The sequence below is a fragment of the Motacilla alba genome, chromosome 19 (genome assembly GCF_015832195.1).
Source record: "Motacilla alba alba isolate MOTALB_02 chromosome 19, Motacilla_alba_V1.0_pri, whole genome shotgun sequence".
Classification (NCBI taxonomy): domain Eukaryota; kingdom Metazoa; phylum Chordata; class Aves; order Passeriformes; family Motacillidae; genus Motacilla; species Motacilla alba.
The window spans coordinates 700,135-813,540 of NC_052034.1; the positions used below are offsets into that span (position 1 = coordinate 700,135).

Sequence of the window (113,406 nt, forward strand, 5' to 3'; positions counted from 1 at the left end):
TTGTAGGCCAAATTCGTGCCATAAGGGAGGTTTGTGTCGTGATTTGTAGCCCTTGAGAGTTGCAAATTTTTGTTGCCTTGACTGTGGTGGCGTGAAGAGATGCCAGCAAGGCTCTGTTCATATTCACAGAATGATGCTCCCATCCCATTAGGGTGTGGACAGTCACTAGACATTTGTACAGGAGTCTTCACTTGATGGTGTGTTTATAAATAGTAAACAATTTTAGTCCAGCTGGAGTCTGTCAGGTGAGAGAGACATAAAAAAAGATGTCCTTAAAATACCTTTAGGCTCTTTCTGTACACCTTGGTTCTCAGCAAAGAAATATTTCTGACTTATTTTTTCTCTTGAAAGTCACCTCACCTTTAAGGGCATGTACTGTCCTAATCCCTGCTTGAACTCTGCGTACAGTTCAGGCTGTGGATTATGGCACTCATACCATACATAAGCTGTTTAGGGCACCCATTAATTAACAGCTATAGCATGCACAGCATGAGTGTGAGGAGTATGGTAGCCCAAACCTTCTGTGCAGGACTGTGCAAATCTTCCTTTAAATGGGGGCTCAGAGCTACGTGCATATGCTTAACTTCTCACAGAGGAGATAGATGCTCCCCAAACTCCCCACCAAGAACAAACACACAGGCAGATAAACCTTTTTCTGGTGATGCCAGAGAAAATAGTGAGCCACAAACTTGCAGTCTACTCAAACACAGTAAAAGTCTTTATAAAATCAAATGGGTGTAAGTTTTTTGTTAACTGTTGACTTGAGTTTCTCATTTTGAAAGGAGAAACTGTCAGTAACTGCCAGCGTGCTGAGGCTCAGCTGCCCCAGTTCTGCACGAGTGCACACTCTGATCTTGCTGGGAGTGTCTGAGGAGAGAATGGTCTTGGCCAGTTCTTGACAGCGTTTGAATTCAGTCTCCTGATTTTCTGCTCGCTCTTCTTCCTCAGTTTCCTCACAGCCATTGACTTTCTCAGTAGCACCATCTCTGGAAATAGTTTGCACCGAAAGCAAGATAAGAGAACTTGAATGCTGGCAGGAGCTGAGCCAAAGTTTTGGACATTCTGGCTCTCTTACCCCACAGCACCAAATAGGAAACCTTCTGCATTCATGGCAGACAAATGGACAGGAAAGGACAAAGTAAACCCTTACCACTTTCCCTCATACTTGAGCTTAGTTTTCTCTGATCCAGCAGCTTGGGTGTTTTACCCTGCTCTGAGTGCAACATGGGAGAATTCAGCAGCTAAGGAATAGGCAGCTGGCCCTGGCTGCTGCTTCTGCCATGCAAAGGGGGCAGGTCCCACTGGTTCTGAGGGGGAATATGGCCTGACAAGGCCAGAGTGCTTGATCATAATAAGGACAGAGGGCTCGGTGCAGGAAAGTGGTTGTATTCAGAGTGTTGCATAAGCACAGAGTTAGTTTGAAGTCCATATCCATACTTCAGTGCATGATTTCAGAAACCATTTCAAGGCAGGGAATGATGACCCTGTGGTTGAGACATTGAGACTGGACCAGTCTGGTTCAGTTCCTGGCTCTTTTAGAAAGTATAGCCATGGGCAAATCATCTCGTCTGTCTGCCTCCCCCATGAACCAGAGATGAGAATGTTTCCTCTGTCTGACATGTCTATTTAAACCATGGAGAGCACTGAGGAATTAAACTTAGAAGATGAAAGGGGTCGATGTGATCCACATCTGCGCTTCCCAGAAGCCTTTTCAAAAGGTCAGATTTTGCCCATTACAATGGGCATAATAAAACATGAATCCGTGGGCTTAGTGGAGTTACTCCACATATTCACTGAGCTTAGTGAAGTCAGAACTTAGCAGAACTTAGAATACTGGACTTTAATGCTTCACTGTGGTGCCCCTTTGATGAGACTGTGGTCAGAGCTATTAGGTAGAATGCTTCCAGCTCCCATCCATCCATGAACCTCCTTTGCAAACTCCTCCAAATTCAAGAGCCTTGTTCAATTGTATTACCTGTCTTTTACCAAAACAGGAAACAAAACATCTCTCCTCAAACCATAAACACTGTAATTTACCCCAAACAATTCACATTTAAAATGGGAAATCAGAAATATCAAACCCACAAGCATCCAAGTATTTTCATGAAGGATAATCAGGATGTTAAGAGTTGATAATAATTTTATGTAGATGTTAAAGCTATGAGACATCTGTAGAATTTTAGCGGTTGTTGGTTGTCCTAGATGTCTTCAAAATAAGGTGCTGTTCACCTGTGCTGTGAGGCTGGGAATTTTAGCTCAGCCAATGCTCCCTGTAGTCCCTGCACATCCTGACCCCTCTGGTATCCTTCAAACCGGGAAAGTTCCCCCATCACCAGTTGTTCAGGGAATTTGCCCAGCTCGCTCATGAGCCTTGGCCCATGTGGCACACAGCAGCTCCGGGCTGCGGCTGCCTTTGTGCTCACATCTCCCCTCTGCCATAGGGCAGAGCTGTTGGGAGTCCCCGGTGGAGTTTGCCTCTGCCCTCTGCCGAGCAGACACAGCCATCTGCAAAGAATTCCCAGCCCAAAGGTGGGGTGCCAGGACCCCAGCCTCCCAGCTCAGCAGTGCTAACGCTCAGGTGTGCTCCCGGGCCTGCATCCTTCAGTGCTGCCAGCTCCCTCGCCTCAGACAATGCCATTCAGATATTGGCTGCACAGAAGGTCAGCTTGTGCTAGGAGAACAAACCGGCTGCTTCGCTCCGTGCAGCAGTGAGGGAGGGCTGGGAATAGCCTCTGACAGGAGACATTTTCCCTTGTTAAGTGTTGTTACTGTGATGTGGTCAGAGCATTTTGACCCAGCTTTTAGCGGGCCAGGCTTAATGCACTTCTTTTCCCACACAGTGATGTGTAGAGGGACTAATCCAGATTGGCTTCTGATTGCATTAGTCATTCCACAGACAGCTCCCAGTCCAAACCACTGACTGTCTTGGGGCGTGAGGCGTGCAGGTAAGGGGTGGGCTGTGCTCTCAGCATGGAGCTGGGGCACACAGAGTTCTGCTCCACATGCTGTGCTGTCTGCCTGTAGGAAAGCATTGGGTACAGCAAGGCAGCTTGTGTGATTCCCTAACAAAGTATTAATTTATTTCAAACAAATATCATAGAAGGGTAAAGGTATTAGTGATAATTAAGTCCCTGCTTGATTGGGGAAAATAATCTTACAATGGAAGGGCCAAGCTGTAGCATGGACTCATTGCTGATTAGACACCAAAGCAAGGTTCTCGGCAACGTCTTTCCCGTTAGAAATGCTTTGTTTGGAGCTTGTTACCTCAGTCAGGTTATCCAGGCTCTTGCAGTCAGCACAATCTGACATTCCCAAACACAGTAGCTTTGCTCCCAGAGAATCAATTGGGAATTACAGAGGGGAAGGAAAAGTAAAGTTATGCATTAGCAGCTGAGCTGAGAAAAGAACACAGAGGGTTGCATTTGGGCGAGTGAAAAATCCCCACATGGACTGCAGTGTGCTGGGTGTGCCAGGAGCTTTCGTGCCTTCCAGAATATTCCCAAGGGTCCCAAGAGTACATGGGGTTTTTTCCTAAATGGATGGAGTTAGAATGACACAGCCTTGCCTCCCTGGGGACACTAGAAAAGCAACCAAGAAGTGCCTAATTAAGGCATAATTTATTTTTCTCTTCTGCAGCAGCTATTGCTATTCTGTTAGACAGATAAAGCAGCACATTAGGAAGGCACATAAACTGTGCTGCCAGGGAAACCTGACTTTGGTCCTTGTTTCCTTTCTTCCTTTAATCCCACATACGGTATCCCTGCTGAGAGCAGACTGGTAGGAGCTTGTGAATAATGGAGAGGGGTAATACTGAGCAAGGTCATCCCAATGCACACCTGCAGCACACACCGTTTGTATTTAACCCTTTCGTTTTAACAGGTGCTTCTGAGGTACATGGATTGAGGTAGTTGAATGCATAGAAATTGAAAATATACCATAAGAATAAATAGTGAGAGTACCAGGAGATGCAGAAATAGTAAACACCTGCTAGGTTTGGATTTTGTTCCCCCAGGGTATCTATTTTCTAGAGTGAAGTGGTCATCCTAGACAGCCCCACCGAGATGCAAGGTGGGGTTAGTAAGTGGTGCAGTGGCCTGGAACAAGGGTGGGCCCCTCAGCTCAGGTGCCTCTTCCTGCATGTTAAAGAAGCAAAATCTGCCATGTAGAAAGATGAAGAAAAGAAGGCTCAGAGGAGAGGCTGTGCTGCCAAAGGCTGGGTTTGGAGGCAGCATACTCTGGAGAGGACAGCAGAGGAGAGGAAAGCAGAACTGGCTGCCTCCTCCTTGAGTGCCACATGTAGCTCTGGGTACATCTCACAGGTGATCTTCTGATCTCCTTGTAAACTGGGGCTGATAGATCTTACCTAACTGTCTCTTTCACAAGGTTTTGGAGGAGGTTGGTTGTTTTATTAGGAGTAATTTATCATGATGACTCCTATGTAGAGTACTTTTTGGAGGCAAGCCCTAGTAGGCAAGCTCTAAACTTGCCTTTTGACATGAGTGCTGTTCAAAGTCCTGCAGGACCTGGGAAAGGCAGGCAGGAAAGTGTCTGCCTGAAGCTGTGGGCTACTGGCAGAGCTGAAAACTGGACTGCAGCTGTTCCATCTGGGAAATGCTCTCTAAGTGTGGAATGATATAAGAAACTGTTCACCCTGAAAATCAGGAAACAGGCTGGACTGGCTCATCCCTCACGTGACTGGGCACTCCCTTCTGATTATTACCTGGGGCTGTGATAGCAAAGAACAGGAATGCACTCGGGGTGTCACAGAAGACTCTGACCTGGGCTCTCCAGATGGGTGCTGGATGGTCACAGCACCTCCCTGCTGCTCTTGAGAGCTGCAAAAACTGAGAAGAAAGGCAGAGTATCATGCTGCAGCTCCAGCAGAAGCTTATCTGCACACAGAAACAATGCTTGTAGGTCAGCTCTTCATACCAGTTTTGTGATTGACATTATTTGGCAAAGAGGAAGAAAACAAGTGATTATACACATTAAATCCTCCTGACCTGGGCTGTGGAAGATGTGCTTCAGTTGGTGAGTTGTAATGGCCTTTGGCACTCATGAGTGCAATGGCTGCTACAAGGCTGAATCCTGGAATCAGAACCTGCTGGATCAGTCCTGGCCGGCTAAAACTTTCTCTCCAGCTTGCAGTACTATTTCACTCTTATAACTGAAATGGAATCCCTTTTATCTTTGCCAGATCCCAGCCTCCATACCCATTTACTTCAGCACACAGAGGGCGAAGGGCTCTCTTCCCATGGATCTTGCTGTAAGCTCATAGAATTGGCGTTTTCCAGGGCTCTTGGAGCTGGACCCATTTTCCTCATGGAGGGATCCTGGTTCCCAGACATCTGTAGCAGAGAAGCTTTCACCAGTAAAGAACCTGCCCAGCCTTCAGCCCTCTCTGCAGGAGTTCTGGGAAAGGCTGAGGTACTGCCCTGGGAAGGTTGTGCCAGCTCACCGTGGAAGTGAGACTTGCAAATTGAGGCTGGGAGTCCAAGGGCGGTACAGATTCCCCAACCTCTCGTGGAGGCAGCTGTGATCGCTGTACTTTCCCTCACACACAGAACAGCCTCAGAGAGCTTATACATAAAGATAGGAGAAACAAAGAGCTGCTGGCTAAAAGAGACAACAAAAGCCTTCAGGAGACACTCTCTTATCTGCAGTTTGCACTCAAATAACCCCAAATGGCTGCTTATCTGTAGCGACAATGGAGTTCTTACCGATTTAAAAGTGGGAAAAATAAACCCCAACAACCCAGCCCTGGAGGGCTTCTCGAGTTACTCAGATAACTGTTCTGCAGTGATGTCAGGAAGAGAGCAATGATGAGGTCATAGGGAAAATGCAGCTTTTCTGTCACTGGGAATGAAGGATCCTGTCTGCTAAACTCAGGTGAAAATTTGAAATATTGACCTGTTTGGGTGGTGCCGGGCTGAGGTCTCAGCACTTGGAAATCACAGTAAAATGGTCACCGATGTTCGCACAGAATGGGGCTGTTTGAAGCTGCTGGGACGAAGCAGTGTGAACACTTCTGAGCTGTAACTGGAGTTTCAGAGCACATGCCAGCTCACAGTGAAGGCTGCAAACAAGGAGCACTGATGTTAGAGTAGTGCTTATTTCCTGTTCCCTGGGGACTTCATCCGGTGCCTCGAAGTCTTGCAAAAGCTCCCAGCTGACTTGTGTCTAAACCAATGCTGTTTCTGCCCAAACCAAGGCGTGGTTTTTATGCCACTCTCCCCCAATTACACGCAGAGCATGCTCCCGTGAGCCAGAGAGGGACACACACTCACTGAATTTATCAGAAGCCAAAGGATACGGTCACACCTGAAACTCAGCATTTGATGCCACTTTTAGTGACATCCCCTGTGCCTTGAAGTGACACAAGAGGGAGAAAACAGCTGCCCAGGAACATTGTGCAATTCTACATTTTCTCCCAGTCCGGGAAATTACTTAAGTAAGAAACTGAGCCGGTTGGGCCAATGTGTTTGTTGCTACTTGTTTTGGCGTGCAGCCAGTGCCCAGATGAAGCCGGTCCCCCGGGGCTGTAAATCCCTGCTCTCCTCCTGGCACGGCGGCACCGGCTCTGGTTCCGCGGCAGCAGCGATGCCAGATGGTCCCGAGGCTGGAGCGGCGTTTCGTAACGGGGCAGGCTCGGGGTACCCGGTCACGGGCTGGGGGGCTCCCCGGAGGCTGCCCGGCCTCTCTGGACGCGCTGGGTGTCCCTCGTCCCCTCGCAGCCCGGGCTGCAGCGGCACCTGCCCGGCGCTCTGGTGCCCTCTGCAGCCGCCGCGCCGGCCCGGGCAGCGGGGCCGGGGCTCCCGCGGGAGCTGCGGAGCATGGCAGGCAACGAAAATCGGTAATCCTGCCGGAGACAGCTGTTTTCGTTAGATTAACTTTCGTTAGATTAACTTCACACGCTGGTGCTCCCCGGGCCGAGCCGCCGCCTGCGGGAGAGGGAGTCGTGCGGCCAGGGATGTGATTTCTGTGGAGCAGCCTGGGGACAGATCCTTCTGCTCTACGGCTGAGCCGCGGGCAGCACAGATAAGGGACCTGCATGCTTTTGGTGCGCAGAGATCAAGAGCAGTCCTGCAGAATGATAGCAGCATAACCACGCTGAGCCAGCCCCCTGTGCCCCCTGTGCTCCCTGTCCTCTCGCCCCTGGTGTCCGGGGGCTGTTTCATGCTCAGGAACACTTACAGTGGGGGCAAATGCAAGCTGCTCCCCTCACATCGAGGCCTGCTTACACAAGCCTCTTGCATCTCCTGTGGGCCTGTCATTTATGGACCTAAATATTCTGCCCTTCATTGTGCTGTGCATTTATTCATGGCTTTGCCCTAGGAGCCTCAGTTGTGGTCTGCCTCCCCACTGTTTGAATCACTAAGGAATATAGTTAGGGACAGATCCAGAACAAGATGATTATTCTTGCCCCAAAACATTTAAAACCTGTCCTTGTGTGTGTTACAAAATAGCAGAGGTGTGTATGATTTCTTAAAAGACTTACTGCATAAATCTTTGTCAAATCTGCTTTCTCTCACAGCTGGTGAGAGTGTTTGGTTTCTGGTTGTGGGGATGAAACTAAATTCATTCCTAGTGATTGAGAGCAACCTGAAGGGAATGGTAGCGATCCTTCCACCTACCCATCCACCCCTGCGGAGAGCTGAAATGGGGAGGTACATGTGGGGAGTGACCTCAGACCATCTCAACTACACAGTAGCAATCCCAATGAGATACTGGGATTGGGTGTTATCACTGGAGTCCTGTGCAGTAACATAGTCTCTGTTTGAGAACTTTGGTTTCAGGTCTTTCCCTTCCTTGTTTTCCTGCTGTTGAAGTTGTTATTTTTATTTTAAACACAGCTATTCTGAAATCATTGCTGATGTCCTGCATTGCAGTATCCTACTTTCCTCAAAGGTTCAGTTGCCAGTAGAAATTGACTTTGATGTTCGTGGTGCAGCTTTGTCTGGAGCCCCTGTTGTGTAGGTCAGAGCATCTCTGTTCTGGAAAAGGAGCCCGTGGGGGTGGCTGCTGCTTAAGCCCAGGTGTTGTGCGAGCTCAGAGGAAGAGGATGTTGGGTCTCTTGGGCCCAGCTCAGCTCTTTGAAGTCACTTCAGGCTGGTGGCCAGCTGTCAGCGCTTGCAGGGCTCTGCAGGAGTCTGACTGTAGCAGGCAGATGTGTCATTCAGCAGCCACAATGCACACTTGTCCTGTGCCCCCAGGCACTCTTGGCATCCCCTCTTTCCTGTGGAGCCAGGGTTTTGTGGCACCCTGGGGGACCCTGCAGTTAAAGCCCCTCTGTGTCAGTGCTGGGGAGCCCTGATGGGAAGATTCTTCCTGAAGTGTGTTCTGAACATCACTTGAGCAGTGCCTCTGCTGAGCCTCAGTCTGAGCAAAAAGCTCCTGCTTCTGCCAGACCATTAAAACAGCTCCTCTCAGTGCCTGCTGGATCCTGGGGGATCCTGGGGGATGTGGAGCACACCCCCTTGGCAGGACCGTGGTCTGTGCTGAGCTCACCCCCACACAGTGCTGGGGACAGCTCAGCAGCCAGCAAGGAGCCAGGTGTTTCATTGCAAACTGCAACTTCAGGGCAGTTTTGCCATGCAAGAACACTGACCCTGCTTAGCCATGAGGAGATTTCGTGCCCTGTAATCCCACATGGATCTGGATTACTTTTTTATTTAAAGAAACTGACCTCCAGTAGACACGGCAGCTCTCTGGCCCAGCAAGCAAGTCCTGAGCACAAGAACAGAAACAAAAGTTCTAAGTAATTAAAAAAAGGTGGAGACCACTATTGTGCCTCAATAAAAAACGCCAAGGAGTACAGGAGAGCAGTGTCTTCCATAGGTCTTGACATTTTATTAGTAGATGAAGTAGTTTAGCTAGTCTTGTTAATTCTTTTTCTGAATTAATAAGTTAAGGGTTACCAAATACTCAGCACATTTGCTTAGAAAGAGGGCATCATTAAAATGCTGCCTTCTCTTCGCAGCAGGCAGCCTCATTTCTTTGGGTTTAAAGAAAATGCACACCTCCATGCTGCAGTTTTAACCAAGCAAAGCTGTGCTTACATCTCTGGTGTGACGCTCCCTGTGTGACTCTGGGTCAGGCACCCAGCTCCTCTGTGTTTCAAACGTATTCCAGAACTTCTCTGGCTCCCAGAGGTGTCCTGGTATCAAAGCAGGTGGTGCTCGGATGTGTTATGAACGAGGCCGTGAGGGTCATGGCATGCAGGAGTAAATGGAAGGTGAGAATGTCCAAGGCACGGGTGCTCAGCGTTTGCCATGACTCACAGTGCACGCCGTGCAGGTCACCCAAGGTCCCTTCCCTTCTCGTGCCTTTGCCTGTCCTGCACCAAAAAAGCCTCTTTGGCACCCTCAGGTGTTTCAGGTGCACTGTAAACTCAGGCACCGCTCTCTTAACTGTCCTCATCTCTGTGACAGAAGTCTGAAAACACTTCCTGGTAAAGTTCTGCTTTAGCTTCCTCCCAAGAACAGCCCTTGTGTTGTGTGTGGGCTCACGACAGCATTTCCTACCTGCTGTTCCTGGAGCTGCCTTCCTGGCCATCAGCACTGCCCCGGGCAGCCCCTCCCAGTGCACTCCCTTCAGGAGCTTGCAGAGAGACCAGTGCTGGGTGTGATGAGAGCCTGCCTGAGGTCACTCGGTCAACAAGGAAGAGGCCCCTTGTCCCGGGTGTGGGTGTGATACCCACGGGGTCAAACATTTTCACTGCAGCCTTCCAAGAGACCCTGCGCTCCCACCTGCCAGCTCTGCCGCTGCCTCCTCACACTGCAGCATTTCCTACTCCTTCCTTGCCACAGCTGTAACTTTCCATCCCCGGGAAGTGTTTGATTCCAGAGCCTAAGTGATGGTATCCCTTGAAAAGCAGCAAAGCCATTGTTCCTGCAGCAGCCACTGGGCAGTTTCCTCAGTGGTCCAGGTGGTGTCAGAAGGGAGATGCAGCTCTGAGCTCCACATCTGCAGTCAGTGCTGCAGTGTTTGCAATTAAAAGCCCCAGTGCCAGGAGTTACATGGGTTCATGGAATCCTCAGATTTCACTTTGATATCAAAAAACAAGGAAGTTCTTCAGGACTCCAGAAAGAAAAAATGCAGGTATTTAACAGCTCATCCATAAGATAGTGGGAATTGAGGCACCCCGAAGTTAAGGCTATTTGAAACAGGAATCTCACTCCAGAGATGGAACTGCAATCAAGTTACCTGTGTCTGAAATCCAGCTTTCCCACATCTGCTGTGCTGGAAAAGGAGCTGTTAGCTTTGGAGCAGCGAGAGATGGTGTTTGCAAGGCTCGGGTTGGGGAGATGTTGAAATTGCAACAAAGCCTCAATTCTTTAGCAAAATGTCATCTATGTGTGACAAAGTTGTTCTGAAGCTGGAAGCCTGTGAAGTGGTGACTGGCAGCTTTATTGTGTTTGGGACAATTTCAGAAAGCAATTCATCTTTACTTGCTAGAAGAGCAGTTTTCCCACTCTTCCTTAAGCCAGGAATCAGTCCGGTCTTCCCAGAAGTGATGAAAATAACCAGGTTTAGCTGGAACTCTGGTGACACTTCCCAGTAAAAGGACTGCAGTGCCCCACCAGCGAGCTGCAGGATTGTTCAGGGGCCCAGGGAAACACGGCCGCAGATGTCACATGAGCAGCCTCAGAAAAGGAAAGCGAGTGTTGATAGACGCCAGCGTGCAGCCACTGCTGTCACGCTCTGGTGACTCACACAAGTGGATCAAGACAGGCCTGGAAAGCCGAGCTAATTTGTCATTTCCTTCCTCTTCCTCTCCCAGGGCAGCAGTTCACAGGGGGCCCCTCTGACCTTTAGCCTCTGAAGGGATGAGAGACTAAGGAGCTGACAGAGGTGTGTGTTCAGGGAAGGAAAGCATCAAAGGCTTACATTTATTTGCTTTTCTGGCACTCCTTGTGTTTCATGCACTGGCTCTTCCTAATTACAGCAGGAGAAACAAAAGAAGTCGGAGGTTTGTCTCCCAGCCTTGGCAGAACTCTTTCATGCTCGGTGCTGCCGCTTGCAGCGCACACAGGCAGCTCCCGCTGACGAGCACAGCACCCTGATGAGACAGAAACTCCCACCCAGCTCATTTTCTTTCTCCAACGCTGACAAGTTCGACCCGCAGCAGGAAGCAAGGCTCTGGTATGATGCAGAGTGGAGGTGCTGCAGGAATGTCCCCTCCGAGCCCGGGCCAAACTGCGGATGCCCCTGCAGAGGCTCCCGCGGGGTTATTGCAGGCTGGAGGAGCCGCTTCGCTCCGCCCTGCCCTCCGAGCCTGCCTTCGCGCCGTGCCCAGGTGTGCAGAGCCGCGCGTGCCCAGGTGTGCAGAGCCGCGCGTGCTCAGGTGTGCAGAGCTGTGCGTGCCCAGGTGTGCAGAGCCGCGCGTGCTCAGGTGTGCAGAGCCGCGCGTGCTCAGGTGTGCAGAGCCGCGCGTGCTCAGGTGTGCAGAGCTGTGCATGCCCAGGTGTGCAGAGCCGCGCGTGCCCAGGTGTGCAGAGCCGCGCGTGCCCAGGTGTGCAGAGCCGCGCGTGCACAGGTGTGCAGAGCCGCGCGTGCCCAGGTGTGCAGAGCCGCGCGTGCCCAGGTGTGCAGAACTGCGCGTGCCCAGGTGTGCAGAGCCGCGCGTGCCCAGGTGTGCAGAACAGCGCGTGCCCAGGTGTGCAGAGCTGTGCGTGCCCAGGTGTGCAGAGCTGTACGTGCCCAGGTGTGCAGAGCCGCGCGTTCTCAGGTGTGCAGAGCCGCGCGTGCTCAGGTGTGCAGAGCCGCGCGTGCCCAGGTGTGCAGAGCCGCGCGTGCTCAGGTGTGCAGAACAGCACGTGCCCAGGTGTGCAGAGCCGCGCGTGCCCAGGTGTGCAGAGCCGCGCGTGCCCAGGTGTGCAGAGCTGTGCGTGCCCAGGTGTGCAGAGCTGTACGTGCCCAGGTGTGCAGAGCCGCGCGTTCTCAGGTGTGCAGAGCCGCGCGTGCTCAGGTGTGCAGAGCCGCGCGTGCCCAGGTGTGCAGAGCCGCGCGTGCTCAGGTGTGCAGAGCCGCGCGTGCCCAGGTGTGCAGAGCTGTGCGTGCCCAGGTGTGCAGAGCCGCGCGTGCTCAGGTGTGCAGAGCCGCGCGTGCCCAGGTGTGCAGAACAGCACGTGCCCAGGTGTGCAGAGCCGCGCGTGCCCAGGTGTGCAGAGCCGCGCGTGCCCAGGTGTGCAGAGCTGTGCGTGCCCAGGTGTGCAGAGCCGCGCGTGGCCGGCAGAGGGCGCCGCACTGCCGGGCCCCCGCCGGGATGCGGGGTCTGGGGATGGGTTTGGGTTCCCTCCCCTTGCCGCCCTCCCAGGCCTTTCTCTTCAGGCACAGGGTACAGCAGCAAGCCAAACCAAGTCCAGCTTTCCAGGAGGAGCTGCCCATCGCTCAGCCGAGGCCATTTGGCACAGTGGAAGCTCTCAGGATGCCCGCGGGATCGCGGCTGGGGCGGGACTGCCACCTCGCTCCCCGGGCAGCAGGGGATGCTGAGCCCTCAAAATAATGTGGTGCCTTGGTACCTCTGGATTGTGGTACAGAACTGATTACAGTTCTCGTTCTCAAACATTTCTCTGGAAATACAACAGAATTTTGGTCCTCTTGCTTTGAGAAGGGATTCAGCTCAGATCACTTTGCTCTGGAAACTGAACATTTAAGAGCATTGGTACTCGGTGTGAAACCACAGACCGGAGTTTGAGAGCAGAAAGAATCAAGGCAGCAGCAGAAGTGCATCTGCCTGAATGAAGGCAAGCCTCTGGAGCAGGCCCTGCAGACTGACCATAAGGAACTACATTTACATTTGACATTTGTTTGGAAAGCATGATAGGCCTGTGCCAAAGGGACTTTCTGACCACATCGGGAGGAAAAACAGATTCTGACCTTGGCCACAGTTTTCTTTAGAATCCCTTTCTGTGCCTCCTTTATTTACCTCTAAGTGAGGGATTATGTTTTCTGCTCACATCTTTGCCTCTTGTCTGTTTAACTTAGGAGTTGTTTGGATTAGAGAGACTTCTTTATTGAAGGTTTGGATGCTACTGTAGTGCACAAATTAAGATGATTCAAACATTTCCACGTTCCCATAAATACTCCAAAAGTTATTATCCTTATTTTTCTCCATAAGTGCTACTGAGTTATGTTTTGTTTAAAGTGTGATTTAAGATAATTGGTTAGTCAGAATACTGGTTTGTTTCTGAATAATCAGTAGTTAATAATATCTGCTGTTGAAGCCAAGAACTATTATACATTCAAGAAAAAAACAGGCTGGAAAAAAACCCCTCAACATCATATTTCTTATGAATTACTAGACAGAAGTGATACTAAAAAGAGGAAACCCTTCTCACCACACCACAGTGCACAGAATGTCCTCCCAGACAATGTATGAGGAGCCCTGCTCAGGGGAGTTTCCTTGGGCAAAGAGCTCCACAGGAAAAGACAAACACCCAACACAAACCTGTGAGCAGGTGGGTCCACTTCCAGCTTCTCTAATGTCTCATGATCCAGTGGACACAGTCAATAAACCTGGGGATGCCAAGGGGTCTTTGCACCTTCCCCCAGGAGGTGAATGCCCTCCCAGTTGCTGCCTTGTTGTCACTGCGCAAGCACTGAGCTTTTCCCAGGCTCCAGAATAACCCCTGGCAGGGAGGTACACACAGACACGCATGGATGGAGGCACTCACCCCCACATCAAGCCACAGAGACACACATGTGCACCCCAAACTTCCCTTGCTTTATTGCAAGCCTTTGCTGTGAATGAGCTTTATTAGAGCCTGGTCAGTTACTGCTCAGATTATTGTCGTGGTGGACTCTTTTTATTTGGAATGTTGTGCTGGAGTAGAGTCAGGAGAGGATTCTCTAGGCAGCAGATCAAATTCATCTATGAGACACTGAGGTCAGAGAAATGGCAAGGTGCAGGCAGATTTAGTGCTGCTTTATACAATCACAGAAGCATGCCACCCCTAATTCCTGTTTGCTCTCAGAGCGTGCCAGCTGCAGGTGCTTCACTGGAGTACCAGCACTATCTGAACTTCTGGGCTCAGCGTGAAGGAAACCACGTGGCAAGTTCAAACCTCCCTTAGAGGCCAGGCGGCCTTGGGGCTGTGTCACAGACCTGTTGGAAGGTAGGGAGGGGACTTTCTCAGCTGCTCCTTTTCCTTCCGTGCCAGTGACCTCACAAAACCAGCACAGCTCTCTGGACTGGGGCAGCAGCAAACACGTACCTCAGTCTTGTGACATGCCACATCAGGACCAAAGTTCTGCCCAAACTCTTCTCACTGCTCTTATCTGCAGTGGACCTTGGAATTTTTTTTTGGTTTTTTTCCTTTCCTCTGATGCAATTAAGATGAAGCAATATTTTAAGTCTTTCTTCTGGACTTGTTCCTTCTGCAGTGACCACAAGGAGCTGGTCATAATTAATAAATACCAAAACACCCTAATGGCTCCTGGGCACTTGCCCCAGGTTTGAATCATGCTGTTAATAATGTACACTGATAGATTTTTCCCCACCTAATTTCAGTTTAAATTTTCCATCCTGGCCTTTATTCTGGCCCAAGAGTTTTACTACAATTGCTGTTATATCAGGAAGCAGATTGAGAAGTGTCAGGCACCTGAAGAAGTGCGCAGAACTCTCCAATTAAATGGGAGAAGTTCCTCCCGTTAGTGTGCAGGGGGCAGCAGGAGTTTGTACAGGCTGAGAAGTGAACCCAGAGAGGGAGAGGGGTTATGATTTCTGTCAGGGAACCCCAGTGGAGCAACTCTTATTAGAGCCTGTAAATAAATATTTTTCTCCTTGATGCAACAAAGCACTCAGCTAGCTGTAATCAAAGTGAGCATTCAGGAGCTCCTAATCTCATGTTAGAAATAAATGATATCTGCCCCAGAACTCCTGTCTGGAATCAGCTGGTTACACAAGGCATAACCTTGCTGATAACTAACAGTGTTATCATGACTTATCTGAAGTTTACTCTGGCTTTCTTTTGGTTCTAGTACATCAATAATTAGGGCTGTTCTGATCCAGCTCATTGCAGTGTGATTTGGGTGTGGAGCAGTGTTTATAAAACAAACTTGTCCTTGTGCAGAAGCCAGCATCCCACAGAAACCCTGCCTGCCTTACTCAGGTGGTTCTAATCTGAAATAATTACTGGAATGAACAGCTTCTGCCTGACACCTCTACCAGATTTCCCATGGGATCCGACACAACCCCTGCCCTTTATGAGACCATTGTAACATATAAGGAAAAGGTCACGGGATTCATCCACCCTAGCTCTAAAGAGCTCCAGTGGAAGCCCTCATCTGGCACTGAAACAACAAACCCCACACAATACTTAGCAGTGTTATTCAGTCATGATTCAACTGAAATGCCACCTATGAACGTGGAAAATGAAGAGTTGTCAGAGCATTCCAGAGAAACTTCCTTGTGGCCGAAGCTCCAGTTTTCTCTTGGACTTGCTTCTCTCCATCACCATTTCAGACAGCCACTGCAGGCAGTGCCTCAGGCACAGGCCCCTCTGTCCCCTGTCCCTGCATCCCGAGCCCTCCTGCCCCCACCTGAGGGCCAGCCTGGATGGGTTGTGGGGACAGAGCTCTTTTGTAGCCCCATGGTGTTGTCCTCTGCTTGTTCCCTTTCCCCCTGACAGGGTTACTGAACCGGGAGGAGCGTGTGCTCGCCCTGCTGAAGGGCCCAGCTCTGTGCTGTGGTCACAGCTGGGAGCTGCTGGGGATGCTGGGGATCAGGCCTCACCTTGTGGTGTCCCACCATGGCAGGAAGAGGCTCGTAAACGTGGTACATTATTATAAATAGCCTCACTAATGAGGAAAGCTTGTGTACTTGGTCTAACACTATCATCTGTGTCCTGGGAGAAAGGTTAGAGCAAACAGAGCTGGGAGAGGCAGCTTTCAGAGGCGGTGAAAGGGGGAGCTGGGGTGTTGTTTTCTTCCTCCACTTCCATAAATCAGAGCTTTTGGTGAACACAACCTGAGGGGCCCTTCAGTAAGCCTCTCCTGCAAAACCCCACGCTGAAGTCCTACTTGCTGATCCGAGGCTGGAACTGTGATCTTGCAGAAACTGGCTCGTGGCAAGCCCAGCTTTTTAGCTCAGCTCATGAAGGTGCTTAAATGAGCAGATTTGCAGCTCACACATGCTTATAACACTGTCCTGGCTTTGGAGAGCTCTGTAAGCATCTGTCTGGGAGCACAAGCCAGGCCTCACCAGCTCAGCCTGGAATGCTGCAGCCAGACAGTGCTGATAAATCAGTCACCAGATGAGATACCAGAAAACTTTTATACAAGTTTTTAATACAAAATTCAACAAAAATATATATAATCAGGCATTTTATGCAATGCATACATTCTTTGTATCTGCAGGTACAGATAAATAACAGAAGGCAAAACCAAGTATTTTGCTTATCTTTGGCCATTAACCAATAATCACCCCCAAAAAGATATTATAGGGTTAAAGGATAATAAACTGAGTCTGCAAATGTCTCTCATTACAGACACAGTATCAGGCAAAAATACAGTAGTCAGATTTTCAGAAATGTAAGGAAATAGTTCTCTAACACTGCCCAATACTGAAATTTCACCTGGTTTGCTGCTATGGAGCATAAGGCCTTCAGCTGACCCAGGCAGGGTCCTGGTCACATCAGATACGCTGCACCCCTTTTAACCTCCTGCCCTTCCCCACACGCTGCTCTCTACCTGCCACGCTGTACCTCCTCACAAATAAACTAGCACAAAGTCTGGCCTGGGGAGCTCTTTCTGCACCCCAACCACTGTACAGAAGGAAGATTAACTGCTCTGTAAGTCAATAGTTTTCCTACCTCAGTGTGCCAGAACAGCTGTCCTTCCACTTACAGCTCAGATGCATCATGGCTCTACCGAAGCAATATATACATGAGACACATGAAAAATCATACAAGCAATTTTTAAAGGTACACTGATAACATGTAGCAGCTTATGTCTATATATGTACATGTTTTCACAGTTACATTTTAGAAAATTGAGAACACCAGGAATACTTCTACTGTGTTTTCTATAAATAGTAAAAAAAAAAAATTACCTGTCAGGCATTTTGATAAAATAGTATTTAGGTTATCACTTTAAATAGCTCTTGAAAACCTGTAGAGTTTTAAGCTTAAAGGCTGTACAGTTTGAGGATTCTGTAAAGTGTTTGTAGCCAGTTTCAGCAGCTGGGCCACCTCCCAGTTGTTGGTTTTGTTTTTCTGTTTTCTTCTCAAAGAACTCAAATCTGGTAACAAAGGAACTCCACCACTTTGCCCGGGATGGGCAAGTTCTTGACCTGGCTGGTGGGCATCACCCTGCGGATGGCCATGCGACACAGGTGCTGCAGGCTGGACACCTGGCTCGGGGTTGCCCAGAAGAACACGCTGCCATCCTGGGTCCTGCACAAAACCACAAAACCCTCCAGGTTATTCCACGTGATGCAGCTCAGCCTGATACCAGCTCACACACACATGACTAGCTAGGGGACTTGCTGGTGCTCAGTTCCAGCTGCTCCGGATCCTGATTTACTCCGGTTCCTATTTCAAGCTACAGCAGCACAATAAGCAACTTGTCCGTGCACTGGGAGATCTCCCAGCAGCTACTGCTGTGCCACCTAGCACACAACAACTGCCCTCGGCTATCTGATGGGCTTCTTCCAATCCTCGTGTTTTGGGTCTCTCACATATTTATTTTTAAAGATAAGAAATCACTTTATCAGCTGATTGATTTTACTGCTATTCCAGGCATGTTTAAACAAACAGTACCAGTCAGAAGCACCAGGCTGCAAGTCACAACTGAAGATTTTCAGAACACTGAGCCACTGTTTTCAATCTCTTCTGTTACCTTCATATTTTAGAAAGCAAAAGAAGTCTGTACTTGCCCCGCAGCCAGAACACTGCCATCGGTAGAAAAAGTACAGCAGAGTCCATTGTTCAGAGGTGCAACCTGTACGGGGTATTCCTCATCAATCCTCCAGAACCTCACCATCCTGAGGGAGAAGGACAACACAGGAAGTTATCAGAGTGGGTTTTGAACTGTGCTCGGTGTTCGCCGTATGCTGCACAAGAAGCTAGTCTGGAGCGCCGCTCAGGGCCAGGAGCCCGAGCCGACGGTGCCGAGAGGTGCTGTGCTAGGGCAGGGAGGCAGGAGGGCCAGCAGCCCCGTGCCCACACTCACTTGTCGTCGGCCAGGCTGGCCACGTGCAGCCCGTCGTGGCTGAAGCACACGGAGCGCACCCAGCGGTCGTTGGCGCCGCCCGCGAAGATCGGCGTGGGCGGGGGGAACAGGTGCCTGTGGGCAGAGACACGCTCAGGGACACGGCCTCAGCAGGACAGCAGAGCTCAGGCACGCACAAACACACGGCGTTTCACCAGCTCGCCGTGGATGTGGCAGCGGGGACTGAGCTGCCGTGGGCTCTTCAGCCCTGTTGAACAACTCAGCACGCGCTGAAACACCAGCGCTGTGAACTCGCCCTCAGCTGGAAGAACAACCCAACGACCTCCAGCCTCTGCCACCTTAGGACTTCCATCAGCCCCTGCTCATTTCCGAGTCCACTCTGGGAGACAGTTTCCCGATCTGACTGCTTCACTTACCCAAATTCCCTAAGGATCACTCCAGTATGCGGGTCCCAGACATAGACTCGAGTATCGTAAGATGCAGTAGCCAGTAACGCTCCATCAGGAGAGAACTCACAAGCTACAACATCATTGTGATGGCCTTCGAGTTTCCGTAACATGGAGTATTTATCCATATCCCAGAGGAAAACCTGCAATTAAACGAGCTGATGTTATAGCTCTGCTCAGAGAGGCGAGGGAGCATTTAATTTGTTTTTTAAGTATAGCTAGTCTTATTTAGGATTACACTAAAATCAGGTATTATGAATTACTACAATTAAGAAATATGCTCAGTGTCATATTCAGATTAAAATCAAGGTTTTTTAAAAATAATTAAAGCAGACATGCAAGTTCTAACTCAAATTTGTTAAATGTTATTAACAAAATAAGCCAAAATATAAGATAAAGGCAACACAATTTAACCATGTAGCTTACTGAAATTCATGTATTACAAAACTATTTTATTAAAATATTCAGAAATAAATAGGGTTAAACTCTACAGTCCCCTCCTTTCAGTAACTACCAAAATTTTAAGAAATATACAGACAGAAAATGTAAGGTTAACATATTGTTACTCCAGTGGCATCCCTTTGAGTTTAAGATCACTTGTTTACAATTGCTTGGATCACCAACGTCAGCCTAGGAAGAGAAACAGATACTGCAAGCAAAAAGAATTTTCACAGCCAAAAGTTATGTCTTTGGCAAAACAACAGGGAAGTCTAACCACATTATTAGAAAGAATTTAGTCATTTAAAATCAAGTCAACAGTAACAAACAACATTAATATTACAATTTACCCGACTAATTGCACAGTGTATTGTAAGAATTCATGGAATATTACAGTATTTTACATGCAGTTGTACATTATATATTATCAAAACAAGGACTGTGCAGAATTACTTAATAGGAACTATCCATGTACTGCAGCATTCCTGTTTTGCAGGAATATAAGTCTTTAGCAGAAGCTGTTATGTCCCTCAAAGAGCTCACTAGCGGCCTTGATCTTTCCCTTGACAGTTTTACTGCACAGGTTAAATTCTGACATCTTGGATAAATTTACGTTTGACCAAAACAAACTCAGCCTTAGTGCCTCCCATACCGCCTAACTCTGAACCATTTTACAATCAGTTATAAACACGTTCACTGATTTTTCCAAGGAGACCCCAACATTCTATAAAACTGGAAGCTAAGTTTGAGGAGTCAGTGTGTTTCACTGCTGTGAAAATTATTAAAAAAAAAAAAAACAACAAAAAAAAAAGCAAGCAAGCAAGCAGACAGTGGACATGGAGCAGCACCTGCGTACGTACAGGACCCCTTGCAGCCGAGGGCAAGGTTACTTCGTCCTACGGTACAGACGGTACAGCTCGCCGGGCTGGCGGCCAGAGCTGCCACTCTGTGCCCGCCAACACCACTGTGCTCCTCAGAGTGGTGCCAGCTTAACTCAATCACACCAATATTGCTGCCACCACCTGTGACAGGGAAAGCAAGAAGCTTATGGAAAACACACAGCCTCCAGACAGCAATGTACACATCCCCCTCCGCTCCGCTACAGAGCCAAACCCCAGAGCTCGGCCGCGCTCACCGCAGCGGCGGACAGTGCCTCCGAGCACTCCCACAGGAGTGATGGCCTCAGCTGGGCTCCTGAGGCTCCACTACACTGCCTACAGAGCCCCTGCAACCAGGCTGAGCTCCCTTTCTGGTTTGCCCTAACTCTTCAGTGCCAGGAGTAGCTTATGGCATACATGCATTACCTGCACTACTTTCAGTTCTCTAGCAGGGCATTAGGATGGAAGCAAAACCAGTGTGCTCCTCTTCCCTCTAACTCTGGGGTACTACTGCCATTGGTAGGGGAAAACAGGGAGAAATGTTTTTGTTCAGCAGGAGATGCCCTGACTGACTCCGACTTTGGGAAGTCTTTCTCATTGAGCACGAAATAGGAAAGACAAAATCAAAACCAAACTAGTTTATGCATTAATCTAAGTATCTTTTAACACTGGCAGCTTTAGCGGTCTCTGCTTTATGCTGTGACCCTGTGCAGACCTATTGCTCCACACTGACAGCCTCTTCAACTAAAAGCAGTGCAAGTTCCATTCACGGTCTCAATGCACCATTTGCCAGTTTAATTTCATGCACTTTCACATCATCATCAAACATTAGAAGTTCATGACACCGAGCACAAGCTTAATGTTACTCAGATTTAAAATGATTATGCACACAATTCAGGAGAATTAAGGAACAAGAAACTCTGACACATACTGCTTTACTAGCTCCAACAGAACAGAGGATGGAGGAGTCTGGAGAGAATGCACAGCCATACACCCAGTTCGGATGGCCTCTCAGCACCTTCATCATGTTTCCTAAACAGAAAGGCATTGCTGTAAGAATTGGTTAAATATTACAAGGTTCAGATGGGAAAGCTTTTCCAAGTTAGTTATTCCTTTGCGAAATTTTGTATTATTTTCCCAAACTTCTTGCAGTCATTCTGCACAGAAATAAAACCCCCGGGATGCAGCTTCTACTTCCATGTCCCTATTCAGAAAGGTCACTTCGTGCACTCTTAGCCCAAAACCTGCTTCTGCCTCCAGGGTTCAGACAAATAAGGAATTCCAAGGAGCTGCAGAGTGAGTGACTAAAGAATTCCAAGCGCACAGTGAGTGACTAACCGAACACGCAGTTTTGAAGCAATCCCGACCAAACTGAGTCTAGAGCAATAACAGAGGTGAGTACATGGGTGCTTCTCCCAGGTATTAGAGCAGGTAAAGGCCAGACATTACCATCGTCTTTCAGGTCCCACACTCGCAGGGTTTTGTCTCTGGACACAGACACAAGAATCAGGCTGCCATCAGGGGCAAAGGTTAAATCTCTGACAACTTCTGTGTGGTCCATCAGGTTAAGGAGGAGTTTTCCTGTTACATGAGAACACCACAGTTTAACATGAAGGACTCCTGTACTTAGATAAAATTTTATGGACACAAATATTGAATATAAAATTACTGCATGTAAAGACAATTTTCTGCGTAGAAATGCTCCCTACAATGAGCAGCACATGGATCCTTTCACTCTCCTGTATCAAGAGGTAACTCCCGGAAAAGCTACAAAATCTATATACTAGAACCTCAGAAATGAGGCAAGACTTGTCTTTTGATGGACATACCTGTTCCAAGCTTCAATTTACAAGGACAGATTACTCAACAGTCATTATTTTTCTTAACTGAGTTCTCTCCAACTGTGCAGCTGTGCTACCAGCAAAACTGAAAGTCCCTAAGTTCAGATTCAGTCTTTTTGAGTCATTCATTTTCTTTTAAAAAAATTAAAGGTCCTCATCAACATAAACCAGCAATTTCATGCTTTTAAAGCATGGTAAACCTAGGAAGACTACTGAGTAAACAACCAATGTATGTACGCACACATTTAATTATTTTGCATTTTCCATCTTTCACATCTCAAAGCACGACGTGCCTCTCTTGTTCCTTTGGCAGTTTTTCGTTACTTCTAGTTGCAGGAGCTCATGCTTTTTTAGTATTTTAAAATTTATACTGAAGGTTCAATTCCTAGTTACAATTCTATAACCCATTCCCGGTGTGTACCACCAATGTTATCACTGCATGAAGCGTGAGCTGGCACCTGAGCGTGACAAGGAACACCCGCACAACGCTCCCAGGGACACGGCGGCAGCGCTGGGGCGTCCTGGGGCAGAGCAGGAGCCGGGCTGGGCGCACCCCACGATCCTGGAGCTCAGGAGCCCCCGCCGTGCCCTTGGCTGCCCTCCACTCACCCGTGTACACATCCCAGATCTTGATGCGGCCGTTGTTGAGGCCGGTGGCGAGGAGCAGCTGGTCCTGCCCGAACTTGAAGCGGTGCCACTCGATGTTGACGCAGCGGCTCTGCTTCTCGGGCACCGAGGAGCCGAAGGCCAGGCTCCACACGATGTCCCCGCAGTCGATGACGTGCTCGCAGGGCTTGTTCTTCTGGCTGCCCTCGCCGCTGTGCCGCGGCGGCCGCGTGCCGGCGGCGTTCGCGCCATTCTTTGTGCCGTGCAGCAGGCTGAAAGACAGCACAAAGCACGCTGCAGCGCAAGGCACGGCCGAAAACAAACGCTTCTTCGAGGCCTGGCCACACCTGGGAGTGCTCGTGATGTACATCTCTGAGGCGCAAAGTGGTGCATCTTCACTTTAAAATTATAAAAGCGGCTTTTTCTGATAACTGAGAAAAATTGCCAGCACCTGGGAACCTTCCAACACAAAGTAAGACTAATACTCTGTATACAGTTTTACCTCTGTAGAGAGCAAGATACTAACTTAACCTACTGCAAAATCCAACAGTTTCAAAGCATTTACCGAAAAATGAGCACAAAAATTGCTAGGATTTTCTGCTAAAGAGTTACTGAGTGTCCAGCATATGGAAAACAATTAACCATCCCCCAAAAAGGGGGAAAAAATGGGTCAGAGAAGTGTAACCAGCTACAAAACTGCAGTGGCCAGCTACCAACTTCGCTAGCACGCAACCCGCAAGTGCCAATAAAATGTGTGTTTTGGAAGTCCACTTGCATTGGAACAAGGATGATAAGGAAAGAGGTCTGCCTTTAAGTAAATTCCTAAAAGGTAAAGCCAAACAGCATTGTGATAGGAAGTGTAAAGGGCCAGATCTGCCCACGTCTCTAAATTCCCTTTTCATTCTAACTTCCTCTTATTTTAGAGTGTCTGAATTGATTAACAAGTCACTCCTCCACAGGCTTTGCGAGGTTGCAATAGTTGTTCTTGCTGGCCACACAGGAAGAGACAGAACAGCTGTTATTTTAAGGAATTCATTTCTCCCCAAGGTGTCAAAGCCTAGAAGACCAATACATGCGTTTTAATCGATCTGAAGCTAGCTCCTGTTTTTCAGGTGCACCGAAAGCCGTAGCGGTTTGTCTTACAAGTTGTTGAGGCACTGTGCCCAGGGGACCAGCTTCACTATGCGATGTCCCTGTGACCACGCCAGGTACGAGCCATCGGGAGCGAACGCGACCGTCCAGTTCTCCCTGCCGCACTTCTTGTCGAAGGGAGACGTCGGGGCCAGGAGCTCTCCTACCGTGCGCGACCGAGCTGGGGGGACAGAGGAGAGCCGTGAGAGGGAGAGCCGAGAGAGGGAGAGCCGGGAGAGGGAGAGCCGGGAGAGGGAGAGCCGGGAGAGGGAGATCCGGGAGAGGGAGAGCCGTGAGAGGGAGAGCCGGGAGACGGAGACCCGGGAGAGGGAGAGCCGGGAGAGGGAGAGCCGTGAGAGGGAGACCCGGGAGAGGGAGAGCCGGGAGAGGGAGACCCGGGAGAGGGAGATCCGTGAGAGGGAGATCCGTGAGAGGGAGAGCCGGGAGAGGGAGAGCCGTGCAGCGCCTTACACCGGCTGCACGGGCACCCGCGCGTCACGCCGCTTTGTTCCACGGCGATCAACGCCATCGGGAGGGGGCCCGGTGTCACCGTGTAACCCAGCAGGGCTGAGCCCCGCAGGGGAACACGCGGTGCTGCCGGCGATGCCGCAGCCGGTGCGGAACGGGCGATGCCGCCAGGCCCGCGCCTGCCCGCGGCCGGGACAACGGGCCGGCGGCCGGGAGAGGCTCCGTGTGCCGGCAAGGGCTCCGTGTGCCGGCAATAGCTCCGTGTGCCGGCAATAGCAATAGCTCCGTGTGCCGGGACGGGCTCCGTGTGCCGGGGTCCCGCCCGTTACCCGCGGGCAGCCCCGAGCGCGCTGCGCTGCGGGATGGGCTGAGCGCCCGCCCGCCCCCGCCCGAGCCCGGGCCCGGCCGCGCTGCCCCCGCCCGCGCCCCCGCTCACCGATGAGCTTCTCGTTGACACTCGGGGGAAAGCTGGCCATGGACGGGCGGCCTGAGAGCGGCGGGGCTGCCACGGAGCGGGACGGGCGGGCGCGGGCTGGGCAAGATGGCGGCGGCGGGCGGCGGGGCGGGGCGGGGGAGCGCGGCGCGGGGGCCGGGCCGGGCTGAGGGGGAGCGGCTCTGCCCGGCTCTGCCTGCCCTGCCCGCCCTGCCCGGCTCTGCCTACCCGCCCTGCCCGGCCTTCCCTGCCCTTCCCTGCCCGGCTCTGCCCGCCCTGCCCTGCCCGCCCTGCCCGGCCCGGCCTTCCCGGCCCTGCCCGGCTCTGCCCGCCCTGCCCGGCCTTCCCTGCCCTTCCCTGCCCGGCTCTTCCCGGCCCTGCCCGGTCCTGCTCGGCCTCCCGGGGCCCTGCCGTGCCCTGCCCTCCGCAGCCGTTCGCGCTCCTGCCCCGGCCCGCTGCCCGGCCCGGTTCGCAGCCCGACCCCGTCCTCCCGCCGTGCGCCCCCCCGGCTCAGGGCTGGAGGAGTCTCCTGCTTGTAGTGTTACTTTCTATACGAGTGTAGTTCAGCGTTTAAATGCAGCAGCATCTGGTTTATGATAAAATTTTGCTGTTAATGAAGTTGTTCACAAGGAGCTTACCCTGAGAGCCCCTCATTCTCTGTGATTTTGTATTAACATCTCTGTACATCCCTCTCTCCATCCTTTACCTCTTTTCTCCTTTTGCTTATCTAAATTCTGCCCCTCTTCTCGACGAAGTGACTCTTCCTTGCTCTGTCTATGGACTTCAGAGAAGCACGCAGCAGGATAATTAACTGCAGATAATAATGTGATTTCATTCCAAAGCAGTGGCCTCCCTGGCAGGCACATTGCAATAACCATGGGATCAGCTATTCAGCTGTAGCAAGAGACAGGAATTACCCCAGAGTGAGCAAGGCCAGCAAAGCATTTTCTAAATTATGCAGTGATACAATGTCCAAGAAAGGAGCAGGGAGAAGTTCTGCGTGTTCTTGGTGATGTGAACACTAGCGTGGATTAGTGCTGGTTTGTATAAATTCTGCTAGCACATTGTAGCACTTATTTGAAACAGCACAATCCTGTTCCTGCTCTGTCCGTCCCCCACTGCCTGCTGAGGGAAGAGCCCTGGGCAGCTCTCTGCAGCTAATCCCTGGAGCAAGGCAGACTTGTAGCCAGTGAATATTGTGAAATGCTGCTTGGAGTTGCTCATGGGTCGTGGATGTTTGAGCCAGGCCAGCCCAGAGCTGAGCTGACTCATGTAAGGATTCTCTGGAGGCTCTGAGTGAAGCACACACTGCTGGCCCTGGGGGCTCTGACAGCCAGCAAACTGCAGCTTTGGCTTACTCAGCTTTGCTGGGGTGTTACCACGCTGCTGCTTTTCTCACTTCTTCTCCAGTTCACATTTTGAGCGTTGTGGACACAAAGGCAGAAAGGGATGTGTAAAACCCCAGGGGTTTGCAGGCTTGTTAGAAATAGTTTGGTGTCACAGGCTGTCCTGGGGACGTTGGTAGCACCTTCTCTGTTCAGGCAGCACTGGAAGGGCTTGTCCTTGTGTCTGAAGCCAGAGAGGCAGGGGTGAAAAGCTGTATTCTGTCTGCAAGCTGCCCACTCATCCCCCCTGCTCAGTAAAATGTATCTGTCTGAAATTCAGTCTAAACTTGAGGAGATAAAGAAACCACACTTTCCTTCCTGGGGACTCTCGCTGTGTTTATTTTCCTGGCCAGTGGCGTACGCAGGGTGGCTTTTCAGATGATTTTTCAGCTCTTCCTGGTGAGGTGTGGCTGTGGGGTCCAGGCTGTCACCCCCCAGGCTGTCACACTCTGCCAGGGCCTGCAGCGGGTGGCTCAGGCTGATTTATGGGTTTTCCATCATCTTCCTTTAGGGATGCAGCTGCCGAGCCCGCACAGGGCTGCTCAGCTGGGAAGCTCACAAACTTGGTGCCATCTTTCTCCATCAAGTCTTTGCTCACTGCAGTAAGCTTTCACAAGTGAAAGGGCTTTTGTCCTTTCTGCCTGTCCTGGAAATACCTTCAGGGTTCCAGGCTACGGAGCTTTTCCCCAGGCTGCTGGAGCACCAGGATCTGCTGGTTTCACATTCCTGTATTCTGACACGGGGAATTCAGTTCTACCCATTTTCTTTGCTTTGTCTTCTCTTTTTCAGACCCACAAGTGATGTTCCTCCTCCTCCTCACAGCTGTCATTCTATAAAGCACTCCTGGCAAATTAGTAACAGGTCCAGTCACACTTAAATCCAAGGTAGCTCATCTGTGCAATAGTGCTTGCCATTAAAAATTATGCTATTTTTAGTCTACACTGTTAATTATTCACAAGCTTCTGCTTGAGAACCTATTGGGGATGGAGAAAGTTCAGCCTCAGGCCGTGGAGGCAGAAGAGAAGGTGAAAGGAAAACACAGAATGGAAGAAAGAAGGAGATGGCAAAGGAGATTGAGGGGGAAAAGGGCTCGCAATGAAGTGAAGGGTGAGCAGCAGAGGATTGAGACAACAAAGCTCTGCCAGGAGTTGGACTTCAATGATCCTTGTGGGTTCCTTCCAATTCAGGACATTCTGGACTCTGTGATCCTAGGGAGGTCCAGCTGCCCTCACGCTGAAGGGTTAAAAACTCAACATGCAAGTAAAGCAACAGCCCAGCCCTGCAAGGAGCTGTTAGGGTGCGTGGGGCCTTGCACACGAGGCTTTGCCAGCTCTTGGTCTGTCAGTACATTTTCAAAACTCAGCAGTTCCAGCCCTGAGTGTCTCCTGCCCCCTCGCTCCGTTGTGCCAGGAGGTGCTGCTGGGCCTGGCACCAAGCTGTTGCTTCATTTCCCGTCCGTGCTGTTGTGTGCCTGGTGGCTGCGAGCAGGATTGGCACCACCGTGGCCCCGGAGAGTTTGCAGTCTAAACAGACAAGGCAAACAGCAGCTGGGAGGAGGAACAGGGGGATGAGGCCACTTTCTCAGGGTCATCACGGAGCAGTCAGGAGCATAACTGTGTGATTTTCCCACAGGCACCAGATAAGGCTGCCTCCCTTCCTGGAATTCGGGGCTGTCATTTCTCTCTCCCCTTTTGTCCGTTGCTCTGTGACCTATTCACCAGTGCTTCTTGTGAAGAATTTGAGGTGATTCGAAGTTGATGTACAGCTGGTACTTAGGGGGTTAATTTCAAAGGTCTGCTAAAAGAGTGTGCAGTGGAAAAGTTGCACAGATGGAATATCAGACCATGGGAATTTTTCCTCTGTTTTTTTTGGTCTCGTTGGGATTTTACAATTTTTGGAGCACGTCTTTGGATATAATAAATAGAGCAGATGGCTCGGTGTATGTGGGGAATTCAGTGCTTCCACGACGAGTAGCTGCACTGAAATAACAGAGACAGAAGTTCAGGGTTATTCCTTTTAGATTCAAACCATCTCTTCTCTGTAAGCCAGCCACGGGTGCCTTGTAAGGGAGCTGCTTGCAGAAATATCTGTGCTAAATTTACCCTCTGAGGGTACAAGAGGTCTTATCCCAGATGGCTGAAGTGACACTGAGAGTTTTGGGCTGTCCTAAACAAGGGCAGGGGCAAGGGAAGCTCTGCAAGTGCTGAAAAGAGGGGTGCTCAGTTCTGCTGCTCCCATCAGGCGTTGGCCAGAGCAGGCTGGGACTGGGAAACGGGTGTAAGACCAGAGGAATTCAAAGCAGTCACACAACAAGTCAGAAAAAAGGGCTGTGACCTGGCCAGCTCTGAGTGAGCAGATCACAAGACAGCAGAGAATGTTCTGAATTGTTCCAAACCCAAATGCTTTTGTGTTAATATGAAATATTTACCTTTTTAAAAAATATCTGACCCAAGGCAGAATTCTACAGTGGTTGCTGCTAACCTGGGGTGCAAGCAGTAATAAACTGCTGAACATGTTCACAATGGAATGGAAAGAATATTTTTGTCTGTTGCTTTTTTGGTTTTTTTTTAATGTTTTGGCATTGGACTATCAGGATTGCGCAAACAGGGAAAATCAATGGCATGGAGGGTGTAAATGTCAATAAATCATCTATAAATTCAATTTATAGAAAAACAGGTTGTGTTTGATAGGAAGAACAAATGGGATAGACTCCCTACATTCTGTCGAGCAGGTCAATAAAATAATCAGGACAGAAGAAGTCAGCTTGTGGGGAATTGCAGGGCTGTGTGTGACAGCTTCTGCCTGGAAACAGCCAAGGCTGCATTCCTGCTGCAGGGAGTTGGGAAAGAGCAGGTTGCTTGTAGATAAAGAGTGTTTGCTCACACATCAAGCAGCTCGAGGTGGGCCTGAGCTGGTGTTGAACTGAGCTTGAAAATATTTGGGTGGCTTGTGTCCAGCCCTGTTGCTATAAGAGAGCACATGCAGAGGGCTACAGAGGAGGCGCAGAATCTGAGAGAAAAGGACATTCTTTGGAAGTGGAGGTCAGACAAGCAAATTTCTCCTCGTCCCCATTTGTGGGTTGTAAAAATGCTGAAAATAGGTGTAAGAGGAGAGAACACAGAGGAGAGAACACAGACCCTTCCCTTCTGTGGTACCCTGAGGAGGTGGGGCTGTGCTTGCCCCATGCCTGCAGGGGAAGGCTGCTGTCACCCTTGGTGGTGACACCCCGTGCACACACACACACAGGGAGGGAGCTTCCAGCAGAGCTGGCCGTGCTGTGCCTTTCAGTGCTGGCCTCTCCAGGGCTGACCCCAGCTCTCTGCTCCTCACACGCCTGTGCAGGTGTGAGTGCTGGTGTGCTCACAGCTTTCTGGGGCTGGCAGAACACTCTGGGAAGAGACACAGTTAAACTTATACTGCAAATGGAGCTGTGACACAGTTAAACCCATACTGCAAATGGAGCTGTGACACAGTTGAACTCATACTGCAAATGGAGCTGTGACACAGTTAAACCCATACTGCAAATGGAGCTGTGATCATGTGCATGGGCCTTACGAGAGCACAGCCCATTCCACAGGGTAAAGGAATGAGCCACAGCACCTCAGACCCCACTGTGTGGCTGCCCCACAGCACAGGCTTTGTTTCTTTGTGTCTGTTCCTAAACAGCCCTGGGTGCAGAGGCACCAGGGCTGTGCCTGTGTAAGTCACCTCCTGCATCCCCTTTCTCTGCACTGCTCATCTGGCTCTGATCAGCCAGCCAGGGTCACTCCAGTGAGTCTGAGAGCTCTTAAGGGAAGGCCCTGCCCTCTGCATTAACGTAATTGCAGGTTATTTGTGAGATTCCTTCCATGGCTTACTTCCTGAAGGTCTGGTGCAGAAATCCGGTTTTGTAATTTGAGCTCTAACGAGTGGCTGGATGTAATTATGGGCTCCATTATCCCAGCAGCCTCTGTAGCACGGAAAGTAAAAGCTCGGTGTTGCCACTAGCACTGAAAACACAGCAGCTGGCAGGTAATAATTCCCTTGTGCAAGCAGTCTGGGGGCAGAGTGTGCACAAGTAGGACCCAGCTTCACTGGGGCCTGCTCTGCTCTGTTTGGAAACGTTCCCCAAAAGAGGCTGACGAGATTTCTGGTTATACTCTCATTATAGCTCTGCAATCTGTCAGATTGCACACAAAATGCGTAACAAGTAACATTAAAAGGTTCCCCACTAAAGCAAAGCAGGATTTGGGGGAGCATAATTTACCTCTCTGCCAGGTGTCATAAATGGGGGATGAGCTGGACCTACGGACACAGGGATCAGCTGCAGAGCAAAGGGACTCATGGCTGGCTGAACGCTGGGAATGCTCTGGGTATGCTCTGGGAATGCTCTGGTCACTGGGAAAGGGCTGCTGGCAGCTAAAGACATGGACAGGGAGCACCTTCCTGCCAGGCCTGCCGTGTCAGGCAGTCTGCAGCCATCTCCAAGGCTGCGTCCTGCTGCAGAGGGGTCAGCTGCTGCCAGGCTCTGGGGAGAGGGCAGCCCAGGAGGGCCCTGCCCAGGGCAGGCTGCTGCTCCCCTCCACAACGTCGCCTGTTCCATCTTTTCAGGTTGCAGGGATGGGATTGCTTTCTCCTTGGTGCCTGTGCAGCACTAATTCCAAGGGTCTGGGATGCAGTGGGAGCCCTGGCAGGTCCCTGCAGTGCAAGCAGCATGGCTGTAGTAAAGGCTGAGTTACACAACTCGGGTGGAAGGTGATAAAGCTGCCACGTGGAGATCAGGCAGACTTACTCACACTCAGTCTAAGTGTAGGTTCTAATCTTTAAACTGCAGTTGGAATCCCTTCTGTGCTCCTGGGTCAAAGCCTTCCAGCTCCCACATGGCTCAACCCAGGCCCCTTTTTGGTCTGCATTTGAAAGCTGTTCGGCCATGACTCTGTGCAAAAAAATGGTGAAATGTTGTTTTTTTTTAATTTGAGATCCATAAATGGAAGCAAAAGATGAATTGGCCACTTGAATCCTGCCAGTCTAACACAAGAAAATATTTAAAGTGCAATTCCATCATGGTTTAGCTGGAGGAAGCTCGTGTGCTACACAGGTGTAACCTTTTCCTTTCCTTCCTTACTGAGCCTGGAAGTGTTGCCCTCTTGCCTTCTTTCTGTTGGAGCTGGCTTTTCCTGTCATACTGCATACTCTGAGAGAGCTTGGCATTCTTCCCTGCCCTCTGCAGCTCTGGAATGCTTTCTTGCTGTTTCTTCATGCCTGTTATGACTGCGAGTAAGGCAGAGGTGGTGCCTGTGTTTTGCTGCTGCTTTTAAGTCACATGATGATATTTGGGGAATCCGTGGACCTGCAGCACTGCAAAATCACACCCACAATGAACAAAGAGTCCAAAAATGCAAAGCAGGTTGATGAGCCCCTATAGGGTCAGGGTCAGGTTTAGGGCAAGGACAGTTATTAATGGCCAGCAGTGTGATTCTTCAACATTGTCATTGCCCATGTGGCCAGCAAATTCAAAAAATAAATACAAGGACTGGATCTGTGTGTGGATCCCAGCTGGGAGCTCACCAGGAATGTGCAAATGTAACCATGGTGTTCACAAGAGCAGCATGACCCTGGGGAAAGCTTTATCCCCAGTTTCCAGCAGTTCAAGGACTCCATGACCAAGGCCTCTGTGCTGCTCGGCATTGTTTAGAAGCCCAGCAAAGCAGCACATGTTTTATCCAGAGGATATTGCCACGTACCATCCATCCAAACCTCTGGATATCTACTGCAAGTAAGCTTTTTTAAGGTTTTATTTTAGAAAAGCTTGTGTGGGCTCAAGCAGCAGTGGCAATTAAATAGGGCAGCATCAGCCAATGGCATGAGTCATGGGGAGGAAACTGAGCCGCAGTTGGGGAAAACTCTCCAGTTACAAAGAGTCTTTATATTCATAAATTCATACAGGCTGACACGAGGCTCACACGGAGGTTGTTTAAGAAGCAGAAAATTCAATTCCGGTCTTGACGTTTTCCCAATTCTTAAAGACTTACTTTTCCATCAGACAATTCCTTTCCCTTGTCTGTCCCTCCCCCAGCCTGAGTACTTCAGAAGACAGAGCAGGAAGGAAAGGCAATCTCTGATGGCCAGGCTGCTCTGGTGGCTCTCCCCAGTGCACTGCACCTGTGTTTAAAGCAAGTTAAAATAAAGTCCAGGTGTGCCATGTGTGAACCTGCAGGTCTTTGCTAAGCACTGGCTCCAGCCGTGCCAGTAAATCCCATTTCTGCCCCAGCCTTGGCTCAGGGCTGAGCTGGCAGGAGCAGTGCTGTGGTGCCAGCAACAAAGGCCACGCTTGGTGGGTGTGCAGATGGTACTGCACCCAAAGCCTGGCTCCTGGACTGTGTGATTGTGGTCTAAAATCAGCTGATCTAACTGAGAAATCATGCCACTGAACTGAATGGGACTTGCGCAGGTTTTTACACAGTGCCAGGAGGAAAAGTGTCAGGCCCAGTCCTGTGTTGTGCCAGTTGAGACTGGTTTTAATTCCGGGGGTCCCTGGGTGATGGGCATTCCCTGGGGCTCCTTGGGCGGGTCTGCTTGGGTGTGAGCAGCCCTTGGGAGCTGATCACCAGGCACTGGAGGGCTTTCTGGAGACAAGTTTGATGTGATTTTAGGAGAATTCTGCGATGCTTGCAGTGGTGCCACTGTAGGATGCAGAGCTGATAGGGACTGAGAACGAGCTGAAAGCTCCTCTCGCTGACCCTGTGGTGTGATAAACAAGAAAGGAAACAAAATGTCAGGGAGAGGAAGTGATAACCTCGAATTATCCTTTGGGGCAATGTTCTAATCTAGGCTGAACTGATTAGTCATCCAGAACAATTAAAATACTGCTTTATAATATTTAAGTAACTTAACCTCTGCAATGACTGTCATATGTGGGGATGGCATTACTCACTAGGGAAGGGAAAAGTGGATACACAAAATGATCTCATTCTGCTGAAGGCTTCAGAACAGGAACACATACACTGGGAGTTATTGTGATCAAACAAACTTCAACTGGGACTCCACACAGAGCTTGTTTATAGCTCCAAGGCAAATGGGCAGACACGAACAGGGCTGTGTCCCTTTTGTGCACGCATCAGCCTCCATTTCAGAAATATACTGCTCCATTAAGTGCAATTAGAATATCGGAGCTCTTAGAGGCCCTGATAATAGACTGTTTCTTTTATCAGATCAAGTACCAGGGATTAAACTCCTGCTGTTTTGCATCCAAATGAGATTTCTACTGGAACAGAAATACTTGCTTTTAGAATTGACTATGTGAAACATCGTGCTACAATTTGAATGATCCCTTGATGACTGGACTTTCTGGGATGGAAGTTCCAATGTGAATATTTAGTACAGAACTCCCAATAGTCAGATCATTTGCTGGCTCTGTTCATGTTTGACAGATCCTGTCGCAGTTAGGGAGGAACTGGGAAGCAGAGAACACAAAGGAGAACCCGTGGTTTGCTCTTAAGAAAAGGTCTCCTCACGTTTTGCTGTATATCCACGCCTGCGGGGTGAGTCCGTGAGACACCTCAGGGAAGAACACGAGCGCACAGCCGGGCTGTTCTCCGCAGCAGCCGGGCCCGAGGGCGTTCAGCGGCCTCTAATGCCCTCTGATGGACAAACGGATGGGAGCGGAGCGCCCGGGGCCCGCGGGCCGCGGAGCTGCCTCCCGCTGTCCCGGCAGCGAGGGCTCTGCCGGGCTGCCGGGATCCTGCCGGGCTCTGCCGGGATCCTGCTGGGCTCTCCCGGGATCCTGCCGGGCTCCCCCGGGATCCTGCCCTGGTTCTCCTAGGGATCCTTCCCGGGCTCTGCCGGGCTGTCCGGGCTCTGCTCGGGATCCTGCCCGGGCTCTGCTCGGGATCCTGCCCTGGTTCTCCTCGGGATCCTGCCGGGCTCTGCTCGGGATTCTGCCGGGCTCTGCTCGGGATCCTGCCCTGGTTCTCCTCGGGATCCTTCCCGGGCTCTACTCGGGATCCTTCCCGGGCTCTACTCGGGATCCTTCCCGGGCTCTACTCGGGATCGTGCCCTGGTTCTCCTCAGGATCCTGCCCTGGTTCTGCTCGGGATCCTGCCGGGCTCTACTCGGGATCGTGCCCTGGTTCTCCTCAGGATCCTGCCCTGGTTCTGCTCGGGATCCTGCCCTGGTTCTCCTCGGGATCCTGCCCTGGCTAAGCCCTCGGGGTCTGAGGGCTTTGGAGCTAGGAAGGTCAAGTCACCTCTTACTAAACCTGGCAGATCCTTTCCTTCCTCCCTTCCTTCCTCCTTTACTCGTGAATTAAGAAACCTTCCTGGGGATGAGCTCTGCTCCACTGAACCCTTGGGTGTTTTGTGCTCATCTCTGCACCTTTGGTGTTGGTGTTTTGTGTTCTCTGCCTTTGCACTCCCTGTGGCAAAGACGTATCCGCCAACCAATTATTTGGGTTTTTTCCTTAATAAAATATTTGCAAATGATTTTGTCTTTTTATAAAACATCTGCTCTTCAAAAATTTGCTGCCACCCAAGTTCCTGGATTTGATGCTAGAATGTAATGGAACTGCTTGTCCTGTAAATCCAAATTACAGGGTCTTTATTGTATATTATTTACAGGGAAAGTTAACTCAGGATAAATTTGATAATGCTGTTGCTGCTAATAATTCCTGTGTGCTGTGATAACAGCAGGTCTCTGAGTCACATCAAGGCCCTGACTGAGTGGAGGGACAGAAATTCCATTTGATTCTCCAGTTCTCCTGCCAATTTTAGATGGACTGTTCCAGAGCCCTCACCTCAAGCTGCATCTTTATTTATATCATCAGAATTTCAACGTGACTCTAGTGTGAAAGGACATTATTTAGTGCTTCTGTCTACCCAGAAGGAAAACAAATTAACATTCCCACGAAGGAAAATGGAAGTGGATGTTTATTTGTGTGCATCCTCCGTTTCTGAGTCACCGAGCAAAGAGTTGGCTGGGGACGAAGGTGCCACTCTCGGAGCTGAAGTTACTGCCACAGCTCTGCAGCGGAGACTCGGAACGTAACAGAACGAGTTCATGGAAACAGCCGGGTGTATGTTTGAGAGGTAAGATACGGCTGTGCGCTCCAGCCGGAGCCAGCGACCTGCGGGCGATGTGTCACGCACAGCGCTGGGAGGTGGCCCCGCAGGGGGAACACCGCATCACCCGAGGGTGCTGCTGCAGGGGCAGCGGCGCGGCCGGGGCAGGGACGGGGCGCTGCGGGGGGGATGCGGGGGGACGCGGGGCGATGCGGGGCGATGCGGAGGGGTGCAGGGGATGCGGGGGGATGCGGGGCGATGCGGAGGGGTGCAGGGGATGCGGGGGGATGCGGGGCGGTGCGGGGGGATGCGGGGCGGTGCGGGGGGACGCGGGGCGATGCGGGGCGGTGCGGGGGGATGCGGGGCGATGCGGGGCGATGCGGGGCGATGCGGGGCGGTGCGGGGGGATGCGAGCCCCGCGCTCCCGCGCCCCCGGGCCCCGCCGCGGCTCCTCCCGCCCCGCCCCCGGCCCCCGCCCGGCCCCGCCCTCCCCGGGCCCCGCCCCTCTCCCGCCCAGCCCCTCCCCGGCGCAGGCGCGGCGCAGGCGCAGGAGCGCGCGGGCGCGGGCGGGGGCGGCGCGCAGGCGCAGCGCGGTGCTCGGTGTGCCCCTGGCGCGGCGGGCGCGGCGGCGGGGGCGGCGCGCGCTCCCGCTTCCGGTGAGGTGTCATGGCGGGCCCCGCGCGCTGAGGGCCCGCGACACCGGCACCGCCCGCGCGCACCCGCCGCTCCCCGGCCGGGCGGGCGGCGGCGGCGGGACATGGCGGCGCACAAGCCCGTGGAGTGGGTGCAGGCCGTGGTGAACCGCTTCGACGAGCAGGTAGCGGGGGCGGCGGCGGCGGCGCGTCCCCCTCCCCGGGCCGCGGGGAGGGCCGGGGGCGCGCGGCGGGGGAGCGGAGCCGCTCCCCGAGCGGGGGCGGCCGTGGCAGCGCCGCTCCCGCCGCCCCCCGCCCGCGCCGGGGCCGAGGCCCCGCGCCCCGGCGCCCTTTGTGCCGGGCGGGCCCGGGGCGGGGCCCGCTGCCCCTCGGCAGCCCCGGCGCTGCCGCCGCGCGGGGGTCCCGCCGCTGCCGGGCCGGCCGCCCCAGGTGCGGCGCATCCGTCCTTGCGCCGGCAGCGGCGGCCAGGAGGGGCCTGGCTCCCCCTCGCCGCTGCTCCCCCGCCTCTCCCGGAGCTCTGTGCTGTCCGTGGCCGTTCCTGTGAGATCCGCGGCCTTGCTGTGCATCGCCTGGCTCTCCAGACGGGAGGGAAAGCCTCGGCAGCCGGGTTTAGGAGGGCCGGAGCGCTGCGGCGGCCGTGCTGGCGGTGCCCCCCGGTGCAGGGGCGATGTCGGTGTGCGGCCCCCGGGCAGCCCCGCTGCGCGGCTCTGAGGCAGCAGGAGGGGCTCCCAGCCCCTGGTTTCTGCTGCAGCGATGGATATTCACATCTTGCGAAAGTTAGCGCTAGTAGTTCGGAGAAGGATTTTCTGAATGGAGGGAGGAGGGATTTGTTGGCCTTAGACTTTATATTTCTCTGATCCCCCAGCAGGAACTGCTTACCGGGATTAGGTGGGTGACTCCCAGTGGGGCTAAGCTCAGTGCTTACTCTCCTTCCCTGCTCCCAAGGTGCTTTCCTGACGTGAGGTAGCTCCTGTGAGGCTCAGTGATCAGTTCCTGTGTTGTTTGTCTCATTTGGCCACTCTGTGAGTGGCACAGGAGGCCCAGCTCTGTGAGACCCATCAAAAACGTGGAGCTGCTCCTCCAGGCTGAGCCTTGCTCCGGGCTGCTTCTGTCCCTCAGTGCTGCTGGGCTTCAACACCCTGCAGAAAGATGTGGCCTGGTGCAAGAAAAACAAGCTGTTTCTTTTTGCATTCATATGAAGTTTATTTTGAACAGGAAAATATCAAACTTTGTCTTGACATTATACTGAGGCAGACTTTTGTAGTACATTATGGACATATTTGCATAGTTACCTTATTCTCCCCCTTGAGTCATAGATCATTTTTTCCATAAGCTTAGAAAACAGCATTGATTATGCTCCCAATAATGCAAGAGAATATTTCTTGATGTACTGGTGTTAAAAGCACTGTGCTTTCTCCTCTTCTTTGTTGTGTGTATTGTGGAATTGGGCTTGCCAGCGTTCGTTAGGAGTTACAAACTTAGAACAGAATTATTTTTCTGTACTTTTTATGGCATGGTTCTGGATAGGTGTAGGAGAGTAGTCCTCTCTGGCTAGGAAGAAAGCTGTTCTGGTTCTTGAGGTGCTGAAATAGTGGAGTTACAGTGATAATATGCACCAAGCACATCGTTGTCGGCCACAGTCGTGCTGTCTTATCAAAATATTCTGATTGTATGCAGATGACTTCAGTGGTGTTCATGCAGCTGAGGGGTTTGCATCCTGAGTCTGCCTGAATGCAGGGGTTCAGCACCCAGAGCCAGCTTGGCCTGTTCAGCACCCTGAGCCAGCACTCAGCCAGCTGAGTGAGGAGTGGGAGAAGGGCAGCTCAGCTCCCTTGTGTTTTGCTTTTTCTGCCCAGGGGAAGACAAACTTTGCCAGGGTTTCTTCCTTCCTTTGCAAAGGAGGAAAGCGTAACCATCTTTGCTCCTGATTTACAGATGTAGACAGGCTTTTTGTTCATTTGCTGAGTGCCTGAATTCATTTTAGAAAAGATGAAGCAGCAAGCTGAGAGGATGCTAATCGGTATTGAAAACAAGGGAAATCAGGGCAAACCAGTCTGCTCTGGTCTGCTCTTGTTTATTGTTACAAACGCTGCTTTAACCAAAATCTGCTTTTGTGTGTACAATTCTGTGGGCCTGCAGTGACTGGCAGGCAGAGTTTTGTGAATTAACCAGTGCCTGCTCACAGAACAAATCCTGGAGCTCCTGCCAGTCCTGCCCTGTGCTCCAGTGAGCCCTCACCTGCTGCAGGGCTGGGCTGGGGCTGCCCCAGGCTGCAGCTGCTGCAGGAGAAGCTGTTCCTGGGGCCTGTGAGACCAGAGCACACTGACAGACAGCGTGGGGAGACCTCCCAGCAGAGCCTGCGCTTCGTACTGCTCATTGTATTTTTCAAAACTCGGGGTGACCAGGGTAAAATTAGACTGCAGTAGCACAAAGAGCCGGGAAATTCGTGGAATTCCCTGTGATTTCAGACATAGTCAGAGCTTTGGAAAATAAAATTCTCTCTGTTTTTCCTATGGAACTACTCACTTCCAGTTTTATGTTTTGTGTTTTCATAGCTTTAAGTGTGTTGCCGTGTGAAATCACAGGAAGGCTGACACTGCCCTGGAGTAGTTGTGAACATAGTTGGAGGAGTCTGACTGCCCAAACCATTTCTGTTTAGATTGGTTTAAAACTATCAGGTGTAATAAAAACTATTAATCCTTTATAAACTTGTGGCCATGTAGGTGGTTACTGTGGTGGAGTGCCCATCCCTGGAAGTGTTCAAGGAATGACTGGATGTGGCACTCAGTGCTGTGACGAGGTGGGGATCAGTCACAGGCTGGACTCAGTGATCCCAGAGGTCTCTTCCAACATCAATGATCCTGTGCTTCTGTGATTCTCATGTGCTTTAGAGAAAGCAGACTTTTGTTATGTGGGTTTTGGTTTAGGCTTCCCGTTTGCAGTTCATGAGGTGTGGTGGCTCTCAGTTAAGAAAGCACATAAAAACTGGAAGTCAGTAGTAATGTTCCATTCTCCCTTTAATTAAAAGGTATTGAATTATTATTATTAAAAGGTATTGAATTATTATTATTATTATTATTGAAATAAAATATTCCCTCCTCCTGTTGATTTTTGTCCACAGTGTTTGAAATCTGTGCAGAATCAGAGGCCTGCAGAAGCAGTGGTTGCAGGTAGCAGCTCTGGTTTTCCTCGTGGCTTGGTAGGGCATCGCTGGTAGTAATGGGCTGCACTGTGAGTGCTGTGCTGTGCCCCCAGGGGTGGGGCTGGGCTGGGCAGAAGGTGCAGCTCCTGCCCAGGGCTGCCGTGTGTGGGGCAGAGTGCCCCGGGAGCTGGGGCTGAGCCGGGCTGGAGCCCTGCCCCGCAGCGCAAGGCGTGCTGCTCCGCCTTCCCCGAGCACAGCCCGCGGTGGCTTTGCTGTGATGGCTCTGGGGGTGCGCGCAGTGGATCTGCAGCTGGGGTGCTGCTCTGCACGGGGCTGGAGCCCAGGGACAGGGAGGGAAGTGCCCAGTGCCACCGGTGTTGCTGGCTGCAGCGAGGAGCTCCTGAAAGTGTCCAGGTGACCCACGGCCCTTCCTCACCTGCCACAGGGTTTGCGTTGGCAGGATGGGTAAATGCAGAATTGGTCACAGCACCAACTCCCAGTTCACCTTCTGACAATGCTTTATTTTTAGAGCAACCTATATAAAAACTTTTGTAAGTTTTGAAACTTGGGGAGGCTGGGCTGGGAGGTTCTTTTCAGGGATAGTGCCTCTTTAGCAGGTGCGTGTTGATAGAGGGGAGGAAGGTGCCTGTTGCTTTAGAGGGATTTGTGTCTGGTTCTGACAGTGCTGATGCTGAGGACGGGTGGTGCTGTGGGGATTTTCTGTCACCAGTACGTGTGTGTCTTGTGGTCTGCTGAAAGTTTCCAGGAAATTGTTTGGAAGGATGAACTGAGGTGGATTTTGGGTCTGTTGAGGACAGCACTAGGGATCTTTTCTTAGATGTTGTGTGTTTCTCCAGACTATTAAGTACCAACTAAGTAGAGTTGATTTAACTTTGTGTTCATTAATTACAAAGCAAAATCCATGGCTCAGTGTAGCTTTTCTCAGCAGCCTGAGTGCACAACTTAAAGGCACTCAGGCCTGTCAGTAGTGGTAGCTCCAAACCACTGTCCATGTTCGTATAACAAAACATTAGACCTTCTTGCATCAGACTAGAGAATGCCTGAAACAGGTATTGCTAATCACAGGCATGAAAACCACCAATTTTTTCTAAAAAATTAGTATTTATGACCAAGGCAGGATTCCTTAAACTGAACATTTTTGGCTGAAAGTGAAAAAAACCCAACCACAGTAAATATCTCTTTTCTTTCTCCATTTCGAAGATTTACAATTTGGTAGCTGTAAAGGTTCCAGATTTCATCTACCTGTTTTGTATTTGTCCAGTGCGTGAAATAAGGCAAAACTTAGACCCAAGTGCCATCGTTCCCTGTCCTCTGTGGCTCGTGTGCCCCCTGAAGGAGCCACGAGGCTGGCCTGGGGCGAGGGAGGGTGTGTGGAGCCCACCTGGCTGGGCTGAAGTGCCCAGAGCAGCTCCAGCCTCTGCTGCTTCCTGTGCCAGTGCTGGCAGGAGCTGAGCGGGGGCAGTGGCTGTCCCTTTGCTGCCTGGGGGGAGCTCAGAGCAGGGCACGTGTTCAGGGGTTGCAGCCCCAGGTATATTTAAGCTTTGTGCTCTAATTTCTGTTTCTAATTCAAATAGCTCAACAGGAAACCATTTATCAGTATTTCTTTTTTCTAAAATAATAAAAATCAAAGTGAATGAAAGTAAAATTTCATCTTTCGCCCACCCCAATGTTTAGATTAATGGATATTTGTAGAGAAGTAAAGTAGATTCTCTTTAGTTGCTCAGCACTGGCACTGCATGTCAGAGTGCAAAAAAAAAGAGCTGAGAAATAAAAACCCCCAAAATAACAGTGCTAATATTTCCTTTTTGTATAGTTTCCTTTTTTAAATGGTAGTATAAAAAGCAGTTTTACTTCTAGGTGACCTTGTTGTAGTGGCTGTTGTGGCAGGAAGCTCCAGAAGTGTGTAATGTGATGTTTCTCTGGCATGGGAGCACACAGAACTAGATCTATGACACAGTTTCTTTGAGAGGCTCTTCTCAAGTGTTTTAGCACTCAGTGGTATTGAGCTTTGCTGCTGCTGTCAGCACAGAGACTTGAAAATTCAAATAAAAAGTACTAGCAATAGTGAAATTTTAAAATTAAATGTATCTATCATCCTCCAATGACTTCCAAAAATGTATTGTAGAAATAACATCTGACAGTGAAAGCAAAGCTTGAGTCATACACGCTGTTTATTCTGCTTTTCCAGGGTGAAATGAGCACATTGGGGCAGCTCTTGCTGTAAAGCCCTGCCAGGGAGTCACAGGTGCCAGTGGGGACAAGCTGGGTGGCCCCACGGGAGCTGTTGCCGTGGGAGTCTTTGCAGGCAGAGTCTCAGCCCTTGTCCTGGGGGTGCCACAGCTCCCGGAGCCCCTCTGGGTCTGCTGCTCCTCAGGGACCTGCGGCTGCTGCTCCGGGGCTTTGGGCTGATCTGGAGTGCCAGGACCATCCTGTCCTTCACTGGCAGTCAGCCATTCTCTTGGGAAAGACCCAGCCCATGTCCACAGGGAGCCTAGTCCATCATAGCAAAGGAACTGAGCTCGGAGCCACCCCAAAGCTCAGCTCACACAGAGAGGGAGTCCCCCCTGGTGTCAGAGCAGGACAGTGTGTCAGTGCCCTTTTCCCTCCCTGGGGACGGGCTGGGTCAGGCACGCTGCGTCCAGAACTCTTGGCCAGAAGTGCTCCGAGCTGGGGTTCTTCAATGCCATTCATCTTGCATTTTCCAGCTGGGCACTGGCACTTTCCCCAGCAGGAGGTGGTGTCAGGTGGCTGCTGCAGGGGGCAGTGGGGAGGGTGCCCTTCCCCAGCCCCCAGCCTGGGACATGCCTCCCAAGGCACTCTGCAGCTGTGCAGCTGATGGTAACGCCTTGGAATCCTTCTACCCTCTCTTAAATTCTCTCTCTCTCTGATAATCTTTTCTAATGCACAAATATGACACCATGGCGTTTCCATTGAGCTATTGCTGTCTTTCAGAATGCACCCTTATCCACAATTCTGGTCAAAATTGGTTAAAACTTTTAGTAGCAGTTCAAGCTCCTATGGATAGGGAATTCCACGGTCACACTTTAAAATACAGGTGGCATAAATGTTCCTCTATTAGTTTCCTTTTAAAAAATAGAAATCCTGAGTAAAAGGATTGTTTCTGAGGAGTGGTGGCTGGGAGCGGGCAGGGGGAGTGGGTGTGTGCCTGGGAAGTGACTTGTTTGTGACCCCTGAAGAATTTGGGTACAGCAGGAAACAAAGTACCCAGTGTTCGCCCAGCAGCAGGAGCATCTGGGGCAGTGCAGTCGCTCTGAATCTTCTTTCTGGGAAAAGATGGATTTCAGGTCCAGTTTGTACCCCTGGCTGTTGGGCAGGGACAGGTAACGTGTGGCTCCCAGGCGCTCCAAGCGCGTTTGAGGCTGAGATTCATCACTGGGGGTGTTTGTGGGGGGACCCCAAAGATACCCACATCTCTGGGGGCTGCAGGGCTGGCAGTGGTTCCTCCTTGCACAGTCCTGCCCTGGGACAGAGCAGGGGACACCATGGAGCAACTGCTGCCTTCCAGCTCACTGCTCTGGGAGCTGCTGGGGTCCTCCTCCCCTCAGGTCCCAAGATGCATCTTCTTCTTGGAAGATTTTTGGTCTTTATTAAGCCCATTTTTAAAATAAAGAATCTTTTCTTATTATTCTGTCGTATATTTTTCTGCTCCTTTTGATTGCTTTGACATCCAGGTTGTAGAAAATTTATCACAAAATAGATGTTTAGTTTCAGTTCAGAAAAAGGAACAGGTGAGCTTAAGCATTTTGTTTTATAGCTAACTAATGGAAAGATGAATGTGGAGAAAATGAAATAATGTGTTGGCTATTGTCTCTTGTTGAATGTTTTTCAAGGTGGTTTCTGGTGTGTCTAACCCATCTTTAAAGCTGTAAATTTCAGTGTGAAAAAGCTTATAACAGTTCTCTCTTGTAGCTTCCAATAAAGGCTTGCCAGCAGAATACCCACACCAAAGTCAGCACGGAGCACAACAAGGAATGTCTCATCAACATTTCCAAGTACAAGTTTTCCCTGGTCATCAGTGGTCTCACCAATATATTAAAAAATGTTAATAACATGGTAAGTTTTCTAATTTTGCATTGTTTGGTGATTTTTATTCCAAATAGTTATTTATTTCTGTTGTAAAATCTGCAGAGAATAACTTGAAATTTAGTCAGATTGTTGCTTGCCTTTTAGTTTTTTTCTGTTCTGAAGTTCACCTGCAGCACTCATCAAAGCCGTGTTCCACAGAAAGGCATTGAGATTTTGGGGCAGGGAAGGGATTTAAAACTTGAGCTGTTTGAATTTTCCAGGCTGCCTGGGTGTTTTACTGTGTGTCTGTGTATATATAAAATAGGTGTATTTTTAAACAACCAGATGAGTTTTAGTCAGAACCTTTGCCATGAGAAAAGTTTAGTTCATTGAGTTTTGAATCTGTGTAATTTGGGGTCGTCTGGAATCTCCCCAAACAAGTAACAGAACTGGCCAGGCTCTGGCAGTACTTTTCTTATGGTTTTAGAGCCATTCTTCTGAGTGAGCCCTTGGCTGTCAGTTGTACAGGGATGTGCATCTGCTGGAACTGCAGAGGACTGATAAAATGAGAAAATAGGTTGCCCTGCTGCTAGGGATTTTAGGCTGCTTAAAGCTACCTGTAATCCCTTTGGAGAGAGAATTTATTTTAATTAAACTCTACAGGCCTGAGGAAACATGTTGATGTGCAAGGTGATTGGCTGATACATGAGAAACTGTACAGTTTGAAGAAGTTTCTCTACGTGATACACAGATTTTGAGAGGACAGACCTAGCTGAAAGTGTCAATTAAAAAGCTCTTCCTGAGGAGCAAGTCTGAATGTTTGTCACGTGTGATGGTCTGAGCTGCCCTGGGAATCAGCAGTAACTGGGGAGGGGTTCTGGAGCTGGAGCAGACCAGCCCAGGAGAAGCAGGCTTGAGAGTCTTGGTTCAGAAGGAGTCTCTGGGTGAGGTGAGCCCCCCGTGCCTAGGGTAAGATGAACTTCTGTGGGTGCCTCTGCCAGGTGCTCTGCCTGAGGCAGCTGTACCCCTGTGCTTTGGGCTGTCTGTCCTGCTGGGGTTTGCTGTTGCTGGCGGCAGTGCCTGTTCTGGGCACAGGACTGGGTGCTGGCTGGAGCACCCCAGGGAATCCTGCCCGTGTCTGCAGTGGGGCATCCTGGATGGAACTGCAAAAGAGTCGCTGATTGATACCAGAATGGGTTCTGAAAGGTGGAACCCACACTCCTGAGCAGCCAGGGGGCCTGCTGGAGGTGAGGGGCTGCAGGGCACCTCCACTCTTGCTTTGCAGGGGCTGTTTGTTCCTTATTGCTTTTGGCATTGCAGTCTGGACAAAGATATTCCTTTAGTGATAAGGTTTTAATTCCTGTTTTAATCTGACTTTTGCTGGCTTTATGTCTAAACCCCAAACCAGAGCAGTAATGGAGCCATAATTTACTGTGCCACTTTGCTGCTTCCCTTTCATTGCATCACGAGTCAAAGATCTGTGTCTCAGATGAATCCATTCTACTTCTAGAGAATATTTGGAGAAACTGCTGAAAAGAATTTATATCTATCTCAGCTGATTATCTTGGATACACTGGAAAAATGTCTGGCAGGGGTGAGTAGGCTTGCATAAGTAATTCTAACTTGGAATCCAGTGGGTTGGAGAATACAGGTCAAATGCTTGTGTATCTGTTGTTACTGGTACTAAAAACTCATCAGATTTAGAGCAAAATAGGATTAATGCCATTTAAAAATACTAAAGCTTCCTATAAATGCAAGTAGTTGATGTAATTGATGCATTAATGATTTGGGGGGTGCTTTTTAGTGCCTAAAAGTAATGGTCTTTTTTCCTGTTAAAACTAGCAGAGGATTCAGTACAAGTTTTTCATTTCGTGCTGCTTAGCTCTCTGGATACAGTGCCGAGTTTTCTTTAAATGTTTTAAAACTTTCATTTGTTGAAGTAATTTTCCATGTGCTTTTATACAGAGCAGAAACTTTGCTGCCCCTACTCCAGAGATGATTTCTGCAGGTGTTTCCTAGATTACATTAGTTAACCATGTCCAGATCTCCAGGGGGAGTGCAGGCCTGAGCTTTCCAGCCAGAGCTGCTGCGAGGCAGTTTGCTGGTCCCTTTGGGAGCAGAGTGTGCTGCTTGTGAGCTCACTGTGCTGAGCTGGAACTGCAAAGCCAAGCTTCACTGAGAGCGAGATTTGCAGTGGTTTATTCTTTTAACAAGAACGGGATTTTATTTTTAAGCTGTATTCGGTTTCCAGCTTTTACAGCTGAGGAAAGCACCTCTTTTTGGCACTTTTTGTTTTTGATGCATGGAGTCAAAAGAACATTTGAGTCAAAACCCCAGAATTTGAACTTCAGAATTTAGTTATTTTAAAGTATTTCTTCTATGGATAATGTTTGCAACAGTGGTTTTCCTGATAGATCATCATATTTAAATAGCCTAAAATTGTGCTGAATGTTTCTTGCTCTGTCACTTGTAATGAGAGCAGTTTGAGGCAGAATATGTTAAATCAGAGTGAGCCAAAGCTCTGTACAAAGCGTGTTGTGTTCTGTGGTATCTTCAGATGGATTTCTTGCTCAATGTTTCATCAAGTTCTCATGGCAACAGGACTCAGGTCAACTAAGTGGGAGTCTCTGAAACTTCCCAATTCCCTATGGAAAACTCATTGGTAGAATTTTAGAAAGCTTTAGTGCTGACCCTTCTGTTAAAACTTGCTCTTAGTAGAGCAAAGTTTCACTTTGAATTCTTCTGTGAATAGTTTCCTCATGTCTCACACTGTGCAAACTGGCAAAAATTAGATTTTACTTTTGCAGGGAAATTAAGCCATTTTTGACTCGTATAGAGCAATTCCCGGCAAGAGCGAGGGAGAAGCACCTCTTTTGGTTCATTTTTAATATAAAATACTCACTGTCAACATATGGCCACCAAGCCCCTACCCAGAGGGCAGCGAGGGTGGGCTTTGCCCTTTAGCCCTCAGCGGAAGCCGCGGCAGGCAGCGCTGTGCTGATGCTCACGCAGAGCAGCAAAGCGTGCCTCAGGAAGCGGTTTGATGCTTGCCTGCTGCTCGCTGGCATCCACCAGCCCGGCGTCCTCGGCTGCAGGTGTGGGGTGGTTCAGCTGCCCGGGGAGGGAGCCTCCCTGTGCAGGTCGGGAGGCTGGGTCCCGCTGGGGCAGGGCTCCGGGCCTCGCCTCCCCGCAGGGTTCAGGCGGCGCCCTTTGTCCGCAGCAACCCAAGGACACCATGCGCCTGGACGAGACCATGCTGGTGAAGCAGCTGCTGCCCGAGATCTGCCACTTCATCCACACCTACCGCGAGGGCAACCAGCACGCGGCCGAGCTGCGCAGCTCCGCCTCGGGCGTGCTCTTCTCGCTCAGCTGCAACAACTTCAACGCCGTCTTCAGCCGCATCTCCACCAGGTACTGACTGCTGCAGCCTGGCGAGGGACAGCACCTGCCCTGCTGCTGCAGCCTGGCGAGGGACAGCACCTGCACTGCTGCTGCAGCCTGGCGAGGGACAGCACCTGCACTGCTGCTGCAGCCTGGCGAGGGACAGCACCTGCCCTGCTGCTGCAGCCTGGCGAGGGACAGCACCTGCACTGCTGCTGCAGCCTGGCGAGGGACAGCACCTGCCCTTCTGCTGCAGCCTGGCGAGGGACAGCACCTGCACTGCTGCTGCAGCCTGGCGAGGGACAGCACCTGCCCTGCTGCTGCAGCCTGGCGAGGGACAGCACCTGCACTGCTGCTGCAGCCTGGGGAGGGACAGCACCTGCCCTGCTGCTGCAGCCTGGGGAGGGACAGCACCTGCCCTGCTGCTGCAGCCTGGGGAGGGACAGCACCTGCCCTGCTGCTGCAGCCTGGGGAGGGACAGCACCTGCCCTGCTGCTGCAGCCTGGGGAGGGACAGCATCTGCACTGCTGCTGCAGCCTGGCGAGGGACAGCATCTGCACTGCTGCTGCAGCCTGGCGAGGGACAGCATCTGCACTGCTGCTGCAGCCTGGCGAGGGACAGCGTCTGCACTGCTGCTGCAGCCTGGCGAGGGACAGCACCTGCACTGCTGCAGCCAGCCCCCTGGGGAGGGACAGCACCTGCACTGCTGCTGCAGCCTGGGGAGGGACAGCATCTGCACTGCTGCTGCAGCCTGGCGAGGGACAGCACCTGCACTGCTGCTGCAGCCTGGCGAGGGACAGCACCTGCACTGCTGCAGCCAGCCCCCTGGGGAGGGACAGCATCTGCACTGCTGCTGCAGCCTGGGGAGGGACAGCACCTGCACTGCTGCTGCAGCCTGGCGAGGGACAGCGTCTGCACTGCTGCTGCAGCCTGGGGAGGGACAGCACCTGCCCTGCTGCTGCAGCCTGGGGAGGGACAGCACCTGCCCTGCTGCTGCAGCCTGGGGAGGGACAGCACCTGCCCTGCTGCTGCAGCCTGGGGAGGGACAGCACCTGCACTGCTGCTGCAGCCTCTGTCTGCCACCAGCTGGGGGCTGTTCAGAGGAGCCAACGCTTTAAATGCTCTTCAATGGGGTAGTTCTTGAGTGGAATGCCCTCAACCTTTCACTGGGCAAAGTGAAAGGTTTTCTTGGGTTTCAGGTTATGAAATGAACCCGTTACAACCCCATCCTGGGTTACCGCTGGCTGCATTTATTGCTCTCTTAATCTGCTTTCTAAGTACCACTGGAAATAGTGAGTGAAGATAATGCAGCAGAAGAAGTTGAATAAGCTCTTGTAGGTGCAAGGTGTCTTGGAAAAAAAAGGAATGCTGAAGCTAGTGGTTGTATCCATTTACTTACAAATTTGGGATGAAAACTGGTGATTGTCCACAGCTCTGCTGGAGTCCCATGGTTGTTTTCCTGCTAGGAAGCTTTTATGTTAAATCTGTCTTATGCCTGAAGGGGACAAACATCTGAGCTGTTTGTTAGTTGTTGGAAAAGATCAGTTTGTCTTCTGACTGACTTGAGTTTCACAGCACATTTACTGTAAAAATAACTGGATTGTCTGCTTTTCTAAGAATGAAAGGAGACAGGCCCAAGATTTCCATCTATTTGCTCTTTTTGCTCTGTTCCAGATCCTTCTGATGCTTCAGCATTTGTCAGTCCACTAGAGTGGTGTGCGAAGCTTTTTATTACTGAAATACTTTGATGTTTTCTGAAAGGTGCTTGAAGTAGCTTAGCTCTTGTCACACAGTGTTACAGTTGACATCACTCTTGATTTATTAAAAGTGGAGCTTGGGCAGCCTTACGTGGTCACACAGCAATGAGTGAGCCAATTTAATTGAAGCAAAGATTTGTAATTTCCTCATATATTTTATATAGTTCTTTGAAAAATGTTTGTGTTTTAGAAATCAGTTTAAAGTGATTGAGTAATTTGAAATTTAAAATATTTTCAAAGTTGTTACAGAGCCTTTAATAACTTCTATTTCAAGAACATAGACTTGGCAGCTAGCAGGGGAATGTGGTTTTACTCTATAGGTTGATAGTGTTTTGTTACTTATGGAAACAGAAACAATTTCTTTTGCTCCTTTTATTGGAAGCATTTTTCAGTGGAAATTTTTGGAGAATCTCTGAATCTAGTGGCCGGATCGGTGTGTATTTGTATGCCTGTAGCATGGTTTGTTCCCCTGCTCCAAAGCCCCTCCTCAGCATCCCTTTGAGCTGCAGCAGAGTGCTTTTCCCCTGACCTGTTTTCCCTTGCAGATGGCTCGCACAGCAACAGTTAAATGTTTGACCAATTGTTGCTGGTCTCCACAGGGGTCAGCCTGCTGCCAGTCAGCACTGCTGATCCCTGACCTGGGTTTCCTGTTTAGGCATATTTCTGGGCCTTGCACAGCAGCTGGGGGGATTTTTGGCATGAAAAGCACAGCAGTGGGGACCTTCCCATTCCCAGCCAGGGCTGTTAAGTTTCCCTGGCGCTGGAGACATGAAGAACTGCTTTTGTGTCTAGTACTAGAAATCACATTCCATGTCTGAAACACATCTGTAGCCTTGGAAGGGCCGTGGCAGTCCTGAGTTTGTGGGAGCAGATGCTGTAGTGATCAGTGGCTTGGTGTCTGGGAGATGCAGGGTAAATTCTCTGAGACAGCAGTGTGAAAAGATGCTGTGGTGTTTAAACTGGTGTGATTAAACTTCATCCCGGGTGCTCAGGCCAGAGAAATGCGGAGCAAGAATGGCTGTAGCTCACTGCAGTGATATCCAGTGCCACCAGTCCCTGCTGTGCTCTGAGATCTTACCTGGGGCACGGCCTGCTGTGAAGGAGCAGCAGCCTAAAGGTGTCAGGAGTCCATGACTTCAGTGCTCACTTGAAAAGATGACAAGGTTACTGCCACAGGAGGGTGCATAACAGGAGGATTTAGGCAAATCTTGGGCACAGTCAGTCCACAGAAGGTACTGGCATCTTGAAATATCATCACTGGTTTTCTGGCTCCATTTTCAGTGTGAGGATGTCACAAGACTGTAATATTGAGTCTTAATCGTGCAAGATCTTTTATTTCTAAATCTGGAAATGTTCATCTGAGACGATGGAACATTTTCCTACTATTGAAATGTATAATCTCACAGGTGTGTTCACACCTGTCTGACAGGATCTGATGGAAAAGTTTATTTACTTTGTGTACTTTTAGATTGCAGGAACTGACTGTTTGTTCAGAAGATAATGCTGATGTCCATGATATTGAACTTTTACAGTACATCAGTGTGGATTGTTCAAAACTCAAGCGACTCTTGCAAGGTATGATCTGAGCCTGTGTTTTGAAATATTTCTATTTTAGTCTGGTTAGTCAGAGATGACACAGTGCAATTGATATAGCTGGGTTTTATTGCTCTGTTTTACTCCAAGCAGTCTTGTATTTACTGAAGTATTTAAAAGTAGTTAAGTACTATTAAAACATTGATTTGAAAATTGCTTTGTGCTTCAAAAATCTTGTATAACCTGTGTTGTTTTTAGAACAAGTTTCTGTTCTAAATGCAGAAATGTTTTATCTTTACAGAGACTGTTTTCAAGTTTAAAGCTCTTAAGAAAGTAGCTCAGTTAGCTGTTATCAACAGTCTTGAGAAGGTAAGTGTTCAGTACTTCTGTTTCCTTGCTTACTTGTAGACTTTCTTCTAGTTTAGGAATAGTTGCAATTCAGTAATTTACTATAAAATAAAAATTGCTGCCTCCCTTTGATGCAAATATATTTTGCAAGAAATTCTGAGTGATTAGAATTAAGAATAAAACCTCTCTTTGTTTAAATGTATAATTCAGTAAAATTGTTGAAGCTCTGGAATGTGAAGGTGTTTCCCATTATCTGCAGGCATTTTGGAACTGGGTGGAGAACTATCCTGATGAATTCACAAAGCTGTACCAAACCCCCCAGACTGACATGGCTGGTAAGGCATAACACATGACCGTGTTCAAGGCTGGTTTCTTTGACATCACCCAATGCATTCTCTTGCATTTTGTGCCCTCTTTGCTCCTCGTGCAGCCTGCAAATAAACAAATTTCTGTCAGCCTTTGTCAGGGCAGGCAAGAGTATGTTCCTGTCTGTTTTCTTTCCTGATTCCCCTCTTAAAAGAGATTCATTTTGTGCTTCACAACACAAAGAAATAAACCCCAAAAGATGGAGACTCTTTAAATTTATATTTTTCATCTTGATACAGGGTAAAAACTTAGAGAACATCACCTTTACTTCTCTCTAGTGAAAAAGAGAGGCGAATTTATATTTTCAGGTAAACCATGTCTTTAACTGGGTTGAGACCATTTGATCCCCAGTAGCATGTCAGTATTGTGAGACCAGAACTTTCCTTCTGTGTAGGTGCAACTATCCCTCTGCTCTTTTATACCTGTTCTTTACCTCTTCATAGTTAAAACTGGTGTTGGACTCGGACTTATATTTTATGCAGATTGTGCTGAGAAGTTGTTTGATTTAGTGGATGGCTTTGCTGAAAGCACGAAACGTAAAGCAGCAGTGTGGCCACTGCAGATCATCCTCCTGGTCCTGTGTCCAGAGATAATCCAAGATATTGCAAAGGATGTGGTAGAGGAAACTAAAATGAACAAGGTAGGAGAAGTAGCTGAATTCTGGCTCTGTTTTTTACAGTCTGCTTGGTTTTGCTGATTCTGTATCTCAGGGATGTTTAATTTTGTCTTTCCTCCTTCAAGAGCACATTGCAATTCCATATGTAAATTGATGCACTCTTTTTAAGTTCTCACCTTACATACGTTCTTTTGCTGTCAGTAATTCATACAGATAGTATGTCCCAAACAATGTTATTTCAGAACTTTTCAATTTCTTTGGAGGTTTGAATCTCTGTGCTGTGATTTGCTCTGCCTCCACCCGCAGCGAACGGCTGTGCTGAGGTTCTGGGGTCTGCAGGGGGCTGTGAGCCCCAGGTGCAGCACCTGCAGCACGTGCTGGCTTTGATGTGGCTGCAGCATTAGGGCTGAGAGTGAGCAACCACCTCTTGTGCCGTTCTGATTGCCCCAGGTCTGTCAAAGGGAGTGTCTTTAGTAATGGCAGGATTTCTCCAGGGTGCTGCATCCAGTTGGCTTTTGCCATCACGGTGTCTGGTTATAACTGTCCCTGGTTTGAATTCTGCAGAAGCTGTTCCTGGACAATCTCAGGAAGGCCCTGGCAGGACACAGTGGGAGCAGGCAGCTGACTGAAAGTGCTGCTATTGCTTGTGTTAAACTCTGCAAAGCATCTACGTACATCAACTGGGAAGATAATTCTGTCATTTTCCTGCTGGTGCAGTCCATGGTAGTAGATCTTAAGGTAAGAATGTCTGTTTTCTAACTGCAGTGAAGAGATTTGAAATAATGAAGTTAACTTTGAGTTTTGTAATTGAATACCAGTGGTTTTCAATGGAAAGTTTTGTATTAAAAATAGCCAAGAATAATCATGGCATCTGATTTATGTATTTATATTTTTCTGAATTATATAGAATTTGCTGTTTAACCCAAGCAAACCTTTTTCAAGAGGCAATCAGAATGCAGATGTAGACCTGATGATTGACTGCTTGGTTTCCTGCTTCCGCATAAATCCTCACAATAACCAACACTTCAAGGTAAGAACACTGCTTATGGTAAGTCATTGTCTACATACTATTGACAATCTGTCAGTTATAAAAGCTGTGCTAACAGCAGCTTGAAGCTCATAAATTAGTTCAACTGTATAAATATCCCTTTGTAATAAATCCCTGCATGTTTTGATAAATCTTTTCACAGCTGATTAGGCTTCTCTTGTTCAGATTTGACAGCTTTGTCAATTTAATAAAAAGGCTCCAGAATGTTTTTCAGGATGATAAGAAAGATGGCAAAGACAAAGATATTCCTAAGTGGCTTTTATGTATTTTTATTGTAGATCTGCTTGGCACAGAATTCCCCATCAACATTTCATTATGTGCTGGTAAATTCACTCCACCGAATCATCACAAACGTAAGTTCTGGCAGTATTTCATCAGCCCAGTGTCTGGGGCTTCTGTTCAGATCCATATCTGCTTAGTACATACCATTGGGATAGCAGGCCCAATCTCGTGAGTGCAGAGCATCTCGGGGCTGGTGCCTGTTCAGGAGGCAGAGCGATGTAGCGAGCAGCTCGGGTGGTTGCTTCAGCTGCAGCCTGTTAGAGGTTACGGGTTTGCTAATGGGCATGCAGGACGATGCTGGGCATGCTGTAGCAGTGTACAGGGAGTTTGGGGTGAGGGTTGGGTGCACCCAGCCTCGCTGGCCCCAGAGCCGGGGCTCAGCGCTGCCCTTGCCTTGCAGTCGGCGCTGGACTGGTGGCCGCGGATCGACGCCGTGTACTGCCACGCCGTGGAGCTGCGCAGCATGTTCAGCGACACGCTGCACCGCGCCATGCAGGGCTGCGGGGCGCACCCCGCCATCCGCATGACCCCGGTAAGCCTGGCACCCTGTGCCCAGCCCTGCAGCCCCTGCCCTCCTCTTCAGCGCCGTGGGGGAAGGACGTGGTGATGCACAGAGCAGCAGGGAGCCACACGTGCTCTGCAGCCCTGCAGTGTTGGGGGATTGGCTGTTCCTGGTTCAATGTCTCTCAGTTTTCCTGCTGCCTTTGAACTGGCTACATACAAGTATTTGTCCTCTAACTGTCCTCTGTGGCTAACTGTCCATTTTAAGCTTTCTGGCTCTGTGAATTGCCAGCTAACATGTCCATCCTTGCTTAATGTGAAAAACCAAAGCATTCTGTATGTGAGGATAATCACTGAAAACTGTGATGCTTTTACCGTGATTGGCATCTTCATTTGTCTTGCTTTATGTTGAGCAAGTTGACTGTTTGGTCTTGGTGACAGCAACAAAGTAAAAGATTTTTCAGCCGTTATGAAACAAAGTTAATATTCTTGGCTGTCTTGGACAAAGTCTTGAGTAAATTCAGATTTGTAGTTCACCCAAATTTTTCCAGTAAGTCCACACACAGCTGTGTTGCTGCATTCTCCTCTGAACATTCCTTGAGGACTTCTGCTGTGGCAAGTGGTCTTGGTAGGTTGGTTTAGAGAACCTAAAATGAGACATAAAAATATTCCTGTTGGGCTTCTCAAAGGAGAGCAAATGAACACAATGCTTTTGGTTGAAAGCTACTCCATGTTTAACTTGCTTTTCACCTGTGTGTATTCATCTGTTGGAGAATAGTTGCCCTGACAATACCCCTGCTCTGACTGGTGGTGCTTTGTCTTCTGCTTCTCACTTTCCCTGTGCCTGGCTGCTGTTGCCCACGTGGTCAGACGCCCGCCAGCCCCTGCTTTGCATGGCCCTGGGCCTCTGCTGCTGTAAGTATGACCCGTAACTACCGCAGAAAAGCCCTTCCTTGCGCTGACTTTTCTGTGCATAGTTACCCGCAGAGCCCGCCGGCCCCGGGCAGCGCCAGTGGAGCTCCTTCCCCAGGAAGGCACTGCTGGTTCTGTGCCCAGCACAATGCTCTACCCCGTGCCCCTGCTCTGGTTTAGAGCTGGTTCCTGATTTCCAGCCTGAACTCACTGGTGCTGAGCTCCTCCACGTCTGTCCTTGTCCGGTGCTGTCTGTCAGCGTCCCGCTGCTGTGGGTCCCTCGGTGCACTGCACAGAGCCTGGCCTGGCTTTCTCACTGACACTCTTCAGTTTGGGTCGTGTGGAGGCAATAAATGCCTTCACAGAAACACATCTCCTGTCGCCACGTGCCTCTCCTAGAAATCCCTGAGCCGTGGCAAACCGAGCCTTAGCACAGAGTTAGCTGCCTCTACCACTGTGCTATCAATTTCTTGACCAGATGCTTTATGCGGTAGGTTTTATTCCATATATTTGCACAATAACTAATTATTGAAATAACATGAAGACCTAATTTCTTGTAGAAGTTAATCATGCCGTGTCATAGCTCATCAGTTACCTTAGCCTAGGTTGAAATCACCTTCTCCTTTTGTTCAAAACTTACAAGCAGTTCACTGGTTTTTCAGCTGAAGGCAGATTATTTTTATTTTTAAGTGATGCCCTGTGTGCCTTTTAGAACTGAAAGGTTCATTTTCCAGAGGTTGTTGAGGTGAACATGGAAACATCTGGCCTGGGGCTGTAGCAGAAAATAAAGACATTACTTTGCCTTTGGAAAAAATTCCCTCTCATGTACTCAGAACAAGTTGGAAACATTTATTTTTATTTCTGTCTCAGACCAGAGAAATAACCAGTAATTCTTTTTGGTCCTTTTTCCACTTTTCTTTTGCCACAGTTTGTCTCTTTTGCAAAAAATTCTCGTATGTCCACATGCAGCTTACTGAAACAGTTGTTAAGGGAACCTTAAAGGTATAGTAGTGACTGCCTTGAGAGAAGGGATTTTGAACTACAAGGCTATGTGACTATATTTGAGTTTTGTATACTATTAAACTTTTTCTTGAATTATAGATGATAAAAACAATACATTTCATAACATGTTTAATTATAACTGATATGTTTGACTACCTTCCTGACAAAGACTGTGATTTTTTTTTTCCTTCTATCAGAGCCTTACATTTAAGGAGAAGATGACAAGCCTTAAATTTAAAGAAAAACCTACTGATTTGGAAACCAGAAGCTACAAGTTCTTGCTGTTGTCCTTGGTGAAACTGATCCATGCAGATCCAAAGCTTTTGCTGTGTGTAAGTAAATCCTACTGTCACACTGTTCAGTTGTAGTGGAATTTACTTTTGAAGCTACTAAATGAGTAAAAATTATTGGTCACCTGACCATCTAGGACACTTCCTACTCATCTTTTTCTCTGGTTATGATGCTCCTGTGGTTTTAAAGGAAGAAGAAACTGTAAGAGACTTCACAGAATCAGAGCAACACAATGAGGGGGAGCATGAAGTTCTGTGACTCTGAAGGGGAAGGTGGGGGAAGGAGAGGGGAATAAAGAAAATTAAAATAAGGGGGTTGCAAATTAGTCATCATTTCAATGAGTACTGTCTTAGATCTTCCATTTTCTCAGGCCTGTGATGGTTTAATATAAAAATATTCCAGTTCTGTCAGAGACACGATATGCAAGGCGTGTTACGGATTAAAAATAAAACGACAGGTTCTCTGGAAGATCCCAAAATCCCCCTAGTTCAGCAGCAGGAGTGCTGCAGGAGCTGTCAGTAGCGCGGTCAAGCAGGGGAAGGCTTTGCAGCTGAGCCTGTGTTGTGTGTTTCCATGCAGAACCCCAGGAAGCAGGGCCCCGACTCGCAGGGCAGCACGGCCGAGCTGATCACGGGGCTGGTGCAGCTGGTGCCGCAGTCCAGCATGCCCGACATCGCCCAGGAGGCCATGGAGGTGAGGGCACAGCCAGCCCCCTGGGGGGACACTGCTGCTGCCACAGCCTCTCCTGCAAAACAGAGTCTGTGTGTGTGTGTGCAGCATGGCTTTGGACAGAAATACCAGGGGAAACCTCTGTGTCTGCAGTATGAGCGTGAAGTAAAGACCAAAAGGAAATGCTGTTGACACCAGCTAACAATGAACCCTTGCTGTTCTATGGAAAATGCTTTTTGTATCTTTTGTTGTTCTTGAAGCAGTTAATGAATATGACTGCACCTATGTCTCTGCCTGTGCTCGGGTACTCTGTACAGTTCTGTCTTTTAATGAAACTCTCTTTGGCTGTAGGCCTTGCTGGTTCTGCACCAGTTGGACAGCATTGACTTGTGGAATCCTGATGCTCCTATAGAAACATTCTGGGAGATCAGGTATGTAAATTAGTTTACACACACGAGAGAAATAGCTGTTTTGATTTGTCTTCTCTTTTGAAATAGCTGTGAGTATTTTGGGAAAGCTTTGCTACGACAGGGAGCTCACGGTCTCTTCGGGCGGGGGGAAAACCCGTCACACGTGACACTAATTTGGACCCTTTGGCAGTTTTAACAGAGAGTGTGAGGCCTGACGGGATGTGAAGAAGGAACATCCCTAGATGTGTTCCTTCCAGAGCAGAGTTGACACGTTGTCAGAGCAGTGTAGGTAACTCGTGCTGCCCTGTCTGTGCTGTCTCTGTCCCGGGCAGAGCTGGAGCTCCAGGCCGGGCTGCCCGCGGGGCTTCAGCTGCTCCAGGCGCGGGCGCTGGGAAGGGTCCCAGGGGAGCTTGGCCTGTCCACGCACACTCTCACCTCTCTGTTGTACTGCTGGAAGCCCAGGGTAGTGTTTGCACAGGGTGTTCATGCTGTGCCTATTTCTATGTGAAACGTAGTGTGATGCCTTCAGAAGTCTTGGTGTCCCATCAGAAGGCTGATGCTGAATTTCGTTTTGCTGCAGTTCACAAATGCTTTTTTATATCTGCAAGAAGCTTACAAGTCATCAGATGCTCAGCAGTACAGAAATCCTCAAGTGGCTGCGAGAGATTCTCATCTGTAGGAATAAATTTCTGCTAAAAAACAAAGTAAGTGAACGTTACCAACTCCCTGTTAGGATCATTAACATGGATTGTTCTCTGTTGGTGTCACTTCCTTTATTTACCAAGTGGAAGAGATTTAGTAGCTACTCCTACATGTTCTGTTCTCTGATTTCCTCTCTGCTTTGTGAGGCACCTTGGTTAGAATTGGTAACCAAAGTTAGGTTTGGGATTTTTTTTTCCCCTTTAGCTTCACAGGTTGTTGTGCTTGCCTGGAAAAGGAATGTTTCACAGAAACATGTGCCTTGTGCCTCTTGGCCTGATACAGGGAAATAGTCTCCAAGGTGAGAGAAAGGGAAGGTAGTTAATGGTAAAATACACATGCTTATGGGTGAAGAAAGTTTTCTTTTGGATCTCAGGTACTTCTGAGTCCCAGAATTCTGGCTTGTTTCTTTCTGATACTCTCAAAGTATTAAATAATGTATTTCTTATGGGAAAATATCAGTCTGGGATACCACTGACACGAGGAACTTGGCAACACCCTGAGTGCAGCAGTGGAAAAAGTACTGTGTAAATGTCCAAGAGCTTTTACCTTCCTCAGATCGATGCCTTTTACTCTTTTTAAGTATCAATTGATATATTCTTTTCCTCCCTTCTCTTTATAGCAATCAGATAGGAGTTCCTGCCACTTCCTTTTCCTTTATGATGTCTCTGGAGGTGGAACTAGTCAAATTTCTCTTGACCATGAGGAAATGATGCGCTGTGCACCAGGGGCTACCCTGAGGAAAGCGAAGGGGAATTCTTCCATAGTAAGTAATACATGGGGGTAGTTAGTTTTAACACTTGATAAAAAACCTGTGGGCAAGTAGAAATTAAATTACTTTTAGAGTTATTTTTGAAAATAAAATTAATTATTTCTGAGGAAGAAAAGATATATGTATCCTAAATAATGTATGTATTTAATGTGCTGGTTAACAATGTTTCAGAATTTACAAAGTAACATTTTTTCCATTAAAAGTTGGCGGATATTTTTTGATAACGATTGCAAACAGCATTGTGACAGCATATATGAGCTCTGGCCCTTTTTAGGATGGCTTATTCCTACTAGAACAGAAGCAGTTTCAAACTTTGGCCAGGGCTGAATTTTCACAAGCAGTGTTCCCAACTGGGAATGGTGTGTTTGCCAGGAGAGCGCTGCCGGATGCAGCGGAACCCCCATCTGCCGCCAAGCCCAGACCAAGCTGGAAGTGGCCTTATACATGTTCCTGTGGAGCCCAGATATCGAGGCAGTCCTGGTGGCCATGTCCTGCTTCCGTCACCTCTGTGAGGAGGCCGACATCAGATGTGGAGTAGATGAGGTCTCAGTGCATAATTTTTTGCCAAACTACAACACTTTCATGGAGTTTGCATCTGTGAGCAACATGATGTCAACAGGTAAGAGTCATGAGTCAGTTAAAGTAACTTTGTACCTGGACAGAAGACTGTTGCTTGTGTTCGAGTTCTTTAAACAGGTTGAGATTTGTGATTTCATGCTGCTCTGGCTTTTCCTGGAATGTCTTAGTTATTAGAGTCGCTAGAAAGTGTAAGGAATTTGGGTGTCTGAGCTCAGGAGGATTTTACAATTGTGTAAAAGAAGCTACCTTTCTAAAGACTTATAGGGGGATATGTTCCTCTTAATTCAGTGATTACTTTCAAAGATCACAAATTTGATGTAGGTGGATTTTCAAAAACTTGGTTCAATGTTCTGTGCCCTTTGCAGGGAGAGCAGCTCTTCAGAAGAGAGTGATGGCGTTACTGAGGCGCATTGAACACCCCACTGCAGGCAACACAGAGGTGAACTAACTTCTCACTTCATATGCTCTGTGTGCATAATAAAAAAGCAAACGCAGAAATATTGTTGCTTCAAGTAGTTTTGAAGTTAAATCTTGAAATATCTTATCTTCTTTCAGGCCTGGGAGGATACACATGCAAAATGGGAACAAGCTACAAAACTAATCCTTAACTATCCAAAGACCAAAATGGAAGACGGGCAGGTGACTATGAATTTCCATTGGTTCAACATTTAGAAGTTCAAAACAAGTCTTTAAGCCTATCTGTTTTAAGGCATTTGAGTTTTAACTCAGCCGAGGACCTGTGTCTCCCAGGTGACCGAGAGCCTGCACAAGACCATCGTGAAGCGGCGGATGTCGCACGTCAGCGGCGGCGGCTCCATCGACCTGTCGGACACGGAGTCGCTGCAGGAGTGGATCAACATGACAGGATTCCTGTGTGCCCTGGGCGGGGTGTGCCTGCAGCACCGCAGCAGCACGGGGCTGGCCACCTACAGCCCCCCCATGGGCCCCCTCAACGAGCGCAAGGGCTCCATGATCTCCATGGTCTCCACCGAGGGCAGCGTGGAGACCCCGGTCAGCAAATTCATCGACCGCCTGCTCACCCTGATGGTCTGCAACCACGAGAAGGTGGGGCTGCAGATACGCACCAACATCAAGGACCTGGTGGGGCTGGAGCTCAGCCCAGCGCTTTATCCTATGCTCTTCAACAAGCTGAAGAATACCATCAGCAAGTTCTTTGATTCTCAAGGACAGGTGATTCACAGTTGTGTGATATTGTTCGCGTTCGTGTCAGTCCTGTCTTTCCCCCGGGTGACTGAAATGGATCCCTGTTTGTGTTCTGTGCACACCCCCTGTGAGCAGAGTGATCGTCACAGCACATGGTAATGATTGTTGTGGTTGTGGTTCCAGGCTGCATTTAACATTCTTGAGTAGTGAACTCTTGAGTGCAGAATCTATGAGATTGTGGAATCCTTATGGCTGGCAGTGTTCACATATTGAATTGTGACATGTATTGGAATTCTGTTGACTTGGTGGTAACCAGAAAAATGCTTGTCCATGAGATTTTTGAAATGTTGCAGTATATTGGGCAAATACTCTTTCTTTGGTTTTATGTGTAAAAAATTAACCAGAAATTGTCATCCTATAGGTCTTGCTAACTGATACCAACACACAATTTGTAGAGCAAACCATTGCTATAATGAAGAATCTGCTGGACAATCACACAGAAGGGAGCTCAGAACACCTTGGACAGGCGAGCATTGAGACCATGATGCTGAATCTGGTTAGGTAAGGAGCCCTCTTGACCTTCCTGTACACAGGCATTGAGTTTAAGAGGTGAGCTGGAGCCTTCTAGTTTGTCTTTTCTGCTTGTGTCCATGGAGAAGCAGCAGTTGATTTTCTCATCCTCCTTATGGTTCTGACAACTTCTTGTGGAAGTTGTGTGGCATAAAGTGCATTGCTGTAGGGTGACTGTTGTTTTTTGAAGAGCTGACCATTCCGTAGCTCGGCCCTATTGCCACAGGCATTCCTGCTTACTTTTCTGTACACTGATTTTAGTGGTTAAAAACCAGCTGAAGGGCAGATTTTGGCTCACTATTAACACCGATAGAAAATTTCGGCCAGAAGAAATCTGCTACTGGTGCAGGGGCTTTCTTGGGGCAGAGGAAGTGACGTAGCATGAAGTATTTAATTAATCTTTTTTGCTTTTTTCTTCAGGTATGTGCGTGTGCTTGGAAATCTGGTACATGCCATTCAAATAAAAACAAAGCTCTGTCAGTTGGTAGAAGTAATGATGGAAAGGAGAGATGACCTTTCATTTTGTCAGGAAATGAAATTTAGGTAAGGATGGCATTATGTAACTTACAGGGTAGAGTACTGTGGGCAGGTGTGGTTTTCTTTGGTTAGGTGGTTAAAAAACAAAACCCCAGCCCTGTCACACCAGTATTCCTGCTCCAGGGAGAGTTCCCTTGTCTTGTTCCCCTGTCTTCAGAATGATTGAGCCAGGTGCTGCATTTACTTTGTGGTGATACTGAACACTTGTAACAATTTAATGTGCCCTACAGACGGGTGGAACAGCCCCAACAAAGCTAAACCAATCTATTTATGTGTGACAGGAACAAAATGGTGGAATATTTGACAGACTGGGTAATGGGAACTTCTAATCAAGCAACAGACGAGGATGTGAAATGCTTGACAAGGTAAGGGGCACTCTTCACCTGTGACAGCATTTGATAGCCATGGCTGAGCTGGCATGTTGGGCTTGCTGTAACAATAATAATGTTAAGGAAAAGATAAACATTGAAACAGAAGCTTTGGTGAGCAACAGCAGATTTATATTTAATGTTTAGTCTTAAATGACTTGGTTCCTGTTAATACTTTATCTAATTTAGAACCTGTAACACAAAATATAAGAGCTGTTTTCATGATGGACAGAACTTTAGTAAAATACCTTTTTATTATTAAAAATATTAATTTTCTTCTGCAGGTAGAGCTATAAGCAAAAGTGACTTCAATTTATTAAATTTTCTTTTTCAGAGATTTGGACCAGGCAAGCATGGAAGCAGTGGTCTCTCTTCTTGCTGGGCTTCCACTCCAGCCTGAAGAAGGAGATGGTGTTGAGTTGATGGAAGCAAAATCTCAATTATTTCTCAAGTAAATACTGACTTTTAACTGTTTCTCTATACGATCACTCTAATGAGAAGCCCTATATGACCTTTATTGCAAACTGTGCTTTTCTTCCAGCAGAAATAATTTTATTATCCCAAGAGGAATTACCTCTTCTCTGGCCCATTTCAAATTCTCTGCTTTGTATGTGTATGGAAACATTTTCATTTAAAAAATAATTAGAAAATGTGTTTGTTTCTGCTAAATGCAGATGTGTGTTTCAGTCATGGCAAAGGTTAGCTGGATTTGATACTGTATTTTATTAGTTTTTATCCACGAAACAAACTGTCTTTGAAGACATCTATTGATAGAGGCACACCAGTGTTGAGGAGAATGGGCACACCAGGCTTGGCACAAAGGGAGGTTGTTGGAGCACAGTTAAAGTTTGGGCTGTGCCATGAGGAGGCTCCTTGGGACGGGGGTGAGGTTTGGGGGGTTTGTTGTGTGATTGCTGCTGTGGGAGAGGATTTGGGGGGTTTATTGTGCATTGGCTCCCGTGGGTGAGGATTTGGGGGGTTTGTTGTTCATTGGCTCCCATGGGTGAGGATTTGGGGGGTTTATTGTGCATTGGCTCCCGTGGGTGAGGATTTGGGGGGTTTGTTGTTCATTGGCTCCCGTGGGTGAGGATTTGGGGGGTTTGTTGTTCATTGGCTCCCATGGGTGAGGATTTGGGGTGTTTGTTGTTCATTGTCTCCCATGGGTGAGGCTTTGGGATATTTGTTGTTCATTGGCTCCCATAGGGGTGAGGATTTGGGGGGTTTGTTGTTCATTGGCTCCCATAGGGGTGAGGATTTGGGGTGTTTGTTGTTCATTGGCTCCCATGGGTGAGGATTTGGGGGGTTTGTTGTTCATTGGCTCCCATAGGGGTGAGGATTTGGGGGGTTTGTTGTTCATTGCCTCCCGCGGGTGAAGTTTGGGGGGTTGTTGCGCGCTGGCCGCCGTGGCAGGGCGCGTGTGACCCTGGCAGCTGTCCCCAGGTACTTCACGCTGTTCATGAACCTGCTGAACGACTGCAGCGAGGCGGAGGAGGACGGCGCGGCGGCGGGCGGGCGCAAGCGCGGCATGTCGCGCCGGCTGGCGTCGCTGCGGCACTGCACCGTGCTGGCCATGTCCAACCTGCTCAACGCCAACGTGGACAGCGGCCTCATGCACTCCATAGGTAACGCCCTGCCCGGCCTGGCCCCTGCCCCCTGCCCGTACATCCTCCTCACTGCTGCTCTTCTCCGCGCCAGGCTTGGGCTATCATAAAGACCTCCAGACCAGAGCCACGTTTATGGAAGTCCTCACCAAAATCCTGCAGCAGGGGACAGAGTTTGATACCTTGGCAGAAACGGTGCTGGCAGATCGGTTTGAGAGATTGGTGGAGCTGGTTACAATGATGGGTGATCAGGGGGAGCTTCCTATTGCTATGGCTTTAGCCAATGTGGTGCCTTGTTCTCAGTGGGTAAGTTGATTTTATTTCCTACGTTTTGGTAAAATAATAAGACTTGAAGTAAAAAGTGCAACAACAGTCTGGTACTGGGAGAACAGAGCTGCCACTGACAACAGCTAGCCTTTCTTTGTATGTTCTTAAAAATATACTGAATCTAAGTTCAGATCTTGGTGATAAACTGCATTTTAGTTAATGTCTAGGAACGATTTTATATGCAGTTATTATAAAAAATGCATCTGGGCTGGTTATTTATTACAGGTGGTGTGTGCTGTGATGCAGACACACAGAATTGTATTTGCTCTTCTGGGTTTTAGCAAGATGAGTTGGGCTGTGTTATACAGCGGAGTAACTGCTTGTCTGTCTGGATAACCATTATGAGCTTGTAAGACTGGATATCCTGGGGCAGGTTTTTAGACAAGCAGTAGCATAGGAAACGTTTGCAGAGAGATTGTTTTTGTGTAATTTGATATTTACCTGCCAGAGCCATAGCAGACATAAAGCTTTATTGCAAACTGCTCGGTGGTTTTGTCCTAGCACTGGGGTTTTGTACTTGCCTTGGCTCCCTGCGAGTCAGATTAACTCTTCCTCCTCCCTTTAAGGATGAGCTGGCTCGTGTCCTGGTCACCCTCTTTGATTCCCGGCACCTGCTCTACCAGCTCCTCTGGAATATGTTCTCAAAGGAGGTCGAGTTGGCTGACTCCATGCAGACACTCTTCAGAGGAAACAGTTTAGCCAGTAAAATAATGACTTTCTGTTTTAAGGTACATAATCTCTTTTTTCCCCTCTGGTACAGATCTCTTCAGTAGCAGGAAAAGTTTAGTAATATGAAAATACAAAGCTGCTTGTCTGTGGGGTTAAGCACTTGAGTAATGGGATTAGATAAAAGCCATACAGAGTTGCCTTTGGATCTCTGTTTCAGTTAGTCTCAGCTCTCACATCTGTGAAGTTTAGGGAGTTTTCTTTTTGTGTTTTAACATTTAATGAAGTGAATCCTGTAGAACACTTATGCTGAGACCCTTAAAAAGTAGGTATCCCTTTGGCACTTAACTTTTGCCTTTCTGACTAGTTCAATTGTATGAGTGATTCTGGGCCAGTGCCAGCTGGAAGACTCTTCCTGCTAAATTCTGAGGTCTTGTTTGTGCTCCCATTTCAGTTTAAAAAGCTGTGTACAAACAGAGGTGAAGTGTGGAGTCAGTGCTCTAAGGAAGTGTCTGCTGGTTAGCGCAGTTGTTATTTTTCTCTAATTAGAAATGAATTAAAATACCTGCAGAAATTGATCTTGGTTGTGTTCCAGAGGTGAGACTATAATATACAAACCTGAGTTTTACAGGAATTTGTCTTATGCCAAAACAGACCAAGTGTTTTCAGGCTGTGAAAGCTTCCGGAACTTTGCAGCATTCGTGTGTCAGTCTGGGCTCTGTCCTTGTTTCCCCTGCACACAGGTCTATGGTGCTACATACTTGCAGAAGCTGCTGGAGCCCTTGCTGCGGACTGTGATCACATCCCCTGAGTGGCAGCACGTCAGCTTTGAGGTGGATCCAACAAGGTTTGCGATTCAGGGCGAGCAGCAAATGTGTTTATTTGTAAACATGATTCCCACTCATTGTAATAGGATTCCTTTTTCCTTGTTGCAGATATTTTCCTCATGCTTTCATGCTGTTGTACCTCTCACTTTTCGAGACACACTAATTGTCTCTGCAGCCCTCTGCTCTGTTGCTTTACATTATTTCTAACTCTTAGAAAAATCAAAAGTCTTCATCTCTTAAGTAGCTTATCCAAAGATAGGCCTTCTAATGAATGCTTTAACCATCAACTGTCTACCTCAAAATTCCTTTCAGATAAACCATCATGAGCTGATAATGCAATTATCAGTTGGAATTGTGTATGCGTGTGTTTGTGTGAAGTGGTCTGAGAGAATCCCACCTACAGCTGTCTGTTCATTACTGAGTTTTACACGGCCTTCTATTTGTACCTTATGTGGTTTAAAATAGTGGTGGAACTTTTGTGTGAAAGATCACAAGTATTTCCATAAGAAAAAGGGGAAATGAGGTTCTTACCAAGGATGTAAGTGCAGCTTGTGTTGTGTCTGATTGCTGGTCATACATGTGTGGGTCTGTTTCAGGCTGGAGCCCACAGAAAGCCTTGAAGAGAACCAGCGGAGTCTCTTGCAAATGACAGACAAGTTTTTTCAGGCAATCATTAATTCCTCCTCGGAGTTCCCACCCCAGCTGCGCAGTGTGTGCCATTGTTTATACCAGGTATGCCTGCAGTGCTTGCCTGCCCCTAAGCTTTGGGGTTGGTTTGTGAAATTCCAGCAGTTTGGAGCTTGGTGCTAGACACAGGGGGCATTTCTAAAGGCTCTGCTCAGACCTTTGATAAGGAACAGCAGTCTGAACGCTGGGGCTAAGTGGTGTTTTAGGGCTTGTGTTTGCAATCAGGAGGTGACTGAAGGTACCCAGGTTCCCTGGCCTCCATCCCAGCCCCTCTGCTCTGTCCTGTGGCTGCTGAGCCCAGTGTCCTGCTGGATCTCCTTGTGTGTTTCTGACGGATTCAGCTGCTGCTAAAAATCTGAGTAGGAGTTCCCTCAGGGCTCACTGGGAATACGGTTTGCAGTCCAGTTGGAGGACTCACAGAAATGCTGTGCCTGGTGGAATATTGGAGCTGTGGTCTCAGTGAGGTGCTCTGGAAGAGCCACTTCTGCTCTTTCTGCCAAAGTCTGTATTCAGGTCTAAAGCAAAGCCAAGCAAATGGGTTTTCTGACCTCTGTGAACTAATGATGAGTAACAAAAGTCCTGTCACATTTGCACAGGGGATGCTGGGGTGGTCAGGGCAACTGCTGCAATCCCCAGAGCTTGGGAGTGAGAACAGGGAATGTGTGTTGGGACTGTTGTGGTCAGGGCTTGTTCCTGTGAGCCCTTGCACTGGAGCAGGGGTGCAGATCCTGAGCCTTGTTCCTGCCTGACAGCTCTGTAAAAGCCTCTGAAGGCTTTTGGTTTCTCTTCCTGACAGTGGCTGTGTTTGGGTTGGTGGCAGAGTGACTTTGGGTTTTTTTGATATGTTTGGGTTTTGTGTTCAGGAAGGGAAGTGGCCACATTGGTCTCCTTCATGGCCACAGAGTCACAGACATCAGCTAGAAGAATATTTGAGTGTTACTGAAAATATCACACACAGCCTTGGTTGTTCCTTCTGTTATTAGATGTTGCATTCTCCCACACCTCATCCCAGAACTGGGTCTATATGCTGTTTCCAGGATGTGTCAGATTATTGCCATTTCAGTGGTCCATTGGTAGCAGTTATTTCTGTGCAAACCATTGGTCATTCCTTCATGAAATGGAATTTTTAAAATGTGCTCACCAGCAGGCATTCCCAGAGATTCTTCTATGGAAGCCTTTCCAAGTGTGTTGCCTTTATTCTTGCCTTTACTATGTGTGGTAATAAGGGTAATTTGTTCCCAAAAGAGATCATTTACTGGCAGATATACAAGTGGTATTGACTGATATTTAGCTTCAGTATTTACTACTTTAACTGTTTCTAGTAACAACTAGATTTCTGTACAAGTGTTTGACTAACACTATTTGTGATGAACATTCTGTACTTAAAATTACAGACAGCTTTGAAGAGCCTGGCCTTTATCTGAAAGAAAGTACAACCAAGATCTGATTTGAGGGCATTAATCCATTTTTATCATAAGAACCAAATAGGTGATTTTTATAAGATAGCTTCCCTTTTAAAAAGGTGAACGTGTTCCATCCCAGGCACTAGTGTGAGAGTAAATTATACCCAATTTTGTGGTGGTTTTTTCATGCTTAGAGTTTTAAAGTAACTGTGTGCAAAGAATGCCCATCAGATGTGTTCTGTAAATGATTAGTAGCTAGTTTTAATCACTGTAGCAACCTCCCAGAAACGATGTCTTGAGCTGGATATTGCTGGCTGGTGTTTCTGTTTGGGAGCAGAGCTCAGTGAGTGTTTTTCTTTGGAAACATCAATAACTGGCCACTGGGACCGATTCACCTGGCTCCTTACAGGTAATGTATGTTCAGGAGTGTGATGTGAGAACGAGCATGCTCGCAGTAGCTCCTGCAGAGGGTCTGTGCTGGCTCTTCCATCGAACCCCCACAAACATCCATGGGTGTTCTTGTGAAAGCAAGGTGGGAATTGTCTTCTTGCTGCAGTATCCCAGTGAGTGGAGTGTGTGTACATCTGCTCCAGAGCCACTCCTGGAAATTACACAGGGAAAGCTGGCAGAGGTGCCACTGGTTAAATATTCCTGCACAGGTTTCCGTGCAGCTTGCTTAGCAGAGGGTTTTACAGGCTGCTTTGGGTTGGGGTGTTTGCTTTTCTCCGTCCTGGACGTGTGGAAGCTCTCTGCCAGTGCCAGTGGGACCCTCTGGAGGTGGCAGAGTGCTGCAGCTGGCTGGGACCCAGCCCTGGGTGCTGCTGGAGGCTTCCCAGGGGTGCCCAGCCCTGTCCCAGCTCCCAGGAGTGTTGGTGCACCTCTGGCTGGGGAGCAGGGCACGAGGGGCCGGGGCTTTGCTCAGGTGCTGCTGGAAGGAAAACAGAACTGGGGCCCTCATGGAGGGTCCCTTTGCATCTCAGGGAAATGCAGAAATAAGCACAATCAAGTCAGATCTCCTGACTTGGAAATCTCTAATAAATTAACATAGACTGTAGCTTCTTTCTTCCTTTGTCCAGAGAGTGTTTTATGGCAGAGTTACCTCTCACAGTGTAATAACCCTGATGGTTCACAGGTCTAACCAAATTGAAGGACACACAGAGAAACATTGGGAGATTCGAAACTCTAAATTTAATTTAAAAAGCAATATGTATTTCAAAGGTATAACACTACTATTTGTACTGTTAAAACTATTTGGGGATGGTAAAATACATTTGAAAGCTGAATACACCATTTAAGGCCCAAGATTGTGTATCATGAGCCCATTGATGTGGTTTGACTTTTAATCTAGCCAGAAATAGTAGAAATGATTGAAATTCAACATTTGCTTGTTTTGTATTTAGTGCTTTGTAAATAAGATGTAATAAAAGTGTGGAATAAAAACTCCATCATCAGTCTTTAGTTTATATATTTCATTTTCTGTTGGTTATGTTTGTTACATTTTACTGTGTAATTTATGTACAAGTCAACATTGGTTTTTTGTTGCTGTATGTAGTTGGTGCTGTGACTTGTTTGTGCTCATCTCTGTTCTGTAGGCAACTTGCCACTCTCTACTGAATAAAGCTACCGTAAAAGAAAAAAAGGAAAACAAAAAATCAGTAAGTTTGGAGACCTTTTTATTAGCCATTTCTTTCAAAGCACAACAGAAATCTTTTGCTGTTTGTTCAGAATATCTTCACTTCAGTCTATTTGACCTCACTGTAAAATCATTCTACTAATTCTGGCACAAAATAGCTTTCATTTCAATTAACACTGGAATTAAGTTAGATTTAAAATATTCTCTGTGTGCCTATTTGAGTAAAAGAGACATTTTTAACATTACTGCTTAGTATTTAATGTTCTGACTCTTCTAGCCTTGCCACCATCTTCAAATTAAAAAATTGTGGAAGAAAAATATTTCCTTTGGTTTTGAGAAAAATCTGGGTCTGTTGAGCTGCTTTAACACTCTGGCAGATAACCTGAGCTTGCATCCTGGGCAAAGAACAATTAATATTTGTGGGGTACTCGAAAGAGGCTCGTGGGACTTGTTTATGACATATTTTCTTCTGTTTGCTTTGTGATTAAGTGAGAAAACCCCAACTTTAGCACTTGCATATTTCCTGAGAAAAGCAGCTTTTCCATTTGAAGTAACTGTTGTTAGGGTTTAGATCTGTGGGTTGCTTTAGAGCATTGTCTTCAAAAGTTCAGACTTACTCTTTTCTTTGGCAGTGACCTCAAAATATAAAGTATGAATCGAGCAGAATGGAAATCTAGACTTTTATTAAGTACTGTTATTTTTGCTGTAACTGAGCAGAATAGTAATCACGTTTAAAATGCAAAAGTTGTGGGCAAACCAGTATTTTACAAGGAAATGTCAGTAATTGCATCACAAGGTAACTGACTGGAGTTGCTAATGAACCAAAGTGATTCTTGGTGTATTTTGTACTAATGGCTTTGTCTGGTTTAAGCAGCATGATTTGAGATTGCATTAGTTATGTTTTGAAGTATTTTACTAAACTGGCATTTGTTTGGAGTTTGGTTTTTTTTTAATTTTAAACTATACAGGATAATATCAAGTTTGCTCATTTTATTCTGTGGAAAGGAAGAATCTGACTCCTTTTGATTAACCACTGTTACTCGTTACAGTATATACATATGGATATTGATGCTTTATGGAACCACACGTTGAATATCTCAGAACTTTATTTTTGGCAGGAAGCTTTGTCTTTAACTTTTCAAAGTTAAATCAGAGACATCCAAAGAACAACTCTCCTCTTAGTAATGCATAGTTGATTTCCTAAAAGAAAAGAGATTTCTTCTGAATTATTTTTTTCCTGGATGGCAAAGGACAGTATTTTAAATCTGCTCAGTGGTTTTATATGTGTATATGTAGGCAGAGGAGTGCGCTGGCCACTCAGCTCTGGCTCCTTCTGTCCTGCTGTGGACAGATGATGGTTCTGAAGGGTATTTCTGCAAATAGCTCCTCTTCACAAACAGAAAATTACTCCTGAAGCTGTAGAGCACAATGTTATTGCTGGAGAGGCCATGGCTCAGTTGTGCAGTTACAAACACACAGATCAAAGCCCCACTCCCTGTGCTGGGGGAGGGCAGTGCACACCTGAGACACCTGCGGGGTCCCTCCGGGGGCAGGGCCCTGCTGGGGTCAGCTCTGAGCCATGGCCAGGAGCTCTGGAAGCCGTGTCCCTGCCAGGGGAGCTGTGCAGCAGCTGAGGGAGAGCCAGCTGCTGCCCGAGAGCCCCGCTCCTTTCGCTCTTGTTCTGGTTCTCTGGGATGCAAGAGTCCGGCTCCGCTGCGCATGGTGGGTGTGGAAGGAGTGCTTTGGCTCGGCTTGCCGGCGAGGCTTGGGCAGGCCGGGCCCGCGCCTGACGCAGGCTGTTGTGTGTGGTTGTCCGTGCACAGGTGGTGAGCCAGCGCTTCCCCCAGAACAGCATCGGGGCCGTGGGCAGCGCCATGTTCCTGCGCTTCATCAACCCCGCCATCGTGTCCCCGTACGAGGCGGGCATCCTGGACAAGAAGCCCCCGCCCCGCATCGAGCGCGGCCTCAAGCTCATGTCCAAGGTGAATCCTGTGTGCCTGCCCCTGGTTTGTGTTCTGCTGCTGCAGTACTGCTCCTCGAGCAGTGGGAGGAGATGGGGGAAATGGGGAGCGTTTGTTGGAAGTGCGGTGTCTGGGCTGTGTTTATGCATCGTGGCATCGCTTGAGCTCTCAGTGGTGTGAGGATGGGGACGAACACTTTGCCAAAAGGATGGGTAAGAGACTGGAATTCCAGCCCTTCACTTGAACTTCTCATTTGGAAGCTAACAAAGAGGCTGATGTTCCTGTGAGCACAGTGAGGGTAGCAGCAGCCAGCATTTATCAAGTTCATCCCACTGCTAAAGAAGGGATTTTTCCTGTTTTAATCTTATTTGGTCATATTTCTTGTAAAAAACATTTTAAAAAGGTTTAATGTAGGCGTACAGATTTGGTGGCCTGTGTATATTATCCATTGTAAATGTTGGGAAGTTGTAATTTTTTTTAGATAGGGGTGTGCTACTGCTTTTACTTACCTGTCTTAAATTCCAGGAGAAATATTTAATCACTTACTGGTGGTTTGAAAGAGTATTTATTTTCCTAGTTTAAAGTTCATAAAAAAGTGAACTGGTTTTTAGTATTTAAAAGTATGAGAAAGAAAATACTTTGAAAGTGAATGTATATTAAATTACTCACTGGCTTTTTGTTGTGAAACCTCAAGACAACAAGTGAAAATGAACTGTTTCTACCAGTTCACCTTCACTGGCAGGAATGTTTGTGTCAGTTACTGTAACAGCAATACATTAAACCTCTGTGTGTCTGTGGCATGCTTTTCCCTTTAGATCCTTCAGAGTATTGCCAACCACGTGCTGTTCACGAAGGAGGAGCACATGCGGCCTTTCAATGACTTTGTGAAGAGCAATTTTGACGCGGCGCGCAGGTACGGCCTGGGGACGGCACACGGCTCCTGCGGCGTGCAGGGAGAGCCGTGGGTGCCCCGCAGGACAGCCCCTCGCTGTCCCTGCCACGCCGACGTGTGCCCCTGGCTGGGATTTGCAGGTTTTTCCTGGACATCGCGTCCGACTGCCCGGCCAGCGACACCGTCAACCACAGCCTGTCCTTCATCAGCGACGGCAACGTGCTGGCGCTGCACCGCCTGCTCTGGAACAACCAGGAGAAGATCGGCCAGTACCTGTCCAGCAACAGGTGAGCCTGCAGCCCTGGCACGACAGCCTCTGCTCAGGGGAGAGATATCTGGGATGGCTTGTGTTGGAAGGAACCGTAAAGCTCATCTCAGCCCAGCCCCTGCCATGGCAGGGACACCTTCCACTATCCCAGGGTGATCCATGCCCTGTCCAGCCTGCCCTGGGACACCGCCAGGGATGGGGCAGCCACAGCTTCTCTGGGAAACTGTGCCAGGGTCTCCCCACCCTCCCAGGAAAGGATTTCTTCCTAATATCCAATCTAAATCTCCTCTCCTTCAGCTTAAAGCTGTTAATACTTAGAAATACTCCCTTCTGTTGCTTCTGTTATTACTGAGAGGAATATTAGTCATGATTGAAGATTTCTCATAATTACTTTAAAAAAAAAATCCAGCTTGTTCCAGTTGAGGAAGGGTGGTGGGAGTTGCTGAGTAAAGGAGTTTGCTGACAGAGTACGTGATGTTTGTAGGGACCACAAGGCTGTTGGACGACGACCTTTTGACAAGATGGCAACGCTTCTTGCCTACCTGGGGCCTCCTGAGCACAAACCTGTGGCAGATACACATTGGTCCAGCTTAAATCTCACTAGTTCCAAGTTTGAAGAGTTTATGACAAGGTAATGAGATTGTTGTGGTGGGGACAGTGTGGGTTTCTAGACTTTATCATGTGAGGATATGCCAGTAGTTCTTAAGACTCTCTACTATCAAGACTCTCTGTTTTAAAGGAGAGTTTAAGAAGCTGAGTCTACACAAACCTTTTAGGTTTCTGAGTGGATTTTAATTTAAAAAACTAAACTGAGTATGAGAAATGGTGGTAACATATGTGAGGAAGGCTCAGGATTGTGTAAACTTAATACTTTTGTTCAGAGATGGAAGTAAAGCGGGTTTGGGATTTTTAGAATTTGTTCGAAAGGCAATTGTGAAAGTTGATGTCAATGTTTTGCTTTTTAGGCATCAGGTACATGAAAAAGAGGAGTTCAAAGCACTGAAGACATTAAATATTTTCTACCAAGCTGGGACATCCAAAGTTGGCAATCCTGTTTTCTACTACATCGCTCGGCGGTAAGAAACCTTTCACCTTCCCAGTCTGAAATGAACCTGTCAGTCAAAGGTGTCAGGTGTATGTAAGAGACACCAGCTTGGTAACAAACACGAGTCTGAAAATAGCTTATTTGTTAGCATTTGCTGACAGTATTTTTGACTTGTTTCCTAAACCAAGATTGTCATTTCAAAGTAATTACACTCGTGACGGGAGTCATTTCTGGAGGGGTTGAGGAAAGGGAGATCCCTGTGCTCACCCCCAGGTGTGGTCAAAGGCAGCTCTGAGGACTGGATGAGCTGCTGAAGCTGCTCTCTGTGCTGAGGTGCTGCTGGTGGGGCTGTGCTGGCAGCACTGGGGAGGCTGGTTTGGCTTGGGGAGCCTGGAGTGCTGCCAGGGCTGGGATTTCTCCAGTCCTGGCGTCACCGGGCGCTTTGGGGTGCTGGCAGAGCCCCCGGGGTGTTCGTGGTCTGGTCATTGCTGGTGCATTTTGTGCCTCTGGGCAGAGCCCTGCCTGGGGCTGCTGGGCTTGCTCTGTGGTTTGTGCTCCCTGCTGCCTGTGGTGGCAGTGGCACTGGGGGAGCCACTTTCAGTGTTGAGAGGATGTCATCAGTGGTGATTCTTTGGATGCAGTGAAAGAACACAAGACGAGGAGCATCGTTTACCTTCTGTCCTGATTTTCTGTCTTCAAAAGCCACACAACAGTCCATGAAACCTGCAGGTGTGCTGGCAGAGGGGGCTGGCTTGAGGGCAGCCTGGATGCTTTTTATCCCTAATGTTTAATCCCCTTACATGCACAGAGTTAGAATCCAAGGCAGTCTTCTGAATTCTCTTTAAAAACCTCTTTGCTTGCCACATTTTTCTTCTCCATTTTGTTCCATTAGACACAGTCTTATTTCATGTCAAGTCAAACAAAATCCTGCATTGTTATCCTGCCTTGTTCAGACAAGAAATTAGGCATACAAATGCAGAGAGTAGTGATAACCCATCTTAAAAAGTGACTGTGCCTGGCAGTGATCCGAGGCATCCTTATGTATTCTGTGCAGACCTGACATGCAGTGTTTCCTTCTTGCAGTGCAAGAAATGGTTATTTCATCTGCAGAGAAAGAATTTCTGGAAGTAAATCAAGACAAAAGTTTGCACCACATGTTTGCTAGGCCTAGCTCACCTCCCTCTTCTTTAAAAGCAGAAAAATTAATTTATCCAAAGATGCCTCACTGGGCAAAATTGTCTTGGTCCAGTCAGCCAAGCATTCCTGCCTGGAGAGGGTGGGCAGGAGCAGATTCTGAACGTTTTATCCAGGTATGGGATATTAATGACATTGTTGTACTGCAGCATGAGCCTTGCTGCTCGGTGAGTTATTACCTTTGTCTTCACAGCTGCCCAATTCGGGAATCCTGGCAGGGCTGCCTTTCCAACCAGCAGGAAGGGCTCTGCTCTGGGATGATGCTCTGGCATCATCTCTTCTCACAGGGATGTGGCTAAGTGGAGCTTATTTGGGGTGTTTGTCTTCTGGTTCTGAGACAGGTGTTGTGTTTTCAAGGTGTGAAATGTGGAAACGTTGTTTAGATTGGAGCTGCCAGGCTATTTGAGGGCTTGTAGCAGGCTGGGGTTTTTTGGGGTTGTTTTTTCTCCCCCTTTTTTTTTCTATTTTTTTATAGTTGAAGATCTTGTTGCTAAGGCATTGTTGAGTCATTTTACTGATATATCTGGATCAGTTTATGTCCTTCTTGTGCTGTGAAATTTAATTCCTTCTGTCATCTATCTTCACATTTTGTTTCCTGGGCAACAACCCAGCTTCTGGAGCCAGTGCTCTTCTGTTTTTAATCCCTATCCAGTTACAAAGATGATCCATAAATCAATGAATATTGATCCTGAACTACTGCCATTAGGTTTTAAGGCTGATCCCAAACTAATTAATAGGAATAAAACCTCTGAGTTATTGCTGCAGACCGCAGCAATCCCCACAGCAATTCTACCCTTTCCAGAGCGAGTGCACGGCCATTAGAGGTGTGCCAGAGCTTTTCTGGGTATTTTGAAATACTGCCCTGAAGTGCCGGGTAGTTGTTTTGGATACCAATTTCACCGAAAATAGACGATTTTGTGTTTCTGGAGGTCTGAGAGCACGGTGTGTTTACAAACCCAGGCCCGGGCTCAGCTCGGAGTGGCTGCGCAGTTGCCCAGCAACAAGTGCTCGACTCCCACACTTCTGCCTCCTCCCTGCTGCCTTATCGACTCATTCGTATTCCAGAAAAATACCAGCAAGCCTAAATTCCACTCTGCCTTTCTGAAAGCAGTCTGAGCAGGCAGCCCTGGTGCTGCAGCAGCTCGGGCAGGGTTTGGGAGGGAGCAGAGCCCTGCAGTGCCGTGGTCCAGCTCCCTCCACACCCAGCTGCGGGTCTGGGATCCAGCTCCCCTGTCCTGCCCGTGCTTTTGGGAACCCCTGAGCCCCATTTCCCCTTCCAGGCTTTTCTTAGCATGCTGAGGAGTTTGAAGGCTGGATAGCAAGTCCTTTAGGATGGGGGCTTGCAATTTGCTCCAGATAACCTCTGGAAAGCAGTGTTTTCCTGTTGCTGGTCATCAGATTGTCTCATTATGGGTGAAACATTCTCAGAGCCTTTAAAGTCAATTCCCTGTAGGTTTCTTAATGCAATAGAATTTGGCATCCTGTACTGATTCTGCAGCAAAGACGCATGCAGTATTTCCTGTAATTTCCTCAAATCAAGCAGTTTAGCCACAGCACCTCATTTTTGTGATGAGTCCTGCCTTGCAAGCCCAGCTGCTCCCACTGTGTGGGATGAGGCCACGGGAATGATGCAGTTCTGGGAATTGCTGAGTTCTGAGCATGGGAAATAGGCTGGTGCTGTGCTACAGCCAGCCAGCACTTAGCAAACCCAGGGACTGTCCAAGGAGAGCAGCAGCAGGGACTTCTTCGGTGTTTCTGAGTTCTAAAGAGGAAGGGGAAGGAGAGTCACAGCGTTGTGTCATCTCATCAGCTTATTGCTAAACAATATTAGAGATACATCAGTATCTAAATAATGCAATTTAATATAACCATACTTTCCCCCCATAAGACATGACAATGGAGCCAAATGTCTGCTTTAAACAGGTTTCTAGAATACAATGCTATCTATTTATTCGTTTTACTCTGCTTATTAGAAAAGAGGCACAGTCACTAGTTCAGTTCAATACAAACATAACTTTATTTTTACTTAAATGCCAATGAAATAACTGTACAAATCCATTGTGTAACGTTTACTGTTAGAAATTAAAACACGTTTCCGGTTATAGAAATACTGTTCACAATTGGAAAGTTGTCATTTCTCTGATACCAGTAGTTGTAAATGATCTACAGCCCCCATTGACACCTTAGGAGAAACAGGTAGAGGACTCCAGTCTTGGTTGTGAGGTTTTCTGGGTTTTGCAGCACCTTCATGCTACAATAACTGGAAATTAAATGGCCTGGAATGAATGGAAAACATTGTATAAGATCTGTAATATTAAGTGGATAATACTTTTTCAATTAACTTGTTCTTCAGTTTTCATTTCATGCTGTTTGCAAAACTTCATCTGTAGTATATCAAGTACCTTTGCCATAATTTAAGTAATTTTCCTAGAGTGGACAGAACCATGCGTGCAGCTATTTCTACTGGCTGACGGTGCAGATGTGGAGGAGAAGAGCATCCATGCTCGCCCTTGGAAAGCAGGGATTTGGGCATGTTCAGTGCCATGGACTGGATTCATGCTCTTGGAGTCACAAGAGTCAGGAATGTTTCAATGGCAGCTCACCAGCTAACTGCTTCATTGATTTCTTACATGACTTGTGTTAGAAATCAGCTGATATTTCATTTTACTGATAGTGGTCTGCTACGTTCTGCCTGATTTGTGGTATTCTTTTAAGCAGAACATATTAACATTTCAGGATGTCACTTGACATAAAGTCAAGGAGTTCCAGGTCATTAATTTGGGTAGATAACTCCTTGGTGTTTGACAGTGTCATGGCATTGAACATCTGGCATTTTTCTCTATTTTTATCTTTTTTTTTTCTTCTTTTTTTTTTTTTCTTTTTTTAATATGGAGAGAGCAATAATTTGCCTGCAGTCTCTAAGTGAAGCCAGAGCAGAAGGATACTGGCCCCTACCCCTGTCCCATGCTGAATTGGACCATGTTGCCATCTCAGTTTACACCCTCTTAGCAGACATCATGGCATTGTCATATTTAATTCCTAAATTCAAAACTGTTGTTCTTCATATTTAAAATGCTCTAATACATATGAAGCAAACGTAGATATACATGCTAGCGATTTTGCTCAGGAATAACTTCTGATTAGTGAAACAGTTCAGTTTAGTTCCTTTATTTTTTCCCTTTCTTTTGCATGTCATCATAACTTACGAAGAATCTGCGCTGCTATATTACAGGAATTGCTCACTGGCAAGTCAAGCAAGACAATGCAGATATGATACAGGCCTTCTGTTTTTTTCCAGTTGTTCAATGACAAAATCATACGTAAAATCAGTACTTAAAATTCTGATGTGTTTATTCTGTGCAAGTAAAATGAAAAATTTAAATACAAAATAAGCACAGTTTTAAAAACAAAATAATAGGTTAGTTGTACTCAATTAAGACGTATGAAAATAAGTAGCAGCTTAGTATCAAGACATTAGTGTGCGCATCTTTAAGAACTGTTACTTTCTTTAGATCAGAGTCAGGACTTTGAATTTCTTTCGTTCGTTATTTCAGCCGGATGTGTTAACTCCAGCTGTTATCACAGGAATAACCTCAGTAGTTTCCACAGGGTGCAAGCCCTTAGTCCATGGCCTTGGCCACGGTGTGCAGCAGTGCCAGACAGAGCAGCCCCATCTGCCAGCGGCTGGCGCGGGAGGGCACGCCTGGCGTGGCCTCCTCCTTCCTTAAGGTAGCGGTTGTGCTTTGAGGCATCTTGGAGTAGTTTGTTGGCATTCCACTGGTGATGCTTAAAGTCATGGGGGTGGTGGAGGATCCCGTGGCCGGGGCCAGGCTGGCGTTGCCCTCGGTGGAGTCCTGGACGAGGATTGTGCGGGTGGCCGCGGCCTCCTGGGGGCCGTCTGTGCCGGGGAACGGGGCCGGGCGCCTTTGGGTCACCAAGGGAGGGACTTCCTTGGCTTTCAGTTGTTTGTGCCTTTTGGTCACTTGGGTGGGCTCAGCCTCCCTGTCCGCTGCCTTCGTGCCTTTGATCATGGGGCTGGAGTCCAGGGCCGTGGGCTGGGCCGGCGCCGGGGCGGTGCTGGGCCAGGGCTGCTCAGCACAGGGGGCCCCCAGCACGCGGGCAGCTGTGCCCTGCACCCACTGCAGCACGTAAGGGATGTTTTGGTTGTCGCTGCAGGACCAGGGGTTGTTGTACAGAGTTATTACCTGCAGCTGGGAGAGCTGGTCGAAAGCTTTGTCGGGAATGTATGAGAACTTGTTGTTGTGCAGGTAGAGGCTTGTGAGGTGTTGCAGTCTCACCAGTGTTCCTGGGAGTATCTGGGACAAGAAGTTATTGGATAGATCCACTGTCTCTATGTTGTAGGGCATATTGGTTGGAACTGTCCAAAGTTTGTTGCTGCTGAGATTGAGAAACTTGAGACTGCTCAGTGTGTTGTTGATCAGGACAGCTCTTTCCACCATATTCCTGGAAATATCGAGCACTCTAAGATTCCACTGGTAAGCTGTATCAAGTTTCTGAAGAACTTTAATGTTGTTGTTTGTGGCATATAATTCCCATAAGGACTTGGGCAGATGAGCAGGAACATTCTTGAGCCAATTATTTGAAATATCAAGGGTCCTCAGATTGGTGAACCTCGTTAGCTGATGATCGAGATCTACAAACTGGTTAAAGGACAGATTTAAATATGTGAGGTTGTCTTGAAGTCCCTGGGGCAGTACAGTTAAGTTTCTGCCTGAACAGTCCACATTCCTGTCGTTTCCTGAGCACTTACAGCTAGAAGGACAGATACCCAAACCAGTGGGTATGAAAACCAGAAGGACCAGCAGACAGGTAGATGTATTCAATATCTGGTATTCCATTGTTGCCTGGAAATAAATATACCAAAATGACACCCTTTAAATCCACGTTATACATTTTATCTCTGTATAAGGGTTGTCTTGGCAATGGCCACTTGCAGGAGAAATTAAGTAAAAATATCAATAACCCCCTTTGTGGCACGGTCCTTTTTAGAATTGTTCAAGAGAGACTTCACAAAGCATCCCTTCAGCCTGTCATGTTGTCTGGCAGAATGAGACTTGTTTTTTTCATCTCCCTTTCCCCCTCCAGCTCAAATGAGGGCTTTCTTCCGAAAACGCAAGTCTCTTCCAAACGTTATACAATGTCTGCTTCTTGTTTTTAGTGATTTCAAGCCTATATTATGTTTGGAATAATGTGTTCATTTATAGAGGATGAAAAAATGGCTGTCAACTGGATCTTCACAAATCTCTGCAGTAATGTAGCAGTCCCCCCCATCCAGGCATGCTGTTTGCTTAAGTAAATTGGTTAAAATACATCGCAGGAATTTACCTCGACCCCCAAATCCCAGTGTTCATGCTAACATGCACTGTAGCATTTTTCCTCCTTACAGTTAATTACGATCTCAAAGCTGGAAACACATGTTTAGAACCCGAGTTACCGTTAGTAAGAAATCTCTGACACTGCAGCAAATTTCTGCTGCAAGCATCTGTCATCAGCTCCCAATTCCATTCCCGTTTCCATCTCTGATCTGGTAGTAGGATTTTGTGAGTAAAATCAAAAAGCACAAACTTACCGTGGTGTCCTGCAGTATCAGCACATCGTTTCTGTGATGGATTGGAGCTTAGAGGTCGCCTTGTTCTGGAGAGCAGCTCCAGAGGCTGCCGGGGGCTGTGCCTGTCTCAGCTGCATCGTACGGCTGCGCCCGGCTCCGCAACCACCTGATCCTGTGGGCACTGCAGAGCCGGCCCCGAGCCCTGCCAGGGACCTGCCGGGGCTGGGCTGGGGCTGGGGCAGGGAGTGCCCTGCTCCCCAGCCCTGCTGCTGCTCCCTCCCAGCTGGGGCTGCCTGCTCCCGGCTGGGCTCCCCCCGCACGCCCCGGCGCTCGGGCTGCCGCCCCACTGCACGTTTCTCTTTGAAATGGCAGGTCAGCTTGGCTTCCTTCTGCCTTCTGTTAACCTCTCCTCCTGTAGCTGAGGTTAATGTGAATTTAGGCTTTCTAGCTTAAGCTTTTTAAAGCTACACTGCCAGAATATATTGTCATAACTTTAAAATACTGTTTTTGAGTTTCGGCTCCTCGGAGCAGGCTATCACTGTGTTGTCAGGTATATTATAGCTCAGCTCGTAGGATTTTACAGATTTCTACAGGAAATCTTTATCTGATTTTCCCAAAGCAATACGAGGGTGAGAGCGTTTATAATGTTTTGTTTATAGTGCTGTTAATTTTAACAGGATGTCATGTGAACGAGCCTTGCAAAAGTCTTTGTATAATTGTAATGCTGTTCTTTAGGCATACCCAATCATACAGCTTATGTAAACAGTAAAGAAAATTGAAAATATCTTTTCCTATGGCCATTGTATGCATAGCAGCCTGGAATTGCATTTGGATAATGTACTACTCTTTATTAGTGATAGTTTGAAAATTCTGAAGTTTATTGTGTGCAAATCTTTGTTCTGAGCTCCATCCACAAATCTATTCCCTCCTCAAGTGAGCTGCAAACCCTACCATTTTACAGAGCTCTCACGGAAAGCTAGCTTCAGCATCTAGCAGCTTCTTTATATATATATATATTCAATACTGATTAAAAAAAATCTACTTCTGATACCTGCCTGCTACTGCCCAGCCAAGGCTGTTGTGGGGGAGATGAGCTGTGCTGGTACTCAGGGCCCAGAGAGGAGCATGTGAGGCACTGGGACCCCTGGAGCTCCAAGGAGTCCATCCATGAACCATTAAATGAGTTTGCATTAGTGACTGAGTGCGTGCTGTGTCTGAGCAGATATTCAGGTGGGCTTTAAGTGACCAAAACATCTTTGACTGAGAAAGCTTTATTGAAATGTGCTGGGAGTGTTTGCATTCACCTGCACAGCCCAGTGGAGCAAAGCCCGGTGCGACGCCGAGCCCCTCTGGCGCTGGGCTGTGTGTGACCTCTCCACGTGTGTGTTACCTGTGTCTGGCCCTGCTGGCACACACAGCTGTGCACTCTGCCTTCTGGAATCTCTAGTTACAGGTGATGACTGGGCACAATTTGTTTTGTAGTCAGAAATTTGCTTCAGGCAGAAGCAGGTTGTTCTCTCTTGTGAAAGCCGAAGTTGGGAAACACCAGGGAAATGTCAAGGAAATGCTGGGGCCTCACCGTTCTTGCCTGTGTCAACTTCTCCTTTTTTTACTTTCTTCAAAATTACTTGGTTTAGGAAAGATGTAGAGTATTCTGGAAATTAATTTGGCAGTCTACAAGGGTGTTCTGGCTGGGGCAGTGTTTCATGGATCTCCTGCATCAGTGGCTCAGGTGGTGAGGGCTGTGGTTCCTCTGCTGGCAAGGGAAGTGCCGAGTGCTTGCTGGGATCTGAGCTGGGCTCCTCAGCGGGTTCCCTGAGCCAGTCGGGGGGTGGTGGCAGGTCGGAGCACTCGGGTGGAGGGTCTGGGGGAGGACAGGAGTCAGCTGCAGTGTTGGCTGGCTCCTGCTCTGGGGCTGGGGCTGAGCTGGCTCCGGAGCAGCCCGCGGCCGGCGGAGGCGGCTGCCCGTTCTCAGTACCAGTAGTGTGCTGGGGTGTGTTCTCCGAGACAGTCGGGTCCTCCTGCAAGTTTGTGCCTTGCTTCAGTCTCCAAGGCAACATAAATAAGACTGAAGAACGCTTGGTGCCGGGGTCAGAGTCCATGAAGAGATCTGACGTGTCCCCATCCACGAAGGGGGACCGGCCTGCCCAGTGGGACTCGGCCAGAGGAGGCCTCAGGCAGCATTTCCACAGCACAATGACGATAATTGCCAGCGTCATCCCAATCAAAATGCTGCCGAGCATCAGCGCTGCTACCCAGCTGCCATCCTCAGCTTCCTCCTCCCCTGGGATGGCCTGGGCTTCTGTAGCAGCCGGGGGTCTGTCAGGCTGCTGTGAGCTGGGCACAGCTGCTTGCAGCTGGTAGAGAGCGGGGCTGTCTGCCCTCGGGTTCGTGGCAGTGGTGCACGTGTGGCTTTCAGTCCTGGCAGCGTGGTGAGGTGCTGCTGCAGAAAGGGAGCTCCAGATTTCCCCACAGAAGAGAACCAGCATGATTTGGTTGCTGGCCATTTCCCTCCAGCCTCCTTACAAGGGTGCTCTGCTGTTGCAGGGAAGAAGTAGAACATGGTAACTCGTAAACTGTCTTTCTGCACTATACTGCCACCAGACAGTTCTGTGTTAATACTGTCAGGCTGAAAAGAATATATTTCACATTTCAAGCCTGTTCCCATCTGCATGATCAGTGGGTTTGGCACTGACTTTACAAATAACAGCAGATTTTCAGCATTATGGATCATATTAATAAAGTGGCTTGTTTGAAGGTAATAGCTTATTATCATCTTTTTTCACCTTATCAGAAAAAGGCATTGGCAGGGCAGTCCTCACAAGGTAAGGTGAAATAACAGTCATCTATCATGTAACTGGTTATGGACCTGGAACAAACTCTGCAGCATTGACAGACAGGGTTGTCAGAAGTGAAGAAATGGCTTGTTGTGATATAAGCTGAGACAGAAGTAAAAGGCTCTTTACAATTCTCTTAAACTTTTATTTCCTGTTCTCATATTCAGCGTAGCAAAATATTTAAAAGTTTTCCAAGTATTTATGCTATAATGACACAGCATTCTAATGGTAAAGCGTTTTATAAATAAATTCCTGCGTGCAGATTGTGCAAATGTTGAGTTGTTGGCATGAAACAGACTTTTTTTTTCCTGTACTGATTAGAGTTCAGCTCTCTAAATGTCTCCATATGAAATAAATGATATAAAATTCATCCCCTACAAAGCTCTTCTCCTTCTGAAGTCACTTTCATGCAATTTGAGCTAATTCATTAGTTACTATAGTGCTAGTCCTGTCAAGCTATTTCTGGGAAATTAATATGCATGAGTCTTTATGGGTTTACAAATACAGAAAATTAGATTTTAAATGCAGCAGTGTAAACACACATGAGCAGTAAGTTAATGACTAGAGAACGTCGTGATCTGAACTCTAATGGGTTAAAATGATTCTATTCAGTTTTTATCCTGCTCCCCTCTTCTCTAAGTAGGCTCAATACTTGAATTTGATCCTTACCTGCACATTTATCTTCTCTGAAGCAGGCACCGTCTGCCTTTGTTGCTTGGAGGCTCGGGAGGGCTGGGTGTGCTCAGTCAGACAGGGTAAAATGGCTCTTCTCATGCAGAAGTTTGTGCAGAGAGGGAGGAAGTTGCCAACGCCGGCAGGAAGCGTCTGCGCCAAGCAGCTCGGGGCTCTTATCTCAGAGATCGTGTCCCACGGGCAAACTTCTGCTCTGCCTGCTGTGCTGGGCTCCTGCAAAAAGGTGTTGGTGGCTCCTGCCACATCAGGCACCTCTGTGTGTTTGTGTGGAAGTTTCCAAATACCTGTTTGCCTGTCTTTGTAGAAAATAGTTATTGTTTCTTCTGTGCGAATCAAAAACTCGGCAAGTTTGGGCTGGATTTGAGTTGCTGATGTAGTTCAGTGGTGGGTTTGCTGTGGTCTCAGGGTTATTAGTGGGAAACCACCCCTGGCTTCCTTGGTGAGTCATGGAAAGCTCTGTGGTCATGGGATGCTGGCTGCTCACACATCCTGTCTTGTGTGGCTGCATCGAGACGCAGAGGGCAAAATCTGATTTCACCCTCTGCCTGTCCCTACTCGCTTGGTTGTTCTGTGTGGACAGCGTTGAGACCTGCTGCCGTTGCTGGTGGAGGGCTGTGCTCTGAGCAGCTGCTTCCCAGTCTGTCCCTGTCTGTACCGTGGAGTGTAACCCAGGCTGCTCTCCTTGCTCTCCGTGAGCGTTTTTGCCTGGAAAGGCTGCGTGGCGGAAAGAACCCCACACCAGATGTGTCCTCATGGCACTTTGCAATTGTGTTCTGCCAGTAGCTGCTGGCAGATTCCTCTGCAGCCCTTCCTGTTGTGGCTCTCTGGCTGCACTGCTTCTCTGTGACACTCTGCCTGCTCCTGCAGCACACACACATCCTGATCCCATACTCACACCAGCTCGCTGTTTCTCGTCTGCTTTCTTTGTCTCCTCCCCATCCTTTTCAACCCCCACAGCTGATTCCCAGTTCTAGGCTAAGCATGCAAACTCCTTCCAGCTTTATTTTCCTCACTACACAGCCCACCTTTGAGCCTGGCAGTTGAATTTTTGGAGCTCTGTCTCTGTCCTGGCTGCCACGGTGCTGTGGTCCTGCCTCTGCTGCTGCTGTGTCTGCCCTGCCAGCCAAGCTAACGGGTGATCAGTGGAGTTGGGGTGGGGGATTCGGTCATCCTGGTCCTCTCAAACTCGTACAACCATGTTATGTGTCACAGCTGTTGGTTACAGCTGCACAGGATGTTTGGAGCTTTGGCTCTGTGCAGTCTCAGCACTTGTAACCGCAGTGCAACAGAGCTTCTTCAGCCCAAGGAGCAGCCTGTGGAAAGCTTCTCACGTTTCCTTAAAAGAGCAAAGCTCTGCTGCAGGGAGAGCAGCACAGGCACCTCCCTGGAATTATGGGAAGGTCAGGTCTCTGAGAATAAAGAAACTAAAAGTTGTTGTGGTTGAAAGGAATTCCTGGCATGTTCTATTTGGTGTCAGGAGAAAGTGGAGTGTGTTTCCATGATGCAGGAAATCACAGCGAGTCATCAGAGACCTTTCCCGAGCTCAGCCAATGTTACAGGAATAAAACATTCCAAAATGCCTGGTCATATTTTTTTCTAACATTTTGACTAGAGAAATAGTATCACGTAAGTCATTTAAAAACTGACATTGCAAGTTTATTGAAGATAACAAATTGAACAGGTTCTCATATTCTAGCAAATACTACAAATTTTATCTATTCACAGTCAAAGTTGAAACACAATAAATATGGTTCTAATCAGTCTGCTTTGAAAGTAACTAAGCTGGTTTAAGAAGTTCTTGATGGAAAATCCAAAAGGACATTTTGAGAGGGACCAGATCCTGGATTAGTGGTGGAATCAGAGTTGTGACTAATGCATGGTTTCCTTTGCAAAGCAACTTGGTGCAGCCTGTGCAGCATCTTAGTGTTCAGAGTGTCGATCAGACTGACAGTGTGTTCCTTGTTCCCCTCTGTGGTCTTTGAGTGTGGGCAGATTCTGTCCTTTTGGTTTGTCCTGTTCAGCTCCTGTCACCCTGATTTCTGGTCAAAGGAGTAAAACCAGTCTTGACACTACTTACAGAAAGCTGTTCACACAGTTTTACTGCCTTCTGGGTCCACACGTGGCTGCAGCATTCCCACTGGCATAAATGGAAAAACTCTAAAATCTGCATTTAGCTTTCTGGGGGGGAGATTCTTGCTGTTACTCGAAATACAAGTTTTGCCTTGCGTTAATGGTTAAAAAAGGCAAAAGTTGAATTTTTACCTGAGTGTGAATTAAATCTCAACTACAAAATTGGTTAAAATGGGTTTGTGTGACTGGGACGGCTCTTTGCTTTCTTGTTCATTGTCTGCTGCTTTGGTGAGTTTCTCAGTAGGTTCATCTTCAGTTTTCCTTTGGTTCACAGCATCCCTCCCTGACACCAGCTCCTGCATTATCAGCTCGGTTCCACTTGTCTCCTTGGGCATCCTCTGCCACGTTCCTGCTGCTGTGGGCCATAAGCTGTTGGTGGCCAGGAGGTCACCATTGCTCCTGGGCCTGCGTTTGCCCTGCTGGGCTCTTTTGAGATAGGAGATTTTGTTGGCTACGACGACTGTGGACAGAAACAGGGAGATGCAGATGAGCACAAGAACTGCAATGACAATGAAGCAAATCAGTATGAGAGACTTATTGTCTTCACAGCTTTCTTTGGTCATTGGGCTCTTGGGTTTGCTGCTTTTCTCTAATCCTCCCGTGGTGGAAACTGCACTTGGGGCAGAGGAAATCAAATTTGGAGTCATTGTGGAGGAGAAGGATGGCAGGGTACTTTGCACTTTGGCAGGGGAAGATGTTGAATTTTTGGCCTTTGTGGAGAAGGATGGCAGGGTACTTTGCATTTCAAAAGCAGTTGTGGGGCTGCTGAAATTGAGGCTCAGAGGAGAATTTGTGCTTGCTTCTGTCCTGTTCTGACTCCCACTGAGGTTTTGGCTGATAGGACTCCAGGTTTCTTCTCTGAGATGAGGGGAGCCTGTGTGGTTTGCACTCGTTGGCAGCCACAGGGAGAAGATGATCATGGCTGGGAAGGCCAGGCATGGGTTCCTGCATCTCTTTGTCTGCATCCTCCTGTTGAGTCCCCTGCAAAAACACAAATTGTGGTGCTAGTTTAGCAGATGCTGGTTCTTAGAGGTTTGGATTGGACTTCTCAGGAAATAGCAGGATTCTTGATGAACAATTGTGGCCTCATTTTGGGGGGATGGAGGAGGACGAATTCAAGTGCCCAGATTGTGAAAGAATAGATTGTCTCAAACTTCTGACAGGCTGAGGTTATAGAAAACATACAAAGATCAAAAAAGAACATGGAGCAAAGAGAAAAAAGAGAAGTGTTTCCTACTGGGGGCTTCATGATGTCAGGGCAGACTCGGGGAGTTCCTTCCCATGTAACACCCGGTCACTTCTGCTTTACACAAAGACCCTGTGGAGGTTACACACCACTGGCTGCTTCTCACCTCCCTGAATTCCCCTGGGCCAGGCAGGGGAACCCTGCAGGGAGCAGATGGGCAAGGGAAAAACTCGAACCCAAAATGTTCCTGTAAGTGACAGCAGTGACTTCAAGTGAATTGTAGGTAGTTCCTAGCACAGCTGTCTGGGGTACTTTAAAATGCCCAGGAAAATCTTTGTTCTCTTGTTTTTCTGCTTTTTTTTTGTACAAAAAGCTCTTTATCACAAGTGTGCTTTTTGTCTTTTTCTCCCAAACGTGCTGCAGATTGTGACATTTTCTGTAAAACGCCACCAATAATAATGCAAATGAGAGTAACCATTCATATGTTCTGTTTCACATTTGTGTGGCATTCAAACCTGTACCTGTTGAATTTTTCTGGAGGGTAGAATGTGAGAGTGGGGTTGGTCTGATATGAAGATATTATTAATTCTCTCAAATTAACAGTGACAAATGAGCCAAGCAGTGACCCCGGCAGTGCTGCTGCTTGGCCGGGCTGCTCCTGACCTTGCCCGGGCAAGGCTGTGTCGCACCAGAGTCTTTCTTCTGTCTCTGGTAACAGATCAAAGAGTTTCCTTTGAGTGTTACACACTGTGCATGGTGCAAATTGCATGCTACAGGGAGTGACCAAAAGTAACACTGTTAACTTTATGGTTGTTCTTGAAAAAGTGTGTTTGTTGCCTGTAAAGGTAACAAAGTGTACTTGTGTGTGAAATATGAAACATCGGAGAAGGGATGTTGCTGGTGTGTGACCAGGGGAAGGGAAGGCAGGGATACACCTGGGATCTCTCCTTACACAACAAGGACGCAACAAAAGATCTGTCTGTAACTTTGCAGTTAACCCATAACATAAAATTGTTCTCCATCCTGAGCTTAATCCTGTTTGTTCAGTTTGAACTGGAAACCATCTTAGTCATGAACTTCAGCTCAGGTAGGATTTTTGCTTGTGTATGGTGGAAGCCACCTGGATGACTCCTTGTAGCATACTTTGAAAAGGAGAGCAAACCCAGCAAAGCGTGGGGTTTTTAACCTTGCAGCTGTTTTGAGCAGGACAGGCAGAGCCAGCCCAGCTGCCCTGCAGCGTTCCTGTCCCTGCCCGGGGCGCAGCTCTGCCCGGGCACACTGAGCCCAGTGTTCCCCGTGGGCTTCCACACCATGTGTGCTTTCCTCACAAATCAGCGGGCTCCTCGTGTGAAGGGCTGCTCTTGCAACCACGAGAGCAAAGGAACTGATCTTTAAAGAGCTGCTTTTCTTTTTAGTTCAACCCCTTGTGTGTGGGTATTGACGGGGTCTGAGCACCCAGCGAGATCTGCACCGCAAGGACAGCAGAGCCAAGTAGTGACTGTCACTGTTAATTCCTCAGTCTGACTGTGAATAACCTTTAACATGGTGAAAAATACAGTGTATCAGTTTCTCTGATTCAGTTGGAGATACTATTTCTACAGTTTGTTACTATTTTTTAATTACTCCCACTTCTGTAAAAATTCTTTTTCATATATTTTTCTACAAAACATAAGAAACTTTGAAGTACAACTTAAAATAGGAGAAGGAAAATGTGTGCTTACCTTGGCAAGATGTAGTCAACAGAACATGGATGTTTCAGATACTTAGTCCTTTGACAATAAGATTTCTTTGTGCCTGGATTTGCTCCTAGGATGCAGTCGACCATCAGTGTACAGCAGGGAGATTTGGGCAGTGCTGGTGTTTTTTAGGCAAACCTGTAACTGCAGTGACATGTGGCTCTAAGTGGGGAACTAAAACCACAGCTATGACACACTTCCTTTGGGTAACAGCTATACCATGACATGTTGGGGGAAAAACACCAACTTGCCCAACTTAGCTCTCAGAACCACAGGAGGTAACGGGGGGAGAAAAATCTCTTGTGCAGATGAATGTTCCGTGTTCTGTCTCCTGAGCTGTCCTGCACTCGGTGCTATCAAGAGAAGTGTCCCAAAACCCTTAAAGCTACACCTGTGCCTAGAGCCTTTATCAGCTCTTCTGTAGCCTGTTGTTTGCCTTGGAAGAGTTGTGTTAATGCCAGCTCAAAACAGTGACAGGTATTTTAAATTACCTTAAAATTTCACAAGCTGCTGCTGAATTTATTTTTAATTAATTCTTCTTACTAGAATTCAGTGTGCTGTGTTTAATTAATTAATTAATTAAATTAATTAATTTAATTTAATTAATTCTTCTTACTAGAATTCAGTGCATCCTGGAGATGTCATTTAGGCAAATGCATTGCCCAGTCTCAAAATTCAGAGAACCTTTAAGTGAGGAAAAATATTCTCAATTATGTGAACGTTTTTGAAAAGAGGTATTTTTGTAGGCAAGTCCTCTGTACTCCTCAGAGGACTGACCATTCTAGAAACACCCCCAAGCCCTGGAATACTGCAGGATGGAGTAACTGGAGTGGCTCTGGACCCTCTGAAAAAGTTGGGGTGTGGATGTTTGATTATTAAGACTCCTGAGAGAAATATATTTTTCCACATACAAATATAGATATAATTTGAATCTCTAAGTCTGTTACAAAGTTAGAGGCACTTAGAGGTTGTGGGGCCCTTCAGGATGAAGCTGAGTGAAATCCAAGCCCCATCCTGGGCACTGAACGTGGCCAGAGTGTGAGGCAGTGCCCGAGGCCAGTGTGGTGTCCCTGCTGTGGCCCGAGGGTGTTTGCAGCACTGTCACAAGGGTCACTGTGGCCCATGGGCAGGACTGGGGGTGCTCTTGGTGTCCTGGGCACTCAGGGCTTTGTGCTGTGGGCCTCAAGCATGACCCAGCCATGTCTGTCCTGTCTTACAGGTTCAAGACTGGTCAGATCAACGGGGATTTGCTGATCTACCACGTGCTGCTGACCCTGAAGCCATACTATGCAAAGCCATATGAGATCGTGGTGGACCTCACACACGCTGGCCCCAGTAATCGCTTTAAAACAGACTTTCTTTCTAAATGGTTTGTAGTTTTTCCAGGCTTTGCTTATGAAAATGTTGCAGCAGTTTTTATTTATAACTGTAACTCTTGGGTCAGAGAATACACCAAATACCATGAAAGGCTCTTGACAGGTTTGAAAGGGAGCAAAAGGCTTGTTTTCATAGACTCTCCAGGGAAGCTGGCAGAGCACATCGAACACGACCAGCAGAAACTCCCTGCAGCTACCTTGGCTTTGGAGGAGGACTTGAAAGTGTTTCACAATGCTCTCAAACTGGCTCATAAAGACACCAAAGTTTCTATTAAAGTAAGTGCTTTTACTGCTGTTCCTAGTGATCTGTTATGTTTGTTTAAGGATTGGAATACGATTTTACTGCCTCTTAATTCTCCTCCCTTGTCTCGAGGAGAAATCACAGCTTTCTAGTACACCCCATTAGGAAGTACAGCATTTCCTATATTTATCTTTCCTAAAAGTAGGAGCGTGAGGGTTTTCTCTGTGTGTCACCAAGAGGTGCTGCAGCAGTTTTCTCTTCCGTCCCCAAGGTTGGCTCAACTGCGGTGCAGGTGACGTCGGCAGAGCGCACGCGGGTGCTGGGCCAGACCGTGTTCCTCAACGACATCTACTACGCCTCTGAGATCGAGGAGATCTGCCTGGTGGATGAGAACCAGTTCACCCTGACCATCGCCAACCAGGGCACCCCGCTCACCTTCATGCACCAGGAGTGCGAAGCCATCGTCAGGTCCATCATCCACATCCGCACGCGCTGGGAGCTGTCCCAGCCCGACTCCATCCCCCAGCACACCAAGATCCGCCCCAAGGACGTGCCCGGGACGCTGCTCAACATCGCCCTGCTCAACCTGGGCAGCTCCGACCCCAGCCTGCGGTACACAGCTCTGCTCCTCACTCGCTCGGGGCCGCTGCTCCCTTAGAAAGCCTCTCTTGAGCAAAACCGTTTTTCTTTCACCACAGCTCCATCAAATGCGATTCTTAATAGATAAAGATTGAGTTTTCTATGAGTGAAGAAGGGCACATGCTGTCAGAGGAAGTGAAGGCATGAAGGAAACTTTATTTCTCTTTATGAGCAGCAGTAGTTCTGCTTTGCACTCTGTATTTAATGGGTGCTATATGGTTTCCATAGTCTTGAGCTTCTTGTTTAAGAGCGTGGGAGCTGTACCCCTTAGAGCAGCTCGTGATTTGTGTCAGAACAGGCTCCCCCAGGCTCAGTGCTGACCAGGGGCACCCTTGAGCTTTGGGCAGGCTCTCTCCCAGCAGCCCAGGTACACCTGGAGGGATTTAGAATTTCCTGGAACTCCAGGCTGTTCTGAAAAGCCCAATACAAAGCCCTTCAAATGTACTCTGTAACCTTATCAGAAATTGTTCAGAGTAAGTGGAGGAATAATTTCTTCCATTTCTCCAAGGAAATTCTTTTTTTCTCTGAATTGTAACCAGGTGGGAATTTAGATGTCATTTCTACTACAGCAGCCTTGAATTGATTTTTGAAATATCAGTACTGTGGTGTATAACATGTATATATTCAAAAGTACAAGAAAGCTCTTACAAATCACATTGTTTGCTTTGTTACAGGTCTGCTGCCTATAATCTTCTATGTGCCTTAACCTGTACCTTTAATTTAAAGATTGAGGGCCAGTTACTGGAAACTTCAGGTCTGTGTATTCCTGCCAACAACACACTATTTATTGTATCTATCAGTAAGACTCTTGCAGCAAACGAGCCACACCTCACCTTGGAGTTCTTGGAGGAGTGTATTTCAGGATTTAGCAAATCCAGTAAGTAACTCCAGTGCTGGTTAGTGCCAACCATGAATTTGAAAAGATGCTAATCTCTGAAAAGATTTTAGATCTAGCTTAGTCACCTGAGCTTCCTCATTGGCTCTGTTGCTCTGTCCTTTTGCCTGCCTCTTTGAAACTTCTCTGTTGGCCCTTCTCTGTTCTGTGCTCAGCTGGGACAGCGATTGTTTTAGGCACTGAAACTGAAAGGAAGAGTTATTTATGGAGGGAGGCCAGTGCTGGCCGTGTGTGACAAGCGTGTTGTTGCAGGCATTGAGCTGAAGCACCTGTGCCTGGAGTACATGACCCCCTGGCTGTCCAACCTGGTGCGCTTCTGCAAGCACAACGACGACGCCAAGCGCCAGCGCGTCACTGCCATCCTGGACAAGCTCATCACCATGACCATCAACGAGAAGCAGATGTACCCTTCCATCCAGGCCAAGATATGGGGCAGCCTGGGACAGGTACCCCTTCTGCATTGTTTGCAAATTAACACGTGCTTTCTTGCACTTCAGATCAGGTTTCTTCTTCCTGGGGTCAGCATTTTATAAAGAGTTATACTTTTAAGTGGAAAATGAAATAAAAATAGTGCTAAATGATAGTTTGTGGTTCTGAATCACTGGTAGTAAAACCTAATGGGATTCAGCTTTATGCTTCTAAAATTTACATGGGGCTTTTTGCCAAAAGAGTAACGAGTCTAGAATGGATGGTTCAGTTTGTGATAGCTGTGCATCTTCAGCTAAAGAAATGTAGGACTGCTGTTCAAAGGGTGGTTCAGTGGAAAATCAAAGTTCATCTGACTCTTTTTCTCTGTCAGATAACAGATCTCCTGGATGTAGTGCTGGACAGTTTCATCAAAACCAGTGCCACGGGGGGCTTGGGCTCCATCAAAGCTGAGGTGATGGCAGACACAGCTGTAGCACTGGCTTCTGGCAACGTCAAACTGGTGTCAAGCAAAGTGAGTTCCCTCTTTGCCTTCTTTTCCTTTTAGAGAACAATTTCAACTTATTTACTAATGTGACACTGAGATGGCTTCTGGTAACTCAGGACAGGCAACAGTGATAAACCATCATAAAATAGATTCCAAGCAGTAGAGTAATTTCAGTGTTAAGTGTTGATGGTTTTTACTGAAATTCTGAGCTGTGCTCCCCATTTGAGTAGAACAAAATGGTTGCTCTCTTTCCAGGTGATTGGGAGGATGTGTAAAATCATTGACAAGACCTGTCTGTCCCCCACGCCCACGCTGGAGCAGCACCTGATGTGGGATGACATTGCCATTCTGGCTCGGTACATGCTCATGCTCTCCTTCAACAACTCCCTGGACGTGGCTGCACATCTCCCCTACCTCTTCCACGTGGTGACTCTGCTGGTGGCCACGGGGCCCCTTTCCCTCAGAGCTTCCACCCACGGGCTCGTCATCAACATCATTCACTCTCTTTGCACTTGTTCACAGCTTCACTTCAGTGGTGAGCTTTTTTGGATTTTCAATGAAGCTGATTGCTCCTTAATTTGTTTAACAAATATTTGAGTTGTTTTTCTCTGCAAACTATTCCGAGAGTTTGAAAATAGTGGGTTGTAGTTCAGCCTGAATACAAATCAGAATGAGGATATGATCAACAAGAAATGAGTATGGAATTAAAAAATATCTTATTTAGAGCAGGTGCATAATGTAAATTGTTTGTGTAATGGGTTTTAGAAAAAGAGAAGAAAGTACCAGTGATTTTCTGGTAAGGCAAAGGAGAAAATACATCTGTACTAAAACTGGCTCATGTACATCTTGTGAATGGTTGCATAACATGGTAACAAAAATACCAATTACATAAGGGAATTGTGAACTCACAGTATTAAAACAGGTGTTTTATCTACTGCTGTATTTTAGCAGTCCTAAAATTATTGATATTAGCAATTTGGCACTTCTTAGCCCAGAAGCACAATGTAAAACCAGGCTGAATTTTGTGCAAAAGAAAAATACAAAATTTGTGTGATCTTGTCTTTTTCTAAGTGTCTGAAATCTCATTCTGTGTTTGCACATATCAGCAGGGAGAGTGGGTGTGCACACACCCAGAGGTGTCTGTGCTCTGATGCACGGGGTGCTGAGCCTCCTGCTCACACTGTGGGTTTGAGGTGCACTGAAATCAACTGAAAGGTCAGAGCTGTGAAGATAGTCAGGCCCAGAGCAGGGCCATCATTTTCTTCTGCTTTAAGTGTCTTTCTTCATGTGAGTGCCAGAGCCAAAAGCAGATTCTGCTGCAGTTTGAACTTCCAGTCCTGTTGGTATTTCAGAGCAGGAACACTCTGGGTTTCCATTTTCTGAATCACTGTGAGGAGAGCACACAGAGCCACATCTTTAAACAAGTTCCTCTGTGGAGTCTCTAGAATGCACTCCTCGTGCTGGTTTCAGCAGTCAGGGCAGGAGAGCAGAGCTGCTGTGCCTGACTCGGGGCTGTGGCAAAGGGAGCGGGGCTGGAATGGCCGCAGGGACCTTGGCTGCGTCCCGGGGGGAAATGGGGATTTGAACGTCCCTGGTGTAAATCTGATCTGCGCAACTTTATTCAACAGAGGAGACCAAGCAAGTGTTAAGGCTGAGCTTGACTGAGTTCTCTCTGCCCAAGTTCTATTTGCTGTTTGGGATCAGCAAGGTGAAGTCGGCGGCGGTGATCGCCTTCCGCTCCAGCTACCGCGACCGCTCCTTCTCGCCCGGCTCCTACGAGCGCGAGACCTTCGCCCTCACCTCGCTGGAGACGGTCACCGAGGCCCTGCTGGAGATCATGGAGGTGCGTGGGGACAGGGGGGACCCCTGGGGGACGGGGGGGAGCCCTGGGGGACAGGGCCCTGCTGGAGATCATGGAGGTGCGTGGGGACGGGGGGGACCCCTGGGGGACGGGGGGGAGCCCTGGGGGACAGGGCCCTGCTGGAGATCATGGAGGTGTGTGGGGACGGGGGGGAGCCCTGGGGGACGGGGGGGACCCCTGAGGGACAGAGGGTACCCCTGAGGGACAGAGGGTACCCCTGAGGGACGGGGGGGGACCCCTGAGGGACAGGGAGTGATCTCTGAGGGACAGGGCCCTGCTGGAGATCATGGAGGTGTGTGGGGACAGGGGGGGACCCCTGGGGGACAGGGGGTGATCCCTGAGGGACAGGGGGTGACCCCTGAGGGATGGGCAGCAAGGGCAGGGGATGTGTCTCCTCCCTGCTGGCAGTTAACAGCTGATTTCTGGGAGCCAGACTTCTGCACATTCCCCGTTGTACAAATACATTTTCTCCATGTTACATCTCTTCAAATCGTCTGATTCTCTTTAGGCTTGTATGAGGGATATTCCAACATGCAAGTGGCTGGACCAGTGGACTGAGCTAGCTCAGAAGTAAGTCAGGCTTCAAATCCTGAGCCCTCCCTGCCTGTGCTGTACACCCAGAGTTCTCATCTTTTTGTTATGTGTATTTTGTTGTATATATGTTGTGGTTTTTTGTTGTTTTTTTTTTTTTTTTAATATACGTTGTGTTTTATATATATATATTTTTGTTGTATATATGTTATATATTTTTTTTTGTTGTATATATGTTGTTTAATGCAATGTGCTCTGTTTCTTCACAGGTTTGCATTCCAGTACAACCCCTCCCTGCAGCCAAGAGCACTGGTTGTCTTTGGCTGTATAAGTAAACGAGTGTCTCATGGACAAATAAAACAAATAATCCGAATTCTCAGCAAGGTATATGGGTCTGTCTCTTTTCCTTTGTGACTCATAAAGTAGCTATTTTTAGCTTTATTTTCCCATCAAATACAGAACTTGGCATACATTTAGGATAAATGTTTTTTCTAGCACGTTCTTGTATAGAGCTGATTGGAAATACACCTTCTGTAGGCCTGGCTTCTGAATTTAAATTGAATGAGTTCCATCACTGCTGTGATTTCTGGAGTATCAATAGGTCTCAGTGTTGAGTTTAAAGCTCCTGACACAGGTGGATCCAGCAGTCAGTATTTGAATAAATGAGAAGTTTTCTGTTAAGGCACTTACAGCATGCACATGATGCATTGCTTCCTTTTTCTTAAAGGAAGTGAATGACCTCATGTGTTGTAGGTAAATATAGTAAAGAGCTGATTTATAGCAGAAAACTTTGAAGCAGGTGCCTGGTCTGACAGTGATGTTCCATCATGCTAAAGCAGGTTGTATTCCACAGCAGTGAACAATGTTACTAAATATGTGTCCTTTAAGCATTTCATTAGAGTTTTATAGACACAAACTTTAATTGAATAGTGTCTAAATGATAAAAGAGCTTTTCTACAGCTCCTACAACCCCCTGCAGCCTGACTGTTAGGGTACACGTTGTGCAGCCATACATTTATTTCTGTTGTCTAAATCTCCATTTGGAAAAGTTCTCAAGAGTTGGTTTAAAATGAGCTCAGGCTTTGTCAATAATTGAGAAAAACAGTTACTGTGCAGAGCTTTGATCTTCTTTTTACAAAGCAAAATGTAATTATGGTTGTATTTTTAATTACTCTCTTTTTTTCAAAAAGGGACTTGAGAGCTGTTTAAAAGGCCCTGATAATTACAATAGCCAAGTTCTAATAGAAGCCACAGTTATAGCCCTCACCAAGCTGCAGCCTCTTCTTAACAAGGTAAATCACTGCCTTTTGGAACGAGCAGAGAATGTGTTTTGTAGGTTATGATTGTGGGTATGAGCTCAGAAATACAAGTTAAATGTAGGGGTTTCTGAAGTTCACGCTTCAGAGTGATTCATGCGTGGAAGGAGCACATATGGGAAGCGTGGCAGATTGTGGGACCAGCACAAAGGCTTGAGAAATGCTGGGGATGTTCTGTTCTGCTTCCTGGAGCGGGGCCCTGGCAAAGGCTGTGCCCGTTCCTTCCACGAGGCTCCAGGGCTGCCTTGAGCTGTGTGTGCTGCTCCCTGCACGCCAGGGCTGGGGCAGTGGCCACGGGTGGGGACCCAGGCTCACTGCCAGGCTGCTGCCTCACAGCACACCCGGGGCACAGCAGGGACAGGGAGCCCCGTGCAGCTCTGGTGTGAGTAAAGCTCGTTTGGAAACAGCTCTGCTCAAGGCACCCAGCATGTGCTGAAGGCCAGTTCCTCTGTGTGTGGCTCTGATTTTGATGAGGAAGTGCTTGGCCCGTGCTGTGTGCAGAGCTGCAGTCCGTGTTCAGATGGAGAGCCACAGACCCGTTTCTGGTCAGGCTGGTACAGGGCAGTGTGGGTGTGACACTGAGCAAGGAAGGGATGGAGGTGAGAAGGAACAGCTTGGGAGGTGCAAACAAGGCTTGGAATGAATTTCCTTTCTACTGCTCACCTGTGAAGTGCATTGACAGGTCCGTGTGAGCATCTGCTCCCTGGGAGTGGATGTGGCTGAGGGCAAAAGCTGCTGCAAGGGGGACAGACCCTCCCCTCTGTCCGGGTTCTTTCACCTGCAGGAACCTACTCTAAAGGGCAGTGGTGGCTCTTTCTCTCCCTGCAGGACTCCCCTATGCACAAGGCTCTGTTCTGGGTGGCCATGGCCGTGCTGCAGCTGGATGAGGTGAACCTGTACTCAGCAGGGACAGCCCTGCTGGAGCAGAACCTGCACACCCTGGACAGCCTGCGCGTGTTCAACGACAAGGTGAGCCCACAGCTGCACTCCTGGCAGCAGTCGGAGCTGACAGAAAAGGGGAAAAACCCCATCTTGGTCCTTGGGAACACTTGCTAAGCAGCTAAACCTCAATTTGCATGAGAAATTGTTTCACTTGGGTGAGATCCACAGATAAAGATGCGGAGAGAAGTTGTCATTACTCTGGTGGAAACTGGAACAGAAATGTCCAGATGTGATCTGTGAGAAAGTGTTTGATATTTTCCTGTAGTCTCTGAAAGAACTGTTCTGTCACTTAAACAAAAAACCCAATGAACTTGACATGTCCTGAGTAACTTCCACTGAGGTGCTCTTGTATTTTGTTTTTGTGGGTCAGAGCCCAGAAGAAGTGTTCATGGAGATCAGGAGACCATTGGAATGGCACTGCAAGCAGATGGATCATTTTGTTGGGCTAAATTTCAACTCCAACTTTAACTTTGCACTAGTGGGACATCTCCTGAAAGGTAAGAGTGCATACTGCTCTTTGTTTGAGATGGCTCTTACATCAGGAACAAAAACAAGTCAAGGGATAAAGGGGCCACATTGGGTGATGGATTTTGAGTCACTTGGATTACAGAGTAAATACAGAATTAAACACACTTGTTTTAAAGGACTTCACCAGATTTCCTTTATACGTCTCCTGTGAAGGTCTAGTGCTGAAAGTTCTGAACTGTCACAGGGTGCAGAGCTTCATTTGCTGCAGTCTTTTACTTCTTCCTCCAAGAATGTCTCTCGCTGTTTGCCTGGGCTCAGGCTCACTGGGTTTTTTAGAAGACTGATTTGTGAGATAACAGATATAATGTATGCACAGACATTTGAAATGATGCAGTGTTGAGGGGAGGGGTAGAAAAAATTAGTCTTAAATGTGCCATTTCTGGTAGCACCATGCTCTCTCACCCTTGAGATGGAATGTCTGAGAACGTGCTGGAAAATATTTATAAATGCTTTCAAAATATTAGTGCTTCATAAATATGGATTCAGAAGTTAATTACAATCTTTTGTTTCTTAGGGTACAGGCATCCTTCCCCTACCACTGTAGCAAGAACAGTGAGGATTTTGCACACACTCCTTGCTCTGGTTAACAAACACAGGAACTGTGACAAGTTCGAGGTGAACACCCAGAGCGTGGCTTACCTGGCAGGTAATGAACCAAACCTCCTTTCCAGTCTGAGCTGACTGAAAAGGACTGGATTATTGTGCAGTTCCTTCAGGTTCAGGTTGTTCAAATTGTACCAGCACAAAGAAAACTTGTACCTGGTGGACAGGAGTGTGGGCAGGGTGGGCACATTGGGAAGGCTCTTTGGGGACTGAGGGCTTTGCCAGCACAGCACATCCTCTGCAGCTTTGGGACTTCTTCAGGGAGCCTGAAGGTTTCTTGGTGTGAAAACTCCAGTGTATGCCTGACAGCATTCAAGTTTCCATTGGTCTGGACATAGACATTGTGGCCACGTGAGGGCGAATTTGTAAATCTTGTCATTGTGACTGGATGGGAAACAGAATTAGTTTTAAATGTGCTGCTTTTAATCTGTACATTTCCTAAGGTGTAACTGCAGCTCAGTGGTGTTGATGTAAATGAACATTGATGCCTGTGAGAAATGCAGGTGGATGGAATATTGTTTCATTGCTCACTTGCTCTGCTGTGGAAAGCTTCCCTTCCCTTCCCTTCCCTTGGCTGTGTGTCTTTGCAGCCCTGCTGACGGTGTCGGAGGAGGTGCGGAGCCGCTGCAGCCTCAAGCACAGGAAGTCTCTCTTGCTGACAGACATTTCAATGGAAAACGTTCCCATGGACACATACCCCATCCACCACAGTGACACCAGCTATAGGTTGGTTGTCTCGCCTTTAGATCAGTTACCAAATTGCAAAGCCTGGTTCTTGAGTGAGTGAGCTGTGCTGAGAGCTGAGCCCCGCGGATAGCGCTGAGCCTGAGCAGTTTGCTCCTTACACTGGCTCAGCAGTCACAGAAATCTGGATGTGCACTTCGTACAGATTTCATTTTCAGAGCTTAACTGCTCTGGAGACTGTTAAACGTTTTGCTAAAATCTTTCTACGAGACCTGATTTAATCTCATTTATATTTTAGAAGAACATTTTGTTTACCCTTTTAAGAGCTCCAGGGCATGGAGCTGTCTGTGCCACTGGGAAACCTTGACACCTTGTTACAGCCTGTGTGCAGCCAGAGAGATCAGCCAGGAAATCAACTGGAAGTGCCAAGGAGAGCCTGTGTCCTCAACAGGGAGCACTTCACTCATGATCTCTCCTTTTAGCATTGAGATTGGAGTAGCTGATTACTAAATATATTTCATCTTGCCCCATAGGCTGATTTGCTTGCGTTCTTTTCACTGCTTTATTTTTTATCCCTTCAGCATCACATTCACATCAGATTGTTTGTTTTCAGTAGCTCAGACATCTTTGTAAGCAAAGTAATTTATGTGTTTTGGGGAAATTAACTGGGTAGGAAAGATGGGTTTAAGAAAGGATACTTTGGCTGCTCGAAAAACCTCTGCCTAAATAGCACAGTTTTAAGGTTTTCTTAATTGACTTTCTCTGCACTTTCAGGACACTAAAGGAACACCAGCCCTGGTCATCCCCCAAGGGGTCAGACAGACACCTGGCTGCCAGTTACCCAACAGTGGGACAGATCAGCCCTCGCACCCGGAAATCCATGAGCTTGGACATGGGGCAGCCTTCACAAGCCAACACTAAAAAGCTTCTAGGTTATTAACATAACTAATTTATTGATCTGTCTACAGAATACCCTGGGAAGCGTTACTGGAGAAAAAAACGTTCTTGTGTTAGTTCTGGCTTTAAGGGCTTATTCCTGATTGAGAGGAATAAATGCAGTTTCTGCAAAATGCAAATTTCAGGGCACAGTTAAAGAGGACTCAGTTCTTTTGGCCATGATGGGGGGAGCAAGAGCAATGCTCAAAATGTGCATGTTGAAGTGGAGAAAACAAGATATTCCAGATCCTGAAGGTGCCTAGTGCCAGTCTTGTGCTCCCAGCCCTTTCACCCAGGAAGTGGATTTTTAGCTGCTCCATTGAGTGCTCTGGTTGGGGCTGCAGGAGATGGTCCCAGAGCATGGTAGATGTGTGGAAACAACCTGATTTGTACTCATGGCTTCTCAGTGCATCGTGTTCACAACAAACTCGTGTATCAGAGGAACAAGCTGAGTTGCTTTGCAGAACTTGTGGAAGCCCTTTGGCATCACACAGGTGGAAGAACAGGGGCATTTCCTTCATCCCAGCCCTTTCCTGCTTCCTTTTCAGTAACCACGTCCTGGCATGTGTATTCGTGTGGGGGCCAGGAGTCCATGGCATGCCCCCCTGACTAATTGCATGCTCCCTCCTGTGTATTGTGAAGCACTCTGGAAGCTGTGATGGAGAGCGGCATGGTGTGACCGTATTTTCTGTCCCATCCCTGAAAATGGTGAAAAGGTCCACAGATTCCTGTCAACACATGGTAGATAGGGGAGTAGCTTGGCCAGAAAATCAGAAAAAGTTAGAATATGGATTTAGGTTTAATGTTTTTAATTGCTTGATAAATTGTTTTTAGGTACAAGGAAAAGTTTTGACCATTTGATATCGGACACAAAGGCTCCTAAAAGGCAAGACATGGAATCTGGAATCACAACGCCTCCCAAAATGAGGAGAGTAGCCGAAAATGATTATGAAATGGGTGAGACACAGGACTAACATTTTAAGAATAATACTAATTATAAACACTTTGTATATCTATACAAAGGACTGTTTCTAAATTCAGTGTTTACTTACCAAGGTTGCTCCAAGGTAAGGGAGAAGCACCTTTCTTAGCAATGGCTTCTGCAGGGTGCAGCCTTCATATCTCTGGCAGCTGCACTGGAGCTGCTCAGTTTACAGGTGCAGAATCAGGGGCAGCTCTGAAGGAGTGCATGTAGGACTGCAATGAAATAAAGAGCATTTGGCCTTCTATAAGTTAATAAGCCCCAGCTGCAAATTCCTGCAGGAGATGGAACGTGAGCTGACGCCTGGAATGCCTCTCTTCATCTTCTCCCCCATCTGCTTCCTGTGCCCTCACCCCCAATTGCAATGCAAGACCAGGGTTCTTCTCTTGTATCTGCCTGACCCTAAATTTGGTGCTTACACCCCTGGGCCTGTATTTCACTGAAGAGGAAATTGGGGTTTTGTTTGCCATCTGATGACACATCCCATGTAGTGGTCCGGTGCTGCTGCGCTGCGGCGCAGTCGTTGCTTTGCCCTTTGTGACGAGGCCGGTGAGCTCTGAGGTTTGCACATGACTGACTCCGCTGTGCAGAACCTGATTCTCTCTTGCTTTGGGTTTATTTTGCTCTGGATGAGTTGCTCTTTTTTATCTGCAGAAACCCAGAGAATATCACCACAGCAGCACCCACACCTCCGGAAAGTTTCTGTTTCCGAGTCAAACGTTCTCCTGGATGAAGAAGTTCTGACTGACCCAAAAATTCAAGCACTGCTGCTTACAGTTCTTGTAAGCTTTCTTCTGTGTGTTGTCTGCTATTTTCTGATGTCCTTTTAACTCCCAGCAAAACAAACATGTTCCTTGGAGTTTTTCCTGGCTGAGTTTATGACAAACTACTTTGTATAACAAAAGGTTATTAATACATTATAGTGTAAAAGAAATGAGCATTATTGGAATCCCAGGATGATTCAGTTTAAAAGTCATTAACTAGTAAGAGGTGCAGTCTGATAGCACTTTCCTCAGCTGTACCCCTGCAGTTCCCACTCCAGCTAGGATTCAGAAAGACTCAGTTGTGTAAAAAACTGATGAGATACATTTATTGGCAAAATACAAATTGTTGCCAACTGATTCTGTTGTTTCTCAACAGAGACATAAATCAATCTTTTCTAACACTGCTTCTGGTAGTCAGAAATCTTAAACCCTTTCAGCAAAGGCTGTAAGCACCCAGGTGCACTAACAGCTCCTTCCCTGCCAGGCCACGCTGGTGAAATACACCACGGACGAGTTCGACCAGCGCATCCTCTACGAGTATTTAGCAGAAGCCAGCGTCGTCTTCCCAAAGGTCTTTCCTGTTGTGTGAGTACCTGAAATTCTGGTTACAATAACTCTGTGCCTGGCTTTTCTTTAGAGGTCCCTGGTCCGGGACAAGCATCTACAAGGCACTGGCTTGTGTGGAGGTTACAGGCTGCAGTCTGTCCATGCTGGTTGATTTTCATTTGTGCCCCAGATGTTTCAAAGCTGATTTAAAGCCTAGTGTGGGTGCTCTTTGGGTGTTTCTTCAGACACCTGCTGTAGTTTTGCTGGAGTGAATATGTGTAAAGGAAACCCAGCTGTCAGAAGTTCAGGTGAGCAGGTGTTCACAAACTGACCTGAGCACATCAGTAGAGTCCTCATGGAGCAGTTGGGAATTGTGTTCTGAAATCACTGCTGAGGTGAAGATTGCACCTGAACTGCTGGTTGCTAAAGTCAGTTGGGAACTGCAGGTTTATTGTATTGATTGACCAAAAACTAAGCCACTTTTCCTTTCTTTAGGCATAATTTATTGGATTCCAAGATCAATACCCTTTTATCGCTGTGCCAGGACCCAAACTTGTTGAATCCAATTCACGGGATTGTGCAGAGTGTTGTCTACCATGAGGAGTCTCCACCCCAATACCAAACATCCTATCTACAGAGTAAATATTCTTCCTTTTTTTTAAAAAAAGTGCTAAACTGGGAGCACTCTGTTCTCTGTCAGGTGGGAGCTGGGCTTTCATGGTGGTGTTCATTTGTTGTTGCAGGTTTTGGATTTAACGGGCTGTGGAGGTTTGCTGGCCCCTTCTCCAAGGTAAGAGCTCCGTGGGGTCTGGGCTGTTTGGCCTTTCTGGGCACGTTGGTGCTGCAGCAAAGACGCTCATAAGGAGCATCATTCTCATGTGGGTGGGCAGAGAGCATCAGGGGCACCTCCAGGGCTAAAACCAGAGCATCAGGGGCACCTCCAGGGCTAAAACCAGCCCCGGGCCTGCAGCAGTGCTGTGGTAGATAAGTTACCAAAGTGGGGTAAAAGCAGCCAGCTGTGTAAGGGCAGCTTTTCCTGCTCCCAGGGTCAGTTCATTACATGCATCTGAGAGGGTAGGGGTAAATTTGGTAAGAGTGATGATTCCAGGAGGCTGAATTTTGTGTTGGAGCAGAGCCAGTGGAGCACTGCTCATGTGTCCAGCCATCCCAAGGGAGGCAGCCCAGGTGTGGGGCTGGGGCAGGGGCTCTGCAGCCCCTCTTCCTGCCCTGGGCTCCCACACACTGAGACCTGGTCTGCAGTGTGTCCATTTAGATTGGTCTGGACAAGGCCACAAATCAGTTTTTACAGATACATCAAATGCTGTTGGAAATTTGCAGGCAAAACAGAGGGACTTGAGAGGGAGCTCTGGAGCACAGCTCAAATTGACAGGAAAGCACAAAGGAAAGAACAACCTTTTTTCCCATCTCCCACAGCAAACCCAAATCCCAGACTATGCTGAGCTCATAGTGAAGTTCCTTGATGCCTTGATTGACACATATTTGCCTGGAATTGATGAGGAAACCAGTGAAGAATCTCTCCTGACCCCCACGTCTCCATATCCTCCAGCGGTGCAGAGCCAGCTCAGCATCACTGCAAACCTCAACCTCTCCAACTCCATGACCTCACTTGCCACTTCCCAGCACTCCCCAGGTCAGTGCCTCTTCTGGTACTGTGTGGGTGGGGGAAATGTGGGAATTTCCTGGTCTAGGAGCCTTGTTGGCTCTTTGGATGTGTTTATGTGTCAAACACGGGTGCATTGTGGAGTCAAATGAATATTAAATTGTTCCTGAGCTGTTACCCTGTTGATTCAGATCCTGGATTTTATCCAGCACAAAAATTGTCTCCCAGCTCACTCCATGTGAAGGGAAGAGAATTCAGGGCATCAGAACAGCAGCACCTCTGCGTGGAACACGTGCCCTGCAGGGGATCCCTGGCTCACAGGCACGGGGATGGTTTGTTCAGGGTGCAGAGGAGCAGCAGCAGTAAGGCAGGGTTGTTGGAATTCTTTGGGAGCAGGGGTTTCTTTGGGAACATGCCTTGCTGTCAGTGTGGAAGGACATTCTGGGCAGCATCTTTCCATTTGGAACGCAGCGTCGGTGGCAGCTCCAGCAGCTCGTTTCCAAGGATGAGGTGATGGTGCAGGACTGGGCTCTCTGCAAGGGAAAGAAGCATTTTGCTCTGTAAATGTCCTCCTTCCTTCTGCCCCACTTTCCATTCCCTCTTCCTTTACAAGCTGAGAGGAAGGAATTAATCCAACTCGTCAAACATTCCTTCCAAGTGCTGTGCAAACAGATGGCTTTTGTCAAAGGCTGGTTAAGAGTCTCCACAAACAGAGTTGGGAACTGGGGAACTCGTTCAGGTTAATAGTGAGTCTGAAACAACACATGGCTGGCACTCTGAGCACTGTTTGCTTGGAAATTAAATTTAAAACACCAGTGTGAAGGCCACGTGTTGAGCAGCACTCAGTTAAAAGAAACATTTTCAGCCAAGTGAGTTTTTTTATTATGGCTACAAATACTGAGTTGCAGATACATGAAAAATTCATTTCTTGCATCTGGAAACAACTATGCAGGATCATTGTTTATAAATGTTTTGTCTGTCACCATCTCTGTTCCTTTCCCTCCCCTTCCCCGTCTCATGGACATTATTCACTTACATTTCTTTCTTTCATTCTGTGTCTGTGAAGCTTCTCTGCCTTGCTCTAAGTCTGCAGTTTTCATGCAGCTGCCTCATCCAGGTACTCTCTTCTTTCATCATATTTGCACGAAATGCTGCTTGAGCTGCGTCAGGGCCGGGCTGTGGCATGAGGAGCAGTTTCTGACACGGGAATGGCTTCAGCAAGTGCTAAGCTGGTGCATTTCTTGGGGGATGCCAACAGTACCTGGTGGTAGAGCAGACAAAGTCACCCACAGCCTTGAGAATAAATCTGGTAACAAGAGGGATGCTAATATGGAAATCACTTGGCTGCAGGGGTGAGGCTCAAATGAGCTGTTTGGTGGGAGCTCCTTCGAGTGACCAGGACTGAGCTCTGGCTGCAGGGACACACGGGCAAACAGACACGAGTGTGGACTGACTGCAGCAGACAGTGGGGCAGTAAATCAGGAGCTGCGCCCTTCTGCATTTCTGCTTTGTGTGGAGAAGTGAGAGAAAGCTGCAGAAGAGGGTTTATTGCTCATGCCCCTGGATTGTCCCTGTCCTCAGCATAGTTTGGGAGTTTTGTGCTGCCACCCACACAAGGAGAGGAAGGTGCAGTCTCAGGCTGGAGCCCTCACATTGTCCCTGTGCTGCGTGTGGAGGGTGTTCTTTGTTCTCACTAATGCCAGCACCAATGAATTTGTTGCACATAATTGTGGATATGTCACTTACAATAACAGAACTTTGTCCTAACCTTTCCATTTGCTGTCAGACATCCTAATTTTTGCTGCTGATTGTAGTTGTATCCTCTTGCATAAAACCAGCTGTCCTGCTCTTCATGGCTGGTGCTGCACCTGTCCCGTGGGTGTGAGGTGTTGGTGAGCACTCGCCAGACAGACTCAGTGTGGCAGACATGGAGAGGCTGCTGCAGGGGCTAACTCACAGCAGAGGCAGCGTAAAGAGCGACACTTGCTCAGGAGCAGGTCTGCCCCTAGCCCAGCTCTGGGCTGTCGGCTGTGCAGTGACAGTGCCCAAAGCCACTGCTGAGGCTCTGACGCCAGGCATGGGGTGGTGATGTCGTGTCAGCGTGGGGTCTTCACTAAAGCACTTCAGTTTTGAGGTTGGTTTGATGGGAGACTTTAGCAAAACATAACAGAGTTGTATATACCTTGTCCTGCAGAGCACATGCAGAGCTTCTCAGGAGGGTCTAAGTTTGTGGGCACCAACCTGTCTGGTGCCATTCTCATCCTGAGCCCTACCAGCCTCTTCCTGCCACTGGTGGGGCTGAACTCAGCAGTTTTCATGATGAGTCCCAGCCTCAGTTTCTCTGTGCCTGTGTCCTTTCAAGAACCTCCTTGGGAAACTGTTTCTTTACTCGTTAAGAGTCAAGTTTGGTGGTTTGTTTTGTGTTTTCCTCCTTCCTTCACTGAAGCAGACTTGTTTCCAGCAGGACAGCCAAGTTTTCTTGGTTTTACTCTCGCTTTGCCCTCTGCCGGCCCCGCAGGCTGGAGGGCAGGGGCGGCGGCTCTGCAGCCCCAGCTGCCGCAGATCGTGTTTGATTCTTTCTAGACGGGTCCCGGCGGGGTCGGCCCCTCAGGGGGACGCGCCCCCCGGGGACCCCCGCGGCTGAGCGGGCCCGGGGGCTGCCGGCAGCGGGGCTCAGGGCGGCGCTTGTGTCTCCGCAGGGATCGACAAGGAGAACGTGGAGCTCTCGCCCACCGCCGGCCACGCCAACAGCGGGAGGATGCGCCACGGCTCCGCCAGCCAAGTTCAGAAGCAGCGAAGCGCCGGCAGCTTCAAGCGTCACAGCATCAAAAAGATCGTGTGATTGTCGCTTTGTAATTTTATTTTTTATTTTTGGACCTGACTGACACGCGCGGCCCCTCGCGGAGGGCCCTGCGCCGGGTGTGATGCTGCACTTGAGCTGTACAGTTCCCATCCAGCCGCTGCCAGATGATCAACTCCTGACCCACTGCCTGAGTTAACGCCTTCATCCCCGAGCCGGGCTCCAGCCGTGCTCGGAGCCGCGCTGTGCCCCGGGCGAGGCTGGAGTTCTGGAGCGCTGCAGAGCCGCGGCCCCTTCGAATCCAAAGCCATTCCCCAGCCCTGCCATGTCTGCTCTGGCCTCAGGTGTTCCTGCCAAGGGAAGTGTTGATCCTTAACCCTGTTTGCACGCCTCAAGGTAGTAGTGGCTTCCTGAGCCGGGGAAGTTTCTCTAACCCTGGTTTTAACCCAAACCTATAAGATTTTAGCTGTGTACTTTTTTTTTTACCACACTGAGAAGTTAATGATAGCTGCAGTACAAGGAGCTTAACAGAAGTGGTGGATTAGGTTAAATTTCAGGTAATTAGCAATAAAGGGGAGAGGAAAAGGAGGCTGCAGGAGTCCCTCATTCCCCAGACCAAGCTTCACACACTTGGACTGTACGTGGACCAGACTGGACAAACTGGCTTTTTTCCCAAAGCTTTTTTTTGTTTTTTGTTTTTTTTTTTTTTTTTTTTTTTTTTTTTTTTTTTTTTTTTTTGTTTTTTTGTTTTCTCTATACTTTACCTTCCCTGAGGAAGTTGTACAGGGGAAAATCCCTGGGAACTGAGCCTTGAGATGTCATTGTAGCACCTGCTTTAGTTCTGCCCCTCCCAAAAACGTGCACCTTCAGGAGCTCCTGGCAGAATATCCAGTGGGGAATGGAGGGAGAATGGGATGGATGCATTCCCCGCTCTGGGGATGGTGTGTGGCAAAGCCACCCTGCGCTGCCCGAGCGGGGACACAAACAGCCACGTCTGCTGAAGGTACATGAGTTTCAATCAGCTGACACTGTGTCCAGTCTGGCGGTGGCGCGGTCCCTCCCGGGGCGGCTCAGGCTCCCGCGGGGCTTACACAAACCTGAGGCTGCTGTCACCGCCAGGGCTGCGGGTGGCAGCCGGGCCCACGCCGCGGGCTGGCGAGGGAGGAGCCGGCGCTGGTCCCGCTGCGGGTGCCGGTGCCCCGCGGGGTGTCTGAGTCGGGGCGAGCTGGAGTTCTGGCAGGGGCTGTGTCCCTGGGGCTCACACAGCTCCTGCTCAGAAACAGATCCACTTCCCCGCTTCCCAGTTTCAGATCCCTCTGCTGTGGTAGGAATTAACCGTGGCTTTAAAGGAGAAAAAAAGCATATCCATTAGGTGAAGGCCAGTCCTCCAGTGTAAGATTGGGTTCTGGACAGGCTGTTCAGGTCCAGCCCAGCCAGCTGTGACCCCAGCCCACACGATCTTACATGGACAAAAGGCAAGAGACGAGAAGTGCTCTTCTCCACATGGGGACAAATGCCCTAAGTTTATTTCCAGGTGACCCTCCAGATGGAAAAGAGACCTGTCGCCTCATGGCAGGAGACTTTTAAACCCGGGAATGGGGGCGGAGGAGCAGGACCGCAGTCAGTGGCACGCAGGTGAGGAGGGGCGAGGGGAGGGTAACCCAGGAACAGACCACCAACACTAATGGGGGAAAAGGGGGGGACCATGTGGTGATAGGATACAGATCATGTGAACAGTGCAAATTACCAAACACCCAGTGCAAATAACTAAATAACTGTTTAGTGCAATACGACACTCCAGTGCAATCGTTAGTGGCTTTCAGTAAATCCAACTCCACGGCTAAATTATTAGAGAATGGTACAATTAAGGGTTCCAATTTATTGCTATAGCACATAATTCCCATGTATCCACACAGTAACAATGTAACATTTATGTAAATAAAAATACCTTTATTGTATTGATTCATTAAATAACAATTTCTTTAATTTGTTTACAGTCCTGGAAAAACTATGAACACAAACTTCGTATGCAAGTAGTTTGCCAAAACTAGAGGAAAACTTAGAATTAGCAGTCATGGAATGAACAGGCTAGAAAGATGAACTGGTGCAATTAACCACATCCCCTCACTCGGGCGGTGCAGGCGCCAGGCAGGAACGTGGTCACTGGTGACACAGGGTGGGGTCTGAGCAGGGCCACGAGGCTGAGCTGGGCTCAGGGACAGAGCAGGGGCTCAGGCCTTGGGTTTGGGGTCCCCAGGTTAGAAACCATTGTCATCTCACAACTCGGATTGCGAGGAGCCACCCCTGGTGCCACTGGGCTTTGCACTGGGTTGTGCCCAGTCGAGCTGGTTCCAGCCCTTCCCGTTTTGCTGAGGACAAGGAATTGTAGAAGCCTGAGGATTTGTACGTAGGAGGAAAGCAATGTCTGGTAAAGGTGGTGTGCTGTTTTCAGCCGTTTCTCATAGGAGCAGATCTGCAGACAGGAACAGTAATTCCAGAGGAACTGCCTGACTGATTCTGTTTGGGCAGAGAGCAAGCCCTTCCCTGTTCTGCATCGCCCATGTCAGAAGTGTCCCTCCAACACAGCTGCTGTGTTCCCTGCAGCACAGAGATGTGGGAGCAGAGGGGACAGGGATCAAAGTCACCCTCCCTGTGAAAACTACTCCAGGCTCTCAGTCCCAGCTGAAAAATGGTCTCTTCATAAAGTCAGTGAACAAAATTGAATTTCCTCTTTCCTGGAAGGAGTCAGTTGGAGTTTTCCTTGTGGGAGAGGTTCAGTGAGAGGGCCTGGACTCTGGCAGAGCAGAGGTATCAGACACCTGTGTTGGGTAACGGGTGAATTGGGGTGTAAGGACTGCTGATGGCCAAGGCTGAATTTGGGATCGTGTGTGCCCTGATAGACAGGAACGTTGTGTCCTAGTACTGGTGCTTGGGAAGCTTGTGCTTGGCTCCCAGGGAACCATGGCCTTTGTGGAATGATTAAACTCCCATCAGTAATTAGTTGTTGAGTGCCTTACTGTCACTGCATCGCTCTCCCGCTCCCTCCAGCAGCCACTGCTGGGATTTGCGTCTTTTTCTTTCTCTCATCCTCCTTCCTTCGTTCTTTCCCTGTTTGAGCACTCTCCATCCCGTTCCATCCCTGGGAGCTCTGCTCCCATCCCGGGCTGCTCCATCCTTTCTCCACCTGCTGCTCTGTTCTCTGGTTGTTGCTGGTGACAGTGCGGGTGTGAGCCCTGACCTGACATGCAGGAGCCCCGTCCCAGGGTCCCCAGTGCCACTGGCAGAGGCTGCTGCTCCAGGCTCTGCTGCTCCAGGCTCTGCTGCTCCAGGCTCTGCTGCTCCAGGCTCTGCTGCAGGGCTGGAGCTGCAGCCCCTGAGTCCCTGTGCTCTGACATGAAAACTTCAAATCCATGAAAATGCGATTGGAACGCGTGGACCATGTAGCGCCCTCCCGGGGAGCGAGCGAGCCCTGGCTCAGAGCCCGTTCCCTGCCCCACACTGACCACAGCTCAGTACTGTAAAGGCGATTAACATTCTGTTTGTGTTTGTATTTTCCCTGACTCAAAGATAACTCGGTAGTATTTGAATAGTGCATAACCTACCTGTAACGATGCCGACGTTTCTGCTTTACCGTGCATGAGGTTTCCCAGGACAGGGAGCGTTTCGCTGAGTCTCGTGGGCTGAGCCCCTGGCACGTGCCAGGGCTGGCTCTGACCCAGGTTGTAGGTTTTAGGGCTTTTTCTCTTTCATTCTAAGGTTAATTTTTTTCCGAAGTCACAAAGCACGTCCTATTGTAATGCAACAAACCACAGACAGTAACTCAGAGTGTTGGTCCCACCTTTTTTTTTATGCAGTATATTCACCTGTAAATAGGTTTTGTGTAAAATTTGACAGAAAAGTATATTTACTACACTGTAAATACATGTGACAATATATTGTATTATTTTGCTTTTTTTGTAAAGCAGTTAGTTGCTGTATATGTATAACATACAAATTTGATTATTCTAGTGTTAGTAACTGTTAACTCCTCCTCCTCCCTCCTGCTGGTGCATTCCATCATTCCAACCAGGAGCTGTGTCCCACACACTCACCCCGTGTGTGCTCTCACTGCTTCCCTGCGGCCTCGGCCGCCCACGGTTCCCGTGCTGCCAGACCCGGGCTGAGCCTGCAGAGCCCGCTGCTCCCAGCCTCGGGCCCGTGGGAGCTGGGGCTCACAGTGGTGGAAACCTGGTTTCAGATAATGATTGTTCACCCCATTCTCCCCTCATGTATGTACTTCCCCCTTTTTTTTGAAGTAAAATGTAAATTCAACCTGCTCCCAGTTGTTCGAAGGTCATTCCGGGGGCTGCAGGGTGAGCCTGGTGGACGCCGATGTCCTCTCCCTGGTGGAACGAGTTTGGGTGGGTTCTTTGGGGCTGAACCAAGGGATCCAGCCCACTTACAGAGCCCAACACCCCACTTTTCCTGGGGAAAATTAAAATTCCACTTAAAATCGAGTGTCTGGGGTTTGTCTTCCCAGACTGGTGCTGCTCTGGGTGTGGGATCCTGCACAGATCTGAGATTGCCTGCGGTGACTGAGGAAGAAGAAAGCCCATTGTCATGAATTCCATGTCACTTCAATAAGATTATCATAACTGAATAATAAATCAGAATATTTCTTTTTAAAATGTAAATTTAATATTGTAATAAAACAGCTGCTTGGTCTTTAAAGAACAATTCAGTATAATTTGTCTATTTGAGCTTTTTTTGCCTAGAAGCTTGAGGTTTCAGCTGTCAGGCAACTTCTCTGACAAATGATTAATCACATCTATTTTTCTTTTAGGGGGATACATTACTTCCCCATTAAAAGTGTGTAAGTACTTATATTCTGACTTTGTGAATCGTAAAAGGATGTAAAGACACATTAAAGTGTGACTGCATTGACTTCTTCTGAGACATCTTATTGTTCCTGCATGGTGAGCAGACAGGCCTGCAGCCACCTGGACAGGCGGTTCCTGTTGTGCTGCTGGTGCAGGCTGGGGCTGCGCGAGGGGCAGAGCAGCCGTCTGTGAACTGTTAAATTTCATTGTCTGTGCTTCAGAGGAAATGTTCCTCAGTTCTGAGTTGGACCTGGAGTGGGATCCAGGCAGGAGCCAGCTCTAAGCAGCACCTGCTCAATCACTGCTGTCAGAAACATTCCTGAAGTTCCTCTTGTGGACAGTGGAGCCTCCCTGCTGCTTGAGATGACAAATACACTGTAGCCACAGGGAAGGAATGAAAGGAGAGCTCTATTTCAGTTATGTATGCAGTTGGCCAGCTGTACTTGGGGGAAAACTGCACTGTTGGAGCAGGCACTTCTGTCTACGGAAATAGCTTCAAAATCCCTGCCCAGCTGATGCTGCTGAAACATTTTACAAAGGAAAATAATAAAGTAAAAATGCAGAACTTGCTTGAACTTGGGGAATGAATTCTGTTCTGGAGCTGAAAACTGCACAAGGAGGAAAAGAAGGTTGTTCATGGCTGAGCCCAGGATGGCTCAGAGCTGCTGGTGAAGGTGCCCCAGCAGTGCCCCAGGTGGGATCCCTGTTCCCTGGGGTCCTCTCGCAGGACTGCGTTCTGCTTGGCCACTTACACCATTTCCAAATGTGCTTTACGTGCCTGTGCTCCCCTGAGGCCCCTCTGAGGACGGGGACAGAGCACCTGAACCACCTGTGCCACCTGTGTGACAGAGCCGAGGGCCAAAGCCAAGCTCCTGAGCTGTGCCACGACCTGAGCTGCGATCCTCAGGTGGGAATCCTTCGTGCCTTGCAACGGGGCCCTGGCTGCTCCTCTGGGTAACGAGCTCTCCAATGAACAGCACTGCCGGCCTTGTGTGGGTGGGAAGGCTACAAAAACAACTCTCATGATGAGACTTGTTCAAATAACTACGGGTTTGTTCTTCAAAGGAATCATGGAAAAACCTCTGACGATGGGATCTTTTGGGATACTTACAGTGCTATAAATAGCCAGGAGTAACTATGTGCTCAAGAAAATCCCCCTGAACTATTAAAGAGTATTTTAATTTTTTTGTCATAGCATACTGTCCTTCAGACAAACTGGAAATATCTGCTCTGCTGCTTCCACCCCCAGTTAGGTACTGGGAGAGCAAGGTCTGCCCAGGAGAGCTGGCTGTGCAGCCAGACACGGTGCAAATGCTGAAGAGCTGCTCCTCCAGCCCTCCTCCTCCTCCTCGGGCTGCGAGGACACCAGGGAATGAAACTGCAGGTGTTTCAGCAGTGCTGGTCCCATGTGTGTCTGACACAGGCTGTGGCTGTGACCTTGACAAATCCCTGGAAGTTTCACCACCAGGCACTGCGAGCACTGGGATTGCCCAACAGCCAAGGCTGGCTGTCGGTTGGGAATTCTTAACGGACAAACTCCTGAGCTCCTCAGATTAGGGGCATCAGGAGGGCAAAGTCTCAACACCGATGGATTTTTCCTCTCCCTGTGAGACACAATTTGTACTTTTTAAGGGGTATTTAGTATTAATTCCTGACTGCTCTCAACAAAAATACAGAGGCAAATCAGGAACTTTTCACAGAAGAATACTTGGACAAATCAGTGATCTAGGAAGGACAATCCTGCCCATGAGCGTGGTTTCTCCGAGTTACTCACTTCCACTCTCACACACCACCCGCCCGCTGCGGGCACGTGTCAATAAGCAAGGGGCAGGATTGATTCCAGCCAGCGCAGCAGAGACTCCCCCTGTGCCTGCAGGTTCGTGCAGCCTCGCTGCAGCAGGGCGTGCTGCTCTCAGCCAGGCGAGCTCTGGGAACAGCAGCGGCTCTGCAGGATGAGCCCAGGCTGCCGCAGAGGGACGAGGCTGGCTGGGGGTGACTGCCAGGTGAACAGGAAGCTCAGGCTTTCAAGCTGCAACCAGGCTTGCTTTCCTGCACTGCTGCAGGCACCCCAGGAGCTGCTCTGGTTTATAACCCACTCCAGCTCAGCTGCTCCCTGTTCCTGCCCCAAAGCATGAACCACCTCTCCCTGGCCTCCCGCTTCCCTCCGACTTTGCTAAAGTTCCAAAAGATGAAAAAGCAGCCGAGGTTGTTCCCCTGGGAAATCCTGAGCCACTTGTCCCCACAGAGACAGCTCTGGTGACAGACTCAGAGCAGTGTCCTCAGAAGCCCTGCAGCAGCCCGGCAGCCTCCTGACCTGCCTGGCTGCTCGGGAAGCAGCAGCCCCACTCCTGGCTCCTGCTGCTCCGCGCGCTCCCACGCAGCCCCGCTGGATTATTCGGAGAGGACACGTCACTCCCAAAGAGCTCTTCCCACGCAGCCCCGGGGCGGCTGCCAAACCCCTCTGGGTGCCGCAGGAACACAGACTCTGCAGCCATGCCCCCAAAGGCCAGCATCGATTCTTCCCAAGACCTGGCTGCTGCTCGGGCCGCTCCTACCACACCCTGGGCCTTTCCCTCTCTCACCAGCCTCCTCTGGAAATTCCCAACCCCCTCAGAAGAGCATCGATGATTTCCCAGCCTCCTCCAAGTGCCTGGTCCAGAGCTGTTCTGGAACCAGCTGTCACAGCTCGCTGAGCGTGGGCCAGCACTGAGCAGCCGTGCTTCTCTGCTGTGCATCCCCCCAAACCCCAGAGCTTCCTTGGGACAGAGAAATCAGTTACACACTGGATCTTCTGCAAGGATGCCATAAGCCCTGCGGGGAAATGTCACAACTCTTCCACAATAACAGGAGAAGTCTCTATTAACTCCAACTTGGTGCTGCTGCAGCTGAGCAATAACTTTGCCCAGATTTGCATTTCTCATTCTAGTTCAGCCTTGCAGTTCCAATCCATTGCTGTAGCTTCTGGCTAATATTTGCTCACTAATGTGTCACCAGCAGCCAAACGTTTGTGTAAAACTCTGTCTAAAGCTCAGACTCACCTGCCTGCGTGTGTGGCTGTGCTAGCAGGCAAAGAGGTGCTCTGGCTCCGGGCCGAGCCCGAAGGCCCCAGCAGATCGCAGAGCTGGGCAGGCGGAGGGTGCAGCTCCATTGCCAGCGACTCGTGGAGCTGCCCAAGGCCCCACCGGGGCACTCTGGGGCCAGGGCTACGGGGACCCGCGGGGCTGTGGGA

At 48.4% G+C, this 113,406-nt stretch overlaps 4 protein-coding genes across 10 annotated transcripts; 1 reads left to right on the forward strand and 3 right to left on the reverse strand.

The window, feature by feature from the left end:
* Positions 1-16,265: 16,265 nt before the first annotated feature.
* On the reverse strand, positions 16,266-24,566 carry WSB1 (WD repeat and SOCS box containing 1). Its single transcript, XM_038157744.1, has 9 exons — positions 24,422-24,566; positions 23,530-23,698; positions 22,390-22,658; positions 21,389-21,520; positions 20,871-20,971; positions 18,594-18,766; positions 18,178-18,291; positions 17,882-17,989; positions 16,266-17,399 (listed from the first exon to the last, which is right to left on the reverse strand). The coding sequence occupies exons 1-9, from the start codon at positions 24,459-24,461 to the stop codon at positions 17,240-17,242; spliced, it is 1,266 nt and encodes a 421-aa protein (XP_038013672.1). The 5' UTR covers positions 24,462-24,566; the 3' UTR covers positions 16,266-17,239.
* Positions 24,567-35,407: 10,841 nt separating this feature from the next.
* Positions 35,408-110,031, forward strand: NF1 (neurofibromin 1). 6 transcript variants are annotated; one of them, XR_005259393.1, is made up of 60 exons: positions 35,408-35,655; positions 42,585-42,728; positions 44,191-44,274; positions 45,901-46,091; positions 49,287-49,393; positions 49,653-49,720; positions 49,959-50,034; positions 50,548-50,705; positions 51,246-51,419; positions 51,589-51,711; positions 52,008-52,082; positions 52,412-52,543; positions 54,624-54,758; positions 55,297-55,410; positions 55,738-55,817; positions 56,377-56,500; positions 57,118-57,261; positions 57,640-57,886; positions 58,212-58,285; positions 58,402-58,485; positions 58,597-59,037; positions 59,432-59,571; positions 60,001-60,123; positions 60,399-60,482; positions 60,820-60,936; positions 61,926-62,107; positions 62,181-62,392; positions 62,980-63,141; positions 63,823-63,926; positions 64,503-64,638; positions 67,589-67,651; positions 69,453-69,611; positions 70,406-70,503; positions 70,623-70,769; positions 71,235-71,381; positions 71,716-71,826; positions 88,360-88,792; positions 89,029-89,369; positions 90,071-90,273; positions 90,544-90,737; positions 91,091-91,231; positions 91,460-91,739; positions 92,833-93,047; positions 93,574-93,635; positions 93,866-93,980; positions 94,787-94,888; positions 95,741-95,881; positions 96,225-96,351; positions 96,897-97,028; positions 97,576-97,711; positions 98,444-98,601; positions 99,440-99,562; positions 100,242-100,369; positions 100,836-100,936; positions 101,393-101,535; positions 101,641-101,687; positions 102,332-102,548; positions 103,585-103,635; positions 105,218-106,953; positions 109,388-110,031. XR_005259393.1 is itself a non-coding variant. In XM_038157654.1 (59 exons), exons 1-59 carry the CDS (start codon positions 35,596-35,598, stop codon positions 105,358-105,360), a joined length of 8,553 nt encoding a protein of 2,850 aa, XP_038013582.1. In that variant the 5' UTR covers positions 35,408-35,595; the 3' UTR covers positions 105,361-110,031. The 6 variants fall into 6 exon arrangements, 4 of the variants coding, with proteins under 4 accessions (XP_038013582.1, XP_038013583.1, XP_038013584.1 ...); XM_038157654.1 differs by having other exon boundaries at positions 105,218-110,031; XM_038157655.1 differs by lacking the exon at positions 103,585-103,635 and having other exon boundaries at positions 105,218-110,031.
* OMG (oligodendrocyte myelin glycoprotein) lies at positions 74,983-80,220 on the reverse strand. The gene is made up of 2 exons (XM_038157658.1): positions 78,580-80,220; positions 74,983-77,854 (listed from the first exon to the last, which is right to left on the reverse strand). Exon 2 carries the CDS (start codon positions 77,846-77,848, stop codon positions 76,610-76,612), a length of 1,239 nt encoding a protein of 412 aa, XP_038013586.1. The 5' UTR covers positions 77,849-77,854; positions 78,580-80,220; the 3' UTR covers positions 74,983-76,609.
* Positions 82,067-87,655, reverse strand: EVI2A (ecotropic viral integration site 2A). Of its 2 annotated transcripts, XM_038157660.1 has the most exons (3): positions 87,126-87,655; positions 86,794-86,939; positions 82,067-85,199 (listed from the first exon to the last, which is right to left on the reverse strand). In XM_038157660.1, exon 3 carries the CDS (start codon positions 85,181-85,183, stop codon positions 84,362-84,364), a length of 822 nt encoding a protein of 273 aa, XP_038013588.1. In that variant the 5' UTR covers positions 85,184-85,199; positions 86,794-86,939; positions 87,126-87,655; the 3' UTR covers positions 82,067-84,361. The 2 variants fall into 2 exon arrangements, with proteins under 2 accessions (XP_038013588.1, XP_038013587.1); XM_038157659.1 differs by lacking the exon at positions 86,794-86,939 and having other exon boundaries at positions 87,126-87,652.
* Positions 110,032-113,406: the final 3,375 nt, after the last annotated feature.

Coding starts and splice junctions, on each gene's coding strand:
- WSB1 (XM_038157744.1), bottom strand. CDS start 24,461: ATGGCCAGCTTTCCCCCGAGTGTCAACGAGAAGCTCATCG. Junction 17,990..18,177: donor GCCAGCCTGGCCGACGACAA/GTGAGTGTGGGC, acceptor CTTCTCCCTCAG/GATGGTGAGGTTCTGGAGGA. Junction 17,400..17,881: donor GGCAGTGTTCTGGCTGCGGG/GCAAGTACAGAC, acceptor GGTTTTGTGCAG/GACCCAGGATGGCAGCGTGT.
- NF1 (XM_038157654.1), top strand. CDS start 35,596: ATGGCGGCGCACAAGCCCGTGGAGTGGGTGCAGGCCGTGGTGAACCGC. Junction 58,486..58,596: donor CCAAAATGGAAGACGGGCAG/GTGACTATGAAT, acceptor TGTGTCTCCCAG/GTGACCGAGAGCCTGCACAA. Junction 67,652..69,452: donor AAAAGGAAAACAAAAAATCA/GTAAGTTTGGAG, acceptor GTCCGTGCACAG/GTGGTGAGCCAGCGCTTCCC.
- OMG (XM_038157658.1), bottom strand. CDS start 77,848: ATGGAATACCAGATATTGAATACATCTACCTGTCTGCTGGTCCTTCTG.
- EVI2A (XM_038157659.1), bottom strand. CDS start 87,229: ATGGTCGACTGCATCCTAGGAGCAAATCCAGGCACAAAGAAATCTTAT. Junction 85,200..87,125: donor GTTGACTACATCTTGCCAAG/GTAAGCACACAT, acceptor GTGTTTTTGCAG/GGGACTCAACAGGAGGATGC.